Genomic DNA, 144,179 nt, shown 5'->3' on the forward strand with positions numbered 1-144,179 from the left:
ACTTCTAAACTTTGTGTCAAAGTTATCTTTAAAAGTTGAGTATTATTTACATAATTTAGAATACACAATGAAGTTTTACAAATTATTTATGATTAAGAATTTATACGTCACAGAGATTTGTAATACGGTATATGGCGTTGCCTCTGATGCCCCCAAGTAGCCCCATGTTTAAATATTCGACTTTCCCAGGACAGGAACATGAGCAACCTCCTGCTAATGGTGTCAGGAGGCTATAATTAAAGTGTAGCTACTCACAGAGCTCCATTGTGGGCTGCAGTTCTCGTGTGGCGAAACTTGTTAGACATTCTAATGTGTTAATGCCGAATCGATTTACTCCGCAAAAAAATTAGTTACAATTTAGGTCACTATACGCCGATCTGGCGCTGTGAATACAAGAAACACGTATGGAAATCAATGAAATGATCATATGGCATTGTTGGCTGGGAGGCCCCTTCGCAGGAGTTCGACCGCCGTATTGGAAGTTCTTTTTAGTTTACGCCACTTCGCGACTTGCGAGTCAACAATGATGAAGGCCACACATCACCCAGACATTTGGAGGCAGAGAAAATCCCTGACGCCGCCGGGAATCGAACCCGGGACCCCATGCAAGGGAAGCGAGAATGTTACAGCAAGACCACGAGCTGCGGACGACTTATAGAAATGTATCCAAATATAATTTATTAGGAACGAGGCGTGAGTAGGAAAGGTCAGACATGTGAGAAATGAATAATGTCGATGTTATTAATTGCCGCTTACACAATTTGTTCAATATGAACACTGGAGTATCTGACGAAATGCGGCCAAAATAGAAACTAACTTCTTTCCAGCATGAATCGGTTTCCCATTATTCCCTGTTGTGAAATTCGAAGTTTGTATTAGTTGGCCATAGCTTCTGTTTCAAAATGTATTAAACCTGTTATTGAAAATGCATCATCTTAATTTGATTTCGCTTACTGATTGCAGGTCAGTAGTATAGTAATAATGTGAAACATACAAGATTACATAAATCACTGACAAGAATTTTGTACAATACAACCCTTTTACATTTCAGTGGGATATTAGCACCTAGGTTCACGACCATGTTGTATATTGCAATAAATTTTAAGTTTGGAAAAACATTATCCTTGCATAATAATTTTTGTAGCGTTGGGAAAAGACTGTGGCACACGTAAAGTGAACGCTATCAATTCGAAATGGTATAATAAAATGTATTTAACTTCTGATAAAGGGTTGTCTAGTGGTTAAGGTACGAAAAGTGCTCCAAGGTAGAACACACTCTCCTAGTAATATAACTAAACGTTTGTTAAAGTTAATTCCATCTTCAGGCTGTAATTCCTCCCCTAATTTACGTGGGCATTATACCTATCTCAGTTGAACAAGATAAGCTCAGTCATGCAAGAACACTTACGCTGTACAATATTTTAAAAAATAAGCATGATTTTTCTCTTAGCTTCCTAAATAGTCCAATAGATAACTCTATGCCAAATATATTTGCGATTTCGTCTATCTTTGCAAAGGCGAACTGCAAAGTTCGGGAACCTTTTCTTATGTTTCACCATTTATTCATGTATAATCAGATTTTGTGTTAAATGTTAGTGGCTTTTGTTGTGATGTTGCGGTGGAAATGATATCCATTATAGCATAACGCTTTCGTACAATAATGTTTCCTATTTTAATAACATTACAGCCTAATTATTTCGTACAATAACGTCTTATGATTTATAATAAAATCAGACAATCATGATATTTGTATCATTGTCTGGCAAAACTGTATCTGGAAAAACGAGCTTTGCCTGAAACAAATAAAAAAGTCTTCAGCATTGTTCTGCATCACAACATTTGAGAAGTTTTATTCTCTTCAGATCTGAGCTTTTTATCATCTACAGTCAACATCCGTACAAGGTTACACTCAAGACAAATACGATCCGAAAGACTCCATAATACTCATTTATAGTCGATGTTAACATATATGTCGTTTCCTGAGTTTTTTCCGTTACTTCTTGCATCTTATATCCTTCCCACTTCGGTCATTGTCAGTCATTTGGTTGTCCAGTCAGCAAATCTCATCTGTTACCCATAGCACTCCATTTAGTAGTTACTTCCTTATCACGTAATTTCATTCGACTATATTTTGTTTTGTTTTACTGTTCTGGATATCTATCTTATAACCTCATTTCAATAGAATATGCATACCATTTAATTGACGTCCCGGTTCGATACTGTCTCTGACAGAGTTGCAACGATATCAGCCAATTGCCAAATTTCAATATCTTCTCCCTGAACTTTTTCAAATTTCTCTTTTGTTCTCATTATTCCTAACGTAGTGGACAGATTGAATAACATCGGTCGTATGCTGCAATTCTCAACTGCTGTTTCCCATTTCGAGTCTTCCACCTAACTCCGTTCTCTTTAAAACTACATCACGTTTCCACTTTATTTACCGAATTTATATTTCTGCAGATTTCTATTAGAATGAATTTTTCACTCTGCAGCGGAGTGTCAGTTGATATGAAACAACCTGACGATTAAAACTACGGTGCCAGACCGAGATTCGAAATAGGGACCTTTACCTTTCACGGGAAAGTACTATACCGAGTGCACTACCCAACCACGACTCACGATGTTTGCTCACAGCTTTACTGTCGTCAGTACCTCGTCTCCTACTTTACAGACTTCACAGAAGTTCTTCTGCAAAACTTACAAAACTACCACTTCTGGAAGAAGGGATATTGCGGAAACTTGGATTAGCCACGGGTCCCGACTTTGAGTCTAGTTCCAACACACAGTTTTTAAGTACCATAAAGTTTCAGATTTCTGCTGGTTGCATACTTTTGGAGTTGCCCCTGTACAAGCTGTAGATAATATTCTGAACATTTCATCAATGTACCTATTAAATCTATGTATTATACTTTTCCACCGCGTCTACACTTTTGAGTTTCCAGTGTACAAAAATACTGTTATAGCAGTGAGTACTACATCTCACGATTTCCGAGCAATCAAAACTATTTTATTATGACTTTGAAGTTATCAATGAGCTGTCATAGTCGTTGTACTATTGATTTGTTGTCCACAGCAACACGGTTAAGATTTCCGTCCAGCGCTCTTGTATTATGCCTAACTTTCTTGTGATATGCCTAAATCACATCACTTGTGTGCTGAATTAGGTCCCTCTAGCAAGAAGGAAGTCTTCCATCTTCGTCGCCTGTCGGACCAAATACTCCTCAGACTCACATGTCCCTGATTTTGTCGAGTTACTTACGTTTATCTTCCTCCAATCCTCCCTCGCCATAGTGTGAGGCGGTGTCAGTACACTGGAATATCAGCTTCCAGCTGCGACCGTGGTGCGCTACAGAGCTGCTGAGTCAGCGCTGTGGTCGGGCTAATGACGTCGCCCTTGAATCACTCGTTGCGTCACAAGCGGACGGCGCAGACGCGCGTACTGCGAGCGAGCCATTCGTTTGGCAGCCAAAGGCCAGCGGTATTCTGGGACTCGTCCGCTTGCGGCGCCGGCTTACTGGTAAGTCACGCAAACTTTCCCTTTGCGATGTTGCTGCCGTCTTTATTATCTCTTACATTTTGTGACCGTGCAATTTACGACGTTACTCATACCAATCATTAAGACGCAGTAAATCACTGAGTACGCATTCTGAAATACAGTACAGGCAGATCCCGCTACTCGCGAATTTGTTATCCACGTTTTCGCTTATGTGTGAATTTAGTTTGCGGTCCAGTGCTGCCATCTGTTAACAGTACAAGGAAGCAATAATACAGTAGCGCATCTCAATGTACATCTTCTATCGTCTTTGTCGATTCGTGAATAGTCAGTTCAGGATAGTAGGGCTGTGTATTTGCACATGACAAGTTCTATTTTTAAAAAGTCGTTTAGGAAGAAATAAAATTGGGCCTGTCGACGAAACGAGGCATTTTAGAAGGTCGTATCCACTATAAACAAAGAGAACACTTTGCACCGGTACGAGGAACGTGAGAGCTGTGGTACTTAGTGAATGCACTGTGAGAACAGTGCATGAAAATGCGAAATAATTTCAAAAACAGCTCACTGTTCAACTGGTTTAAGAGTGACTAGGGTGACAAAGTATCACAGGGAGGCGATGGAAAGAATGGACAAAAATGCAAAGCCACTGGACTGAGCACCACAGCCAACAGTACATGCTTCTTTCTGGAGCTGCTATTCAAGATTAAGCCAAGAGCTAGCATGCAGATTTAACGAACGAAGAGAACGATGAAGCTCATTTCTCGACCTATTATAGTAGTTTGATAGCTTCAAGCATCATCTTGGGTTTCAAAATATGAAAATGGCATAAGAAGCAGCTATGAGGCACGATGTTGGACTCGAGATATTTAAAGAGAGTGTTCAAAAATTTGGATATAAAAAGGCTGTACCGCAAAGAAGGTTTCCACTTTGTTGAGGTCGGCTTGTTTTCGAAATGAATGCCTAGACACACTTTCATTTCTGTTGAAGAAAAAACAGTTCTGGATTTAAGGCTCCCAAGGACCCATGCACCCTTCTTCTCGCAGGAAATTATGCAGCAGATTACAGAATGCAATGCGGTTGCATTGTTCGCGAAATCCTGGGGGAACTAAAGGGTTGTGACAAAAGCAAGCCGGGAGTTCATTGGATATGGAATAATGACTATACTAATTATTTCGTTTCAGTGTTTAATTTTTAAGTGCATAAATTTGGCATTAAAATATATTTCATCAAAATTGTAATACTTATTTTTAGTAAAAATACTAAGAAACGCTGCTCGTTTGAGCTTAAAAAGTGAGTAAAGGACAACTTAACCACCATTTTATATATAAAACTACTCTAGATTCACGCGAATTCGGTATGCGAGGTGATTTCGCGGAACGACACACACCAGAGGATTTCGATAAATGATAGACCGCAGTGGGACGTATTTTTCTTTTGGACGATAATTTCATTTGCCCATTATTTTATTAGACAATTTATTTTGAAAACAAAATCGTACATGTTGTCTAACAGGTGTTTTGTATCCCTCCTGGAAGGCAGCGCGTGGGTCTGCTCCTGTAAACTGAAGGGTAGGCCGAATGTAGGAAGTGAGTAGAAGCGGGAAAAGGTGAAATGCTTCGGTACTGCGTTTATATCTAAATCACATTTACTATAGGAAGAATTAGGATTACATTAGGCTTTCGTAACTTTGCTCGAGATGAGCACGTAGGTGCGAAGCTGTACATCAGGTTACAAAGGCAAAATCTGTAGTGGCTCGCCCACTATGAAATAGAAACAATGTTGCTTAATCGTCTACTCGGGATCAAATGGACAGAATCTGGAGCGGCGCTCGTAGAGCTGCACAGCGGCAGCTAGATGGCGCTGTCGACGGTGTCGGTGCCGTAGTGCCAACCTATGAACTTTAACGTATGCCGTGGTATCGCAGCTATCGATACCACAAGGTGTACAGTAAATCGAGTGCAGAGTTGGTCAGTGGAATACCTTCACAAATATTGTATGCTATACCTGTTAGGTGTGCTCCCTCAAATACGTTAACGAGTAATTCTGTACCGTGGCGGATTCATTGATGTGACGATTTTTTATGCTGTATTTACTCTACACATGGGAGAGCCAGCTATGTATTACATCAGTGGCACATCTGATAACCTTTCCAGTGACAATAAATTACTTATCAGTATGTACTCTTTGCCAGTAGTAATCAGAGAAATTACTCAGTTAGTTATGACATAGCACCGCTTGGGTATTTATTTTATCAATTTATTTCAGAAACGGAAACAAAAAATCAAGTGTGTTTGTGGAAAACTATCGAAAGAAATCCCTTTGCATGTATTTGTGAAAATACAATGAAAAGGCAACCCTTAGCTGCTTACAGGCGTTGACATACGTCAACGCGGACGGATGAAAATATGTGCCCCGACCGTGACTCGAACCCGGGATCTCCTGCTTAAATGGCAGACGCTCTTTTTTTTTTTTTAATCTCATTTTGTTCGTTTTAGTTCGTTGTATCTGCTCTGGGTGGACGTCGAGAGACACCCGTTTCAGTTCGTTGTTGATCCATTAACTCAATTTTTTTTTATTACAGAGGGTACGTAACCCTCTGACTAGACACGCTGAGCTACCGTGCCGGCAATTCATCTGAGCCACCGAGGACACAGAGGATAGTGCGACTGCAGGGACTTAGCTCTGGCATGCCTCCCGTGACACCCACATGCTCAACGTATTGTCCCGCATTACATTCTTAGTGCCCCCGCCCATTATACTCATTACTCGCGGCGCGTTGCCGATTCCCGTAAGATTTCGGGCACTTTTTGTGCATCCGCACTGAAGAAGAAGATGATCAAGTGACCGGTGAGCCTTAACTGTATACAAGGCTATTACAAATGATTGAAGCGATTTCATAAATTCACTGTAGCTCCATTCATTGACATATGGTCACGACACACTACTGATACGTAGAAAAACTCATAAAGTTTTGTTCGGCTGAAGCCGCACTTCAGGTTTCTGCCGCCAGAGCGCTCGAGAGCGCAGTGAGACAAAATGGCGACAGGAGCCGAGAAAGCGTATGTCGTACTTCAAATGCACTCACATCAGTCAGTCATAACAGTGCAACGACACTTCAGGACGAAGTTCAACACAGATCCACCAACTGCTAACTCCATTCGGCGATGGTATGTGCAGTTTAAAGCTTCTGGATGTCTCTGTAAGGGGAAATCAACGGGTCGGCCTGCAGTGAGCGAAGAAACGGTTGAACGCGTGCGGTCAAGTTTCACGCGTAGCCCGCGGAAGTCGACGAATAAAGCAAGCAGGGAGCTAACCGTACCACGGTTTGGAAAATCTTACGGAAAAGGCTAAAGCAGAAGCCTTACCGTTTACAAATGCTACAAGCCCTGACACCCGATGACAAAGTCAAACGCTTTGAATTTTCGGAGCGGTTGCAACAGCTCATGGAAGAGGATGCGTTCAGTGCGAAACTTGTTTTCAGTGATGAAGCAACATTTTTTCTTAATGGTGAAGTGAACAGACACAATGTGCGAATCTGGGCGGTAGAGAATCCTCACGCATTCGTGCAGCAAATCCGCAATTCACCAATAGTTAACGTGTTTTGTGCAGTCTCACGGTTTAAAGTTTACGGCCCCTTTTTGTTCCACGAAAAAAACGTTACAGGACACGTGTATCTGGACATGCTGGAAAATTGGCTCATGCCACAACTGGAGACCGACAGTGCCGACTTCAACTTTCAACAGGATGGTGCTCCACCGCACTTCTATCATGATGTTCGGCATTTCTTAAACAGGAGATTGGAAAACCGATGGATCGGTCGTGGTGGAGATCATGATCAGCAATTCATGTCATGGCCTCCACGCTCTCCCGACTCAACCCCATACGATTACTTTCTGTGGGGTTATGTGAAAGATTCAGTGTTTAAACCTCCTCTACCAAGAAACATGCCAGAACTGCGAGCTCGCATCAACGATGCTTTCGAAGTCATTGATCGGGACATGCTGCGCCAAGTGTGGGAGGAACTTGATTATCGGCTTGATGTCTGCCGAATCACTAAAGGGGCACATATCGAACATTCGTGAATGCCTAAAAAAACGTTTTGAGTTTTTGCATGTGTGTGCAAAGCATTGTGAAAATATCTCAAATAAAAAAGTTATTGTAGAGCTGTGAAATCGCTTCAATCATTTGTAATAACCCTGTATATATATATGTGAAAACACATTTTCAATTATGTCATGCAAATAAATTTGCGTAATGTACAAACACATAGGTGCAGTAACTAAATTAAGAAACCAAATTGATCTCAGAATGTTTCTTTACACTGGGTGCAGCTACTTCGCATGTCTACGACGCGATTTTGTAAACGCCTTTTCATAGCGCTATACTACCCGACCACGATATTACTGCACTCAGCAACCACATGCGGTGACGTTATAATAAACATTAATAGAGGCCATTGAGGAAAACGCATCGCACTGTAAACGATTTACAGATGTATGAAGTCCTTCAGTGTGTCCTTGTGAACCATCTCGTTAAAAAAAGATAAACCGACCGAAGCGCCCTTGAGCCCAGCTGCAGTATTATTGTGGTCGATTAATAGATAGCTGTAGTTTTCGTCTAGAGCCGTTTGAGTTCAGCAGTTGAAGGCTGTCAAAAGCGCTGCCAGCTATCAGGGTTTCCCTTAGTTGCATAGATCCTGAGAAATCAGTACCCAGAACAACCACCTCAGCCCATAATAACGGCGTCGATATGCCTGGGCATTGAGTCAAACAGAGCTTGGATCGCGTGTACAGGTACAGATGCCCATGCAGCTTCAACACGATACCACAGTTCGTCAACAGTAATGACTGGAGTATTGTGACGAGCCAGTTGCTCGGCCACCATTGACCAGACGTTTTCGGTTGGGAGAGATCTGGAGAATGTGCTGGCCAGGGCAGCAGTCTAACATTCTCTGTGTCCAGAAAGGCCCGTACAGGACCTGCAACACGCCGTCGTGCATTATCCTGCTGAAATGTAGCGTTTCGCTGGGATCGAATGAAGGGTAGAGCCACAGGTCGTAACCCGTCTGAAATGTAACGTCCACTGTTCAAAGTGCCGTCAATACGAACAAGATGTGACTGAGAAGTGTAACCAATGGCACCCCATACCATCACGCTGGGTGATACGCTAGTATGGTTATGACGAATACACGCTTGCAATGTGCGTTCACCGCGACGTCGCCAAACACGGATGCGACCATCGTCATATTGTAAACAGAACCTGGATTCATCCGAAAAAATTACGTTTTGGCATTCGTGCTCCCAGGTTCGTCCTCGAGTACACCACCGCAGGCGCTCCTCTTTGTGATACAGCGTCAAGGGTAACCACAGCCATGGTCTCCGAGCTGATAGTCCATGCTGCTGCAGACGTCGTCGAACTGTTCGTGCAGATGGTTGTTGTCATGCAAACGTCCCCATCCGTTGACTCAGGGACCGAGACGTGGCTGCACGATCCGTTACAGCCATGCAGATAAGATGCCTGTCATCTCGACTGCTAGTGATAAGAGTCCGTTGGCATCCAACACGGCGTTCCGTATTACCCTCCGGAGCCCACCGATTCCATGTTCTGCTAACAGTCGTTGGATCTCGGCCAACGCGAGCAGCAGTGTCACGATACGATAAACCGCAGTCGCGATAGGCTACAATCCGACCTTTATCAAAGTCGGAAACGTGATGGTATGCATTTCTCCTCCTTACGTGAAGCATCACAACAACGTTTCACCAGGCAACGCCGGTCAACTGCTGTTTGTGTATGAGAAATCGGTTGGAAACTTTCCTCATGTCAGCATGTTGTAGGTGTCGCTCTCGGCGTCAAACTTGTGTGAATGCTCTGAAAAGCTAATCATTTGTATATCACAGCATCTTCCTCCTGTCAGTTAAATTTCGCGTCTGTAGCACGTCATCTTCGTGGTGTATCAATTTTAATGGCCAGTAGTGTAGAATGGTGTGATTTTCTAGTTACATTCAGCTGCATATGTGGATACTGTCAGCGTAATATGTTTTGAATAGAGATAGAAGATAGGAAGTAATAAATTTCAATGTCATTCACAATCTGCCAGTTTTCCTCATACCTCAGCGGTTATTAAGTCCTGTCCCCAAAAACTGCTATAGGTGCATGGTTCCTACAGCGATTGTTCATTAACAGTGACGGATATGTGTAGTAAGCTTAGCTGAAATCGTTCCATTATTTTAGGAGGTGCTGTGGAACATACGTACACACACACACACACACACACACACACACACACACACACACACACACACACATATATATATATATATATATATATATATATATATATATATGAATTTTGATAATATGTATGAATTTGTGAGCCACAATGAGTTATGGGGTGGTTAACATTCATACCAGTGAATGAAGAACCGAAAATCTGCGCTTAAATCTTTCGAAAAAATCTCCACGAAATTAGTAATGTCAACTTTACCTAGCATACACATGCCCTCAGGAGACCGACATTTCCCAACGACCTGGGTCCACAACAAACTTTAGACCATTCATGGAAATAAAAAGCATAAGCCACTTTAGTGCCATTGTCAATTTCACAACTTTCTTGATATGCTCCTTCCGACACAGGCACACAGCCGATCCTACCTATCTCCTGCAGCAGTATTAGACGACTGGTACACTTGACACCATTACCCACACTACTATCAGTTATCTGGATGGCCAGCCGGAGTGGCCGTGCGGTTCTAGGCGTTACAGTCTGGAGCCGAGCGACTGCTACGGTCGCAGGTTCGAATCCTGCCTCGGTCATGGACGTGTGTGATGTCCTTAGGTTAGTTAGGATTAATTAGTTCTAAGCTCTAGGCGACTGATGACCTCAGAAGTTAAGTCGCATAGTGCTCAGAGCCATTTGAACCATTTATCTCAATGTTCTGTATGCTCTTCTGCAACCTCTTCCCAGAAGTTCATCAGTCGGCCAACTGGAACTTCATTTGCCACGAATTATGTCACTTCCATCAACCTATTGTTATACAGCCAAAATAAATATTCACGTACATTAGTATAATCCCTCTAAGTATAACGATCAACCAAAGATAAGTAAATTAAAAAAAACGCCTTTTAAAAGTGCTTGCTAAAATACTGCGTCATGTGACATGTTTTTAGTAATCATTCCACAAGTGCACTGTCAGCGAAAATAGTTTGTACTGCCTCAGCGGCAAATATTTACGAGATAAAGTGTGAAACAATATTATCTGCAATGTCTATTCTTCATTAGAAGAAGCCTTTAGCACTACATTATCGGTAAAATTCGATGTAACTAAGAACTGAATCCACTTTAAACTGCTTGTTTACCTACATTCCTACAAACGACTCCCGTATTAATTTTATATTTTTATAATGTAGTAAATATTACTGTGAAATGAACTTATCCCCTCCTGTATCAAATGATATCAGAAGATAAATCCACAGGTTACAAATGCTAGAACAGAAAACCAGCAATAAATACCAGTAACTCAAATAACATCGTTAAATATGCATGTCATTAAAAACGTGATCGCTGATGTTACAAGACAGGCATTGTGCATCATGGAGAGGTTTACTCTTGAAATTTCTAGCCAGGACTTCCCCGGGGAGGGCCGGAAAAGATAACACTCCTTCCCAAGTACATCTCCGGCAATAAACACAACGAAACAATTTCGGAAATTAAAGCTTTGCGAAGGTCATTCTTCCCATTTGCCATTTGCTAGTGCTAAAGTGTAGGGTGGATCTGTAAGTGGTATCAGGAGTACCCTAAGTGATGCACCATTAGGTGGCTTGCGGAGCATGATATAGATGCAGATGAATCGCAAGCTTCCCGACTTAGGAACATAAAAACGGTATTGTAAATTATTAGAGAAACTATTGTGAATGTATGAATACCAACACAATGGATTGTTTGTAGCAAGTAAATTAATAAACAGCATGTAAGACCAGTTTGATATAAACTTACCAGTGTAAATTAAAGGGTTAACTACATGGAGAGAATATTGTAGGTAATAGCAGATTTTACTACCAAACCACAATGACAGCCTACGAGAACATCTCTATTTTTGAGAAAAACGGGTTGAGACCAACACAAACAACTGAAACTGTTTTGAAATGATAGTGCGATAGTAACTTCTGTTCATGCTGTAATGTAATTCTGTTGAGTTCGCCATACCTTTCATCAATTCAAGATCATTTGCGATCACTAGATGTACTCGTATTTCGAAACTGAATGCTTCAAATGAAAACTACTTTGTAAACTATAACTTAATATTCTACGCAATAATGTTGGTTCTGATGTAACTTATCAGACACCTTCGGCCCCTATATAAAATGTCTTGAAATCATCGATCTGTTTCCATATAGATCTGTTATCTTGTATTTACCTAATCAGTTATCTTCGAATTGTTCCAATTTCCGTTGCATTGGAAGTCAGAACATCGATGAACTAACCCTGTAAGTACGTTATGAGAGCACACTCCAACTTAGTTTCGAGACTTTTTTTAGGAAAGCCTTTTGAGGCGATAGAGCTGTAGTAATCAAAGTATGCCACAATAACTCGGTTGCGGTAATTAGTTTTGCGTAAAAGGCGGTTCTTTGATTACTGTTAATTAATTGATAGATCGATAAAGACACTTCGAAAGCTCTCATAATACTATGCCCAGACAAATCCCATCTACAGTTTAGCAATCCTCAGATCGAGCGTACTAGTTTGAAACACATCACAAATACATTCCATTTGATTTTCATTTTGTTATTTTTCTATAAATTTTTTTGTACACTCTAAGGCTTTCCATCCCTTTGCAACCTTGTTTATATTAAAATTATGATTTGCATGAAACAGAACCGGCAGTTTGCGAGGAACATAAAATATTTTCATTCACTAAATCATGTATAAAATTGGTCTTAGCCGGAATTGGAAAGTGTAGATACGAATTTGACTGATGAAACACTAAGATGGGGCTTGCTTGACGCCATGAGAATGACGTCACAGCTTACCATTATAAAAGATACAGCCTCAGCTGTAGGCAGCAGTTGTGTGGACGGTTTTGGAGCGTCTCGAGTTCAAATGGTTCAAATGGCTCTGAGCACTATGGGAATTAACATCTGAGGTCATCAGTCTGCTAGAACTTAGAACTACGTAATCCTAACTAACTTAAGGACATCACACACATCCATGCTCGAGGCAGGATACTAACCTGCGACTGTAGCAGTCGCGCGGTTCCGGACTGAAGCGCCTAGAACCGCTCGACCACCCGGCCCGGCGCGTGTCGAGTAATATGGGCTAGATTCTTCTACTGTAAGGAATAATGTATGGGTAACAGTGACTATCAGGGAAACATCAAAAACCTTACCTCGTATATGCAGCAGAAAAAAGCACATGTGCAAGACTCAGCCTCGGCAATTGATCACGCTTGAAGATATTCTGTTTGCGCGTAGTTATGTTCTTCTGAATCTACAGCTTCAGAACATTCTCTCTCACCGATTGTCCCAATCCCCCCTCCCAGTGGAGCCGCTTAATGCCCGTACACGAAGTATCATGCACTGGAATGTCTAAGAGGTTCGTGTTCATTGTCTCAACGGAACAATATGCGATAATGCTCTGCTCATTGCATCGAAGTGTGCGTTTCCATCCTGCATTTTGAACAGTTTTATGCAGGATTTACAAGTGCAGTACAAGTTATCTCTTGTTGAGCGCTATTTTCTTTGCTTTAAAAATCTGTCACTGTTGAATCACACCTGCTGGCCAGAACATTATGACCATCTACCTGTCAGACGGTACGGATGACAGCGGCGACGCGTCGTGGCATGGAAGCGGTGATGCCTTGATAGGTCGCTGGAGGGAACTGACAAATCTGTACACACAACTCAGCTAATTACCGTAAATTCCGGGTAGGGGAGCGATGAACTCTAACGCCACGTTCAATCGCATCCTAGATGTGTTCGATCGAGTTCAGATTTGGCGAGTTGGGGCTGGTTATGTCGTTGAAAAATCCCATTGCCTGCGGGAAACATGATCGTCATGATCTGAAACCACTGTACGATACTCTTTGGTCGTCATGGAATGTCGAACCAGTTCCATTGGACCCGTGGTCACCCACGTGAATGTTTCCAAGAGCATAATGTAGCCGTCGACAGCCTGTCTCCGACTCGTAGTACGGGTGTCTAGGAGCTGTTCCCCTGGAAGGTGACGACGGATTCCCGCCCTTCCATCGGTATGATGAAGCAGGTATCGGGAGTCATCAGACGGTGCAGCGCTCTGCCACTGCGCCAACGTCAGACGCGATGGTCACATGTCCATTTCAATCGCAGTTACCAAAAATTCAAATGTGTGTGAAATCTTATGGGATTTAACTGCTAAGGTCATCAGTCCCTAAGCTTACACACTACTTAACCTAAATTAACCTGAGGACAAACACACACACCCATGCCAACGGGAGGACTCGAACCTCCGCCGGGACCAGCCGCAAAGTCCATGACTGAAGCACATGAAACCGCTCGGCTAATCCCGCGAGGCAATCGTAGTTACCGATGTCATGGTGTTAACATTAGCACATGTGTGGGTCTGCGGCTGTGGAGGCCTCGTTAGGAATTCAGATACACCTGTACTTTGCCCATCATTAAAGTGTAATGTTACTTCTGCCACAGTTGGCCACCTGTCCTGCTTTACCAGTCTGCACAGCCTAACACGTCCGACAATTACAATGAGGGGTAGCCGCCTAACCCAATGACGTCTGGACGTGGTTTCGCCTTGATTGTGTTGAAGACACTATTACAGCACTCCTCGACAACCCGAAAAGTCGAACATTTTCTGAAATAATCGTCCCGAGTCTCCGGGCCGTCACCATCTGCCCTCGTTCAAACTTAGAATTCAACACAAGGACAACACGCTCACTGATACTCAATGCACCGTGCGAGTGTATGAATAGCAGTCGTTCTTCGCACTCGTTCCTACTATCGCCTGGACTGGTTTGTATCGATAGCGGATCGGTGGTCGTAATGTCTTGGCTGATAAACGTATAATATTCCACCCGAACAGTGCATGTACGCTGACAGAATTACGGAAGATCTAACGCAGTCTGGAAACACACAGGGCAGAATATTCGACAGGACCACATACAGAGGCTATATTGAGAAATGGGTGGTATAGAAAGGGAACACGCGAAAGAAGAAAGTCTCCGAAAAACATAGACAGCAGAAAAGCCAGTGCATGAAACTTTTGTTTTATATGTTCTTGACATGGTCAGTCTGCCGGCGATCTGCAGCGTATGGTAACAGAAGAAAACTGCAGATGAAGAGTTTGCTTATAATAATTGTATTGAAAGATAGAGCTGTGCTGTCATCATCGGATCTTATCTTAGCATAAGTTTAGGGTTATGGCACAAACATTCTCCTGGGATTTCTGAAGCTGATATCTTTCTAGTGGCATACTTCGTCATTAAAATATGAGGCCAAGTTGGTCATTTATCCTTGTAAAGATAGCGCAAGTTCACTTTGTTGTTGCACTATACCATAAAAAACAAGATGCACTCAGTGATTATGTACGTTATTTATGAAGTAAAAAACAGATTCAATCAAAAACTGAAACCGTGGATCTGAAACCCTGGATATTCAACAACCAAAAGGTAAGTGCATCTGTAGAAACTGTTGTTTTGAAAATATGCTGGTAGGAGCTTGCTTTTCGTGAACAATGGAACATACTTACAACTCAATATGTTTTACTCAATTTCTTCATTCCATGCATTACACAGGGTGTCCGAGGAGGAACGGTCAATATTCAGGGATGTGACCGAAACGATCATTGGAAGCAACATGTCAAGTAAACAGGGACTCTAAGATTAATTAAGAGTCATGAGCACTCCTTCATCTTCGATACTCTGAAACAAACCTCTTCTAGTGCAGCTCTTTGTTTCCATACTTTGAGAGGTAGTGATATACAAAACAAGAAGAAAATGTGTGGACTTGTTCATCGCTGCTACAGTGAAACACATCTATTTTATTAAACAATTATTCATAATTCTTAAGGTATTCATGTTAGAGTCCATGCTTTCAAGACTTTTTTTTCTTTTTTTGGTTCATACTTCCTCATCCCAAAATATGGAAATCAATGATCTTGCAGTAGAAGAGATTTACTGCATAGTATCAAGGCTGAAGGAATGCTCATAGCTCTTGATATATACACATTTGAGCCCATGGTTACAAGACTTCTAATGATCTGCCTCGTCACATACCTGAATACTGAACATTCGTCCTAGGACACCCCGTGTGTGGTCGGCTATATAACACGATAAGTATGTGGTTACCTTCCATCGCTTCCCACTGGCAGGAAGTACAAATTCATCATGATTTCTGTGTAGAGTAAATTTCGCAAATTTCCACGTTCTAGTCGCCCGGGCACCTTCTGTTTTATTTCATAAGAAGTACGTCGCTGTCAGTTGTAATGGGAGGATGCTGAGGGACTATAGTGTAATTAATCAGCCAGGTATTACAATGATCCTGTTCAGTCCTAGCTGCTTGTCGTACTGGTGATCTCATATGGGGGCACTACTTTTGTGTAACTACAGACATGTTATGAGAGTATGGCCGTTCTTCTAGGATCGTATGGCTAAAGGAGGTGCATCGTTGATCAGTACCTGACAGTTTTTAAGGATTGAGATATTTTACTTTCAAAAGTTAGGGAATGGGTACCGAGCTTAAAATGCTTCTGTAATGATGATCATTGACGCGAAAGGTGTCGCAATACTAAGACTGAGAGGAGTGTGATACTTACACACGTTTATGTAAGGTATTTCAAGAAGTAAAATTAAAGCAATAACAACCCTCGGTCTGAAAAACGAAGTCTTTTGACGTAGGTTTCGGCAACTACTAAGAGTGCCTCCATCAGAAGTAAAACACTCCAAGCCACGCGGGGTAGCCCCTAGCCTAAGTTAGTTTAAGTTAGATTAAGTAGTGTGTAAGCCTATGGACCGATGACTTCAGGAGTTTGGTCCCATAGGAACGTACCACAAATTTCCAAATTTTCTAAAACATTCAAACTGACATGTCACGTGTAAAACAAATATGAAGCGATAAAGCTTTAGTCACAAAATTTTAAAATAGAAGGCAAGCCACAATCGGTTGCTTAACATGTCGAGCTGGAGTAGCAACAGACTGAGACGTCCGCGTTAGCAGTTGCGGAGAGGTGAGCATTACACCAAAAGTGCCATCCAGTAGCCGCAAATACAAACAGGCACTAAAAAGAAAATTATAATCTGACCTAACGTATCGTGAGACACTTACATTAGTACAATATTAATAATTACAATAGTAATCCTTAGATCAACGACCAGCGGATGTAGAAAGACTTGCCCCATATTACAAAGTGTGGCTGTGAACATTTCACATATAACGCCTGTTTGATCTGACTCCTTTCCTAGAAAAGTATGCTGATTCGGAATTATATTCCAGTGACAGCGGTTGGAAGCAAAAAACTGTACTGAACCAGTTTTATCTGACAAAATCAGGAGGTTCTTCGCAGAATCGGCGAAGATACGAAATACGGAAAACATTAACAAGAAGAGGAGAAGGGTCGATATAACACTTGTTAAGACGTCAGGAAATTACTCGCACACTATTAGAGGGAGTTTTAGATGATGTAAACTGCATAGGAAGACAGATCGGTATACGTCCAACAAATAATTGAGGACTTAGGTTGCAAGTACTACTCCCCTGTGGGGTAATTCGAAGAGGACGCAATATGTCATATATCTGATAACTAAAAAAAGGGTGATAAGAACTCTGTGGCTCTGCATGCTGCTGCTGCCTGCCCCACAGAAGTCCATAAATTAAGTAGTACACCATGCTATCTAAATAGCTAACAGCCCGAAGCTCAACCGTAGTCACTTATCTATGAATATATTGCGCCAGTACAGCAGTGCCTCCGTGGTATCTCGCTTCCCACGCCCGGGTTCCCGGGTTCGATTCCCGGCGGGGTCAGGGATTTTCTCTGCCTCGTGATGACTGGGTGTTGTGTGACGTCCTTACGTTAGTTAGGTTTAAGTAGTTCTAAGTTCTAGGGGACTGATCACCATAGATGTTAAGTCCCATAGTGCTCGGAGCCATTTGAACCATTTGAACCTTCGTGGTAGAAATTAACCGAGCATTAATTCGTTCAAGATGACAGAATGTGAAACATGATATTTCTTCTTGTTGTCACTATTTTCGTTATGTTCGTGTCTTCGCCGATTCTGTAAAGAACCTCCTTATTCCTTATTTTGTCAGTAAATCTAATTTTCATCATCCTTTTCTTGCACCACATCTCAAATTCTTAGAATTTCTTCTTTTCTGGTTTTCCCACAGTCCATGAATCACTGCAACACACCAGCAACAATCTTAAAGATAATGGAATTCACTGAGCCTCAATTCGTTCAAGATGTAAGGAGGTGAGAGATGATAGAAGAAGAGACTATTTTTAAAGCCAGTAATTAAAATTTCAACAAAACGCAGATTTCTATGTTCCTCGGTGATCGATTGTAGCCGTGTGCAATAACTCATGCTCTATGCCTATTTGAAAAAAGAGTATGGTAAATTTTCACGAGCAAACAATAAGAGGAACTTGAAATGTTCTTCGTAAACTTGCCGCGTCAAATTCGAATATAATACCAAGCTATTGTTGCATCAATGACAGCTAAAGATTTTATCCGAATCTGATGTGGTAAATTAAGCGAGAACTTTGTATCCAAAGACTGCGTCGTAAAAGACTTCGTAGCTATATGAGAAAGAATGGGTGTCTTATCTGTTCGAATATTCAGACACATTTCGATCATATCATGAATAACCGATTTTTGAGGGACATCATATTCGCTGTTGACTATACGGATTATTTACTTCACATCTGCCATTTCGGCCTCTTGGTAATTTTCAAGCGGTGCTGCAAATGGTTTTGCTTCAGCAGATTTTTCAGTACCACATGAAAATGCCACAAAGATCGAAACTGCAGTCGTGAAATAAATAATTTATTCACTCATCCATAATAGCCTAAAAAAGTTCTATATGACTGAGATACCCGACCATAAGATGTTAACCACTTTCTTTTGCATTACTTGCAACGTGACGGATGTGAAGTCCCTCACTTCTTCACATCAGAAATGAGTTCAGATGACAGTAGTTGCTGGCAGGTAGTGACATAGCACAAAACTGTGCAGACGTAAGTCTGTCTCATCTGCCAGACCTGTTCTCGACACAATATTATGGATTACGTAAGGAATTCCGTTCTGTAGCAGAGCTTATAAAATACAAGAACCTAAATTGAGCAATTATTATGGATGAAACGGAACAGTGTAACAGATGAACGCTGACATGAGGGAAATGGAATGGTCGATCCTGATCTGTTACGTATCGGACATTGACTATCACTGAAGGAAACACTGCCTAGTGCATCGAAAACATCTCATAATGTTGTTTGATTCCTTAGCGTCATGTGTTCATTCACGCGATCTTGAGGCCTTGCCTTCCTGGGCTTCAATCTGTCTTTCATCTGTTTCGTGGCCTTTATTCTGTATCTTCATGAAGTCGACATGATAGTTTCCGGTTTTGGCTACGTAAAAGAGGCAGGACGTGGGCTCCACCCCTGCATTCACCAAGTCGGACGTGGAAATTCGCCTTAAATCCACATTCATGCTGACCGACGCACCGGGTTCGGTTCTTAATCATCCAAGCAGATTCGATTCAAGGCGGGCGTACCACCCCGAATCCCGGAAACGACGTGCTTGGGACGTTCCTTACCCCTCTCCTCTTGATTAGATTTGGCGAGATGTGGTAGGAAACTCCTCCCTCCCCCTCAAGTAAGGTTTACCCTTCATTTTTCACATAAACATTCTCATCTTATACGTTCATGATTTTATTTCATACCACTAAAAATAGCTAAAATATATCTTCCAAGTACTACATTGCTTTTCTGTGACAATAATAACTACGTCTAAGGTGCTCTGTGGCGAGTGTAATGAAATTAAATACCTTGTTCACTGACAAATTGTTCTCCATATATCGCGGTTTTTGCAAATAACATTCGCAAGTAAACAAATGCAAAAGTTAGACAGAGACAGTATCTTCCCCAATTTTTCACTGACCTCACGCAAATTTATGTACTTCCTCTATTGTAATGACTGAACACATGACATAAATTTGTCATGGTGGTAGGCAAGAAAGTCATTAGACGTATCCACTGTACATCCACCTCGTGCAGCCACTCCAGTCTATTGCCCACGGCGCAAAGCAGCCCCTCAGCCCGACCGGTGAGCACACGCGCTGGGCAAACCCTGACCACAAGCTCTCGCGGGGTTGCCTAAAGCGCCGATGTATGTTTCTGCAGTTTCACGCATGAAACAAAGTATACGCCTCTATTCTACATGCTTCAAATCTTGCAGCGTATGTTATGGATAGTTCGATCTTTCGTCAAAAGTGATGGGTATAATAATTGTACGGCACTTCGTAATAAAAAGAATGGTTCAAATGGCTCTGAGCACTATGGGACTTAACTTCTGAGGTCATCAGTCCCCCTAGAACTTAGAACTACTTAAACCTAACTAACCTAAGGACATCACACACATCCATGCCTGAGGCAGGATTCGAACCTGCGACCGTAGCGATCGCGCGGATCCACACTGTAGCGCCTAGAACCGCTCGGCCACTCCGGCCGGCACTTGGTCGTAGCCCATACGTTTGGGATATACCGTAAGTAATTCTAGCAACAGTACGAATGTCTTCTCATTCTGTTTTCCAGCCTCCGGCACAGTCACTTGGAAGTTCTGATAAGACGGGGCATGACACGCTCGCACTTCTCAATGGCCTGCAGCAGTCGTGATTTTCACACTTGATCACCTACACATACAAATTTAAATATGACTAAGAATTCGAAATTTGCAGATGCGAAATTGATAGTCATTTTAGATGTGGCCGAGCGCATCTAGGCCCTTTAATCTCGAACCGCGTGACCGCTGCGGTCGCAGGTTCGAATCCTGCCTCTGGCATGGATGTGTGATGTCCTTAGCTTAGTTAGGTTTAAGTAGTTTTAAGTTCTAGGGGACGCATGAGGTTCGATGTTAAGTCCCATAGTGCTCAGAGCCATCTGAACCATTTTCAACATGTATAACACCTTCAGCAGATACTGGCTCTCTATGACATGATTTGCATAACAGTGTTATGAACCGGGAACAATGGACGTGATCTCCTCCGGCCTTGTGTAAACGGCAGCGACTCCGTCCCAGTCCGTTAATACCGAGCCCCATATTTCGCCCAGAATCTCGCCAGCTTTCTGAAAGTTCTCCAAGTTTAAGGTGGGATTCGCTGGTCTGCCGTTCTTATTTACATGTGATTCTTATGGGTCGTGAGGAAGAATCATGCTTGGCAATTACCGGCTCACAGACGGCACTCGACTTCTTACTTTGTTAAACGAGCTTCCAGGGGCACCGTTCGTCAAGAGTTTGGAGTCTAAGTCGTTCTCTTTGAAGCGATTTACAGCATGTGCTATTACATTAGGCAACCCCGTATTTTCGTTAAATAATAAGAATAGGTTTTACTTTGCCTCATTGTCCATCATAGATGCTGTAAAAGCCGCACAAGACACAACCCAATAAAGTTTTAAGTGTGAGATGTCGCCGGAGACGAAGAGTCCTTGGCAATGCGCATAGAGACACACGTATGCCGACTGTAACTAACAGCCCGCCGTTGTGACCGAGAGGTTCTAGGCGCTTCAGTCCGGAACCGCACTGCTGCTACGCTCGCAGGTTCGAATCCTGCCTGGGGCATGGATGTGTGTCATGTCCTTAGTTTAGTTAGGTTTAAGTAGTTGTAAGCTCTAGGGGACTCATGACCTCAGATGTAAAGTCCCATAATGCTCAGAGCCATTTGAACCATTTGTAACTAACAGCTTCAGGGCGCCTCATTCCATTAGATTTATTTTCACACATAGCGTACACACTTTTAATTAATTTATTTTAAGAAGCAATCACAAAATCTTGTTACGGTCGAAGAACTTGGTATTCTACGTGCATGAACAATGGTGCCAATTTGTTTTCTGCTTTTAGTCCCACCGAAACACTCGCTTTATCACCCTGCGATAAATAAATAACTGTATCAGGACCGTGACTGAAGCCACCGTCTCCAGACTGAAGAGAGACAAAAATGCAGGTCTGGTTGTGAAAGATAATGTTGGGCTTCGGGAAGGCTGACCTTTACGGTGACGGTCAGGTGATTCTCCGCCTCGGAATCTTAAGTTTTCTGATGAACAATCGTATGTATGTGCGATTTCTTGATATTTTTAATCCGAGTTGTAGGAGCTTCGTGTGTATACCTGATAAGATGATGCAGGTACGAGCAACATTACGAACATCTCCGTTTTTTGACAGGACCACCGATCATAGCTATATCTACGATGGTGTTAACAGGATCTGAATTTGGCTCCTCCAAGCACTGACGTCCGAGGGAAGATCATAGTGTCAGTGCTTTAGCTGCTTCCGGATTCTGAGAACAAAATACTTGCAGTTTAATTCCACGTGATTCCCTCTTCTTTACTGAATAAATGGATTTGTTTCTTTTTAACCGTTTTTTCACACTAATCAATTTTCTGTCGTTGCTCTACAGTATTTTATGTTCGGTACTGTCAGCAGCTAAAGATATTTTGCGACGCTCTGTACCATCAAGTTCAGGGCGATCCTGAGAATTTTTCTCCTTCAGCACGCCTTCCATGAGAGTACGACGTTCGAGAGCTATGGCAGAGATGCTGACTGCATTTTCGCCATCGCTAATTTGAATAAGTCGCATTTTGCGTTTGTAAAAACTTAAAATTTAAAATTTTGTTTAAATATGGAATATTGGGACACTGACTTATTTGTAATGACGGAATGATAAGAGTACGTAGGCACCCCAACCAGCCTCCGGGTATTAAACGTTACCGTAGACATGTATAAAGAGACAATGGAGGAGCATCTTCACTATCATTATCTAGTTACATAATATCAACTGGCGCAGATGTTAAGGGATTTTCTTTAGCAGAACATGACGTAGAGATCCTAGCCTGATCTCAAAGTTCGTGAGAAGTATTTTTCCTCTAATCGAAAATCGTAAAACGACAGTGACAAAAATTGTTAATTTTATAGTTACTTCTTTAGTACGTTTCAAATGCAAATATATATACGAGAGCTGTACAGTAGCAATGTTTCTCTGAAATAATTTTATTTTATTGACGTTGTACAACGCAAGTTCGGGTTATTTTCATTTGATGGTGGCTCGCAGATTCCTCGCGACATTACAGTACCTGGCTGCATTGACTGGGATGCTGTGAGACAAGTTGTGAACGGGAAAAACTGCCTCACCGTCCTCTAAAAGCTTGTTGCCATAAACTTCCCCACACCATCGCCATTTTTGGGGCACTTTCGCCAGGTTTGTTCTACACATAAAACGTTGCTGTATATTTTAATCTTTGTTTAAACTATTTATTTAAAGCACTCTACTAACTAACATAGTTCATTTAGAAATAATTGTTACACAAAAATTAGAGATTAAAAACTAAAACCACGATATACGTATTTCTGGTGAAGTATTTTCCGTGATACGTGGTGCGGCAGAAAACTGGGCCGACGTGGATATAGGGAAACAGTCCGAGGATCGTACTGTAAAACATTTTCAAACACAACAATGAAACCCGTGCGTATTGCCATTCAGTGCAGTGCTTAACTGTTGAAAATGATCTCTTGTAGGTAACTACCAATGGTATGTTGACTCAAACAAATGTAAATCGCTCGCGACACGTTCAAGCATCAGTATAGGAATGATCCTGATTTCTGCACTAATGCCCTCTTTCAGTCCTGCAGTGGTGTATAGATTTCAGGCACACACCCTGTGTTTAACGAACAGCCAAATGAAGTAATCACAGACCGATAAGAGGAAGATCTGGTTGCCAGACGCTCTTGGCACTGCGGCCATTAAAATCTGAGCGCAGTGGGATGTAGCACCATCAAACTGAAACCAGTACTCATTTGCTGCTGTTGAAGGTCAGGTGCGAGAATATTTAAGCCATTGCAGCGTATGACTGAGATATGACTGTGGATGCTCGCCCATTCTCATCTTAAAAAAGTATAGGTTTGATTGTGCATTATGCTCACTGAGGAAACAGGGCACCGAAATGCGACATTATGACTGTTTAATATATGAAGACTGAGTTCATGAGGATTTAGTGACGTAACCACTGAGACGAAAATGTGCCTCGTCATTCATTCATGGCATTTTCTTTTTCTGAGGCGTCATCACTGTCACAAATTTTTGTCAACTGCTCAACAGACATACTCATTCTGTTTTCATAATTGCTCTCATTTAATTGTTGCGTAGCCTGCATTTTGTACGATTGCTACTTTAAATCATCCCTTAATATTCTGTGCACAATACGACTGGACATTCGGACGACTGCCGCAATTTCCCTCACAGAACGCTTTCGACTGTTGGTCACAACGTTTTGCACCTTCTTTTTTCGTTCCTGTGAGCGACAATTTCCGTGGCATCCTGGCAATTTCAGCTTAAGTGCATCAACTTTTGCTTCAAAATGTTTCACCCAAAACCTGGTTGCAAGTGTCGATGGTACGGGATCATTCCGTCGGAAGTGACTGGCTTCAGGAGAAGGCCTGAGAAGGGAAAGGGGTGGTGGAAGGTCGTTCGGGCTGGTCAAGTGATGATGATATAGATATAAGGGATATGACTTCGCCACAGAATGTGAAGAAACTGCGCCAGAATGAACAAAGAATACAAAATGTGTTAGAGTAACCACAATCAGTATTACTAACTACGTTGCTCGTTACAACTGTTTACTTTACACCTCGGAAACAATATATTATGTTAACGTGACACACAGATTATACACCACGGCAGTTATGTTCATTTCCTGAGATACATTGAGGCTCGTCCCAGGTGGCCCAATAGGGATCTGGAGGGCTGTGCAACATATTAGTGCACTGGAACGTGTCATGGCCGTAACTTGAATAATACGTAAAGATTACTATTAACACGCCAGAAGTTAAAACTGCAGTGTGTATGTTAAGATAAAAACCAAATAAAAAATAGGCGTATGGCATACAAGGAACATGGATAGTGTACTCAAAATGAAACCCGAAGAAGGGCTGATCCAGTATGTTTTGGACAGGATTCCAACTGAAGTGGCATTTTTTTTAAAGCGAAGACGGTTTTCGGCCCCACTGGCCATTATCTAGTATATCTCAGTCATGGTGGGAGAACACATAACTTCTCAATTAATACCCACCCATCACAAAAAGTTACAAAACCTCGTTCATTTCGAAATTTCTGCTAAAGGTTAAAGCAATTTTGCCCGGAGGGAAGTAGGAAAGACGCCATTTGAAATTTAAAAATGACATGAAATTATACTCAATCACAGTGAAGATCCTAGATTTTAAATCTGTAGAACTTAATTAAAAGTGGTTTTGATGGCACCACTTTTGTAACATTTCTTTTTACTTTAAGAGGAAAGAATAATTTTTACAATCAAAGACTCGTTTGTACCCTACACATCAAAACAATTTCTATTCATATTTCAGCACTAATTCGTATTTCAGACAATGATTCCTGCGTTACGCCAGTTTTGTTAATGTTACATGAGTTGCCGTTCTACATCTGCGCCCTTCCAGAACCAATACTGCACGCTTCGACTTGTGTAAAATTTAGTTCCTAATTTTCTTTGAGCGTAATGATTTTATAATAACCCGGTAAAATACTGCTTATGGTGTTCTTCACGTTATTGTACTTTTCTGAGCAAATGCAAAGTACTAAGTTCAATGTTGTGAACCATAGCTGTACTGGAATGGGTTTTTGTCCTATCTTTCACTTCGTGGGCGTCTGTATTGTGATCTCCAGTAATCAGTTTGAGTAATTACATAATTGCCGCCTCCATAATAAATGTCGCCAATAAACTGTGAATTACATCTGAGTAAACCCCTTACCAATTTAACCATAAAACCCTAAACGTTATGCTAAAGAAAGTGTCCTGTGAGTTCTGTGTTGTGCAGTGGAGTGTGCGGTATTGCAATGCGTGACGTCAGAGTTCGTGACTTGTAATTTCAACAAACAAATGCATTCGTGAAGATGATAATGTGACAGTTTCTTAGAGTCCAGCTGTGTCTTCTGCAGACGATGAAGGGCAATGTTTTATACAAGCTTCTACTGAGACTCTTATATTGTAGTATATCCTTATTATGCCTTGGTTGGGAATTACTATACTTCCCACAGTATCTGCATCAAAATTAACAGCGAGCGAGGTGGCCCACAGATGAAGCACATGTGTGAAGGCGACAGGTTCGATCCTCACCCGGCCGTTAACGGTTTAGGTGTTCCACGGAAACCTCCAAAGAAATGCCGTGAAGGTTACTGTGAAAGGGCATTGTCGAATTATTTCTCCATATTGGAAAGATTTCGAGTTTGCACTCCAGTGACCTCAATGTCTACAGGACTTTAATCCCCGAATATTCCTTCCTTTAGAAACTTCGGAAGAAATTTGTGCCCGATGGAAAATACGAACACGTGACACCATAAGTATTTAAAGAGTTGGATGATAGAGTTAATAAGATGGATGAAGCATGACACGAAGTAATAGTATACATAAATGATGGGGAAGAAATTTTAGTGAAAATTGCTAATAGGACGATAAGCGTGGTGAAGTGTTAAAAGCAAAAACAGTAGACAGGAAAACCGTACAATACGACAAACAAAGAGACAATCGACACAGATTATTGACGAATTTGAGAAATTCAGAACTTATTATTGTAGTTTAAGAGCAAATTAGTTTCCTTACAGATTTAGTTCAAATGTTTCAAATGGCTCTGAGCACTATGGGACTTAACATCGGAGGTCATCAGTCCCCTAGACACACAGATTTAGTTTCCTGACAAAACTGATAAAAAATTCACGTTTTATAATGATGCGGTAGTTACATTAACATTTATCATGAACTCATTTCTCGATTTACCATCTGCTTACAGGAATATCTCCATCCTTATGTCTCCATTCAATTAGAGACTGACAATTGCGTTGGAATTTGGTTAGAAGAGAACACTGAGTAATTTCAATGTATTACGCTACGATGCGTCAGAGAAAGAGAACATCTGTAAGTTGCCCTTTGATAGGAGATGGACGTTAAGATTGTAGCGTCACACATGATAAATCATATTGTGAGCTCTACATATTGCATCATATCCTTTGATAAGAGACGCAGATTAAGATTAGAGTGCTACAAATGATAGTGGTCTTTCGACAGTACTACGTACTGTATCATCAGCCTTGAGCCCAAGGCTGATGGTACAATGTGAAATATTCAGTTCCATATCGATGCGTGTCCACAGTTTGTGGAGAATGAGTGAGTGTAACTTAAGCTAACGTGTACTAATACAATTGTATTTATTGTTTTAAGTAATTATCCTGATCGTGTAAAATGAGATATAATGGCATTTATTCAGGTGGTTTCGAATGTTTTCATTCTGTAAGTACACGATGTGTGGCCGAGTTGTTCTAGGCGCTTCAATCTGGAACCGCGCGACCACTACGGTCGCAGGTTCGAATCCTGCCTCGGCCATGGATGTGTGTGATGTCGTTAGGTTAGTTAGGTTTAAGTAGTTCTAAGTTGTTGGGGACTGATGACCACAGTTGTTAAGTCCCATAGTACTCAGAGCCATTTGAACCATTTTGAACTGTTTCATAATTTCAAACGTATTTCATATGGCGCAACAAACGAAGTTCATTTTTCGCTTTCGTTTCTAGCAGAAAATTGGCAAAATAAGTACCAGGGCAATGCCGTTTTTTTCAGCGTATTAACATCATCTTTTTCTAATATATACGAATTTTAACTCTTATGATATAAAGGATTTGAAGCTACAGCCATTCCAAATTTGAAAGTATTGTAAAATGTACAACAATTTATTTCTTTAATATATTCTACGGTTTTGTGCAATTCCAAGCAGACCTGCTAAATTTTAGTAGTAGTATTCCCCCTCTGATGTAAGTGGTTGGAAAGGGGGGAGGGGAAGTGCTACCGTTACTGCAGATAATGTCCAAGGACATTCCATTTCTTTTAAACGGTCATATGGATTGAAATTCCGATCTGTTCCATTTTTAAAACAGCCTATATGAAAGAAATTCCGACCAATCCTATTTTTTTGTCGTTTTTGTGGGAAAGTAACTGATTCGTTCCGTATTTATAAACTGTCGGAGTGAACGAAGTTGTAAGGTGTTTTGAAGCAGTATATGTGAATGAGAGTTCCAACCGCATCAATTTAAACAGTGTGGATGAAGTCCTCAATTTTTTAAAATAGTCTGTGTTAATGGAATTACCAGCTGCTCCACTTTTCCTAACATTCTTTGTAAATGAAATTCAAACGTCGACAAGTTCTGTTTCTTCATATGGTCTGTGTGGTAGAAATTTAGATCCTTTCCGTTTCTTAAATTGTGTGTGAGAGTGTAATTCTAAACCACTTAGTTTTTTAAACTGTGTGAAAGGAATTCCGATCCATTCTGTATTTTCTTTTAAATGGTCTGTCTGAATGAAATTCCGAGCTCTACCGACATTTAGGTGGGCTGTGGGATTGAAACTCCCACCTATTCTATTTGTCTGAACAAGTTGTGTGATTGAAATTCCAGTCCACTTCATTTCTCTTAAACGGTCTGTCTGATTGAAATTTCCACTCGTTCTGTTTTTTATTTATTTATTTATTTTTTTAATCGGTCTGTGTGAATGATGACCCGATAATTTCCAATTTTTTAAACAGTGTGAATGAAACTCTGACCTTTATCGTTTTTAGGCTTCCGTACCTCTGTTGGTAAAAACAGTTGCTGCATAAGATCACTTTTTGTCTGTCTCTTTCTCCGACTCTTAAGTAGTGTGTAGTATCAGTTTGAAATTTATGTCACATACTAAAACCTGCAGCTTCTTTACAGTGCAAAAATTACGTTATCTAAGTGCATGGGGGCTTAATTATTATGCAATAATTTTAGCAGCTGAATACCTGGTTGCGAAGTCTAGTAACCGGTTGGCCCTGAGTAGTATTAGTACGCAATCTGACTGCATAAAATAACAATAAAGAATGAAAGGAAATTTCCGTTAGCACAATTGATTAATTAAGTCCCCTGCAACTATAAAAGCTACAAAACAAAAAAGCACAAGTGTAACTGTTCTGTCTGTTGTAGTGTGATTCAACGTACATGTATCTGGCACGGTTCTTCCTCAATACGACAAGATATTTTAAACACCATTTACAATGAACTAATTGAAAAACCAGAAATACTATAACTGCACATGGAAACCAGAATTACAAGTCTAATACATGAACGTGAGCCAGATGCTTTGTTGACTGAAGCTGTGACCTAGAGGCATTGTCATTAAGGAAATGTGACATAATTTTTTTTTTTACCTGCATATATATTGACGAAAAATACACTGTGATAATTGCAACATCTTCCATCTATACATTACACCAATCGAACAGCATCTACTGTCTCACCCAACAGAACAACAACTGCACGTGACGTCCTCTGAACTAGTACTGCTCTCGACATCCTCTGAAGAAGCACTGCCCACGGCAACCTCTGAACTACTACTGCTCCAGTGGAGGCGGCGGAATAATAATACTTGGCTCATTCTCTGGCGCTGTGACTCAGTGTAGCCACCTTTCTTTATCTAAGGCAATTCAATAAAGAGATACGGCTATTTAATGACATTTTTCGAAAATCAGAAATTCACTCTGCATGGCTTATAGTGTACGTAGGTTGTTTAGGTTTTCATATTGGTAACGCCATGTAGCGCTCTGTATGAAAATCACTGGCTGTGCTGTGTGCAGTCTGTGGCTAGTTTGCATTGTTGTCTGACTTTTGAAGATTTTGTTTCATTGTGTCTAACTTTAGAAGATTCTGTTCCATAATGTCTAACTTTGGAAGATTTCGTTCCATTGTGTCTAACTTTTGTAGCCTTTATCTCATTTGTTGCATTAACTGTAATAACAATGCACTGGTGTCTGAAACATGTTCCTCAGTGCTATTCGGCAGTGCATTTGAACCGGCAATGTTCGCATTGTGAAAAGCAGAAAATGTGTCTTGACTTATTTGAGAAAACGGTGAGGACGCAAAACCTGAATCTACAGTATTTGCAAGATTGTGCCCTGTCATTTCGGATTCTTGAGGCGAGCTGTTGCCGACCGACCGATCGATAATGCTTCCCTGTTCACTATTTGTTTCACTGTCTACGCCATTATTTGCCGCCCGCTCCATTTCCCTATGCACAATTACCAAATTACTACTTTGAATGTCTGTTAACTCATTACACAGTGGTGCTTATAAGCTACGCTCGTCGTCACTATTATTTCTCAGTTTACTTTGGAGCCTAGTATTACGTTTTTCACACGCCATAATTATCACGTATTTCACACGATAACACACAAAAGCACAATTTTGAAGAGCAAAATAAGAAAACACATTAACATATCACTGAAAATAATATCTACTTAATTGCAAGCGCAGCTGCGAAATACTTGGTGCAAATCTACATGCATGTCACAACTGTTTTACTGTACAACAATGAAAAACTACAGCTACAAAGGAAATTCTCTCTATGATTACGCGCTAGCAATAAACAATAGCTACACTAATTACACAAACTACAAGAAAAAATCAGAAGATTCCAGTGAGGTATCCTCGGCTAAGGGTCGACATATGAAACGTCCCCTTAGAACAATTATACATGATTGTGTTTAAACTGACACACAATATTTTTTGGCGCTACGCAATCTGACTTTCAAAAATCCCTACAAAAGAATGGCCCAGACTAATATTAACCTATACCTTTCACAAATCACTTACCTCACAAAAATCTTCGATACTCGAACTACTGCAATACAGCGAGAGCCACTACTGCCAGCTAAATAAAAGATTCAAACTACTGAAGGCACTAACTACTGATAAGCACAGTTAGCAAATGAAAGATTTTAATAGAGAACAAACAATGTATTTACCTTAATAGTCATAATATATATATAGCAGGTCATGACATCCGTTCTTACAAATGTACTGTTTCTGATGCTCTCAAAAATCCGCCATCTCACTTCCCCACATCCACCACTGCAGGAGGCTCACCTCCAACTGCGCAACGCTACGTGCTGTTAACATCCAGCTGCCCAACACTACAATTGCAGACAACAATGGAAACTAGCCACAGACTGCACACAGCACAGCCAGTGATTTTCGTAGAGCGCTACGTGGCGTTACCAGTAAGAAAACCTAAACAACCTACTTACAATAGGGCACATGCCGTTGAACTTGAATCATGTGATTTGACAAGCATAGGAAAAAAATCTGCAAACTGGTAATTTGTAATCATATTACACAAAATAGAATTTTTTTGCCATTTGTTGTCCATCTGTCTCTACGTTTGTCTGTTAAGACCCATTTCCTTGGGAATGAGAAAAAGTATGAAGTTGAAATATATAAATAGTAAGGTATGCGGTGCCTTGACTGTGTAAAAATGTTAACATTCTACGTCAATGCAGTCAGAAGTACGGCGATGTATGTCACGTATTTTGACATTTACAAACTCACTCTGTAAAACCTATAGGTGAAATAAGCACATACATGTTAGACCTGGCGATCTACCCGTGAAGTGTGCGCCCGGAAACCGAGAGGGTACCGGATCGTATCTCAGTTGGACCACGTACCACCGATGTGAAGAATTGCTAGAAATAAGATTCTGTTCTGATTCCTCGTTAAACTGTATGTCTCCTTTCACCGTTATGAAAACTGGATTAGATTAGGGACATGCAGGTAACCGATGTGGAACACCAGCTCATCCAACCGCAGGTAATTATTACTGTCTATATATCTACATAGATAAGTTTGTACGTAACCGTAGTTGCGAGAGCTATACTCAGCCGTTAAGCCTTTTAAACAGTGTGTGTGAATGAAATTTGAGATGTTACGTTTCTTAAACGTTCTGTGTGAGTGAAATTCTGAAGCGTTCCGTTTTTTTCTATATATATCACAAAGTGTGGAAGACCTGTATTGTTATCTTTGTTTGTACAACAAGTTTTGTGTGATGTTTAGTGTATAAGGAGACTCTGCGCAAATGGACCATTAGAAAACTGTAAATACAAATTCGTCTAAATTTCGCCACCAACTTCACCAAAAGAATCGATATCCAACTAAAAACTCACGTGTTTCTTATATACAGCAGTAAAAGTCAACGAAATGAAGTAGACTCTCACACATTGACAACATCAATATAAATGGCATAATACACACAAGAAACGCGCTTGAAAATGGGAATCATTTCCCGAAACGCGTTCTTGCGAAAAGTAAATGAAGAAAATCGTGACCGGTCGCAGGAGATTTATTTATAAACAAACTTACTATTTTCACAGTCGCAGGCTTTCAAAAACCATTTATAATGGATCAAATCAGAGCTCTGTGAATGAATTTCGGGTTGTTCCTTTTTCCTGTAAAAGGAATGAAATTCTGAGCGTTTCAGTTTTTTTAAATAATCTGTATGGTTAAAATTTCGACTGAAACGATATTCTGACCTGTCCAATATATTCTGACCTGTCCAGTATATTCTGACCTGTCCAATTTCTTAAATATGTGCACATGAAGTAGTTATTTGTACCTTTCTTTAACGGTCTGTGTGAATGACGACGTTATAACATCGAGAGCTGTGTATGTACCAGGTGCCTGTAATTAAACTGACAGTGTTCCATGTGCTGCAGTATTGGTTATATACATCTGGCGACGCTGAAAAATCACAGTACGTTCATTAATCGATACGTTCGCCGATTATGCTGAAAAAGTTAACAGTTCCACTCTCTGCCACTAGTTAAAAACATGGCACTATAAGCAGTCTGAATATTTTTTTGGTTAAGGAGATGACGAGGAACGTGCAGACGCATAATAAAGGTGGTTGGTTCTGGCTCTTTTATCAGGACATGATCACAAGTTGCAACATCAGGATCGTCTCCCAACTCAGCAACACATGCCGCCGTGTGCTGTATTTCAGATTAGGAAGAATCCGGATGCATCCCTGATGGACATGCTCTTTCAGATTTTCACTCAACCATTTTTTTTAAGGTGCAACCCCTCCACCCCCACACCGGCATGATGGCCAACACAAAAGGTCTACTGCCATATCCGCATAAGGGTTCATTTTCTCTAAAGTGAGGTCTCGCAGAATATGGGTACTGCGATGTCTGCGTGCGTCTGGTTAAGCGAAACCATTAATACGCGCTGATCCGGAGATAGATAGGGTCGACAATAGATTGGGTTTCTTCCCAAAACCAGAAGTCACATGGGTTTATGTCCAGGGATCTGGAAGTCCAAACATCTTGAAACTGCCTACACATAATGCGGTCGTTACCGAAGGTTTCTCGAAACAAATCTTTTATCTGGTTAGCGACGTGAGGTGTCGTCCAATCTTGCATGAAAATAGTGGTGTGAACACAGTTGAGTTCGTCCAAAGATGGAATCACGTGTTGTACTAGGAGGTCCACTTAGAGCGGAGATGTCTGTATATCTGACAGGCCCGTGAGGTGTCACATACTCCAGCAAAATTGACCGAGATTGGAGGAACTTACGAAATTTCATCACTCAGTCGCATAAACAGCGTGCACTGGATGTTTCTGCACAAGACGTGGCGGAGTAGGAGCACATACGCGACAGTTCTGTGCATTCCGGGCACCAAGTAGAGTAAACTGGGCCTTATCCGTTCAAAGAATATACCCCGACCACATTTCATCCATTACCACGTGTGCCAAACAACGAAGCGTAAAATCACGGCTTTGTAATCTATCTTATGGCTTCATTTGGTGCACATTCTGGAACTTGTAGGTAAAACTACAAAATACTCCACAAAGTGTTTTGAAACGTTGACCAGGCGAGAGATAATTGCTGTGGACAGTTCGAGCACTGGCTGCAGAATTTGATGCGTTTGCTGCACGGTCGGCTGTAGCTATAACAACTTATCCTCTACTGCGGTGGGAATGGGCCGCCTCACTCTCCCTCCTCCACCTGCTAATTCTCCCGCTCCCTGTAATTTAGATTATTTATTACCATTGGGCTTCTTCGCAGCTCTTAATGTCAGCCACATTCCTGCAATTCAGCTGTGTATTGCTAAAAAAACAACTTAACCAGCACCGGAGTTTCTTTCTTCTAAGTAACCTTCATGTTTCGTACTTAAAATCTCAAACTTCTTAATCCTTAAAACAGGACTCAGACGTCAAAACAGGAAACATTTCACATCCTGTGCACCTCAGTTCCATTGGACGAATGAATTGTCTATAATGTCATGCGTTGAAATCTCATTGAATTACAGGAAAGCGGCGTAGCTGCAAAATAAAAAAAAAATAAAAAAAATAAAAATAAAAAAAAGGGCACGCTAAACCCTTTTCTCAAAAGCTACAGATATTCATTCAAGAAAGACAGCTCTTCAAAAATAAGATATACCCAGACAAAGAAGTTGTTGAAAGGAACGAATATATGTTTATGAAAGTTGACTGTGTAGAACAAGAAGAAAAATAGAAGAAAATGAGGAGGAAAAAATATTAGAGCAGAGATGGTTGGGGCTACACTGTCAGCATTACTTTTTAGTAAACCTAGGTACTTATTGCGTTATACCTTATGAGGTTTTAACCGTCAGCAAGAGTGTAGATGATCTTTATTCTTTGGATACGACGTTTATAATTCACAATGTAACATAGCGGGAAACAAGAGGATTATATATTGCTTACAATTAAATCTCATAGAAAGAGTTACACAACACAATATATTCAAAATATTCATATTTTACATTGTATTCATATAATAATATTCGAAATATTCTCAGGGCTATTAACGCTCATCAGAAAATATACCTCTGCTACAGACGAATGAATTCCAGCACATGGATCCTTACGCCTGATGTAGATAAAATAGGCAGGTCAACATTGAGAGGTTGTAAAGGACTTCTTATGGGGTAGTAGACGATATTAAACTTGAATAAGATATCTTAATGTGACAGTGACGGCTAACTACCACCTACTACTGAATCAAAAGCGATATTGTAAATAACTTGTATTTGTTGTAAATTATCTCACGATAGAAATTAGATCATACTGAACTAATCTTGAAAAAAAAAAATTAAACAAATTGTACACTGTTCTTAGATATACTACACTGGTAAGATTGTCTCTCAACTCTTAATCTTAAGTTGATGCGAAGTTAGATTTAATTATGCCCCTGGATAAGCAAATGGTAAATGCGATCTGACTGCGTTTCTATAATCTCTTTTGTGTCTGAAATAATACGCACTTCGGACGCCACCACCACGAAACAAACCAAACAACATGCAAAAAGACAAATAACCAATAACGAATCGTAAGCAAAACTGCACGGATGCTCCGTGGATGGCAAGAACACGATCCAACAATTATTTCTGAACTTTCTGCCGCTGCTGCAAGTGTTACAATACCGTCTACCAGCGTGCGTCTCCCTCGATATTGCTGGGGCTACGACTGAAGCTGCGAAGTCGCTGAATTAGGATAGGTCTCTCAAATATCTTGAGCAGAATAAACTACTCAGAAACTGCTAATACCACAAGCCCTATATTTCCTCTAAATGGTATACAACGCTTTCAAGACTGGCTCAACAACCTTTAAGGTGCAGCCCAGTGTGACTGGTACTAACGTGCAAGACCGGTATGATAGCTCTGTGCACTGGTTGACTACGTTCAATGGTGACTGCCAGCCTATAAGGCGGAATCAACTGCAATTATACTAGTAGTCAATGCAATAGCTATTGTGGACGCTGATGTCCTACTGTAGCTGCAGACTCTAGATCATACACAGCACAGTATTCAGAATCTTAGTCCCTATCTCAGAGCTACCGAACTTTGCGACAGTCCGCTTTCACGGCACCAGACGCTCTCTAATAGTGGTGGGCAGGATATCGCGTATCTGTTAGAAATCACAGTGATTGAGAAGTCACAGATATCACAATAACAACTTTACAAAATCTAACTGCAATTTCAGTCACAGTTAGCAGTCGCAAGTGGCATTTCACATTCAACACCGTGAGCTATCTGTTGGCCGAATTCCGTACTGCTTTCTGCGATTTCAGTGACAAGTCACGGCTAGAAGTCGCAAGTAGCAACTAAAAAGCGCAGTTAGCAGTGCCATCTGTCGAGCAAAGTTCATACTACGCCATTCGCTACCTATCTAACTGCGATTTCTGTGACAAATCGCAACTAAGAGTCGCAAGTAGCAACTAAAAAGCGCAGTTAGCAGTGCCATCTGTCGAGCAAAATTCATACTACGCTATTCGCTACCGAGTCAAACTGCGATTTCTGTGACAAATCGCAACTAAGAGTCGCAAGTAGCAACTAAAAAGCGCAGTTAACATTCTTTTCCTAGTGCCATCTGTTGACCGACGTACATACTTCGTTATGAGAGCCTTGTGCCTCACGAGATAGACGTGGTGTGTGTGCATAATGCATATGAAGGGCTTATTTCAATAGTGGTACAAGTCCATTTTTGTTCATTTTGAGATACAGAGTCGTAAAGTTAAATAAGCGCTATAAAATCTGCAGTTGAGATACCAGAAATATTCAAGCAAATGGCTCCTTGCTAGAGATGAACCTTTATTTATGTTTGTTTGGATCATTAATTTCAGAAGCATTATAGACAGAAAAGTGGAGGTAATGGACTTGTACCACTATTGAAATAAGCCCTTCATATTATATGACGACATGCACATTCAAAATCAGTTATGGTTGGTTAAACACAGCTGTGACTCTGAATATATTATATTAATAAGAAGCCACATTGCCTTTTTCTCCTGAAAATATCAAGTAACGTAACAAATGTGTTTGATTCTGCTTCCAATATGACAGTTGTGGTTAATACTCCACATGCCTACAGGACTTTGCAATGTTAACACAGCAGAACTCAGACATCTGTATAAGAGTAGTGAAATGAAAATAGTATTATTGAATCATATGAATGCCTCACTTTTGTTCCGACACAGATCCAGACTCGGGAGAAAAGTTTTACATCTGGTGTTCCACATGGCAACTTCACACGCAAGAACTTTTTGCCAACACTACTACCACCTACATAAATAAGCTTTTACTGTTACTTTCAAGTAATGTACTTAAGCTATTCCTGATTTAACTGGAAGATCTGTACTTTCATATCAACAGCCTCAAAATGCATATTGTAGACTTCGGGATATGTTACAGGTCAGTGTCACACCAAGATTGTGGAGAAAGGGGGGGGGGGGGGGGCGGCATGTCACTCTCCAACAAGTGTTTATCAATAAATAAGTGACGGAAAATTACGGGTATAGGGCGGCTTAACATGTGGAAAATGAGATTTTCATTATTCACTCACTGTATTTAACATTTATTATTTCTTTAAAATCGCGCAACAACTTCAATAAAACACAGTTTAATCACTCATCTGCACACTTATTTCAGAATTATGTCACTTTTAAACTGCAAATCCTCTAAGAGCTGTCTTGAATCTTCACGAGTCTCCTTCAACAGCCTTGATGTGGATAGATACGTAGAGCAACCAATAATCAGAGTCAGAACTTCAGAACTGTGTCTGCAAAATCACAAGGATTATTAAACAATTTTTGCTGTCACTAATTACAAGAAATATAATTGACAGAGTAGATTGCTAATATTTGCTGTGATGAAAGCCACTCAATGGGGTATATTTCACATTTCCAAGAACGATCACACTGAAATAATTATGTTTATCAAAACACTTAGAAACTAACCTCTCATCTGACGAAAACGGTCTAAAGACGCAGTGGCAATTTCTCTAGATCTGTTGACAATGATATTTTGAGTTATCACTTTACTGAGTGACTGAAATGTAGTTCGGGTACCTGTGAACATCACAATATGTTAGAATTCATTCTCTAAACACGAACTATTACGGTACTGTATGGCTACTTACATATTAATTACACTATTAATATTTTCACAGTTTTTTATTTAATACAAAATTAAAGCCAACGGAACAACAAACGTAAAACATACTTACCAATGACAGGTTTGTTGAGATGAAATTTTCTCTGTGGACAGATGTAACTTTTTCATACGATGGTAAGTCGCAGAAATCGCAGGAGTCACAGAAGTAGCAGAAGTCACAGAAATCGCAGAAGTAGCAGATGTCACGGAAATCGCAGAAGTCGCAGAAATAGCAGAAGTCACAGAAGTAGCAGAAGTCGTAGAAAGAGCAGTGGCGGAGGGATTCACGACCTAGGTTCCTTAACTGGGACTCTTAACTGCGATAAATCACAGTTAAGAATAACAGATACTGAAAAGTAGCATTTACAGAAATCACTGATATCGGAAAATCGCAGTTTAGCCCATCACTGCTCTCTAACCTGTCGCTCTCTGCACGATGCTCTTGCGACCGTCTTGCCGCCAAACTCTAATCAGCCACTCCCGACGCTGCAAAGGCCTCCCACATCTCCTTCGCGGAGTGATACAATTTCTCCACCTATCCAAAAATATCTCTGTCCCAAACAGCGGGCGTTGACCCTCAGCGTTTCCCGCACCTTCTTATGAACTGCCCAACCAGAGCTCAGCCCATTTGCCGCTAAAACAGCGCGCGACCGGGCAGCGCCAGACAGGCGTCTAAAGCTAGCGAAATGAGGGATGCTCAACTACCGGACCTACCGATAGATGGCTCTACCAGCTGATTACTGTCGTCTGTATTGCCCGCCATATTCGAATTTGGCAAGAAGTTTCTCTCGGTCTGTGCGGTGTATAAGGAATTAAGGATTATGGAAATGGTAATTTCTTGTTCCGCTTTCAATTGTACGAAGCGATGGAGTAAGGAAGGTGACTTACCATTTCACAGGTAATAGGACTACTGATACAATACAGACTTAGTGCGTTTGCTAATTAGATGTTTTTGAACAGGTTTCCTCTAAAGCACCCAGAGCTGCTGACGAAGTGGATTACTTCCGTGAAGCGGAAATGTTTTAATCCTACGTCTAACAGTTTTCTTTGCGGAAACCATTTCCGACAAGAGGATTACGTAGTGAGCCCCGGAACGTGGAAGAAACGTCTCAAACCCGAAGCAGTGCCATAAGTTTTTGACTTTCCGACACATTTGATGCCACCAAATAAACAGCCACGACGACATGGTGTTAGGATTGTGAGTGACAACGATGCTTCTCCATTTGAGGTAGCTAATTAATTTCCTTGCTATGTGTGTGCTTTTTACTTTTGTGAACTTATTTTGTACGGACACAAATGGGCTACATAGGTCTAAGCAATGTTGTAATACAAGTCCATATTTTTGTTTTTAGCGTCCTGCCATGGAATCCGTGCTCGATTTGCCCACTGTAGAAGCTACTGATTGCGTGGACAATGTTGTCGAGAATTATTGCGTGGAAAGCATGACCCATTTATCCAATGCAGAAGCTGCGAATTGTGTCGAAAACGTTAGTATAAGGATGTTTTCACACCCCCAAAGTTTTCTTATAATATTTTTTCATCATGCCTTGAGTTATTTCAATCATATATAACGAAATTATTTCTTTATTTCAGAGTGCAGTTGCTTCTTCAGTAATTGATTGTGGTATACAGTCGAAAGTAGGAATGGAAGACAAGGCGACCGAAATTTGCAATTTTTTCTCAGACATTGTGCACGAATTAAAACGTAAACTGAAGTGCGTCCGTGAAGGAGGAGGGGCATCTTCCTGAGAAGTTACATAACTTCCTCAATCATCAGAAAGGAACACAAGTGGAATTAGTGTGCAATTTAGTGAACAACTCTCTCTCATCAAAGGGTAATAGATACACAACAAATGTGAAAATGTTTGCGATGACTGTGTACTTTTATTCACCAGCAGCATATGCATACCTGCAAAAATTAATGCATCTGCCCCATAAATCATTGATTTCCAAATGGGTGGCAAGTGTAGACTGTGAACCTGGCCTCTTAAAAGATGGTTTTTAAGTTCATTGATTTGAACCAATTGTAAGGGACCAGTTCAGCGATTCATGTCTAATAGTAGACAGTATGGCAATTAGGAAGCAAGTAGTTTGGGACCAAGGAAGTAAGTGATACACAGGTTTTATGGACTTTGGTGTGGAAGTGCCTCAGTCAAAAGAAGTAATAGAGGTATCTGAGGCTCTGGTTTTCATGCTTGTCTCTATTAAAGGCAAGTTTAAATGCCCAATTGTATATTTATTTATCAGTGTTGTACAGGCAAATAATCAGGCCACACTGATAAAATCTGCTTTAGAGAGGCTGCACAGTTCTGGCATTAGGGTTTGGTGTGTTACATGTGATGGCTGCAAGGTAAATATAAGCACTTTATGTTCACTTGGCTGTACTTTAAATTTTTCCAAGGGTGATTTTAAAAGCCACTTTCCTTGTGGAAAAATACAATGTTCATTGTATCTTGGACATGTGTCATATGATTAAGTTAGCCAGAAACGCTCTAGCAGAAGTATCATTTATTGAGTCTCCAACTGGCATTATTGGATGGCATTTCATTGAGCAATTGAACAAGGTACAACAAGAAGGTATGACATTTGCCAACAAACTATCAGGACAACATATAGCCTAAGTTATGTAAATAGAAAAATGAATGTTTCATTAGCTGCACAGACTTTGAGTTCTAGTGTGGCAGATAGTATGGAGTTTTTGAGGAGGGTTGGTGATCTAAATTTTAAAGGAAGTGAAAGCAACAGTAGAATTTTTGATATTATGAACTCCAGAAATCCATTAGGTAAAGGGTACAAGAGCCCCCTGAGACTTGACAACAATTCTTATTGGCTTGGTATTTTCAGAGACACTGAAAATTATATCAAAAGCTGAAAAATCATAGGTGTTCCGTTGCTGCTCCATGCAAGAAATACTTTTGCTTTTTGGATAATTTTCAATGTGCAATCAGTCAGGCACATAGCTCTGGCAAGTACGTTTTGTGTTGAATTTCCTCTGAAGTATTTGCTAACATATAAACTGTCACAAGACCACATAGTCCCCCCCCCCCCTGCATTCGGTCCAGAGGTGGTTGGAACAACAATCCAAATGCATACCAGTTCAAATGTGCCATGAGAAAGTTGCTCTTGGGTAACAGTGTCACTGCAATGAATGGGAATTGCTCAAATTTTAATGTGTGTTGTTTGCCAACTGTTTGTGATTTTCATGCAAGAAAGCATGTAGCAGAAAGCGATGAAAGTGCTACAGAAAATGAAGTAGAAAAGTGGTGTGCACTTCTTGATGATAAGATTAAGTTCTCATTTTACAAGCAAAATGTACTCTATTATATTGCATGGTATGTGTCATTGCACCTTTCAAGGCAGATCACATGCAAAGACTGTCTTCACATACTGAAGCCACCAGTAGTTAAATCTGCATTAGAATGTGATGCTCTCCAAGCTTTTCCCAATATGGCCAATAAAAATGCATTTGTAAATTTTGTTAACCGGGGAAAACTGGTTAAAACAAGTGACTGTGTGTACTCTGTTATAGAATACTCAGAGAAACTGTTTCAGATGTTTGTGATTGCTGGGGATAGGCGACAGAAATATATACAGGCCAAGATTTTTCATTGTGTTAAAAATAAATTTGTAGTTTAGCCATTTCCTGCTCTTGGTCATGATTACTATTATGAAATTGAGGACTTACATCAGACTCAACTTGTTTGTAAGATTGCATCCCTGTACTCCTGCATATGCTTAAAAACATATGGAAAAAAAGTCTGCTGAGAAAATTTTAAACAACAAATCAAGTATAAGGCAGAAGTTAAATGAACTCATATTGTTTAATCATGTATAGTGCTCAAATTGGAAAAGATTATGTAATGGGACATTCCATGCAGATGGATGTGACATTTTGACAGATTTTTTAAAACTATTTTGTCCATAGGTTTGTTGTTGTGTAATGATGAACTTCAAAGGATGAATCACATTGAAGTAAAATTAACTCTTTACATCCTGTGTAGATATTGTAACAAAATTATAATTGTTTATTATATAAGCTTATTTTAAGATGTTTGGTGTTACAAAATATGCACTTGCATTAAAAACAGGTGATTTGTGTGAAATTAATGAAAAAAATGTTCTGAGACTTATTTGACAGATGGCTTTCAGTGTGAGAAAATATTTCCCTCAATAACTATGTTAACTTGAATTTTTCACTTTAAGAAAACAGTTTAATCACAGGATGGGTGTGATCTAATGGAGTACGCAGTAGCCCTATGTTTCGTGGATAATCTGCAACATAAGAGCAATAAAAACATTACTCTGTTAATTCTTGTTGTAATACTTCCTAGAATGAACACAATGTTCCAATTGATCGTAAGCATTCTTATTACTTTAGAACCATTCTAGAGTAATGGGGCCTGAGTAAGACAAAATCTAATTTTCTGAATTTTGTCTTTATTTTGCTAGGAGGTCTTCCTATTATATGTTCCTGTGTAGGGGGGGGGGGGATGCAAATAATCATATAGAATTATCTTTGTAGCACCACAAAGTACAGAATACAGTGATTACAGTTACACTTGGAAATCTAGGAAATTTCAGTCTTCATGTTACATGCCTAATTTTCATCAACATTTACCTTAATTATACAGTTACACTTTTTGCTGATTTGAAGTGTGTACTACATGTTAAAAAGATTTTGTTTGGTCATAGTAATAAAAGCATTTCATTTTGTTAGTTCATATGTCCCATATGGACCTGAAATTATCAAGTTATGATGACAAAGGAAGGAATTAACATTAAGGAGTCTTACTTCACAGAAACTATGTAACAATGGTTACACTTTTTGCTGGTTAACTTTAACATAAACCATTTAGTTTTCCATTAACAGTGAAAGCAGTTGCACTAGTCACGTAAAGAACAAAGTTTCCCATAGGGAGCTAAAGTATTTTACATTTGAGTTATTGCAGACCCAAAGTATTGTGCTCTTCATATTTCTATTTAAAAAAGTTTGTAACTCATTCACAGACATTTTGGAATCTGAACATACATGTGTGTAGCAAGGTACTTTTCATGTGCCATGTGGAACCTTTAATTTTCTGGTTCAAATATAATTTATTTCATGAATTATCTTTAATACCAACCATGTCTGAATGCATTATTTACCATTTAGAAGAAGAAATATTAGTATACAGAATAACAAACCTCATGAAAAAAGCGAGAGATTGTTCAGTACAGAACTTGGAATGGCTCTTTATCAATAGCAGGTAAAAAGGCTTCTATTAAATGTTCAAATAAACCAGTCAGTACCTCTTAAGTCACCATAGAGGTGATACAGTAATAAAACAATTTACTTTTTCAGAATTTCTGCTAAGTATTGGAAGTACAAAGACCTATTCAGTTAGTATTTGCTTTACCAATAACCTGTAGTACAAGCACTCATATAAGAAGGTAATTATGGGAGTCAAGAGTTATGTTAAAATTAAAGATACTGACTGGTATTACTTGCTCACAAAATGTTGTAGTTGCTGTACAGTTTATGCTCAATGTGGTGTACCCAATGTGATTCCTGGAGGACATGATATTCTGTTGTCCTATGGGAGTGCACTCGTACCACACCTATTGAAAGAAAGTTTTGCTGTGGAATAGTTGTATCAGACGTCTGTACCAGAAAACATATCTCCACTGTGACACCCTCATGTTCTTGGTATGCTATTAGCTATTATTACAGGAATACTCTTCACATGGAGAAGGTAGGGAGGGAGAGAGAGATGGGAGGAAATCATGTTCTTAGGAGGAGCAAGCTTTACAGCAGCATATGCTGTTAAAGCATAGTGAGATTTTCTTTTTCATTTCCAACATTGTACACAACTTTCTTGCACTTTTATGTTATCACATTTTCCCCTTGAGAATGGAGAAGAGATGGGGGGGAAAAAAAATAATTAAGTGAGCTTTTATAAGAACTGAAAACTCTACTTGCGTCATTTGTTATTTTCAAAATGTTACTCTCTTTCCAAATACTGTTCTATTTCTTCAAACCAATTCTGAATTTTTCAGGTTATTACATATTATTTACTGTACATTGTCCAGCAATACTTCTGTTGTTACCGGATAGTTTGTAATTTGGCACTACCTTTGTGCCACTGGTATTGACTAGTGTACTTTTGCAGAGAAGAAAATCGACTGGACTAGAATGTGCCGTCAGTATAGGACAGATTCAGGCAATATGAAACTTTTTACACTAAATTTGCAATATAATGTCACCCTTGTCTCGCACAGATTGTAGCAGCCATTGGGGTGCCTGTCTGGCCAGCTTCTGCAGCTTTCGCTTTCAGGTTTGTTTTTTGCTTGGGCCCTATACTGACAACCAGTCATTCCAGTGATTGACACCATGTCATAAACTGGAACCAAGATTCACAGAAATAAAATTCCATATTGTAATTCACAGTGTAATTAATTTTGCCCACTGACATGTTTTGAATTCAATTTTAAAATAAAACCATGGTACCAGTCATTGTTTGGGTGTCAGACTGGAAAATTACAGTTTTAAGACACCCCAACCTTAAAACTAAAAGCTGTGATCGATGTTATTTTCAACAAGTTCCTTCACTTTCTACATCATGGATCAGTCCAGTATCATATTATTACTAGACTTAACTTCCAAATGATGCAAGTCATGCATTTAAGAGGAGCCTTAACGTTGGCCTTTATGTTTGTCTCATGTAAATGTATTTCTTGTCTCGTATCAAAGACTGAAGCACTGTCAAACACTGGTGCTTCTACCTTATTGCTCAGTTAAAATACACCATGCCACGTACAGGCGTTAATAAAATCATGGCATTTACATTTCTGATCAAAGAGAGGACCACATTCGTAAGTGCATGTTGCAATTAGTGTCAGCATATATGCAGATCGGTAATGCATCACTTCAGATAAAGAAAAATAACAATTTTTCCGTTTATACGTAAGTAATACTTTAATAGTTAAATTGTAATTTCTGTTGTCAGTAAAGATACCCCTAAGCAAACTATGTCACCTTTTTTTTTTTTTTTTTTTTTTTAAAAAAAAAAAAAGAGACGTCTTCACTGTTTTCCAAACTTGATTTTCCGAATTATACCTGTAGTTAAAAGCTTTGGGAAGTAAGGTAATTAGTTGACCTCCATTGAATCTTAAATAGTGTTTGAATATGGGCAAATAAGTATTCATAAAATTAATGGTAAAAGATTTATAGGTCAGCTTCTCAAACTACCAAAACACACTCGAATTTAGGAATTTCATAGCAGAACTGTCACTGTTTTTTCTCGCTAGATCAGAAACACTTCATTATGTTGATGTGTAGATGTCTAGAACATCCAATATAAAAAACTTATGAGGGCGCAGAACGAAAAACATTTTCATCCGTGTTTTGACACTTCGTTCTTTGCCAAATTGAGATATGGCGGACACCAGTGATTTCTAGTGAACACTCAATGATATAATCTTTTGCCGGCACGCGCTAGAGCCATCTATCGGTAGGTCTGGTAGTTGAGCATCCCTCATTTCGCTAGCTTTAGACGCCTGTCAGCGCCAGCGCGTACGTTGGACGCTCTCTATCTGCTCGACATTTCCCCTCTCTCTCTCACCTGGCACCCGGCGGCGTTCCTTTTGATGCTTGCAGGTCAGCGGCCGCATCCCCTGGGACCCCCGGCCCCTGCACAATGCTCTTCCGGCGCTGACCGGCCTTCGCCTCCCCGCCTCCACAGGCAAATCCACTTTGCTTACACCTACAGCATGCAACTAAATATTATCATTACCAAAGCCCGTATTATTTCAGACATGTGTCTAATCATCACATATCTCTCTTTCTAATCCACCTAATAAGACTAATTAACCTTTATATGGGTTTATTTACTCCAAATACGCAGAATAATCTGCGAAATGAATGTCACAAATGAAAGCCACCTTTCAAGGTGATGACATACATATTGTCATGGGAGAGAACGCGATTTCATGCCTTAATCTTGTTGTGCCTAAGATTGGATACAATAAATCTGCCCAGGTTTTATCAGAGGACAAGATACAATTCAAGGAATATCCATTTCGACATTCCATCAGACCCGTGTTTGCTCAGGTTGATACAAAAAACGGCTATTCTAAAAGGAAAATAAGAAGGACAAGAAGTAAAGAAAAAGAAGACAGGAATAAGAGGAAGATGAAGATGAAGAAGGAAAAGACAGTAAATCAGAAGGAAACACCATATTTATTAAAGCCGATGGTGGAGGTATTGGGGAAGAAGAAGAGTACACGTAGGCTAATAATGATGAAGTAGAAGAGGAGTAAACATTATTACGCTAAAGAAACTGGTGTTCACAGCTGGAAGACAGTATCCAACGACTCAGAACATATACTGACTATTTTCAAACAACTTACGGGAACTCTGAAAGGTTATATTTACAGCGAACGCCGATGTTGCGGGGGGAGTACACCCCTCCAGTTTCAAACAATTTACGGGAACGCTGCCAGATTATATTTACAGCGAACGCCGATGTTTCGGCGGGAGTACACCCCTCCTGTTTCACGGTACAAACTGCAAAATTGGAGTGCTTTTGGGTTCTGCTCTGCATGAGTTTGGTTTGTGTAAGGCGGGTGTATATCGCATTCTTTTAGCTCTGGCATGTCATACATTGGTCTCACTATCAGGACCGTGGAGGACCGATGTACTGAGCATAAACGGCACACACGATTACAGCAGCCAAGTAGATCTGCCATTGCCGAACATTGTTTAGATACTGGTCATCCTGTGTTATTGAACAATACCGAGATATTGGCATGCACGTCCAGCTATCGGGACAACGTTATTAAAGAAGCTGTTGAGATTAAATTAGCGAGCAACCTTGTAAATAGGGACGTAGGTCTTAAATTTGCTTGTAGATCACCTGTACGTTACAGTTTGTGCTTTGACAACGGCGGAGTGTACTCCAGCCGAAATATAGGCGGTCGCTGTAAATACTGGCAGAATTCCTGCAAGTTGTTTGAAAACTGTATACGCCAGGAGAAACTCAGGTCTCACTATATTGACTATTCCAACTGGTATAAGCCGGATGAATTGGTAGAGCAGGTTAATCGCTACGGTAGGGCATAATTCACGAGACCATTACATATCTTCTGAAAAAGAATTTCGATAAGCAGTGATTGTTGCTTGACGATTATAGTACCACTCTGAAATAATAAACTGAAACAGTTTGTTGCAAAATGGGAAACTGCATATAACAACGTTCGGTCAGTTGAAAGGCATTCACAAAAGGTGCATTCCTCAGACTCAAAAATTCGGAAACAGAACTTGTAATTATTAGGTGTGATTTTGTTTAGCAAACAGCACACTTTGGAAACAGACAGTGAGAGATTGCATTCCATTTGAAAGAAGAGTTGAATGTAGAAGCAGAATTATAGTGCCAATATTTCAGACTGGTCATCACAGAAGGTGAGAGCTTAGCAGATGCACATGTGTTAATGTAACGATCTGTATCTGCCATAGACGGCATTCTAACATGTGTTGAAGATGAATAACTGTGTATATTAAATTTTTTTTATTTAACTGTCTTACAACATAAGGTATGAAATGATTTGTGCTACAATACGAAGATTACTAATTTTAGTGTATGTATGGAAAGTAAATAGAAAAACTTTAAATTTATTTTATTATGTGAATAAAAATTTTATAACAACATTTTCATGTGGAGTATTTTTTTCCCTTCATTCCCTGTGTGATGTATTATAAAGTTAATGCCTCACTCAAGCAAGCATTGAAGTCTATGACACATAAACATTTTTAATAGAGTATAAAAGAGAAATTTTTGCGCGAAGCAGGATCGTAGCTAGTTACACATGTTTGGTAAATAATTCAGATATGCGTGAGAGCAGGTATAGTATTTGACATAAACATTTCTGTTGATGTATAAAACAGAGAGAGAGAGAGATGTATAAAATATAGTGATGAGGCGGAATTTTAGATGCTTAGGTGTTTTTGACATTAGAAATACTGCTAGAGTGAACACTATGAACACAGTTCAAAAGGCGAGAAAGCGTATGTGAGCCCCCTCCCCCCTTTCCCTCTCGGTCTTTCTCTCTCTCTCTCTCTCTCTCTCTCTCTCTCTCTCTCTGTGTGTGTGTGTGTGTGTGTGTGTGTGTGTGTGTGTGAGCTTAAGTGACGTGATTGTCTGTTTCATTTTGAATAGTGGCCAAAAAACTTTAAAAAGTATACCACTAGTGCCAATTTTAAAAAAGTATCCCAGTAGTGCCATTTTGCAGTTTTTAAGTTTTCCACAAATGCCATCATACAGTTGTTATAAATTGTCTCGACAACAGCTTCTAGCGGTTTTAAATGTCCCTCACACCATCAATTAGCATTTTATAAAGTTCTCACCCTCCACCTTCTTGATGACATCATTTGTTTAAGGTAAATGCTTACATCAAGCGTGTGTCTGATAAACACCTGATTATATTTTTTCTAAAACTGACTTAGTGATACTGTGGCTGTGTACGATTAATGTAGGTTGATTCTTACAAAGAAGATAATAGCAACCAGCAACTATAAATACTGCTATTTATTTAAGTATTTAATTAAGTAAATAATTAATACTGCAATTTATTTAAGTAAATAGCAGTATTAATAGTGGCTGGTTGCTGTTATCTTCTTTGTAAGAATCAACCTACTTTAACACCTGGTGATCTTCAGCAGTCGCTTGAACATCAGAGTGGGTCAAAGGCGCTATAGATGCATTACTTACTGTCACTGTGGTATCAGTGTTATCACCTCAGGAATAGGGCTAGTGTCTTGCCATGTTCTCTGTGTTTTACATTAAATGTATTCAGCACTGTAGAAGTTTCTCGCAACTGACGCTGTGCTATTTGTGTCATCCGCAGTGCTCCACCATGAAGCTCAGGCTATTGCTGCTACCACTGCTGGTCCACGTGTGCTCATGTGCGAGAATCCTGGGCATCAACCCGACGCCCTCTATCAGTCACCAGCTGCCCTTCCTCATCATCATGCGAGCTCTTGCTGAAAAGGGACATCAGGTCACCATCATCACCGCTAATCCTATGAAGGTAACTAAATGTTCCTTCCACTGAACAGTAGTCGAAAAACACAGCCTGCCAGAGATTTAAGACAGCCTACCCAATCTAGCAGATAATTCGTCAGTCTTAAGCATTTATTTATTTTATTTCTGTTAGAGACTGAAAATTTATGTAATCAAAGTCGCACATCTTGCCGTCATGCGAGGATTGCTCAGAAAGTAAAGCACCGCAATTTTTTCTCAGCCGAAAAGAATACCACGAATGCGAAACGTTACGTTTGCTTTATTTGAAGTCTCCTGAGTGAGCGCGCCAAGTTTCCACCACTTCCGACAGATAGCGTAACTGCAGGACAGTTTCAAAATGACGCCTGTTGGTGCTGTACGTTACAAGCAACGTTCCGTCATATAATTTCACACTGCAGTGGAAGAAACTGTGGGGAATATTCACAAACGCCTGTGTAGAGCCTATGAAGCATCTGCTGTCGACAGAAGTACAGTTAGTCGCTGGGAACGGCGGGTAAGGTCATCAGAATGCGGTTAGGCGGAGCTCCACGATTTGCAACGGTCGGGGAGACCATTAACGGCTGTCACACCTGATATGTTGGAGCGAGCTGATTTTGTCATTCGCGAGGACAGACACATTCGTGGAACACATTTTAAGGATGACGAGGAAGCGATTTACACAGTGAAGCACAAGACAAGGACTGGTACCGACAGGGAATACAAGCGAATGTTCCGCCCTTGGAGGAATACCATAGAACGGGATGGAGAGTACGTGCAAAAATAGTGTGCGTAATAAAACACCATTCTTTCGTATGTGTAATTCTCGTTATGTTCGATAAAGAATTCTTGAAGAAAAAAACTGAGGTGGATTACTTTCTGGACAACTCTCGTAATTAAAATTTATAGCAGATTGCATATCTCCTGGTTCAGAATGCCAACAAACTTGTTTACATGTATGTCATATGAAGACTTTCCTGATATGATTTTTCATGCCGACAGTCCGGAAGTTTTGGGTGATATTCACTGGTTTCTGCTAGTTTCATCGAAGTAATCTTTAAGAAAAAATATCCATCTTCAATCCCAGAAGACATTGGAAGTTTACTCTGTGAAACTGAGCCCCCCCGTCCCTCCTATACATTGAAGAATAAGAAAGATGACTCAGGTGTGTGGCCAAAGAATGAGCGAAAGTGGCTTGTTTCATTACATACGCAGCTGGCTACTGAAATAAAACACATGCCTGAATCAAATTATCCATTGTATCCTACATATATCGGTGACGATATTTAACGATAGTTATGGAGCCTTAAGTCATTAAGTCTAAATACAATTTTATTTCATATACAGCAAATTTATGGGCCCCGATCAGTCTCTCTCTCACTCCAATACCCCTGCCCCTGCCTAGGCATTTGTCTGTTTCTTTCATCTTGATCATTTTAAGAATATTGTAGTTATTTAGTTACATGACACTCAAATGTTTGAGACTACTTCGGACATCCATCTTTTGTACTCGACCGCCTATAACGGAGTTAGTTTGCCATGTACTGCTAAACGTATCACTCCACAATCATCCAAATGTTCACAGCTAACGAATGTTCACAGTTAACTACACAAAACTGTTTCCCATGAATATTCAGTCACTGTCATGACTCCAAAACATCTTCTTCTATCAGTTTGTATTAAATAATCAAAGTTAATCTTTTGTATGCACTTTCAGGCAGCAGTCCGAGTGTCATTCTTGGCCGTTTGCCACTGACTGACTCACTCCAACGCGAAACTGTAGCGGCAAGGATCTTTCAGCTTTTCAGCGATACAGTAGACAACGGCACTGAGCCTCTACACTTCATCTTAAATAAGGGTATCGATAATGATAGATATATCTGACTTCCTTAAAACTGAAGTAAAAACAGTCTTGGCCATAGTAAAATAATTCTTTGCAATGGTAACATTTCGGTGGGAATGTGACGATCTTGAAGCCGTTTATATTGAAATATACACACCAAATGGCTGTAGAGGGAAGTCTGTTAATAGCATCAACGTGTAAAATGTATAACATATAAACACACCCGCCTCGTTAGCCGAGAGCGCTAATGTGCTCCTTCCTGGACTCGGGTAGGCGCGCTGGATCCGGATCAATTGCGCCCGGTGGATTAACGACATGGGCAGGTGTGCAGGCCATCCTCGATGTGGTTTTTGGGAGGTTTTCCACATCCCACTAGGTGAATGCCGCGCTGGTCTCCACTTTCCGCCTCGGTTAAGCGATTCACAGGCATATGAAACACATTCGCACCCTTTCATGGTTTACACTAGACGCAGACACCTGAGGTACTCTGATTCCATCCTGGAGGATATCGGGTGGTGGCAGGAAGGGCACCCGGCCACCCCTTTAAATTAACCAAGCGAACTGCGATTGTAACAATGCCGACCCTTCGAAAACTGCGGGACAAGGCACAAGCAAAAGAAGCAATGTATATATATAAAGGGTGAGTCAGGGGGAAATGTACATACTTTGAGACGCGGTAGTAATAGTGATTCTGAATTTTAAGGACATATGCCCTGTTGCGAATGGTTTCCGAGGTAGAACACGTTTAATATCACTTTTTCTTTAATAACTAGAAAAACGCACACTCCAACAAAAACGTGTCCCAGTTCACAATTGAACTAAATTAAATTTGCTAGAAAAAAGGTCCTGTTTATTTATTGTCTAGGACTAACCGTTAGCGCCGAGGGATCGTGGGAATATTGAAAATCATCTCGCTCGACGCGCGTGATCTGTAGCTTAGGTACTTTTTGCAGGCCAATCTTGGCTAGTTTTTCCACTTGAAAGACCACAAGTGTCCTGTATCAAAATGTTCGTCTCAACCTCCTCTATATTACTGTGGTACGTTGTAAATAATGACAATGAATAATACAGAAAATAAATAGAAATGTACATTAAAAATGTTCTATCTTGGAAACCATTTGGTAAAGAGCATATGTCCATATCAAGTTTATTGTTCAGAATCAGTAATGCTATCACCCGTCAAAACACGTACCTTTCGTCCTGATTCACCCCAAATATCCGCGGTGGTGAACGGTGACGGTGGAACGAGCATGTTTTGTGGCTCCATGAACGTCAATTGCTGTGGAGAACAACGGAGTTTCTGCTTAAGTGCACGATAGTCCACCCACCAAATACAGCATTACCTTAACAACAGCCAATCAGGCATAGAGAACGTGAAACTGTTATTACGATAAGTCACATATACAATAGTTGCACAAAGATAATAACAAACTAAGAAATAGGTACACTTCATGTAATAGCTACTATAGAGAGAATTTCATCAAAACTTGATAAAAATATATATACAGAGGAGATAAACAATGCTAATCAGCTGTAGTGATATTGATAGCGGTCTGTGGGGATTTGCCGGAAACTCGTAGATTGTATGCCAGTAAAAATAGAGTTTATCCCTTTTATCCCTTTCTGTGACCATGATGGATATTATCACTCATAGCCAGCTCAGTGTCACTGGTTTCGTCGGATGTATCCGCCTGCTGTCTTCTGTGGCTTGTGTCTTACGAGAATTATAAGTCTGTGGCCAGCAAGTGTTATGATCCCGTTAGATAATGCTTCATCCGCTAAAGGCTATCTCTCATCAGCAAATATCATGTAATTTATTAATTGTATGAAAGCTGTTGTGGATATAATATATGGAACCTTATCGTTAATACTGATATGGACACGTACTATGGCTGTCTGTCCTGAAAAGACAGTGAGTCTCGAATAATTTTCGAGTTTTCTCGTGAACTTTATGGAAACGGATGCTGTGTTTAGCTCGACAGATTGTAGCAACACCGACTTTCCTGGCACAACGCGGTAAACCACAAAGGACTTCCGTGACTTTACGAAAAATAAGAAATTGGGGAACTAGCACTACCTAAAGGCGTACAGAAAGAATCAGATCGAGTTGAAATTGAAGGAAAAGAGTATAAAGGCACATTTGCATGCCGTGCGTGAATTTCCTCGGAAACGCGAAATCTTAATTAAATAATTAATCTCTGACAAATAAATAAAGCCTATGGCACAGAACTGCAGCGCTATGCCGCTGATAAAACAAAATACAATTACGACACTCATATGTTTCATTAAGAAGAAGTAGGTCTTGTAGAATAGCTGAGGCGGGAAGCACGTATATTTTATTAAATGGTACATCGCTATATTTGATGTTATATAAGAACATTGTGAGTTGCAATCTCACTAGGCACTCGACCCTGTACAGATTCTATATTTATGAAAGTAAGTTGAATTATTTAACTGTAGGCTTATTCGTTGGATATATCTGATTTAACTGTGTAAACTTTTTTATGTTTAGTAGACAGTCACCTCTGTACGACGAATTGACATGGCTGGCAAATTATTCTACTATTGAGATTTTGAGTCCGCACCTACCGCAGCAGTCTTTGGAAACGATTTAAATACGAAGTCCGATTATTTGAGTCTTATTTCACGGTCAACTACGAATAGCACTGCATTTACGAAAAAGCCATTGTCAAGCGTCTGATACCAAATAATTAAACGTCCACGTTCCAGATAAGCAAATATTAATTACAACCAACCACTCTCATACATATACAATAACTAATATTATATTTTATTTATTTATTTATTTATTTTATAAGAGTGATGTCATGATGGACAATACCATCAGTGACGATACGTTTCAAGAAGTAAATCCAAAGAATGGTATCGTGAGAAAGCAAGTGTGGTCACGGATTACAACAAGAACATGAGAGGTGTAGACGAGAGCGATTCCTAGTTGCAAAGCTGTCAGATAACCAGTACTATACTGGCAAAATATTATTGGATGGTTTTTTGACATTTACTCCACGGTTCATGCCGGAATACAGACGCCTGTACAAAAACATGGTGGCGAATAAGAAAGACTGACATTCATAATAAGTCTCGGAGAACAGTTGATCACATCGTCTCCATCACAGGGATCATTAGTTCGAAGAGCAGCTACTACACCAAACGCGACTTGCCTTATACCAAGGCATTTTCCAAAACTTTTTCCAATAACAACGGAAAAAGTTCCCACAACTAGCAGTAGAGTATGCACGAGAAGACGTGAATTCGTCCTGTGGAGCAACATGTTTAAAACATTTGGGACCTGTGGAATGGTACATTAGCTTATTTGTTTTAGTTTAAATATTTGTCATGTATTGTTGTTTTTCTGACATGTTCCACATCCTGGAGGACCTCCTCACTACGGATCAATTGGAATGAAAGTAAATCTAATCTAATCTAATCTAATAGAAAACGACCAGGATTTACGTGAATGTAAAATTTCATTCTCTCCTTTAATAGAACCTATTCCTTCTAAATTCAGTTCACAGAAAGAAATGCTTAAATCAGAAGGCAGCGCACGTGACGCGTCTGCGCCAGCCCTAAGGGGTTAAACGACATAAATGATCCCTAAGCATACGGCGTGGACGTAACGATATGCGCCTTCCAGCGGAAGAGAATTTCAGAGCTGTTACGGCGACTGGATTTAAAAAAAAAGTACTGGCATGAGGGCAGGCATGTAGAAATGCATGTCAAATATTTTAGACTGCTTCTAGAACTCAGTGCAAGTGAAAATACTGCCAAAGACAACTGTAGCAATGTATATCACGTCCCACAGATAAATGTGACTAATTTATCAACAAGATAATAAGTAAAATAGGCGTAGGAAAATAATAGGTTACATCATTGTAACACTGCCATACAAAACATCAAGGACCCATCATGGTACTCTCTAATATGAAATAAAAGGGATAAGCATTCCAAATTTAATAGATAGTATGAACATAGTTCTCTGCAGTCATTGGTATTCCTTTTTTGCTATTAAGACTATTTTTCATCCAATTTTAAAGTATTTTACCTAGACCACTCATTTTTTCGCTGGAGAAATTACGTACCTGACTTCAGCAAGCACAGTGCAGGAGCACTGAACGCCACCTACTGCTTTGACTGCTGTTTCGTCTTCGACGTCACATCCTTGCCTCACCCTTCAGCCACAGCAACACATCATCACCCAGAAAGAGATGCATTCTTTCTAGATGCTAGAGTGAGGTGGCGCTATGGATGAGACACCGAGCTCCTATGTGGAAGGACGATGGTTCACACCACCATCTGGCGTTGCGGTTTCTTTAACTTACTCAAAACGCCTAAGGCGAATGCTTGGAAGTTTGTTTTGAAAAGGCACTACTGATGTCCTTCCCCATCTTCCACCTGTCCAAGCATTCAGTACTTCCTAACAACGATGACGTCATAGGACGTTAAAGCCCAGTACTCCTACTTTCCAAAGACCTAGAATATATTTGTATTATATTGTTAAGTTTACCTGTTTTTCATTCGTATTTACAGTTTTGAGATATATTTCATGAAGATCGTCGTCTAAACTACTCAATGTTCCATATCTGAGACGTTTTCTTTCTGTGACTTACTTCTTAACAATTGAACACGAAAGAACACCGACTTCAGAAGCTTACATGAATTTTGGATGAATTTCAGCGGACAGCTTATCGTCTGCAATAAAGAAATCCATCCCTCAACGGAATTCCAATGTACCGCAAAATATACATAACATGAATTCATCATAAATCCGTTGAAGCAATTCTACTGTTCTGTATATCAAGCTGACACATATCTTGCTTTATTCCACAACCTGTTCTAATAAAATACTAATATATTTTAAACGATAGCATGCCTACCTCTGTGTCTACGTAATAAAATTTCACATGGTGCTCGTGCATATATGAATCCGTGTCGCATGCTATAGTTCTAAACAGGCTGTTTAAGTCACTAGTGAATTGCTAATTGATTGCCCCCAATCTGCAACAAATAATTTCATCAGTACATAAAATTTTATCGTAAGTGTCCCTTACGCTTTTACTTCCCGTCATTGTTCGTTGTACCGTTAACCTACAATATAAATCTAAGTGGAAAACGTCAGATATAATACAACATGACACAGACTACATTGAATAGTGTGTCTGGGAACTTCTTGCACAGAGTGTAGTGGTATCCTAGTACCTTATCAATGTACTTTAGGATGCATCACTTGGTAGCCCGACGTTATGTAAGATTTCATACACTGGTTCTATTTCCTACATTCACGTGGGGCCGTTGCCTTTCGGACTGCTTTTATGGAACGTAATTCGTGAGTTGATGGAATTCTTGTCGAGGATTCAATATGTTGCTATCTGTGATCGGTGATATTTATTTCACTCCTTATATTTTTTAGGCATATAAGATTCGGTCCTTTTTTCACGTTATTTTGTTTTCTTATCAGAGTTAGTATTTTTTCTGACGTCGTTTCCGTAGCTTGTGTTGTACTTGTAAATCCAGCCGCTACACTGAAGCATTTTCACATTCCTTCTCAGGTTACGGCTTCATGGCTTACGTTTTAGGTCTCAAGTCACAATATTTTAGCTCAGTTTTAGGTATTTAATTCAACCGACATGAATGTCCACACGCAGAATGATTATTCATAATCAACACTGAGGTACTGCCCTCAGTTGGTGTAGGTTTGAAGGCTTAAGGAAGACACTGCCATGCTACAGTTCATGGTATTCACCACAATCTACAACGGCTCAGATTGGAACACTACCATGCCATTGCGTTGTGTTCATTTTATTCATAGCAGCGGTATTGTCGAAAGGAGACTAGTGTTGAGCTTTACGAGAATCAAGTGGTTCAAGGAATATGAAACGTGTTTGTGTTTTATAAGATAATTGACATAGAGGTTGTGAGTAGCCATTACTGCTATTAGGGAACCACGAAACCTATTTGCATCTATGAATCTTCTATGTAAGTTTTTATCATAACTTAATGTAATTTTTATTGGGTATGCAAACCATTCACGATGGCGCGAAGGAAATAACGAAACACTTTCTGTGAACATCGAGATGACAAAGAAGAAGTGGTCTTCCCTCATATAGCAGCAGCTGTAATCTAGATTCACAGTATGCGGCTTTAAATAGCATCAGTATGAAGTACATTAATTTAGTAGTTGTCTTCGAAATAACAATCTCGTCTTAATATCGTTCTTTAAAGAAGGTTATGTACTGTTTTTTGTTGCAGGATCCTCCACCAAACGTGACTCAGATAGATATGTCATTTATGTACGAAAAATGGAAGAAAGACATAAACTTCTACCAAATGTCTCAACTGTCTAGACACGAAATGATGGAAATGATTATAAAAATTGGTAAGACTGATTGTGACGCACAGCTCAAAACTCCAATTATAAAAGAGCTTCAGTAAGTAATATAATCTTTTTTTTACAGTAGTACTCTATTGCTGATAGTATTAACGTAACATAATGCATTTAACATTCACTCATCCTTAAAACGCGATCGTTAAATGCTTATGGATAACAAAAGCGTGATGATTTTTTGAAGTTTTCGGGTTGACTGTCGCCGCACATAACATTTGCAATCGTGAAAGGTTGTGTCTTTTTCCGAGGTATCATTAGAGTTCTGAAATTTATTTGCCAATGGGGTTCAAAAAAGTTGCTGTTAGTTTCACATTAGTGGCGCAGCCTGAGAAAGCAACCTGTTTCCTTTAATGGCTTATAGTTTTCCTAGCCACATCGGAGTACTTTCTGCAATACACAGTGGGTGGCTTTGCTGTTCTCCACTTCTTCTTGCTCTGTACCAGTATTCTGTTCTGTTTAACTTGTATCATCCTACATCAGCCGCAAACTCTGTTGCAGAGGCAACAGAAGTGAAATACAGTAACTCTAACCCCATGCTGACACAAAATGATTACTTCGTTTGTACATTATTTGCAGCGCACATGCCACAAAAGATAGAAAATTTAACACACGTCCATTTTATCACTGTAGTTGCCTTCTTCGGTTTACTTATTTACTACTCAATTCACTTTCATTTACAATCGTGCTGTATCAGCACTGGCACGACACTTCTTACCTAAATGTCAGTGAATTGCTCCTAACACTAGCATACTTGAAATGAGAACGTTCCCTTTATACGTGCCAAACCCTTTCCAACATCTCTCCCTCCCCAGTTCTCATTTTGTATGCACACTCTCACTTTTGTATTACTCTTCAGTTTGACGTACCTCACCACCCTAATTTATCCTCTAATAGGCTCTCCACGTCCACAGAACTGTAGAAACCTACTTCATTTGAACTTTCTTCCTGCCGTGAAGCCTTTGCCTCCCTCTAAACACTTGCTCTCATTATCAGACTGGAGGTCCATTTAATTCCTCAGGATGCTTCGCGTCAACTGACACTTTCTTTTAGTCAAGTTGTGACATGAATTACTTTTTTCCTCCTTATTCGATTTCTGGCATACCTATCTAATCGTCAGCAATCCTTCGAAGCACAGCATTTCAAAAGCTCCCTTTCTTTTTGGAGTGTTTATCGTCCACATTTCACATCCGTACAAGGCTACACTGCTGAGAACTATTCTCACCTTTAGGAACGAGTTACTGATACATATATTGCTGACTGATTGTATCAAATTTCGGTTACTGTGATTGAGAATGAAATGCCCTCTCTGTTCTATCCATGATCAATTGTTTCCATGTCTAAACAACAAAACCCGTTTACTGTATTTAGTTCATCACCCTTGACTGATTACACTGGTTTTATTTTTGTTAATGTTAATCTTATAAACCCATTCCCTTCAACTGCTATTCGAAGGCGTTTGCGGTTCTGACAGATTCACAGTATCATCGGTAAGCCTCAAACCTCTAATATTCTCTCAGTGAAGATTATTTGGTTTTCTTTCAACGTGTTTTCATTATATACAGTGAATATTGTTAGCGTTGGGCCCCAATATAGTCTCATTCCCTTCACAACTGCTCTTTCCGTTTCATGTCCTTCGATTAGTTGTAACTACAGCCTGGTTTCGTGAGAGTTGTAGATGACATTTCGCGTCTGCATTTCATTTTTGCTACCTTCGGAGTCTGCCATGTCCTATTCCTGTGTCTTTTGCCTCTCCAACAAACTTAGAATATGTTAAAATGGTTTCAGTTACGTGTACCTTCCACATGTCACCTAGATGCTAACCGTTACAACTCCGCCATGCCATGTATCTGTTTGTCGCTTCCATTCAAAACACACCGTTAACTGTAAAAAAACCTGTGTCTTAATCACTTTTACTCGATGAGTGATAATAACTGTCGTCCTGCTTCCCACACGATGCAAAGGCATGCAAGTGCAGATACCTTTCCCATTCAGGCATGTATCGCCATGTTGTACCTACCCATTATCCTTCCAAATACGTTCACCATATTTAGTGGGTGCCAGCACAGAATGTTTTGTAGTACCTATCAGTCGAAACTTAGGGACTCATCCCTTAATAATAGAAGCAATCTGATACAACTAGACTAATAATTTTATCAAGAATTTTTGGTCAAACAATTTCAAGTCATGCAAAAAATGCACCTTTTCTACGAAAGAGCGTGCTACAAAGACTGATTCTGACATGGAAAAAAGAGGATGCTAGATCAAAACAACAGTCGGTGAAAGGGTGGGAGATGAAAATTCACAAACCGAAGCGGAGTCTGTATTACGATCATCTCCACATTGTTGACATTGTACGAGGGCTGTCCAACTAAGAATCATCATAATTTTTTTTGACAACATATATTTTTCATCCTCATAATTCTGATGGTCCTTTTCATAGTAGTCTCCCACGAATGCGATGCCCTTGTCCCAGCGTTTCTGCCAGTCTTCAAATACATGTTAGAAATCATTTTTTGAAAGGTCCATCAAAATCCTCTCCGTAGCCTTCACCACTGCTTCTCACGATTGATAATGCCTCCCAAAAGGCCGTTTCTACATGTTAGGGAACAGAAAAAAGTCACATGGGACTAAATCCGGACTATAGGGAGGGTGAGGGATGCACTTCACGTTGATTTTTGCAAGATACTCAGTTACAACACTGGCAATATGCTGCCGCATATTATCGTGGTGCAGCATCCAGCCTGCTTTACGGAAATGTGGCCTCTTGCACCTGATATGGACTTTCAATGTTTTCAGGACATCCCTGTAATATTGCCCAGATGCCGATGTGAGTCCAGGTACAACATGGTTATAAGTCATTCCATGAATATCAAAGACTGAGATGACCATAACTTTCCCCGCAGAAGCAAGCACTTTTGCTCTTGGAGGTTGGTGATGAAGGAGATTTCCACACCGAGCTTTGCTATTTGCTCTCTGGATCAAAATGATGTAGCCAAGTTTCATCAGCAGTGATTAAATTTGAAAGAAACTCCGGATCTTCCTATCACATCAACTCCAACGGCATGCAGACCTGCACGCGGATGTCCTTTTGCTAGGGAATCAACAGTCGTGGTACTCATCGTGCACAAACACGTGTCAGGTGTAAGTTTTCGGGCACCAAAGTGTGGGTGGCGCCCAATGAAATGTTCAGTAATTAAGAAAGTGATCTTAAGGTAATTCGTCGATCCTCTCTCACAATGACAGAAGCAGTGTTGATGCTTTCTTCCGTAAGAGCTGTAATAGGAGCAATGGGTCCACTTTCCTTTGAAATTGCTTGTCTCCCCTCTTTAAACATTTCAAACCACCTTCGAGCTGTGCTGTAGGGAAGAACAACAGATCCTCCATAGGCCTTCTGTAACACTGTATAGGCCTCAGCTTAAGAATTGTTACCTTCTCCATTGCAACTGTAGGTGATACTGAACATGTCTGACCTTGCCTGCCTCTCATAGGTAGGGACCAGGACTTCTAACACTGTGTCTGTTGTACATTAAGCTAAGAAATTATCACAATATTAAATTTTAGCCAGAGAAATTATGACCACAGAAAAACTATGATCATTCTTTAATGAACAGCTCTCGTAATACAGTGGCTTATCTGCAGACACGAATTCCAAATGTGGAACTGGACAAGGAAAAAAGACCGCAAAGATTACTAGGACTACAGCGACTGCAGCAACACGTAAAGATTTACTTCAGGCAGACTCTTTGGTGTCTCTTAAGAGGAGGGGACAGAAAGAGGAACTAGCCCACTCCTGGAATCTGGGTGTACATTAATTCTCTAGAATTCCTAGCAATCATTGTTTCCGAATCCACTAAACTGCCATGGAAAATACTACAACTTTAGGAGTCACTATGTATCTTGCATTTTCTTATTAGTCACTTTACTCACGGGAATAATTCCGAGCCGGCCGAAGTGGCCGTGCGGTTCTAGGCGATACAGTCTGGAACCGAGCGACCGCTACGGTCGCAGGTTCGATTCGTGCCTCGGGCATGGATGTGTGTGATGTCCATAGGTTAGTTAGGATCAATTAGTTCTCAGTTCTAGGCGACTGATGACCTCAGAAGTTAAGTCGCATAGTGTTCAGAAACATTTGAATTATTCCGATTCCGTGGTACGGCTGTGGATTAGCCATTTTTCTGTACTCAAGGTGGATGCGAACTTTTACAAAACAGAATGAAGTTTCTCTCGTTCAGCCTTCACTGTGCCGCAGAAAGGACTACATTCAGTAGCACCTTGGTGCACAAATTCCGTCGCCATTCCTCAAAACACCATAAACATGGCAGCTACCTATGTGCCAGCCATCCATTACCGACTCTCACAAGAGCTGCTTTATGGCGTTGCAATCATGACAGTAGTGGTCATTTGTCTGTGGACTAGGAAACACATACTGGCTTACTGACTCGGAGTTACGTATTATAATGCGAACGGGAGAACACATCCATGCTGCAGTGTATGCGTGTACGTCTACACTTTATCCCAAGCTCATCAGTCGTAAAAGGAAAATTCAATTTCGCGCTAGAAGAGGGGGAAAAATATGCTCTCCAGGATAGGGACCTTCTCAAAGTCTGTAAGACATCACAGCACAACGAGCAGTCACAGAGATACGAGTTCTGCTTTCCCACATGGCATGCTGCATAGTACGGTGACAAACTGGAGAGACGAGGAATACCTTAGTGCTGTCCTAGGCTGCTGGAAGTTGATTTTACGGTCAATTTGATCAAGGTTACGCACGATTTGCCGCATTCATTGTCGTATATTGTCCACGTACTACGCTTTATGTTTCATACACACAGATGACGATCTTACGAGCAGCATTGCCTTCATGACTATATGGCCCTCCTAAGGTACGCAAGGACAGAATTCCTGTACGACTTGTAGTTAATAACATTGGCGCACCTATATGCAGACGTCAGTATACCTGAAACCCATTTTCAGCCAGTATGTGGGGAAGTACGAACGTCACATTCGCAACGCCGCCTAATTGCGGCTCTTTAGGAGGGTACTTCCTCCTCTGTAGGAGATTTACACTCTCTGATTCCTCGAAACACATCGCAGAAAGTTCGACGATTGTTCCACATAATTTTTCTGGTATTAACTTATATCCTGTTTGATGGAAAATATTATGAACAAACCAATGGTTCGTTATCGCCTGTCGTGGCGAATCTATTCGTGAAACGTTTTGAAGCAGAGACACTAGAATCAGTGAAGTTGAGACCTACTGTTTTCCATCTGTATTGCACGATACCATTATGATTTGGTGACATCGAGTGGAAAAGTTTCAAGACTTACTGTAACATCTGAATTCTTTGCACCGACTCACGGTGAAATCTGAAAGAGATGACCCCCTCTATCATTCTTCGGTGTTTTAGTCAAGAGCAGACAGGATGAATCCTAAGGTCACAGAGTATAATGAACATTTACACACAGTAATCTTTACCTTCACCCCTCGAGCCATCAACATCAGACACAAAGAAATTCGGTGCTAAGGGCTCTGGTCCATAGAGGTCGAACACTTTCACACAAGGAAATTCTTGCCCTATAATTATAACACCTACGACTGGTTTTATGACGCAATGAGTACTCAGAGCATCAAAATGAACGCGGGATGCATTTAAAATCCAGAACATTTAAGAAAGATTTTGAGACTGAGACAGAGAAAAAGCAGCCACAGTCTCATGTCTGCCTTATGTTGGCCCAACAGCCTGAAAATATCGGTGGACTCGTACCGAAACGTGACATCCAGTTTATCTCCCTCCCTTTACTTGTAATGTTAAAGACGATCTGTGTCTCCGAAAACCTAACTAACGTAAGGACATCACACACATCCATGCCCGAGGCAGGATTCGAAACTCCGACCGTCGTGGTCGTGCGGTTCCAGACTGAAGCGCCTAGAACCGCTCGGCCACATCGGCCGGCTGGAGGAGAGAGGCCAAGAATATCAGCGACACACACGACAATAACAACAAAGCAAGCCAGCTGTCTCTGAGCAGTGCCTCGAATATCATGATGAAATGAAGTACGGCGAGACCAGTGTCGTGGTGCAAACAACAACTTTTTGGGATAACCTAACTGAGGAGTCTATCGAAATAAATCTAAAAATCGAGGATGGAGATTTCAATGGAAATAACACTTGGGTCCGAAACATAATTTATTAAAATGTCGCCGAAGATCTCATCCATCAGAGTTAGAATACGCAGGGGGAATTGGCGTTTCGCGCAGTATCAGTGCGTGCTCCGCAAAACGAAAGAGCATCAGAGGGCGCAGTGGGCGACGGCAATCGAACTCGGCTATAAATAGCGCCGTGAGCCCAATAATAGCTCACAGTCTGGCTGGATGAGGCAACGAGCAAACACGATAACAAATCAAGCAGCACCTGAAGAAGGAGGCTGCGTTGACTGTCTAAATATTGTGCAGAAAACGTAAACAACAACTCGGCTGAACAACCGGACTCTCACTATTCCGGTGACAACCATGATCGTGTTAATAACATGAAGGACTTACTTTCCATGTACTGCTGAAATATGCTTTCCATTCAGGTAACTAAGTAACAAATTTTCAGTCTTTTGACCACCAAAAAGTTCTGTGTAATTTTATCAAATTTAGTTTCTGGTGCGCGACATGTATTCAGATTCATCGATTCAGTTATGTCAAAAATGTCAGTTTCGAATCTTGCCAATTCGTAGAAAAATTTCTGTGAATGGCTATGGGGAGACGCGTAATACTTTTCTGAAACAAAGAACCACAGTTACGCTTGGACTATTGTCCAGTTCGCATATTTTGCAATGATGACCGAAATTGGAGTACATATGAGGGTGTACAACATGTGATGGAAGAAAATCATAATCTTAGAAATAGCCGTAAATACAAAGCATTGGTACAAATCGTTTTGCTTGAAACTTTAGACTTATGAGGTCATAATATCAAGTTTATTGTCTTTACTTAAGAGAGTTGCCCAAATTTCTTTATATTAAAATATTTTAGTATCTAAGGAGAACTCTGATTTCGAAATAAGTTCAAAAATTTCAAAGAAGTATGAGAATTATTTTTTGTCATAAGGTCTTTCGGCCATTTTTAAGCAAAGAAAATCCACTATTACAGCTTGGAAGACTTGAGATCAAGCAAAAATTAAAAAGGACATCCGTTCGGTATTTCTAAAATCACTCGGGGAAGAGGAACCTAAGCGACTGTTCAAGTTGATTTGTACATTCTTTGTTACTGGAAATATACCGTCCGACTTACGGGTAAATATCATTTACGGTCGCAAAGAGAGTGAGGGTAATAAGTGCGAAACCTGTCGTAGAATCAGCTTGACAGGTCATACATCGAAGTTATTGGCAGCAATAATTAATGGCACTAGATAGGCAAGCATGACGTTGTACATGGTTATGGTAATATTGCCTAAGAAACATAAAGACGCATCCACAGGACTTGGTGACTTAGGATAAGCATTCAAAAATGTTAAATGGTGCAGATATTTCTCTTCTTAGAATATATATTGGGAAAATGGCTAATATACAGTACGTATAAGAAACAAGAGGGAACAGTAAAAATGGATAACCAAGAGCGAAGTACTCGGATGAAGAACTGTGATTGACAGCGCTGCAGCCTTCTTCTTTTTCCACACTTCTGTTCAATCTGTGCATCGAAAAAGAAGGAACGCTAATAAATGATAGGTTCGGAAAAGATTTAAAAGTCAGGGTAAAAGAATGTCAGTGATAAATTCGCTGGTGACATTGCTAATTCCAGTGGAAGTGAAGAGGAATGACAAGACGTGTTGAACGGACTGGACAGTCTAATGAATACTGAATGTGGACTGAGGGTTAAATCAGAAAAAGACGTAAGGTATGTGGAACTGCAGAACAGAGTTCAGTTTCAAACTCAGCATTAAAATTGAGGAACGCGAAGCAGACGAAGTTAAGGGACACTGCTACCTTGTGAGCAAAACAGCACATGGCGTAAGTCACAAAGACGACATAAAAAAATAAACCTGCATAGACGATGATAGCATTCCTGACCAAAAGAAGTCTACTAGTACCAAAAATCGGCCTTCACTTGGGGAAGAAATTTCAGAGTACATACATATGGAGCACAGAATTGTCGAATCACGGATGGGAAAACCAGTAATGAAGAGGATCAATGCATTTCAGATGTGGTGTTGTAGAAGTATACAGAAAATTAAGTGGACTGATAAATAGGAGGAGTTTCTTCGGATTGGAAAAAGAATGAACATATGAAGATCGCTGACAAGAAGAAGGGACCGGATGATAGGGTATGTCTTAAGACAGTAGACAGAAACTTCAAGTTACTATTGGGAGCTGAAGAGGGTAAAATCTGTAGAGGAAGACAGAAATTGGATTATATCAAACTAATAATTGATGACTTTGATGCAAATGTTATTCTAAGATGAAGAGGGTGGTTCACGAGATAAATTCGTGGTGGGTGTAGCAAACCTGTCAGAGGACTGATTATCCGAAACAGAGAATATGATTTCCTGAATCGGCATCACGAGGCTGAGTGCACCCCGTTCAGATTTTCCTTCAAGAAGATATCCTTGGTAGAGCTCGGAACTCAGCCAGGGTTCCCTGCATATCAATTATATGCGTACGCCACTCAGTTACAGATGAAATCTTGATGGGTGTATTAATACCGTATATTACAGGTACACGTAACGCTATTCGTCCATAAATAGTCACTAATATGAAATACTAGTAATATACACTGAAGCGCCAAAGAAACTGATATTGGCATGTGTATTCAAATACAGAGAAATGTAAAGAGGCCGAATACGGCGAAGCGATCGGCAACACCTGTATAAGACGACAAGTGTTCGGCGCAGTTACATCGGTTACTGCTGCTACAACGGCAGATTATCAGGATTTAAGTGAGTTCGAACGTCATGTTATACTCGGCGCACGAGCGATGGGACACAGCATCTCCGAGGTAGCGATGAAGTGAGACTTTCCCATGCGAACAATTCACGAGTGTACCACGATTACGAGGAATACGGTAAAACACCAAATCTCCGACATTGCTGTGGCCGAAAACAGATCCTGCAAGAACGGTAGCCACGACGACTGAAGAGAGTCCTTCAATGTGACAGAAGTGCAATCCTTCCGCAGATTGTTGCAGATTTCAGTGCTGGGAAGTCAACAAGCGTCAGCATGCGAACCATTCAACTTAACATCAGCGATATGGGCTTTCGGAGCCGAAGGCCCACTTGTGTATCCTTTATAACTGCACGACACAGATCTTTACACCTCGCCTGGGCTTGCCGATACCGACATTGGACTTTTGGAAACATATTGGCTGGTCAGACGAGACTGTTACAATTTATATCGAGCGGATGTATGCGTACGGCTAGGGAGTCAACCTCATCAATGCATGGCCCCTCCATGTCAGCAGGGGACTTTTCAAGGTGTTGGAGGCTCTGTAATGGAATGGGGCGTGTGCAGTTCGAGTGATATGGGACCCCTGAAACGTCTAGATACGCTTCTGACAGGTAAGACGTACGTAAGCATCCAGTCTGATCACCTGAATCCAGTCATGTCCATTGTGGATTCCGACGTAGGCATCCTGTCTGATCACCTTAATCCAGTCATGTCTATCGTGCATTCCGACGGACTTGTCCAATTCCAACAGGACAATGCGACATCCCAAACGTCCAGAGTTGCTACAAAGTGGCTCCAGGAACACTCTTCTTTGTTTAAACACTTTCAATGGCCACCAAACTCATCAGAAATGGAAATTATTGAGCATATGTGGGATGTCTTGCAGCTAGCTGTTCAGTAGAGATCTCCACTCACTCGTACTCTTAGGGATTTATGGATAACCCTGCAGGATTCATGGTGTCAATTCCGTCCAGAAGTAATTCAGACAATAGTCGAAATCATGCCACGTTGTGTTGCGGCACTTCTGCGTGCTCGCGGAGGCCCTACACGATATTAGGGAGGTGTACCAATTTGTGCTTTATTTGTAAAATCAGAAACCTCTGGAGACACGGTTTAGATTTCCTGTTCACTCAACCTTATGCTTTGACAGGTATTTTCCTCTCACAGTATCACCATCCTCATTTCCCTCGTTACATGCGTCCGTCAATGAAACTACTACAAACTTTAGCATTTCAGTGTCATAGAAAGTGCTGAGTGATCGATGTTCTCTAAAACGATGTACTGAAGTTTCTGCGAGTATGACCTGGTTGATGTTGTCTGTCTTTCGCCGATTCCGAAAGTCAAGATACCTGAGAGGCATCGGCACACCAGACCAAGGTGCATAAAACTCAATGAAGAGAAATGCAATAATGATTTATATCAGTAGTTGATGATATTGTAATTGACTTTCCTTGGCCACTGATTCGATGTGCCGCCTGGAATAGAGGCATAGTTTTAATGTTTCGGAGATTCGAAACTTTTTCCTAGATGGAATTTACAGAATAGGTGTTTCACGTTTATCTGACCATCTGCCTGTGTTGGCCTCTGATTTCTGATACTTAAGCTACACATTACTTTCCAGAATACCATGTTTATTATTGAGAAAACTTTATATTAATTGCATTGGCACTTTGATTTCCTATATTCTGTTGTAGGTTTCAACGGGAATTCGATCTGGTGATAATGGAAATGTTCTTGCACATGTGTTACTTCGGCCTCGTTCATAAACTGGGGCACCCACCAGTGGTAGGCTTCTGGTCAGCAGAGTTATTCCCACAGTTACATCGAATGATGGGCAACCCTATTAATCCCGCATACTTCCCGGATATTGGGGATAGCTACACGGATCACATGACATTTTGGGAAAGAGCTACCAATGCGTATCATGTACTGGATGACATTAGAATAAAATCCCTGTCACAGGTAGCATCTCAAGACGAGGTAATGAGAGCTCATTTCGGAAGTGATTGTCCTAGCACAGGCATAATGAAGTACAACCTTAGCCTTTTACTCGCAAACAGTCATTTCTGTTCTGGCTATCCGCTACCTATGCAACCTAATGTGATACAGATGACAGGACTTCATATCAAAGGAGCACAAAACCCGCTGCCGAAGGTACGTACCTACCTGAACTTCATTCCTTTGCGATTGTAGAATGACTAAATTCAGGAGTAATGGTGTGACTGGTATTACAGGATATACAATCTTTCCTGGATGGAGCGAAACATGGGTTCATATACTTCAGTCTCGGTTCCAACGTAAAGAGCAACACCCTTCCTGAAGTCACACGTGAATCCTTGATGGCGGCTTTTTCGGAACTGCCTCAGAGGGTCCTTTGGAAATTTGAAGATGATACTCTGCCAGGAAAACCAAGCAACGTAATGATTTCAAAGTGGCTCCCACAAGAAGAGGTATTGGGTAAGTCATTCAAATTTAAATCTTTGTTAATGTGTTATTGCAGCTATAAATAAGCATATAAATGAACACGAATGGTCCAGATGGCAATTGAATTGGGTTTGGTGTCCGCGACCACATTCAGTGTAATTAGGAGGAGAAATGAAATGGATCGTAGTACAGTAACAGAAGTGAGAATTGTTCCATTATGAAGCACCAGTCGTATAATTATCAACGTTAGTAGAGATGTTCATCACCTTATAGGTACTAAACTTTCATTCCTTTCGGAAATGAAGTGCATCATCAATATCTGTATAAGGTGTAACTCACAGGGATACGAACACACTCTTCTATTCTTTGTCGTGCCTTTACCATTCCTGAAGCCAGACGTTACTTTGCTGAAATATGCCACGAAGGGTACCATGACTGCTACAAACAGGCGGGTACTCAACCTCCTCCCAGCAATTATCAAGTTACTCCCTTTGCTATATCCAGTACATCTCCACCTCATTTTTATGTGTCTGGAGGACCGCTGCTTATTATGATCATCCACACGGACATCTACAGGTCAGTTGGTGTTAATGTCGCTGCGTCAGACAGAAGCGATAGAAAGCACTGAAAACCATAGAATACCACTCGCTGTGAGAGACGATTCTTGCTCTACACCACGCATGTGGTGTTACGTTAAAGTAACCTCTGGCGTGCCACAGGGGAGTGTTATGGGACCATTGCTTTTCACAATATATATAAATGACTTAGTAGATAGTGTCGGAAGTTCCATGCGGCTTTTCGCGGATGATGCTGTAGTATACAGAGAAGTTGCTGCATTAGAAAATTGTAGCGAAATACAGGAAGATCTGCAGCGGATAGGCACTTGGTGCAGGGAGTGGCAACTGACCCTTAACATAGACAAATGTAATGTATTGCGAATACATAGAAAGAAGGATCCTTTATTGTATGATTATATGATAGCGGAACAAACACTGGTAGCAGTTACTTCTGTAAAATATCTGGGAGTATGTGTACGGAACGATTTGAAGTGGAATGATCATATAAAAATAATTGTTGGTAAGGCGGGTACCAGGTTGAGATTCATTGGGAGAGTGCTTAGAAAATGTAGTCCATCAACAAAGGAGGTGGCTTACAAAACACTCGTTCGACCTATACTTGAGTATTGCTCATCAGTGTGGGATCCGTACCAGGTCGGGTTGACGGAGGAGATAGAGAAGATCCAAAGAAGAGCGGCGCGTTTCGTCACTGGGTTATTTGGTAACCGTGATAGCGTTACGGAGATGTTTAATAAACTCAAGTGGCAGACTCTGCAAGAGAGGCGCTCTGCATCGCGGTGTAGCTTGCTCGCCAGGTTTCGAGAGGGTGCGTTTCTGGATGAGGTATCGAATATATTGCTTCCCCCTACTTATACTTCCCGAGGAGATCACGAATGTAAAATTAGAGAGATTAGAGCGCGCACGGAGGCTTTCAGACAGTCGTTCTTCCCGCGAACCATACGCGACTGGAACAGGAAAGGGAGGTAATGACAGTGGCACGTAAAGTGCCCTCCGCCACACACCGTTGGGTGGCTTGCGGAGTATCAATGTAGATGTAGATGTAGATGTTTCCATTGACTGTGCTACAGCGTCAAGGCAAGTCACGCATGGCAATCCGGCATCTCAACCTGCTTCTAGTAATGCGTTTCCGACGCTCCGTGGTGATATTCAGCATGTTATGTACGCCTGATTTTAACTGTTATCATCTCTATACTCGTTATAGCCAGTCGAACAATTTCAACATGTTGTCGTGGGGTTGTGTATGTGGAAGAAAACATGACTACTACGTTTACCTAACTCTTGTCCATCATCTCAGCGCTCAGTGTGCAGTCACAGCATTACGGCAGTCTGTCTGCGCAAAACTGTCGATGTGATGCTCCAATGCCTCTCATGCCAACAATTCGACCTCCATCAAATCCCAAAATTTACATGTACATGTTCTCCGGGCTTGCTGACTCCCACCCCAAAAATTCCAGGAACGTTCCACTTTAATCAACACTTATACGATCCGAAACTCATGAAGTTCTTTCAATCATCTTTTATATGCTTCGAAACAGAAGTACCAGTGAACTATCCAGGAATTATTTTACTTTATTTACTGACGAGCTTCCTTCACATTTCCTTTAGTGTTCTTATTTGGTTGATTCATTAGCTAATTCCTGATCAGTTTCCATGACTGAAGGACGGCATGGTGGTGTCGTAAATTTCGTCGTAATCAGAGGTCTGAAATAATTAAGTAGATTCTTGAATTAGGCTGTTCTTCTGCAGGTGGTAACTGAAAGTTGGGATATAGTCAAGCGCTGTTCGGAAAGTAAGGAACGATTTGTCCCCAAGTGGAAACCACAGTGAAAATCCGATCTCATGCTTAACCCACTACCATGTAAGGTATCAGTGTGTACTCATTAATCTGAAATGCTTTCCTGTGAAAATATAAAACTGCTCAAGAAAGTTATAAGTGGTTAGTAAGCTGTATGGTCATTGTCTCGTCAACCCACGCTGTTGATGAACCAAATTGTTCTTAGGGTGTTTGTAATACGTACGAGCGTATGTCAGAATTAATTAAAATAAAACACTCAGCGTGTGAACTTGTTAATACAGAAGAACATCAAATAGTACTGTACCCTTCCTATTGAATGATTGAGATATGAAGTGTGCGGGTGTTAAATTTGATCACCAACTCATCGAGTGAAGTTTATTCAGTCAAGGTAAGCGTATGGCTAGTGGTAAATGCAAACAATGTCTTTTGGTTCACGCACCAGGGACTGAGGTGGAGGAAATGATACTAACGACGGCTTTGATTGCTTCCAGTGGTGGGATACTTGTGTGTGGACGGGTTAAGTCAAGATGCGGATAGTTTCAGTTTGATGTGCTAATTTTTGTAGCTATGGAAGGAGGCAACCTCTCTGTCCACCACGAGTGGAGTGAATGGTTTTGCACCTTTTGGATGGGATCAATACCTGCTCTCCCTACCCAGATCGAGTTAGTTACAGTTGATGAGTACTCCCCACGTTAATCTCAAGGGCATTTATATGAAATGGAATTAATGCAGAATTGAATAAAAGGTACCCTTCCGGTACTCAACAGTTAAGGATATTTCCTTTCCCCGTCACATGCTCATATGTCAAAATCAATAGGAGCATAGTAAAGTCATCAGCTAATGAACTGTGGGCGCCACTCGCTACACGCAGTATTCATATACGAGAAGAGGCTCTCATAATTCTGCTTTCTCGCCAAGCTTGCTGTAGACAGAATAACAAATGTCAGATGAGTTTAAACTTCGAATCCATTTGTTCTTAACCGAGAGCCGCAATTTATCCTAGATACCAATCCATCTGCCATTATAGCCTGTTATATCGAGTCACTGTAGAGTACGAACGCTGTGGTGAAAATGTAGCTGAAGTGAGATGAGGGGCCAGTGGGGTGAAAGAGAGAGGTTCACTGTGCGTCGTCTTCTAATTTGCAGATTTATAAAGCGTTTTCTGTGTTTTTATTAAACAGAGATGACCACAGACTGGATGTGGCACTTTTATTAGTTCAGGCTTGAACATTCTTACAATTAGAACGAAAACTCACTGAGAACGTGTTAGTGAGCGGGCCTATGCACCTGTCACACCCTCACTCGTCCAATATCTCCGTCTAAGGGGCCTCCGTTAGATACAAGAAATGTAGGGGAAAAGTAACTAACAGAAAAAAAGTAAGAGAATCAAAATTTTTACTAAAACGCTCCAGTGGCTGCGATTTATTTTTATTGTATTTGTTTGTTCTCTAGCTGCCCAACTATTGACAACTACATAAACATTTGTAATGATAATAGCGAATTTTCGAGACAACTGTTGTATTTCATTTTATCACTCCAAGAAAGAAATTTTCGTATTACAATGCTGAGGGGGTTTATAATTGGCAATAATATTTCACTCGAGTAACATTTCTGGGTTGCATCACTGGAAAGAGATAACTAATTCCACAAGAATCTAATGCTGTACAAAAATAGCCACACATGAAATGAATGGAGATATAATTTATAATTGATAATTATATTTCACTCGAGTAAGATTTCTGGGTTGCATCATTGGAAACAGATAACCAATCCCACTAGAAACTAAAGCTGTACAAAAATAGCCACACATGAAATGAATTGAGATGGTTCTTTATCTGGTATCAGCCACCTGGTGTGGACCTGTGGAGTCAGTAGTGTATTACGATAGCTGCAACTCGGTGTCTTCACATATTAGAATATGGGAATGATTGTCCGTCTCTTGAAATTAGCATTCGATGTGGACGTAAATTTACAGCTGTCAGGCACTTTGTGACGCTTTAGCGTAGAGAAATTCTGAGTTTGGCCGGATGTCTGGCGCAATGGGAATTACCAGGCAGTAGGTGACATAGATCTGCCAGGTCAGAGGGATGATCTACGCACTACGCAGAGGCTAAAACTTTCATTCTGTGGACATGATCGGGATAACACCCGTGAGGATTTCGCATTCTCATGATTGATGTGTTATGTCATCGTGAGGGTTTCGACATGGAATACCACGTTTTTTTATGGTTCAGTTCTTCCAAAGATCTGTTCTCACATCATTTGTGAGGTTTTCCTGAATCGGTACCATATATCACATGCGCCTTTTGTCACAGATGTTACGAAGTCTGTAGAAAGCGAAGGTACGAAGAAAGATATTCCTTCCGCCATACTACTCTGTCCGATTTCGTCGACTAGGTCTATCATTCCTGAATAACCTTTCATCCAGGGATGTTGCAGCGATACGTGCTGTGCGATACACAATAAATTAATTTCTGTAAGTCTTGGAAATAATTCTTTGTCTTCAGGTTCCAGGATAGTTGTTCTAGCTTTTTTCTTGGTCGATTCACGAATAAGAATATTATTTTGAGACAATACAGAGCTTATCTACGCGCCTCACTTAGTGCTAGAACCTGGACTGTAAATCAACTGCTTCTAGAGGGAAGATGGTTCACGACTGCGGTCTTTAGTGGGAGAGAAGCATGTACATCCAGCTCCTTGAATCGACTGATGTCAATACATGTCACATCGTCTGGCGCTCGGACAAAAAGGTGAATGATATTTAGTTCATCGCTGGTAGACGTGGACAAATGGTTTTCTCGATATTGTATATATGGCTTGTAACACAGAATCTTGTACCCAGGTCTGAGTCGAATGGTGATGTCTACCTGACGGTAACTGAAGACTAACTGAAGTTTTTAGTTTCTCTGTGGTGTGTCCCTGACGCTGAACATTTATGTGAACGTCCTGAATCCCTGAAGAAGTGAGTATCCTGATTTCGCTGCTCTTCAACATATAAATCTCTGGGTTAATAAATACCTAGGAATTTTGAATGGCATCCATCAGCAACATATTACTCGGGGTGGAATTCATCGTGCTCAGAGTATAACTATAATAATAGGGGGCTGCGGGTGTCAGTTGTGTTCAGGATCTCTTTTATTCAGGACATATCCATACATTTCAGAATTGTTATACACAATGGTACCATAGTGCAGCTCCGATCGAAAGAGGCCTTGGCACAGTGAGAGTAATACCGTTGCCTCAGTTTCCAACCACACTCGACCCACTGCACGTTGTATGTTGAGTGCTTTCCTGTCATATGTTTTATTTATTTATTTAATTTGATCTCACTAGGTCCATAAGTCTCTCTCTTACATCGGGCCAATGTTTCACACATACAGTGCTCTTTTACATTATAGCTAAGCAAGAAAAAACAATTTAAATATGATAGATAGTGTTAAAATGGGTTGAGGCAAGTGTCTAAGTCATCTCATTCTGCCCAAGCCTAGACTAACTTTTCACAAGAACATTATGTGACCCTATATAAAGTGAGAGCATTGTTTGTTCCATTGACATCTTGAGAAGATGAAGCAGATGATGTCATGTTCGGTTCGTATCAACAGACATAACCAATTGCAAACTTGTACTCACGCCACTCTTCATTTTCAGCAAAAGCCTTTTTCTGCCTAGAAAATAAGCTCGTAAAAGGATGCAATTTTAATCAGCACGCAGAGAAATATTGGAGTATTATTTTGGCAACATTGGGTCAAGGTGCTCGTGATGTAACATATGTCATTTCGGTCAGTGTGACATTTGTATAAAATTAGAGTACAATGAAGAAGAAAAGTGACAGAGATATCCCACAATATTCACCGTTCAAGGGCATTATCGACAAAGCTATACCATCTGGCATGCATCAGAAAATAGTGCAATGCCACCAAAATTGTGAATGGCCAACAAAATGGCGTGGTCCTTCAGTTCTGGCAGTTCCTCTCTCCTCCTTTCCAAACGTCACGGATGCTCTCCACCGCACCTCGTGCGATTAACACTAACGCTGCATATTGTGGCCCGCTTCTGCATCTTACTGCGCCTATTAGCTTAACGTGGCTGTTACAGTTAAACATAGTACTGTGGCCTGAGTCCTGCCTCCCGTATTGACATCTCTATCGACACCTCTCAATTAAAATCTTTCTCGAGCGGCCAGGTGCGGATGTGACTGCTCCTCTGAGGGTTCCGTGCAAACTTAATCATTTATATACGTAACTATAATAATTTCGTATGGGTTAATGGCATTATACAGGGTGTAAATTTTGACAAACAAGAATAACTCCAAAGATAAGGTTCACACGAAAAAATATGTAGGATCAAAAGTTGATTATTTTCGAGGGAGACATCTGCTGGTGCTAAAATTAGCTCCCCACCTTAGGCCCCTGGGGGTGGCGCGGGAGGCAACTTTAAAATTTCAAATGGGAATCCCATTATTTATTGCAGAATCGAATTATACATAAAAAACTGCGTACATTTTGTATTAAACAGTTGTTTTGATTCATGGTAGTTGGCGTTGTAATTCAAGAAAATCCATGTTCTCATTTTTGCGTGTAAAATGGTTGCGGATAAATTAAAAATACTTATTTACTTCGTCAATTTTGATTCACTAAAACTAAAAGTCTCCCTCTCATCCCACAGGGTGGGGTCTGATAGGAATTAGAATTTTACAAACGTTGACCCAAATATTAATTTTTGCCGCAGATTCGTTTAAGTTTTGTTTGTTTCGTGGTCATGAGGCCACAGAACTTTCAATTATCAAACAAATCATCTGACTAGCTAACTACCAAACCAAACATCCTACTTACTAACAACTGAATTCATTAATTATAAAACTAACAGATTCAAGAACCTAATTGTTATAATAAATATTAATATCTGGGTTATCATTTGTAAAACTCCAATTCCTCTCTCTCAAACCCCACCGTATGGAGAGAGAGAGAGAGAGAGAGAGAGAGAGAGAGAGAGAGATTTAGTTTAAGTCATTCAATATTTACGAATTAAATAAGCATTTTTTATTTAGCCGTGACAATTTTACATGCAAAAATGAGAACATGGATTTTCTTGAAATACAGCGCCAACTACCAAGAATCAAAACAAATGCTTAAGACAAATTGTACGTACTTTATTATGTAGAATCTGATTATACAATAAAAAATGCGGGTTCCCATTTGAAATTTTAATGTTGCCTCCCACCCTACACACAGGGGGCTGGGGTGGCGGGCTAAGTTTAGCACCAGCAGATGTCCCTCTCGAAAACAATTATCTTTGTGTTCTACACACATTTTCGTGTGAGCTTTTTTTTCAAGTTGTCCTGCTTTGTCAACTTAAAAAATTTACACCATGTATAAGTATTTCTACTTGATAGCACTTCAGCGACTTCAATGTCCTTAAACTACGGCAGTTTCCGAACTAGAAAAAGGAGATTTTAAGTTTAAAGTGGAATCCGAAGCACGTGTTGTTTCTGGAGAATTTTCACATCGTTGACAGTAGAATGCTGGTTTAGAAGTAAGAGTGAACAATCCTTGCTCCGACCGAGATCCGATCCCGCGGCCTTTAGGTTTCCAGGCATGCACTTTATCGCTAGACCTACCGGACCGACCATAAACAAATGCACGGAAGTATGTTTTTTAACACAAACCTACGTCTTTTTAAATAGAACCCCGTTAGTTTTGTTAGCACATCTGAACATATAAACAAATGCGTAATCAGTGCCGTTTGTTGCATTGTAAAATGTTAATTACATCCGGAGATATTGTAACCTAAAGTTGACGCTTGAGTACCACTCCTCCGCTGTTCGATCGTGTGTAACGGAGAGCATCGAGTTACGTAGGGATCCAAAGGGAACGATGATGGACCTTAGGTACAGAAGAGACTGGAACAGCATATTACGTCCACATGCTACCACCTTTTTACTGGTCTTTTTCACTGACGCACATGTACATTACCATGAGGGGTGAGGTACACGTACACACGTGGTTTCCGTTTTCAATTACGGAGTGGAATAGAGTGTGTCCCGACATGTCAGGCCAATAGATGTTCAATGTGGTGGCCATCACTTGCTGCACACAATTCCAATCTCTCGCGTAATGAATGTCGTACACGCCGCAGTACATCTGGTGTAATGTCGCCGCAGGCTGCCACAATACGTTGTTTCATATCCTCTGGGGTTGTAGGCACATCACGTTACACATTCTCCTTTAACGTACCCCACAGAAAGAAGTCCAAAGTTGTAAGATCAGGAGAACGGGCTGGGCAATTTATGCGTCCACCACGTCCTATGAAACGCCCGTCGAACATCCTGTCGAGGGTCACCCTAGTGTTAACTGCGGAATGTGCAGGTGCACCATCTTGCTGATACCACATACGTCGACGCGTTTCCAGTGGGACATTTTCGAGCAACGTTGGTAGATCATTCTGTAGAAACGCGATGTATGTTGCAGCTGTTTGGGCCCCTGCAATGACGTGAGGACCAATGAGGTGGTCGCCAATGATTCCGCACCATACATTTACAGTCCACGGTCGCTGTCGCTCTACCTATCTGAGCCAGCGAGGATTGTCCACGGACCAGTAATGCATGTTCCGTAGATTCACTGCCCCGTGGTTTGTGAAACCCGATTCAGCGGTATACAGGCAGAACTGCAACGCATTCTCTGTTAATGCCCATTGACAGAATTGCACTAGATGATTAAAGTCATCATCGCGACCGCTACGGTCGCAGGTTCGAATCCTGCCTCGGGCATGGATGTGTGTGATGTCCAAAGGTTAGTTAAGTTTAAGTAGTTCTAAGGGACTGATGACCTCAGAAGTTAAGTCCCATAGTGCTCAGAGCCATTTGAACCATTTGATTAAAGTCATCACCATGTAATTGCTGATGTAGCGACACATGAAACGGGTGAAAGCGGTGACGATGGAGTATGCGCATGACACTACTTTGACTCAGTCCACCGGCTCTCGCAATGTCCCGTGTACTCATGTGTGGGTTCATGGCAACAGCAGCTAACACACCAACTGCACCCGTTTCTCCTGTGACGGGACTGTTACGGACCCGTTTGCGTGCTGCGACCATACCTATTGCATACAGTTGGCGGTAGATGTTTTGCAATGTGCGGCACGTTGGATGCTCTCTGTCCGGGTACCGTTCTGCATACACCCTGCAGGCTTCAGCTACATTTTCGTCGACACTCGCCATAGATGAGTATCATCTCCGCCTTTTCAGAGTTCGAATACACCATGGTCACAGCTCCTACAACACTACACATCACAGACGTCTGGTAACACGGTGTACTACAGTTGGTCTGCGTGCGGAGACGAATGCAGAATAACTATAGCAACAAGCGCTACATGCGGACACTGCGACAGCTAGACCAAACCACAACAGCGCACTACAGCCACGCTCGTAAACACGGTCGTCATCGTAAACATGTCCCTGCAGATGCTGCTCGCCGACCGTGGCCCGTGTTTGTTCCAACACGCAACTGAACGTCGGAGGTTTCAAGCGTCAACTTCAGGTTACAATATGTCCGGATGTAATTAACATTTTACAATGCAACAAACGGCACTGATTACGTATTTGTTTATATGTTCAGATGTGCTAACAAAACTAACATGGTTCCATTTAAAAAAAAAACGTAGGTTTGTGTTAAAAAACATACTTCTGTGCATTTTTGTATGGTTTGTATTAAACAATTACACTAGCCCCTTTCCTCACGTTCGGTCTGTGGAATCGGTTCGTCAGTATTTGATGTGGTTCACGAAATATATCCAGCGGTGACGTTAGGTGACTCACCCTGTATATATATATTTCTTATTCTTACCATTTCGTCAATATCACTTTCGATCGTTGTCGTCCAGAAGTAGTCGTGCTATAATTATTCGGTTATAACTGAATAGGCACTTATCCGAATCTGCAATATTCTTCGGAAGAGATGTCTTCCCCAAACAACAGGGAATACTAGGTGCACGTGTTATTTAGAACTCTTAATTAACTCAAAGTGTAGTATCGTATATATAAAGAAATAGTTAGCACAGTTTGCAATAAATAAACTGTATCTGACATACATTTCGATACCAAATCACTTAAGAACGGCCGCCAGCTCATTATGTGAAGAAAAGTTACTGTATGATTATTAATTGTTTATAAACTGTAATTACGAACTAATTATTAAATTATAATTAGGTGAGAACCAAACCAAGGCCACTGACTCGAGCTCAGATGCAAAAACATAGTAATACCATGAATTAAAGTCAGTCAGAAAACGAGCAGAATAATATGTACTGGAATCATACACGTAAAAGTTAATCGTTTGCATAACAGTTCATCTGATGGATAGCTTTGCGTTACTCGCTGTAATACCAACCGTCACAGATTTCAGAAATGCAAATGTTCGTAAGTATTTGTTTTCTATTATAGTAAGTTATTTCTGGGAAGTTCCGAATGATTCACTGACCCACGCAATAAGCAAGCGCGAGCAGGGTTTGCAGTGAACACAAAAATCATAAACTGCATTATTCATAAGTAATATTTCTCCAATAATCATTTAAATTACGGTTTTGCTCCTCTATTGTAAGGCGCTAGTCGCTAACTAATTGTTCTACGGAGCAACGGAGATCATTGCTGTTAAATGACGGTTTGCATACTACTAAGTTTGGCAAAATACACTTCTTTGACTTAGGTACCGTATCTACATAGGCTTATCACTTTCAATATTTTACTATTCTTCCAGTGGTGGTATTCTCGGAGTCAGTGATGGTGATATGATACGGCCCTGTTAGATAAATGACTGACCTAAAATTCATTTACACTATAACAAGTGCTACACTAAACGCTCTGTTATTGAGTTAAGAAAACTACTATGTGGCCTAACCCTGTATAATCTAAATGTGGAACAGGTGAGATCTTACTCTGATGAGTTGCCGCTGGTGCGATGTAAGGCATTATTCGTCTACAAACGATGGCAACAGGCTGTTATTTATCGTAGCACCATATAGCAAGTTTGGGCCCACAGTACTCGTCTTGAAAATTAATTCCGCTTGATGACAATGTACTGAGCCCATTTACAACATCATAATATTCCTGGCCATATATTAAAAATCCTGCAGTTTGTTCCTCACATTCCCGCACATCGCGTCTGCGCTTGACCACTTGACGACCGCGACTCTCTCTACCGACTACGTCTGCCCGACACTGCGTTTAAATGCCCCAAAACAATACTTCTTACCTCAAATGTATTCTTTGACGCATACAATAGCAAACTTCCCTGACTGGGCCACCGTTTTCCATCCATTATAATATTATATTCCTTTTATTTAGTATGTTTGCATTAATTCCTTAGCATTAAATTATATGACAATATTAGTAAAATAGTAAAAGATACATATGACAGAAATTATATCCCCTTACATTATGGTTATAGAATTAATTATGTGGAAATTTTATTAGGTACTGTGTTTTGTTTCACATTCCCCCATTTCATTGGTCTAGACTGTCAAATATAAGCTAAAGGAAGCGTCCGAACAAGCAAAAAAAAAGGTGATAACATTGGTTACTTTTCAACGTAATCAAATCAGAAAATTTAGAGAACTATGTTGCTCTGTTTTTTACACAGTCGTCATGAAATACTCACATGAAAATTGTTTACTGTTAATATAGTTCCTATCAGAAAATATCTTCTCACATGCACAGGTATGTACACAAGGAACATTATTACACATGCTACGTTTTTGTCTAGCATTCTGTTACAAATCAAATAAAGTGTGTAATTGCACCTGGTTAAATCACTGTCTGTTTCCTATATTAGTGATTTTCATTAGTTAATGTACCATGAAAGTTAATTACCATTAATCAAGTAAATCATTTAAATTGTTCACATCATGTTGATACCATCTGTGTCCACATAACAATTTATAATCACTTTTTATATTTGTGACACTATATGGTTTACATCTATACTATATACTCTTTTTATAATTACTTTCTCATAATTTATTTCTCCTGAAAATAGAAAAGGATTAGTGGAGCACTCCCTGGTATCATTTGCAGCTCAGCTTTCACTTTTGGCATGCATGTGGTCTATGTGCATAGGCACACCTTTACATATGTAATTTATTTCATTTCTCTATTCCTCTCGTAATGTAACAAACACCATTTTGTGCTCTAACAAACGTCCACCTATTTCTGTTTTACCTGCAACTTAAATGACAAGTCTACGTTCGTCTGAAGTAACTAATTAGATGTACAATATATCCTCTAAAACTAATTGCTGTTCATTTAATGAAAGTAAAAGTAAAAATAAAAACGAAAATAAAACTAATTAAAAAACGATTATTTGCATATGTTATAAATATTAATTATTCCTGCTCTGGTGTTTCAAGTCCAAAAAGTTATGCACATCTTATCTTTTACTGCGTGAGGGTATATAGGGCAGAAAACATTAGGGTGTGGAATGCTTCCAATTTCATACAGTTCATAACGAATAAATTTGAATTTAGAGAATTCATTGTGCATTTCATTAGCTTTTTCGTGAATTTTCATGAGGACACTTCCATATCTTGAATTTTACCTATTTTGAATTAGAATCACGTCTGTTAATTCGTGCCTCAGCACGTTTCAGTAATGTGTCAACCTAGATCGTAATTCTGGTACTATGCTCTTCCCTTAACACTCCATCCAGGCTCGAATGAATTCTGAGATTGAAGTATTTAAACCGAACAGTATAACTCTATATTCATAGCATTTTCCTGCAAAAATGAATGCTGTCCATTTTCTTGATTCCTTTAAAAAGAGGTATCTGACAGCAGCCAGCAGTGAGACTGAGACTATGCCGCACATTGTGAAACTTTTGCAACGCTTCATCTAAACATTGAGGACGACCCGTTCCACGATTCACAACCTTATTAACATCACGTACATCTGTCCAGTTTCCAACACCATTAGCTTTCTTCTCTACGAAAACGAGTGGATTATTGTATTCATTCTTAGATCGTGCTACAACGCCCCATCCCTCTATGTGGTTTGACTCTTTCTCCACAGCTTCTTTCCTAGCTAATGATACCTGGTAACTGATCGAACGAACGCCTCATTGGGTAAGGTTCCCATACCTGACAGCGTTTCTCTGCAAATATCTCCGTGTCATTAATCAGAATATTACACAACTCTTCCATCTGCTCCGTAGAAATACGCTAAACGTTTAACACTACAGTTGCAAATCCATCATAGGAGGGAGATATCATGTTCGCATTTCTTACATGATAACATTGACAACATGATAACAATAACATTAGTTCAGAGGGAACATAATTAAATTTAACGATGTATCTTAATCGTCAGCCGTCCTTTCAAGTGCATCGAAAGTTATTTCTAATTTACTTTCTCCCAAGACATTCATATCGTAGTGAATAATCACCTTCTGTTTCATCATCGAGTCCACGCAATCAATAATTTCAGTACTGAAATGAGACACCACTAAAAACGTTTGCTCAAAGAAGATGCTCTTAATAGACAATTGTAACAAGGCTTGAGTCTTGACTCATTTACTATAGACACCAGTGGCACCTATTACTTTTAGTCCATAATAGGCATATCATCAATATCTGTTACAGCTTCAATGTGCTCATATAATGGCTGAGACAGAACACTAACCTGGTTACCACTATCCATTAACACCTGTGTCTCTATTCAACATACTCCACTAGGTATCATAATTTGATCGCATCACTTCGACCGACTGGCTTTACCTTCCCTTAAAAAATCTTACTTCACTTCCAAATCACTCCACAAAACATCTCAGTTTAAACCTTTATGTGTTTTTTTTCTGCCTTCTCCTGTTCCCACCCGTGTTTTGATACAAAACATGTTTAACTTTCGATGTATTTAAATGATTGGCAGGCTCACTCTCCTCATCACTGTCCTCTGAGCGAACTACTTCTTACTTCACTTCGCATACATTGCAGTCATCTGCTTCGCTCACAAATTTCATTTGACTTTCAGAAGCTGTATAATCTTGCCGTATGCTACAGTTTCTGGCTGTCCATTCACATCGGTCGATTTCGGCTTTATTGTAAATGGCATCAACAAAACTTATATACATGTGCACTTCACGTGCCCCATCCTTCTCATTATACTAATATTCAGAAATCTCAGCAATATTACTCATTATACGCTCATTAACTTTATCTACGTGGGTGAGTCAAATGAAAATCTTTAATTTGTAAAATCAAATCGAAATTTCGCCCCGTCATCCTGTAAGTTGGTAAGCGTGCTACAAACAGCGTGCAGAATGGCCTGAAGGTGGCAGCATAGAGCAGATGCACACATACCGTCGCAGTATGAGTATAATGATGGCCACCCCACTTGCGAGGGAAGAAAAGCGTTCTGTTATTTGGTTTTTGCGTAGTGAAGGTGTGAAACCTATTGAAATTCATCGACGAATGAAGGTTCAGTACGGTGATGCATGTTTGTCACAGCAGCAAGTCTACGAATGGAGTAGGAAGTTGGCAAATGGTGTGACTTCCGTGGAAGATGCTCCTCGTCGAGGTCAGGCACAACGAGTTGTGACTCTACAGAGCATTGCAGCGGTTGAAGACATCGTGAAGGAAAACCACCAATTGACACTGAACGACATTGCAGCATGTTTACACATTAGTCATGAGTCAGGACATTACATTGTGCATAATGTGCTCCAGTTTCACAAAGTGTCTGCAAGATGAGTGCCACGGAAGCTGACTCCTGAAATGAGAGAACGACGTGTTGATGCTTGTGAAGAACTTCTTCGGCGCTCTGAACTAGAAGGTGATGGCTTCCTTGCAAGAATCGTTATTGGGGACGAAACCTGGGTTCACTTCCACCAACCGGAAACGAAGGGACCGAGCAAGGATTGGCGCCATTCCTCATCACCAAATCCAAAGAAGTTTCGAACAGAACCATCAGCAAGGAAGGTTATGCTGACTCTTATAGGACGAAAAAGGTGTCATTTTATAACATTACATACCTAGAAGGACCACTGTCACCAATGCATCATACACAGATCTCTTAAAAAATCTTCTGCGGCCTGAACTCAAATCAAAGCGACGTGGACTGCTGTCAGCAGGTGTCCATTTGCAACATGACAATGCAAGGCCACGCACTGCCTGTACAACAGTGGCAAAAATCACAGACCTGCCTTCTGTGTGTCTTCCTCATAATTTGGACCACTCAAAGACGCAATGAGAGGAACAAAGATCCGTTCTGATGAAGAGGTATGCCACGCGGTGCATGAGTGGTTGCGCGGACTACTAAAAGAATTTTTTTCTAAGGGAATGTATACACTTCGTAAGAGCTGGAGGACTTGCATTGAGCGTGGGGGAGATTATGTTGAAAAGTAATACAGCTTTGTACCACTTCTGCACAATAAATATTTAAGGTTTTGACTCACCCTCGTATATTAAGCATCATCTCTCTCAGGCTGCTCACTCCATTCGTCTCACACATTTCGTGATTATCATTACTCTTCGTATTCTGAACTCTCTTCCCACCAAAACTGATTTTCTCATTTACTTTCCATTCTTCTAACCCATCATACATTTTACCTAGTGGCATCAGCCATTTCCTGTCATGTCCTACTGTTTCGCGTTTATTAACAGAGACAATTGGCTTCTTCGCACCCGAACACCGGGCTATTATTGGCGGCGCCATATTACCCGCACGCACCGGACCCGGTGATGTTTCCATAATTCTCACAATTTCATTCGCTACCACATCTGGTTTATCATGTATACGAACGTCAACGTGGTAACGAAATTTTTTACTGTCTCTAGGCTTTTCAGCTGACTGTTCTTTTTTTTTTCCTCCAGACGTCAAACTCTCTACCTCCTTGCTTTTGTACTTCCCGAATTTTTGATTCAAGCTAACTTATAGCTTTCAGGTTTTATGTTGTACATCAGTGTTGATCATAGTTACTGTCTCCTTAACTTAGTTACCGTTTTGTTCAGAATCTTCACGATTTGTCCATTCAAACTCTTAACAGATCGATCCAGTTCATTACGGATTGATTCCTGTATATCATTGACTGCATTAATATCCTAGTCTACTTTCCCCTGAAGGAGATTAGTGATGAACGTCCCGTCGACAACGAGGTCATTAGAGACGGAGCACAAGCTCGGGTTAGGGAATGATGGGGAAGGAAATCGGCCGTGCCCTTTTCAAAGGAACCATACCGGCATTTGCGTGAAGTGATCTAGGGAAATCACGGAAAACCTAAATCAGGATGGCCGGACGCGGGATTGAACCGTCATCCTCCCGAATCTTTCCACTGAATACCCCCGTGAATAGAAATGACATTCTGAGTTACCTTAGTACTCACCGCATCGTACAAGTCCTCCTTCTGCTCTCTTCTTTCATACCTAAGTAATTTCTGTAATGGCTCCAGTTTACTCTCAAATTTACCATCTAGCTCATTTATCTTCTCAGTTGTTTTGCCGTCCATTTGTTGGGTTAAAGATTTTATCTCCTCACCGACTCTGGTATCTAAAGACCTTATTATGCAACTGACTATGTACTGACTGACCCAAACAGCTTATTTTATTGCTCAGTGATTGGTTTGAAGCAGGTATTTAATTTCTTAACGAACACGTATCACTGATGAAAGATTTGGCTGTAGAACATATTGCGTCAATTATAATTTGAGCGAAAGCTTTCAAACCGTTTGGTTCCGAACCATATGACTGACGTAATGTTGATTCCGTTTAAGTTTCTAATTTTTCCGTATGATTTACCCTCTCTAAATGTCTCGTTGTAATTCTCATGATAAGAATCGACAATCTCTTATATTATGGTTACATTATTTACATCAACCATATCCACTGCACTACTTATTCTACTATCCTAAGTCAGCTCGCCGTCAAACAATTGTGAGCTCCCCCCAAGAATTTTTAGTTACTGCATTATGGGATTCAGCATCTTTGCTCCCTGTGTTGTTCGAACAGAAGCTTCACTAACTAGTTTTAAATTCAAAATCAGATTTTAATTTTGCTAGGCTCAGGACAATGTACGAGTGATTATTGTCCTAGTCACTAAGATCGTCACGAATAATGGACCTAAACTTCTGCCCCAATTATTCCCTGTTGTTTGGGAAAGGTATCTGTTCCGAAGAATAATGGAAATCTAGAGAAATGCAGATACAGTCACAACAGGATCGTAACTACATCACTACTTTTGAACGACAACGATCGAAGGCAGAAATAAGAAATAATTAGTGCAACCTGGAATAAATAAACTGAATCTGTTATAATTTTAGATACCAAATTATTTAATAACGTCCGCAAGCTTGTTGTGTAAGCAAAAAATTACTGTATGATGATTAAGTGTTTACACACTTTAATTATGAAGTAATCACTGAATTATAATTAGGTGAGAACTGAATCAAAAGCACTGACTTGAACTCGGATGTAAAACCACGCTTAATACCAGAAATTAAAGCTAATCAGAAAATGAGCAAAACAATTTGTACTGAACTCATCCACAAGAAAAGTTAATTGTTTGAAAACACTTTTGTTAATGAATAGCTTTGCATTACTCACTGTAATGCCGTTACAGATTTTAGAAATGCAGATGTTCATAAATACTTGATTTTATTATGGTAAGTTATTTCTGGAAACTTCGTAATGTTTTATCCAGCGAAGAATGAGTAATATTACACTACACTGTTGCGTAATATCATTGAATACGAAAACATTAAACGTAATATTCTGAAATAATGTTTTGTTAATATTCATTTAATTTATGCTTTTACTCTTTTATTGTCAGGCATTATGCTTTAACTAGTTGTTCTAGCAAGCACCAAACTTAAGTTCTGTTAAATAACAATTTTGGATTATATTCAGTTTTGGTAATTGCACTTCTTTGTCTAGGTACCGAAATTAATAAAAGCACATCACTTTCCCTGTTTTATTGTTCTTGTAGTGGTAACAGATTCGGAGTCGGTAATGGTGACAGTGCAGGACCCCGTTAGTTAAATGATTGAGATAACAGCCATTTACAGTTGCTGTTATTGTGTATATATATATATATATATATATATACACACATTGTTATTCAGATATGAAGAACTACTATGATGACTAGCCTTGTACAATGTAAAGATGAAACTGGTCTGATCTTACTTTGATTAGTTGCTTTTGGTGCGATGGAAGGCATTATACGTCGACAATATGTTGCATCAGGCTCTCCTTTACCGTCGCTCCATATAACTCTTTTTGAATATTAATTTCGCATGTTGACGATGTCTTGTGCCCATTTACAACAACATAATATGTCTTGCCATATACACAAAATCTTACATTTTATTCGTTACACGTCCTCGCATCGCTTCCGCACTTGACCACTTGTCGCTAGCGACTGTTTCTGAGGACTGCTTCTGCCCGACTCATCGCTTACGAACCCAGAGACAGTACTCCTTATTTGGAACGTGTTCTATGGCTCGACACAATAGCAAATATCGCAGACTAGGCCACCGTTTTTACTTCGTCATAATTAGAGTATTCTTTCTTCTCTAGTTTGTTTGAATTAAATCTTTTACGTTTAATTATACGACAATATTAATAAAATAATGAAAGGTACGTATGACAGAAATTACTTCGCAGTTACGTTATGGTTACAAAAACTATAAAAAATTGTATTAGGCACTGTGTTGTGGTGTTTCTAGTTAATCTACACGTTCTAATGACTGACTTTGCGAGTACCAGATATGTGACATAAATTACCTAAATTTTGATTACATTCACTTACAGGAACACGTTTTTTACACAGCCACGGAACCTTTGACCCTAGTACCCGACAAACTTTCAACTTTATACTTGCAGCTGTTCAGAGGAAACGGTGCCTTAAGAGATGGACAGGCAGATAGACGGACGACAAATGCCTAAAATAAACGTTAATGGGCATGATTGCAGATTAACAGTTTTCGAATCTTTTTTCTCTTTTCTTGTAGTGTGAAATCATGCTTCTTGTCGAATTCCGTAATTCTAGGCCAACGGGAAATATTGTACTGTTCTGTTGAGTGAGTTAACAAATATCGAAATACATGACTTAAATTGCCATATCTTTTGAGTGCCTTAATTTAGGACCTTCATGGTTTGATTCCACCAAGAGACCACAGACCTTAATATGAAACATAAATTTTAACTTGATAACTTCGTGAGTTCCGCAGCAAAAATAGGGTCTTAACAGAGAGGCAGAGTGATCCTTCAAGTGATCCGTCTCTACCGACTGACGTACGACACCATAAAACAGACACGTCACGTTTAGGTTTCTTCGCTGTGTAATATATGAAAAAAGACATCAAATAAACCTTCCACACGGTAGAAAAAGGGTGCTGAGGACAGGCACTTCGTCTAGAAGCATATGCCTGACAATGAAGTAATCATGCAACAGTCATCACAGGATATACACACACCAAAAAAGGTTTGCATCACCTCGTTTCCAGGAGTTCCGGAACCTGCACAGAGTAATGGATTAGAGATCAATATAAACATCATTTACGCCCTTTTTATTGCTCACGAAAACCACACTTGCATGTTGTACCACCATACAGCAAGACCTTCAGTGGTGATGGTCCAGACTGCTATACACACCCATTCCTCTAACACCCAGTAGCACGTCCTCTTGCATAGATGCACACCTGTATTCGTCGTGGCATACTATCCACAGGTTCATCAAGGCACGAATGGTCCAGATTGTCCCACTTATCAACGGTGATTCGGCCTAGATCCCACAAAGTGGTTGGTGGGTCACGTCGTCCATAAAAAGCCCTTTTCAACCAACCTCTGGCATGTTCGATAGGGTTTATGTCTGGAGAACATGCTGGCCACTCTAGTCGAGCGATGTCGTTTTCCTGAAGGAAGTCATTCACAAGATGTTCACGATGGGAGCGCGAATTGTCGTTCGTGAAGACGAATGCCTCGCTAGTATGCTGCCGATATAGTTGCACTATCTGTCGGGGAATCACATTCACGTATAGATTAGCCGTTACGGCGCCTTCCATGACCAGCAGCGGCGTACGTCGGCCCCACATAATGCCACCCCAAAACAGCAGGGAACCTCCACCTTGCTGCAATCGCTGGACAGTGTGTCTAAGGCGTTCAGTCTGATCACGTTGCCTCCAAACACGTCTCCAACGATTGTCTGGCTTAAGGCAGATGCGACACTCATCGGTGAAGAGAACGTGATGCCAATCCTTAGCGGTCCATTCAGCACGTTGGTGGGCCCATCGACATGCTTTTGGTATCACGCTACATGGGTCGTGGTTGCTACGATGGACCTCGCTATGGACGTCGAGAGTGAAGTTGAGCTTCATGCAGGCCACTGCGCACAGATTGAGTCGTAACACTGCATCCTGCACGAAAATCATCATTCAACACGGTGGCCTTGCTGTCAGTGTTCCTTCTAGCCATAATTCGCAGGTAGAGGTCATCCACTGCAGTAGTAGCCCTTGAACGGCCTGAGTGAATCATGTCATCGACAGTTCCTGTTGTCTCTGTATCTCCTCGATGTCCAAACAACATCGCTTTGATTCACTCCGATACGAATGGGCACTTCCCTTGTTGAGAGCCCTTTCTGGCACAAAGTAATAATGCGGACGCCATCGAACCGCGGTAATGACCGTCTAGGCATGGTTGAACTTCAGACAACAAGAGCCGTGTACCTCCTTCCTGGTAGAATGACTGGACCTGATCGGGTGTCCGACCCCCCCCCCCCCCCCCCTCCCCGTCTAATAGGCGCTGCTCATGCATGGTTGTTTATATCTTTCGGCGGGTTTGTTGACATCTCCGAACAAAGGGACTGTGTCTGTGATCCAATATCCACAGTCAACGTCTGTCTTCAGGAGTTCTTTATTAGCAGGCCACCGTATCACTTTTACTTCTATATATTCAAAACTGTTTGTATAAGTGGCCCAACTATACTTATTCTGTTAAGCGCTTGCTGCATCCCAATGAAGGTTAAATGATTTAAAATGGCTTTACCGAGGTTACTAAACTGTCATTAAGGAAGCAACTGATTTGGTACCTTGAATTCTCATGTAGCAAAGTCATTATCTCGACAACGATGTGGGAAGTAAACCTGAATTGCCTTGCTCTAACCGTTTTTTGCAACCCCACTAAATCATGTCAGTTAATGAGTATGGTGCCTCGTGACGGCATATACAACCTTTTAGGATGGTGAACCGATCGCACCACGATCCAGGTCACTTAAATACTATCTATGAGTATCGTCTTTTGTTTTTCATGGACGACTATGCGGATTCCAGTTCCTCATAAGACGCAAATTTCTTCATTTCTAAATCAGTTTTAGTAGAAGAAGGCCTTGAATATTTCAGCGCTCGGTACCTTTCAATCAGTAGATTACACTAAACTGAGCTTCTGCTTACATATATTTGTAGCGAGAGAATTGTCATAGATATGGTATGGATTGCCTCACTGAAGAATGATCATTAGTTTGGTTGCTACTTTAACTAATTTCGGCAGCTTGCCTTTTCATACTTACCAGTGCAATATAATGCAGGGAGACAATCGATTAAATCCATTTCTATGAGCAAGAATGGATACATTTTCACGCGGCATCGTGAACTACGTAAAAGCACTTGACTCAAACTGAGATGACTTTAGATTAAACTACCTGAGCGCCGATTGAGATGCTGACTCTCGTGTTTTCTCCAAACCATTTCAGACTCAGTGGCAATACTTTTTACAGAAACGACCGCTTACCAGTTCCTATGTCCCATTTGCGGTTCAGTCTTGGATCAGTCTAGGTTTTTTGCCGCCTCGAATGAACATGTAGTCGCTCCCTTCCCTCCTACTAGTCAGGCATAACGTCAGATTCGTATGAAGACCGCCGTAATGATATTTGTGCAGGACTGTGCACTGCGACATTTCACCTCCCCGACTACACTACGTTACGAAATTTAGTAACATTTGTTACGTCGGTGCCATTTGTTATATATATATATTATTATTTATATTTTTTTTTCAATTTATCAGGTGAATTTTTCTTTTGTTAGAGCATGATTCTTTCTCTCAGGGATTTATCTTTTCTTATCACTTTTACTTACGAGCATAAGTAAATATGAAACGGGTTCTTGAAGTGCCGCTGTTATTCATGTACCAACTTTAGATTTTGAACGTGATGACTAAAATACAGTTGCCGTTAACTGAAATGAATGTAATTATGTTGATTTCTATTTACTGATTGCATAGAAAGGCTCGAGAGAATTTCGATTGTTGCCGTGGAGCGGCCAAGATAAAACTCACTGAACTCATGGAATCTGTATAATTAAAAAAAAAAATGAGCCTCAACGTAAATTAATTAACTGTTGCAATTTAAAAATGTTCTTACGACTAAATGCTGTTAACACTGAAAAATAAATTAATACTTCGGCGCGTAAAGGCCGACCAGAGGCTGCATCGCAAGATGAGCTTCCCGCAGCGCAAATTACTGAAAAAAATGCTTATTAAAAATAATTAGCCACTGCGAGCTTTTGAGGTGGCAACTATTACAAAGAAATTCATTTTTTGATAACAATGATTAGTTTATTTTACCAGAATACAGAATAACTTACATGAATATGTGTAGCCTTTCAATGGCTGCCTTCCGTAACGCGAAACAAAACAGTGTGTGTATGAAAGAACGTCCTTCCTCCTCGGGCATACTGTCGCGTCTCTTTTCGATCCATTTCTATTTTCTTAGACATATTTTAAATAAAGATGTTACTCTTATATTATTGCTGCGTATCAGTTGTTTCAAGAACACCAACTGTATCATTTATACTAATTATATTCATAAAATACGTTAACTACGGTTTACAACCGATACAAATGTCAATATTTATGTGACGTGCCGTCACACATTCTCCCTCTTTGCCGAACTTATGCTTTTAATGTAATTGTGCACTGGTCAGAAGAGTATCATTCTGAAAGTCAACGTTTCGTCCTCATCTGGGAAGGATATCTTGAAGGTGGGCATAATAGTCCGGAATGCTGTTACATTTGTGTATTCTCGTCTTCATCCTACTCGTAATAATGTGCACAGCTCTACAGTTCTGACTGATAAAAGCTAGCAGTTCATATTCATTAACCATTAGATGGTGAATGGATTCAATCATATCAGTGGCATACGTATCAAAACTGCCATACGTTTAAAATACTCTGTATTGTGGTTACTACTTCAAGATCTACCCTCTCAATACCGATTATTACGCAAGTTATTTGTACATTGTAGCAATCTTAGGCTACGATTTTGTGTATGCTACACCAACAACATGTTTCGTCACTCTTCTGTTCCAGCTCACCCAAGAATTCGACTTTTTATCACTCAGGGAGGACTTCAAAGCTTCAATGAAGCATCATATTACGGCGTACCTCTCATCGGAATGCCTTTTTTTGGTGACCAGGGGTACAATGTGGCCAAAATGGTCAGTGCAGGAATTGGAGTGAAACTGGATTTTAAGCTTATTACCAAAGAGTCTACCTTAGAAGCAGTGAGGACAGTTTTGGAAAATCCGAGGTAAGTCACAAAGAACATTCCATGACGGGACTTTCTCTTTTTTGATGTAAATTTTTGGCTCCTTTTGCTGGGTGTACGAATGTCACGAACACTTTGTAATCATGGAAACGTATAGTACACCAGTAAATGGATTATACCAATGAAATCAGAACAATGTTTAAAGCAAACAACACAATGGAGTGTGAGGGTTGAGAAAAGCATGTGCACCTGCATTAATAAGGGCACCAGGTGGATATGAGTACTGTCCTCAGTGTTCCCATATTTATTCAAGATGGCGTCAAAAGATGTGGCAGCATCACACTGATGAGATCACCAGACGATGTTTTGGATTTCTCCTCGACACGCCCCCCCCCCCTCCCCTCATGTCCTCAGTCTCCTTCTTCTTCACCCTCCACTCCCTTCCCCCTTACACATCTGTGAATTGGTGAGAAATGATCGGTCTGAGCTGCCAGTGTTGAAGGACATCGGGTGTTCTTTTTTCTTTATTTAGAGAACAACTGGTGCATCCTGTGGGAAAATTTTCCTGTGCCACCAGAAACTGGTAGGAGAAACTTAAAGGACATTCCGAAACTGCTCTGCAACACCTGATACTGTGAACAATGTAGCCCCATCCAAAACGTCCCAGGCGATTTGCATTAGTGGCAACTTGTTTTGATGTGAAATATCTGCTTTGTGACATGTGGATCAAAGACATTCCTAGAAAGACTGGCTGCTTAGCAACATGTTTCCTGTCTTCCCATCTCTGTTCAGCATGATGGCAGTCATGAACTATATGAAAAATACCTGACGTAATATAATAATATCATACCAACGGTCATTAAATTCATATTGTTTTATTAGGCAACCAGTTTCGACGTTCCAGTCGTGAAATCTTCAAGCTTGTCGTATGAGTGTCACCAAGAACCACGTGTGCATACATAAGTCAAGGCATAAATACTTATATCTGGTTCTACATCTACATCTATACTCCGCGAGCCACCTTACGGTGTGTGGCGGAGGGTACTTATTGTACCACTATCTGATCCCCCCTTCCCTGTTCCATTCACGAATTGTGCGTGGGAAGAACGACTGCTTGTAAGTCTCCGTATTTGCTCTAATTTCTCGGATCTTTTCGTTGTGATCATTACGCGAGATATATGTGGGCGGTAGTAATATGTTGCCCATCTCTTCCCGGAATGTGCTCTCTCGTAATTTCGATAATAAACCTCTCCGTATTGCGTAACGCCTTTCTTGAAGTGTCCGCCACTGGAGCTTGTTCAGCATCTCCGTAACGCTCTCGCGCTGACTAAATGTCCCCATGACGAATCGCGCTGCTTTTCGCTGGATCATGTCTATCTCTTCTATTAATCCAACCTGGTAAGGGTCCCATACTGATGAGCAATACTCAAGAATCGGACGAACAAGCGTCTTGTAAGCTACTTCTTTCGTCGATGAGTCACATTTTCTTAGAATTCTTCCTATGAATCTCAACCTGGCGCCTGCTTTTCCCACTATTTGTTTTATGTGATCATTCCACTTCAGATCGCTCCGGATAGTAACTCCTAAGTATTTTACGGTCGTTACCGCTTCCAATGATTTACCACCTATGGCATAATCGTACTGGAATGGATTTCTGCCCCTATGTATGCGCATTATATTACATTTATCTACGTTTAGGGAAAGCAGCCAGCTGTCGCACCATGCATTAATCCTCTGCAGGTCCTCCTGGAGTACGTACGAGTCTTCTGATGTTGCTACTTTCTTGTAGACAACCGTGTCACCTGCAAATAGCCTCACGGAGCTACCGATGTTGTCACTAAGTCATTTATGTATATTGTAAACAATAAAGGTCCTATCACGCTTCCCTGCGGTACTCCCGAAATTACCTCTACATCTGCAGATTTTGAACCGTTAAGAATGACATGTTGTGTTCTTTCTTCTAGGAAATCCTGAATCCAATCACAAACCTGGTCCGATATTCCGTAAGCTCGTATTTTTTTCACTAAACGTAAGTGCGGAACCGTATCAAATGCCTTCCTGAAGTCCAGGAATACGGCATCAATCTGCTCGCCAGTGTCTACGGCACTGTAAATTTCTTGGGCAAATAGGGCGAGCTGAGTTTCACATGATCTCTGTTTGCGGAATCCATGTTGGTTATGATGAAGGAGATTTGTATTATCTAAGAACGTCGCAATACGAGAACACAAAACATGTTCCATTATTCTACAACAGATTGACGTAAGCGAAATAGGCCTATAATTATTCGCATCTGATTTATGACCCTTCTTGAAAATGGGAACGACCTGCGCTTTCTTCCAGTCGCTAGGTACTTTACGTTCTTCCAGCGATCTACGATAAATTGCTGATAGAAAGGGGGCAAGTTCTTTAGCATAATCACTGTAGAATCTTAAGGGTATCTCGTCTGGTCCGGATGCTTTTCCACTACTAAGTGATAGCAGTTCTTTTCAATTCCGATATCGTTTATTTTAATATTTTCCATTTTGGCGTCCGTGCGACGGCTGAAGTCAGGGACCGTGTTACGATTTTCCGCAGTGAAACAGTTTCGGAACACTGAATTCAGTATTTCTGCCTTTCTTCGGTCGTCCTCTGTTTCGGTGCCATCGTGGTCAACGAGTGACTGAATAGGGGATTTAGATCCGCTTACCGATTTTACATATGACCAAAACATTTTAGGGTTCTTGTTTAGATTGTTTGCCAATGTTTTATGTTCGAATTCGTTGAATGCTTCTCTCATTGCTCTCTTTACGCTCTTTTTCGCTTCGTTCAGCTTTTCCTTATCAGCTATGATTCGACTACTCTTAAACCTATGATGAAGCTTTCTTTGTTTCCGTAGTACCTTTCGTACATGATTGTTATACCACGGTGGATCTTTCCCCTCGCTTTGGACCTTAGTCGGTACGAACTTATCTAAGGCGTACTGGACGATGTTTCTGAATTTTTTCCATTTTTGTTCCACATCCTCTTCCTCAGAAATGAACGTTTGATGGTGGTCACTCAGATATTCTGCGATTTGTGCCCTATCACTCTTGTTAAGCAAATATATTTTCCTTCCTTTCTTGGCATTTCTTATTACACTTGTAGTCATTGATGCAACCACTGACTTATGATCACTGATACCCTCTTCTACATTCACGGAGTCGAAAAGTTCCGGTCTATTTGTTGCTATGAGGTCTAAAACGTTAGCTTCACGAGTTGGTTCTCCAATTATCTGCTCGAAGTAATTCTCGGACAAGGCAGTCAGGATAATGTCACAAGAGTCTCTGTCCCTGGCTCCAGTTCTGACTGTGTGACTGTCCCATTCTATACCTCGTAGATTGAAGTCTCCCCCTATTACAATAGTATGATCACGAAACTTCTTCACGACGTTCTGCAGGTTCTCTCTGAGGCGCTCAACTACTACGGTTGCTGATGCAGGTGGTCTATAGAAGCATCCGACTATCATATCTGACCCACCTTTGATACTTAACTTAACCCAGATTATTTCACATTCGCATTCGCTAATAACTTCACTGGATATTATTGAATTCTTTACTGCTATAAATACTCCTCCACCATTGGCGCTTATCCTATCCTTGCGGTATATATTCCATTCTGTGTCTAGGATTTCGTTACTGTTCACTTCCGGTTTTAACCAACTTTCCGTTCCTAATACTATATGCGCACTATTTCCTTCAATAAGAGATACTAATTCAGGAACCTTGCCCTGGATACTCCTGCAGTTTACCAATATTACGTTAACTTTTCCTGTTTTTGGTCTCTGAGGACGGACGTTCTTTATCAACGATGATAATGTCCTCTCTGGTAAGCCGTCAGGTATTTTATCGTTTCGCCCAAGGGGGGGTCCCTCTAACCTAAAAAACCCCCGTGTGCACGCCACACGTACTCTGCTACCCTAGTAGCTGCTTCCGGTGTGTAGTGCACGCCTGACCTGTCTAGGGGGGCCCTACAGTTCTCCACCCAATAACGGAGGTCGATGAATTTGCAACCATTATAGTCGCAGAGTCATCTGAGCCTCTGGTTTAGACCCTCCACACGGCTCCAAACCAGAGGACCGCGATCGACTCTGGGCACTATGCTGCAGATATTAAGCTCAGCTTGCACTCCGCGTGCGATGCTGGTTGTCTTCACCAAATCAGCCAGCCGCCGGAAGGAACCAAGGATGGCCTCAGAACCCAAGCGGCAGGCGTCATTCGTTCCGACATGTGCTACTATCTGCAGCCGGTCACACCCAGTGCGTTCAATAGCTGCCGGAAGGGCCTCCTCCACATTACGGACGAGACCCCCCGGCAAGCACACCGAGTGCACACTGGCATTCTTCCCCGACCTACCCGCTATTTTCCTGAGGGGCTCCATAACCCGCCTAACGTTGGAGCTCCCTATAACTAATAGGCCCGCCCTCTGTGACTGTCGGGACCTTGCCGGAGAATCGGCCACTGGCCCAACAGGCGAGGCATCCTGTGGTGGCTCGGAAACGATGTCATCACCACTAGGAAGCACCCCGTACCTGTTGGAAAGGGGTAAGGCAGCTGCCACGCGGCCAGATCCCACCTTCGCCTTTCGGCCAGGCACGCGCGAGCCCACCACTGTCCGCCATTCACCCTGGAGTGATGGCTGACCGGTAAGATGCTCACTGCCGGAAGACGCAGCGACATCAGGGGTTCCATGTGATTCCAAGGCCACCGAAGTAGGCATAGGTCTCACCACAGTTGCCCCAACGCCACTACGAGCCGACGCCTGCGCCTCGAGCTCGATGAGCCTAACAGACAAAGCCTCCACCTGCCCCCGAAGAGTGGCCAATTCTCCTTGCGTCCGCTCACAACAACCACAGTCCCTACACATGACTATGTTTACCCTACTCTATACGGTGACAAATTCCCAAGATAATCTTCTGATGAGCTACTCTGATAATCAAGAAACACTCACTGAAATACGAGACGCGAAAACTACGCTAGGTTTTCCCAGAAAAACTAAAAGCTAAGCGCTGCAAATAAGTACAAAAACGCTTTATACAAACAGTACTCGCTGCTGCTGGTGCTCTCGCTCTGGCTGTCACAAGACAACTGCTGATTCAAGTGACTAGTGGCTAACGGCCGCGAAACAAACAAAAGACGGTTTTAGGGCGCTTTCTGTTCTAAACGATCAAGAAAACACTAAGAAATCTAACACGAAAACTACGTAAAGTTTTATCAAGAACTGTTAGTTACTATGCAGAGCAGATAAACACAAATAGAATCCCTTCCTTAGTGGAAGGTCGTAAACAAAATGCAAAATAAACGCTTTATACAAACAGTACTCGCTGATGCTGGTGCTCTCGCTCTGGCTGTCACAAGACATCTGATATCTGAACCTCAAGAGCATGTGTGCTCTTCAAACAAGTGGCAGTATCTGTCAAATCAAAAATCCTAACTTGTCTGTACCTGCAGGCCTTGTTTCTCTCCATGTAGAAGCAATCCTATTGGTTCCTTGCCAAATTCAGGCCTGGCTTTTTCCCCTGTATAAGCATTCCTATAGGTTCCTGCCAAATTAGCGGGCACAGATAGAACATGTGTAAATCCTACCCCCTCTACACTCATTGTCATTTTAGTCTAATCTGTGGTTACAGCCGTGTGTATGTGTGTGTGTTTTAACCATCAGTCTGGGGTTTACGTTTTCTTGTGTGCTAGTCATCGATATCTGTGGAAGCTTCGTAATGAAACGTTCATCGACATCAAAGAGCAGCAGTGGCAGTGACAGCAAACGCCCGAGGCTGTCAGAGCAGGAACTGCCATGTAAGTGCATGCTTTATTTCACAGTATGACTTCAGATTTCGTAGTTAAACCGAATTTTGAAGAATGTGCCTATGAAATCTATGTGTTAATATAATACTTTTAGTATATTTTCACATGGTAGCCATCCTTACATCCCGGATGTTGTTTTTGGCCTGAAACACCATCTCCTTCTTCTTGTCCAAACTAATGACCTCGCAATGTGAGCTCACCATGACGTACCTCCTCGCTCTTCCCCACAGCCAGCTTTGTCGACTGGAAGGGTTCAGTCATCTTCGTCTAGCAGTAGTAGTAATATTGATTTTAGGGCTAGCAGCAGTTTCCTCTTCTATCTTACTAGTGAAAGACTCCAGATCAGTAACTCAATGCTGCAGTTAAACTATGAGGTGATTGAGGATGCGTTTAAGGACCATCCCATTTTGTCACATACATAATCCAGCAGAAGGTCACAGTTATTCAACTAGTGTTCTTAAAGCGTACTTCTCTGTTCTTGAAACAGAGCTCCTTAAAACTGCGGTACTCTGTGTTGTAATCTCATGCATCCCGCCCAAACAGAACTCTGGCGTTGAAAAGACGCGTATATTTGTGGGGTAAATGGCGTGGTATCCGGAGTACCTCAATCACTAAGTGGTCTCATGACTTCACCTAGAGTGCTACACAGGCCAAGTTTTCCAGCATAGAAGTCAGAAGCTCAGGTAAAGCACTAGGGTGAGAACTACATCTCGACATCCAGACACATGTCTTTGGCTCGATAAATGTTTGGTCGAGCTATATCCCAATTCCTGAGGAGATAGTCTGTAAGCCGACATGTATTAGTGTTCAAAATATAAAAAGATGAGTTTTGTTTTATATGGTGAATTCTCGATTGTGAGAGGAGTTACAAGAAAGAACCGCAGCTTATTATTGACAAGGCAGAGATATTGACGTTCTTGAATTTCTTAACTTTGATGGTATCGAGTTCCCCGTTAAGGTCCTGGACATTCCTAAATTTTAGGCTCAGAATACTCAGATAACCGCTCATGTTTATGCTCTGAAGGAGTGCAAATCAGATAGCAGTAATGTTACAAACGATATTTGCAGACGGCTTCTTTATTCTGAATTTAATGGTCAATGCAATCTGCATAAAAACATAGTGCTATTCTGCAAGGGGAATAGTAATAATAATATTCGGTATGTGTGTTTCAAAGGTATGTCCTTACTCCTTTCATCCCAATTCAGTAAACATGAGCATAAACAACATATTTGCTTAAGATGCCTCCATGATTTTTCCAAAAGCGAGATATTAGCAAACTATCTTGTGAATCGTTCAACCAAGAAACCGGTAGGCGTCGTCATGCCGACAGAGGGAAACAGGTTCTGAAAGTTTAAGAATGCTGACCATTAGATTAGGTGTCCTTTGTAGTGTTTACTGACATTGCTTGCCTCCTTGACCCTGTGACACATTGTGATGGCGACGCTACAGCCGTAGTTCACAGAAAAATATGTACCATGTGTGCATGTGTACCAGATTGTGCGTACGTATGGTTCTAGCCTTAATCACCACAAAGCAGCCGGCCGCGGTGGTCTAGCGGTTCTAGGCGCTCAGTCCGGAACCGCGCGACTGCCTCGGACATGGATATGTGTGATGTCCTTAGATTAGTTAGTTTTAAGTAGTTCTAAGTTCTAGGGGACTGATGACCACAGATGTTAAGTCCCATAGCGCTCAGAGCCATTTTTGAACCACAAAGCATTTGTCGCACATATTGCTGTGGCTTGGCTGTTCACTGAGCTTGAAAAATTTTCGTGGGAGGTTGATAAGCTACACAGCAGCAATGTTCTCAAATACAAGTAGCAGGAAAATGATGATCTGCACAATACTGAGATTGACTTTAATATTTGAAAGTTCCGTGGTCCAGCTCACAACGCATGAAACCTGAAGTATGGCATACCGCGACACATGTTCGTTTTCTTTCACGATTTCAATGGGTATGTATCTCACTTTCTTGTTGAACTGTTGGCTGAATTTGGTATGGGGAATGATGAGATCGATGTCCTTCTTGAGAGTGTAGAAAAATATATTTAATTCTCTAAACGAATGACGCCAAGAATTACCCTCCACTTCCTAGACTTGCTTCGTTTTACGCAAACGCCACTCCATAAACTTGCTGAAGCACTGCACCAGGACGCAAAGTTTCAGCTCGTACAAGGAAGTGGGTTTTCCCATACAGGTGACAGGACTGCATGGAAAAACTCGAGGAAACCGGACTATCTGACACAGCTGCATTCACCAGTAATCTTACAGGCAACGCATATTGAATGCAGAGTATAAGCATGCTGTGAACGTATGTCTGGAGTTCAACATCTTAATTTAGGGGAGTATTCAGAAGTTTAACTTGACAGAGAAGAGCGGTTGCTTGCTGATGTTTTTGAGAGCTGTTGGAGTGTATGCATCTCATATACCCTGGATCCTGCCTTTTATTACACAGCACCTGGATTGTCTTGGGACGCTATGCTCCAGGAATCGAAAGTCTACATCGAATTATTGATCTGCCAATTGCTGCGAATGGCGAGGTTCGATGACTCTCTGAAGAATACGCCGGACTAGGTGAAAATGTCCGTAGTTTGGGGCTAATTCTGGTGTAGGGTATGTTGTGGAAGCAGAACTCACATACGCTCTTAGTTTGCATGATGTACGCAGCTATTTGGCGCTATGTCCAGAGCAAGTAGTTCCATGAGGAGGCTGTATCCACAAATTGATGACAATGCTATGTACTTCACTATTGTGGTCTCTAACAGTGTCTCATCTTGGGGATATAGCTGACTAGAATCACCCACACTATACATTCAAGCAATCACCAGGTTTTTAAATTTAATAATGATGCAATTTTCAACAAAACAATGGAGAATTTGAGATAACACTACGAAAGTCATGTGAGATCAAAATGGGACGGGTGTTATGTAATAAGGAAGTGTATCGTCAGGAAAAATTTCAAATGGAACACAATCATGAAAAAGAACATTGTTGCCATACAGATAACGAAGGTCGCAGTACAGTTCATGAAGTCTGCCTATGTGGCTATGTGCATGTCAGACCTGTCCTAAGCCCACATGTGCCGATTTCACTATGAGTTTGTGGAAACCTATTTCACTGATTCGGAGTTATTAGTTACTTTAAATGAATCCAGATAGCTTCGTTTATTGAGTGAATTTCTGTGATCCATATGAAGTAATGATTGGCCAGGCCAATTCCACTGACATTAGGAATGTGTGTAATAAATTTGCGATATTGCTGCTCGCATTGTTCACGACCATATTAATGTCACGTGAATGTGGAACCATTGTTAATTAGGCCGTATCAAACGATATGCAATAATTATTATTTGTGACTAACAGCAGTGTAAACATCTACGCTGATAAATTGCGCAGTCGCGTTTTAACGAGAGGGGCAGAAGTCGTGAAGTACTAAAACGTGATTTTCAACCGCAACAAACCGCAGCTAAAAATAGCAGTCACCGAAAAGTGCCATTCACAGATATCACAGACATCAACATGTCATAGTTTAATTCATTTACACTATGCAGGATCTTAGCAACAAAACGCGAGTAGCACCTGAGAGGAAAGACGTGCGCTCGAGCTTGCAGGAACACACGCTCACGTTACGCAATCTGAATTGGGAAATTGGCTCTTTTGCTGGAAGATAAGTATAAACACGGACAATGTGATGACATATGTCACACCTTGGTCAGAACAGATAGTATCGGCTTCCCTTACGCGTCAGCACAAGAAAGCGCGCACACAACAGTGCGTGCAACGATAGCACTGAACACATATAAATAAAGGTTTTGCGCCATGAAGCATGATGGTCGTACAGGGTGTGAATAAAACGTTACTGTGCATGATAAGGTGTAGGAAAACTGTTGACTTTGGAAACACTTTTCAGGCGTCTTGGAATAGTTAAATACAGGTCCTGTACTGTTTACAAGGAATAGTATACCACACTTCCTGTAAAATAATGGTAAGTTCAGGACGGTTATGGAAGTGTACAGCGATTCCTCAAACCTCTCTTCCAAGAAGACCACAAAGTATCAATAATATTGAGATCTAGTGACTGTGTTGCCAAGGGATGATCCAACAATTCGTCCTCGCGCTTATAAAACCGATCTTGGACTATTCGAGTTGTGTTTACTGAGACCCGTCGTTTTGGCACGAAACATCATGACTGGGGAACACACATTGCACCATGGGATGGATCTGTTCAGCCGAAATCGTCACTCATCCTTGGCTGTAATGTGTCTTTGCAGAGTAACCGTGAGGCCCAAGGACGCCTGCACACAAGAGTTATCCGACTAAATGACATTCTTCCTTTGCTCCACAGTCCCGGCGCCAAGTTTTCCTTTTATGCGCATTTGTATTACTGTTGTTGTTGTTGTGGTCTTCAGTCCTGAGACTGGTTTGATGCAGCTCTCCATGCTACTCTATCCTGTGCCAGCTGCATCTCCCAGTACGTACTGCAGCCAACATCCTTCTGAATCTGCTTAGTGTATTCATCTCTTGGTCTCCCTCTACGATTTAAACCCTCCACGCTGCCCTCCAATACTAAATTGGTGATATCTTGATGCCTCATAACATGTCCCACCAATCGATCCATTCTTCTAGTCAAGGTGTGACACAAACTCCTCTTCTCCCCAATTCTATTCAACACCTCGTCATTAGTTATGTGATCTACCCATCTAATCTTCAGCATTCTTCTGTAGCACCACATTTTGAAGGCTTCTATTCTCTTCTTGTCCAAACTATTTATCGTCCATCTTTCACTTCCATACATGGCTGCACTCCATACAAATACTTTCAGAAACGACTTCCTGACACTGAAATCTATACTCGATATTAACAAACTTCTCTTATTCAGAAACGCTTTCCTTGCCATTGCCAGTCTACATTTTATATCGTCTCTACTTCGACCATCATCAGTTATTTTGCTCACTTCCATACATGGTTGCACTCCATACAAATACTTTCAGAACCGCCTTTCTGACACTGAAATCTAAACTGGATGTTAACACATTTCTCTGCTTCAGAAACGCTTTCCTTGCCATTGCCAGTCTACATTTTATGTCGTCTCTACTTCGACCATCATCAGTTACTTTGCTCCCCAAATAGCAAAACTCATTTACTACTTTAAGAGTCTCATTTCCTAATCTAATTCCCTCAGCATCACCCGAGTTAACTCGACTATATTCCATTATCGTCGTTTTGCTTTTGTTGATGTTCATCTTATATCCTCCTTTCAAGACACTGTCCAATCCGTCCAGCTGCCCTTCCAAGTCCTTTGCTGTCTCTGACAGAATTATAACATCATAGACGAACCTTTAAGTTTTTATTTCTTCTCCATGGATTTTAATACCTACTCCGAGTTTTTCTTTTGTTTCCTTTACTGCTCGCTCAATATATAGATTGAATAACATCGGGGAGAGGCTACAACCATGTCTCATTCCCTTTCCAAACACTGCTTCCCTCTCATGTCCATCGACTCTTATAACAGCAATCTGGTTTCAGTACAAATTGTAAGTTGCCTTTCGCTCGCAGTATTTTACCCCTGCCACCTTAACAATTTGAAAGAGAGTATTCCAGTCAACATTGTCAAAAGCTTTCTCTAAGTCTACAAATGCTGGTAACGTAGGTTTGCCTTTTCTTCATCTAGCTGCTAAGATAAGCCGTAGGGTCAGTATTGCCTCATGTGTTCCTACATTTCTGCGGAATCCTAACTGATCATCCCCGAGGTCGGCTTCTACCAGTTTTTCCATTCGTCTGTAAAGAATTCACTTTAGTATTTTGCAGCCGTGACTTATTAAACTGATAGTTCAGTAATTTTCACATCTGTCAACACCTGCTTACTTTGGGATTGGAAGTATTATATTCTTCTTGACGTCTGAGGATATTTCGTCTGTGTCATACATTTTGCTCACCAGATGGTAGAGTTTTGTGAGGACTGGCTCTCCCAAGGCTGTCAGTAGTCCTAATGGATGTTGTCTACTCCCGGGGCCTTGTTTCGACATAGGTCTTTCAGTGCTCTGTCAAACTCTTCACGCGGTATCATATCTCCCATTTCATCTTCATCTACAACCTGTTCCATTTCCACAATATTGCCCTCAAGTTCATCGCCATTGTACAGACCCTCTATGTACACCTTCCACCTTTCTGAATTCCCTTCTTTGCTTAGAACTGGGTTTCCATCTGAGCTCTTGATATTCATACAAGTGGTTCTCTTCTCTCCAAAGGTCTCTTTAATTTTCCTGTAGGCGGTATCTATCTTACCCCTAGTGAGATAAGCCTCTACATCCTTACATTTGTCCTCTAGCCATCCCTGCTTAGCCATTTTACACTTCCTGTCAATCTCATTTTTGAGACGTTTGTATTCCTTTTTACCTGCTTCATTTACTGCAGTTTATATTTACACCTTTAATCAATTAAATTCAATATTTCTACTAGCCCTCGTCTTTTTACCTACTTGATCCTTGGTGCCTTCACTACTTCATTCCTCAAAGCCACCCATTCTTCTACTACTGTTTTTCTTTCCCCCATTCTTGTCAATTGTTCCCTCATGCTCTCCCTGAAACTCTGTACAACTTCGGTTTATTTCGTTTATCCTGGCCCCATCTCCTTAAATTGCCACTTTTTTTCAGTTTCTTCAGTTTTAATCTAGAGTTCATAACCAATATATTGTGGTCAGAGTCCACATCTGCTCCTGGAAATGTCTTACAATTTAAAACCTGGCTCCTAAATCTCTGTCTTACCATTATATAATCTATCTGAATCCTGTCAGTATCTCCAAGCTTCAATTCCTGCTCGCCCTTCAGTTCTCTGCTTATGGCGCTCCGTTCCTATTATTTTGGTGCTGATACAGTGTGCGAGTGTCACCTTCAGCTCCGCACTGACATTTACAGCTATCGTCCTCTTACTTTACATCTCAATCCTCTATAATGACCGTCTGCCATGCTCAAGTGAACACGCACTTTCATCCGCGTTGTGGCTTTCTGGATGATGTTTTCGCCGTTCCTCTGCACGCTGTATAAATTTTCGACGCGGTGGCACTTGGAACGCCAAACACTTTACCTTCGATGCACCCACTATAAGGGCACTAACAATTTGCCCATGTTCGTAATCACTTATCCCCGACATAATACACATGCAACTGTCAGAATACATCTCCGACCACGACTGACATTTGTAACGTATTTAGGAGACTGCACAGGTGCGGCAAACCCGCAGGCTAAGCTAGGGTCTGCTTTATGTTCGAGCGTCCATTTGGCTGGGTGTTTTCCTATTTTTTGACCAGTCCCTCCAACTGCCTAACGAGCTTCCGGGCCGAATGACTGCTGTCAAAGAACATTAGTTGTCGTCAAACACTTGCAGGACTTGCCGTAATGATGTGAGGTGTCTGGGGTGTACAACATGGTCATCTCAGATATCTATAGGTTTCAGTGTGGACAGCAGCCGTTACATTTCGGTCTTGTTGCAGATGATGACTGCGCCTTATGTTCCTCGTCTCCGATACATCATATTTCAACAACATAATGCTGTACCACATGTTACCTTAAGATTCTCATCTTCAGAACCTTTCCGACAGTTTACCTGGCCAGATATCTCTCAGATATCGCAGCTTCCCCATGTATCAGTCATCCACAATCCTGTTGATCGTCCCTACGAAAAAGGTACCATCTACTATTGGTGCCTCACAGCACTAGTTACGTCATGTGCGTAATGGAGCTAGTACTACTGCTCCGAGGAAAGAATCTTGAAGAGAAAAGATGGCCACTAAGGCCAGAGCTATCGCAAGAGCCGTACAAGCTTCGTCAATAAGTTAGAGATTCGGAGTACTACGGACATCATTACACCATACATGTTCACACTACAAAGAAACGAAATATGCTGCCTTGCAGCAACGAGTGGCGTTTCTACATTCTGGCATTATGTGAAATGACATGCAGCAGCGACATCTAGAGTGTTCAGTGAAATTTTAGTCTCTCCTTGTTTCAGACATTTTTTAGTTGTTGTGGTTTTTGTTGTGGTTCTCATTTATTAAACACAGTGGAGTGCAACTTGGACTGGTGTATTCTGTTCCTCATATTTGCCTTCTTCTTAACTGTTGTTCGATGTTCTTTTGAGTGACGGGTTTTGCTTGAGTATATTTTAGGTGTTGGTGTTCTCGGACAAGCTTGATTGTTGTGTGTATACCCAATGCGCTGTTGCGTTATTATCTTTGGTAAATGGTTCCTTGCCTATCATTGTTATAATTTGGTAAAATTCAAACATAAAGACTATTTCACTTTGTGCTTCATTGCGTTTTTGCATTTTGGCAAAATTTACACGGAATACCTTGCTTGAGTAACCTCATACATGTGATAGGATTTCTTGACACTAATTAATAAATACGTTTAAATATTGCTATTTACAACCACCCAACTCCCAGACACTTTCTGCTTATATGGTTTCCTGCACCTCGCCATAAAAGACATCAAAAAATTTTAACATTTCATATTTGGAGGCATAGGAAAGGCACAGAATGTAGTACTTTGATAAAAAATTTTACTGATCAGGAGTAATGCTGTCCTCATATCCAATAGAAATGCTGTTGGAGCCATATATTCAGGTGTAGGATCTTAAGAAATTTTGTTAATGTGTTTTGAGAGGAATTCAAAATCAGGAAACGGATACGACAGGTTTCATAAGGGAAGGAAGAAGTATTAGTGAAATGGAGGAGTAAATACGGCACACAATGCAAGAAAATAAACTATGTTATCTCTTACTGCTGATGACCAGGTGATAATTGTTGAAAATGTTGAGATGGATTAAGTAACTCATTCGAGAGGTTTAAAAATCAACGCAGACAAAATTGAGTGTGCAGAAGTACTTGGTTACGAGCAATCTCATTAAATGCAGGTAATTTAAAAATTCTGGTAATTTTATTAGTTAATGTGGTTTTAAGTACTCTGGTCTGCCAAGATATCTGCAACTGGGAAAAATGTGGAAGATATTAAATAAGACTGGACGAAACAAACATGTTATTCGACAACTGAACTCAATCCTTTCCAATAATGAGATAAGAAACCAAACATAAAATTCAAGTCCATAGCAGAAAGCGTGTCGAAACAGAGCAAAACATTTGCTAGCGATGGAAACTGTTAACTCTAAACGAAGTACTGTAGTCTCATGATTAGAGAATATCAGAAATAAAGAAAACATGAAAATGATGTAAATGGGAAAAAAGTGTATCAGAGCTAGTGAGAAAAAGTGATTACTGTATTTTGGCAATTTGAAATGAAATGATGATGATAGATGGTCAGGAAACGTATGGATATGAACTAAGAGTACTTTTTAGTAATAATAGCTGACGTGTAATCAATGGCACCCCATACTATCACGCCGGGTGATACGCCAGTGTGGCGATGATGAATACACGCTTCCAACGTGCGTTCACCGCGATGTCGCCAAACACGGATGCGACTATCATGATACTGTAAATAGAACCTGGATTCTTCCGAAAAAATGACGCTCTGCCATTCGTGCACCCAGGTTCGTCGTTGAGTACACCATCGCAGGCGCTCTTGTCTGTGATGCAGCGTCAAGGGTAACCGCAGCCATGGTCTCCGAGCTGACAGTCCATGCTGCTGCAAACGTCGTCGAACTATTCGTGCAAATGCTTGTTGTCTTTCAAATTTCCCCATCTGTTGACTCAGGGATCGAGACGTGGCTGCACGATCCGTTACAGCCATACGGATAAGATGCCTGACATCTCGACTGCTAGTGATACACCCGTAGGGATCCAGGACGGCGTTCCGTACTACCCTCCTGAGCCCACCGATTCCATATTCTGCTAACAGTCATTGGATCTCGACCAACGCGAGCTGCAATGTCGCGATACGATAAACCGCAATCGCGATAGGCTACAATCCGACCTTTATCAAAGTCCGAAAGGTGATGGTACGCATTACTCCTCCTTACACGAGGTATCACAAAAGCGTTTCACCAGGCAACGCCGGTCAACTGCTGTTTGTGTATGAGAAATCGGTTGGAAAGTTTGCTCATGCCAGCACGTTGTAGGTGTCACCACCGGCGCCAACCTTCTGTGAATGCTCGGAAAAGCTAATCATTTGCATATAACAACATCTTCTTCCTGTCGGTTAAATTTCGCGTCTGTAGCACGTCATCTCCGTGGTGTAGCAATTTTAATGACCAGTAGTGTATTTAGTGTATGAGAAATGTGTTGCGAATTAAATTAGTTTTAAGGAAGCAAAGGAAGCAACAAATTAAAATTTCGTGCTTGATGCTGCAGTTTTACTACAGGAATAGCGAAAATGTAAGAGAGACCCCACCTCTTTCATAGGTAGTAATTGTTTCCACATAGTAAGTGTTGCATACACCATGCTCGGCTATTATAGGTCCAGTGGTGTAGGAGGGCATGTGTGACATTCATTCATCCATCCATCCATACATACATCTTTCTAACACGTGTGGATGGGTGTGCATATGTCTCGTGAACTTGTCTGTGCACAATTTCCATTTCCTGTTGCAGCTACCGCGAGAACATGAAGCGCTTTTCCGCCATCTACCGGGAGCACCAGCCGACGTCACTGGAGAACGCGCTGTGGTGGGTGGAGTACGTGATCCGCCACAGAGGCGCCCCGCACCTGCGGCCCGCGGCCCTGGACCTCCGCTGGTGGCAGCTGCTGCTGCTTGACGTCATAGGCTTCGTCGTCGCCGCAGCGGTGGCGGCCACGTTTGTCCTCTACAAGCTGACGCGCCGACTGCTGGCGCTCATCTGCAGGCCCAGCAAACTGAAGAAACAGTGACGGAGGTGCCGGCGGACTGGCGGACTCATCACGCAGTGTCTGGTACCCCTTCCGAGTTTTGCTCGTACTGTGAAACAAACGGCGCTCCAGAGGAGTGCGCTGTGAAGTAGCAGATCTTTGTGACTTTCTCGATTCACGCAAAATGTGAGACTCAAATGTTGGTGCATCATACGCATGAACTAGCGCAGCATACGTAAGGGAGTTAGGAACCATCTCTGAGAGACTGTCTCCTGTAATGAATGTGCGCAGCATACCTGAATGCATATTTCATCCAACTGGAAACTACTACGAGGAAAATACTCGATGTGTCCAGTTCCTGTTACCATTCTTCTAGTCTACATCATTTTCATTATACCTTAGTTTCAATACTTAATGTTATGCGATAAAGGAGTACTGCTCTGCCCAGAGCTTCAGTTGTGTGTGTCTCGAGTCAACGTATTAGCATCATCGTTGCAGCAGTAATATAACACATTTGTGGTAGGAACTTCATCTCTCACATGCGCACGTCTTAAATGTGTTTGGTTTATTTATCGCTGTATAATTTCATTTCTACTGCCTATAGCGTCCCAAGTGAAATAATAAGAAAAGAAATAAAAAAACAGTATTTTTAAAGAAGAGACATTTGAAATGTGAATAATAAGTGGACACCAGCAGCTCAGGCGAACATACATTTTTCTCCGTATTATAAAAATTTCTCTGTGTAAGTTCCGAGGGCAAAGAAACATAACAAAATGATCTAAAGAGACGATGTGATACGCTCTTTTGTTAATTTTTTAGTCGTCTTCACTTATTCTCTTGTCTTGGTTGCGTGTAGACGGACATCTTGCGAGTGCTGGCAGATGTAAGCATATTTGTACTAATTAAGCAGATAATATATTGATTTAATATTATTGTTCACTTTTAATTTCTAAGAGGTGATCCCGATTTCATGTCCGCTTTCCTTGAATTAACCTGCATTCCGGTAATTTACAGTGCAAAAATCGCAGCGGCCGATGCAGCCAGCGACGCCTTTACGTGGCGATATTCATTTATAAATATTAGCGGAAGCTATAAACTCGACCACTATTAACATAATATACATTTTTCTCCACAGCTGCCCGACGTTGCTGAAAATACGTAGCTTTAAGATTCTTATTTTCAGTACAACAGCCGATAGCCAGAGCCAGGACTCCGACTACAATGTAGTGGTTAACGGAGGTAAGAAAAAACACTCTCGCGCGTGTGTGGGCCGCAATTGTAAATAATAACTAAAGATTTCTGCTTTAAAGTGAACTGACTAGCCGGGGAAATTAATATGAGAAAATTTATTCCAGTGCTCAACTTCTATGATCATGTTTTAAGATTCAGAGAGTCTAACGTTCATTAACGTAACAAAATATTTTCACAAAGGTTCAATATTGTTAGAAAAAGAGAATTTCACAAAAGTCTTTAATTGTAAATCAAAATTGAATGAAATATCATTTTGATTAAGGCCCACCACGTAAGTCGGCAACAATCAACATTACCAATGAATAATATATTTTGTCGCAGTCTGGCACCCCCTCCGAGTTTTACTCGTACTGTGAAACAAACGACGCTCCAGAGGAGTGCGCTGTGAAGTAACAGATCTTTGTGACTTTCTCGATTCACGCAAAATGTGAGACTGAGATGTTGGTGCATCATACGCATGAACTAGCGGAGCATATGTAAGGGAGTTTGGAACCATCTCTGAGAGACTTTCCCCTGTAATCAATGTGCGCAGCATACATGAATGCGTATTTCATCCAACTAGAAACTACTACGAGGAAAATACTCGATGTGTCCAGTTCCTGTTACCATTCTTCTAGTCTACATCATTTTTATTAAAACCTAGTTTCAGTACTTACTGTTAAATGATAAAAGAGTACTGCTCTGCCCATAATTTCAGTCGTGTGCATTTCCAGTCAACGCATTGCTGCAGTAATATAACACATTTGTGGTAGGAACTTCACTTCTCATCTGCATGTGTCTTGTTTAATTTATCAGTTTATAATTTCATTTCTGCTGCGTTCAAAGATTTTCTTTATTTGTAACCTGTTGTTTTTCTCATCACATAGGCACCAAAGTTCATATTGTACTGCTCACGAAAGCGAGTAATACAGAAAAAAAGTTAACACATCTATACTAACTACATTTACCATGACATTACATTTCAATAGCCTGCCTTCGTCATTCGTTACACTGTTACTCTTACACTCACACCACGGAAAACAGTGACCACGAAGGAAAAGTGTGGTGTCGTCATACAGAAATCAGTTTTCATCTAAGTGGTGGTGGTGGTTAGTGATTACCGTCCCGTCGACAACGAGGTCATTAGAGACGGAGCGCAAGCTCGGGTTAGGGAAGGATTGGGAAGGAAATCAGCCGTGCCCTTTCAAAGGAACCATCCCGGCATTTGCCTGAAATGATTTAGGGAAATCACGAAAACCTAAATCAGGATGGCCGGAGGCGGGATTGAACCGTCGTCCTCCCGAATGCGAGTCCAGTGTGCTAACCACTGCGCCACCTCGCTCGGTCAGTTTTCATCTAAGTAGAAGACTTCATCAAATACTTTTCGTTACTTTTACGCATATACAGTATTCAGTCCATATTTGATGCCTTGAACAAAATCTGTTCACTCTGTAGTTGTTATGCTGTAAGGCCACTTTCTTCACACGAATGTTAAAAACACATTATAAATGTGACTAACTTTGCAGTGATAAGTTTCTATTTAATTTTCACTGTTTCTCAGTAACTTAAAATGTCACACCTGTGTGCCGTGGCATAATGACACTGTTCATCAAAATACATGCAAATCAGAAGAAAGACAAGTTTTTATTTATGTGAGTTTGACAATGGTTCAGTCTGGGGACGATCTGAAAGTTATACTATTCTGGAAGAAACTAGTTAAATTAGATCTCTAGCAGTTCTATTTATTACTATTGCCGTACAAACATTAACACGATAATTCATGGCCAGGAGATTAACAACATTAGTTGTCCTTGTCGTTTGTAGAATGATGTTGGTTAAAATCGTGCATAAAATGAAATGCCTCGCAATAAAAAAATTTGTAATTAAGAAATGGTTCAAATGGCTCTGAGCACTATGAGGTCATCAGTCGCCTAGAACTTAGAACTACTTAAACATAACTAACCTAAGGACATCACACACATCCATGCCCGAGGCAGGATTCGAACCTGCGACAGTAGAAGTCACGCAGTTCCGGACTGAAGCGCATAGGACCGCTCGGTCTCCGCGGCTGGCTTGTAATTAAGATCTTATAACAGTATACCATAATGGTGATTACAATAGAAAAGCTGTTTGCCACTTTGTTACTATGTATCCTGCTCATTAGCAACAACTACCACATAAGCATAGACAATAAATTGTGTAATGTTTCAAATTTAGCCTGTTCGCTTTCTGCATGGCAGTGAATTTATGATATGTCACCAAAAGGTGACGTTATATCTTTGCGAAACAGGCCAAGACACTTTCTGTGAGCTTATAAAGAGAAGGATCACTGTAGGCCTATCCACTTTGAAAGCTTACTCCTGTAAAAACATAGTATGCAGCTAACAAGTGTCGGAAGGTAAACCACTTGCTGCTAGGGTATGCCATCCTCAATACCTAATCCTTGAAATGTCACTGATACACAACTTCTTTTGTAATTTGTTGATATTGTGAATTTAAGTAGATTGTTCTTGTCACTGAGCCCTCCGAAATTATAGTGAACAACAGAAATGTAACAACCCAATCTGTAACTTTATAGTTTGATGAAAAATATTATTAAAAAAACTAATAACTACGAGAATGCAGCCAAACGATGTCGTCGACAACCCCCACTATTTCGACAGGAACACACTCTGCCATTTCCAAGGTGTAACTGCATCAAATAAGCACTGCGGAAAGGAAACACTAGCGCCATCACAAATAACCAAACATTACCGGCATCGGAATTTATTGACAGCGAAATAAATAATCAACAGGTGAGACAGCAGTGATACAGTATACTGAAACGGCACTTTTTCTGTTTTAAATTCAGCGTATTTGGCTTGTGTGATGTCGCTAATGCTTACAATGTGTGTGTGTGTGTGTGTGTGTGTGTGTGTGTGTGTGTGTGTGTGTGTGTGCCTTCGCGTGCGTGTTATCTTTCTTGAGTTTCCCCGCAAACTGGGCTTTCAAAATTCACTTGCACAGTGCTTACTAGCTGCAATTATGCCTAGCAAATTGCATGGTGTGCTTATCTCGAAATTTCGGCAGATGTCAACGACGTCACCAGGCTGTATTCTCGTAAACAGTCCAGGAGAAACTACGGTATCACAATAAGCGACTAATTTATCATAGTTTATTTCCTACTGGTGTTTCTCTGTTTCACTGTAATACAAATAGGCTGTGGTAATGCAGGAGCACTCCTCGACTGGGTTACTCACAAAACAGTTAAATTTAGTATTACACCTTGGGCTCCTGCGGATAAATGTATGATTTTCAGAGTACATGTTGATTGCATCTTAAAAATTTCATAACTTTAATCACATACGTTCCTTAGACGTACAGTCATTATCAAATAAAAGTTCGTGTTTGTTGCAGAGCTTTCCATCAATTCTATACCGTTTATACTACAAAAGAGTAGCAGTGTTACAGCATGTGACACAGACATGAGATTATTTATTGAACAGTGACTTTCATCTAGCCTGAACTAACCTCTATCACTAAACACATTATGTCATTAAAATAAATTATATGAAAGATGTAATAGAAATGGAAGGCAGAGTAAATATTTCAGAAATGATATCGGAATCTATTTCTTTTATTGATTGTATTTATTATTCTGAGATATTTTCCAGTTCACATTTTTTTTTTTACTTTTTCAATCATGTGTGCATAATTTTGAACTATGCCAACAGCATAGGAATAAAATATTCAGGAGCCAATGTGTGTTTATGCTGAAACCCAAATCTACCCAACTACCGCTATCTCATGGCAAGTATATTTAATCGTACAGACACCCCTGTAGCAGTGTACCAGGATACAAATGTGTACTCGTACTAGCCATTCTTAATTTGTTTCTATGGGAGTAGGAGAATTATTTACAGGATTCATTTTTAACAGTTATGACACACAACAGCAAAATCACACGTATTCAAAAATTAACTGAACATATACCTGATGAAGCAGTCCTCTGTTTCACTACGGTAACGTTGCGAAGTAATGTGGTGCGTTTCTCTCTGTGAGCTACAGATGCAGTTTTCACTGTACTTGTTACGTATTTGCTAATTATAGGTATACGAAGGCTGGCACATTTGTAACACGTCACGTGCAGAGTACGCTTAATCATCCAACAGTTTAACATAGCTATTGAATTTTCACCAAATGAGTAAGATTTTGATCCTAAGGTTAATACATTTTTCACTTCTTATGACTAGACAATATAAATAGTCTGAGAAATAAGATGATCTGCAGTAAACTATCGAAATGTAGAAATGTTACACATTGCGCCTAAAACAGCACTGATAATCAGGTTGCAAGATATATATATATATATATATATATATATATATATATATATATATATAGAGAGAGAGAGAGAGAGAGAGAGAGAGAGAGAGAGGGAGAGGGAGGGAGCATAGTTTCAGAAGCTTCGTTTGAATGTTCCATATTGGGAAGTAACAACTGTAAAGGAAATGTAATATCATACAGGGAGAGTATGTACATGTGCCATCCACCATTTGAAATTTGAAACCAATTACATCCTTGTGACTCTTGTACGCAGAGCACATGCCATTTCTGATGCGGACAATTTAACTCAAGGTCTTGCACATTCATGACTGTGTTTTATCTCAAATAGATACTCCTAAAACTTAAATTAAAGCAATTACAGCCCTCGGTCGCAAAAATTAAGTCTTTTTACCTGGTTTCGGTACTTCTATGAGTGCCTTCATCAGAAATTAAACAGTCAAGCTGGCCTATAACGTAAGTACAAAATTATGGGAATTTTTTTGTATAAAAGTGTAATTACAGACTAACAGTACAAGAAAGAAACAGTACTTACATGTCACTCATAAAATAGATATCAAGCGATAAATAGTTAGTCAGAATTTCAAAAAAAAAAAAGAATACATGGGAGGCAAGCCACTATGGGCTGCTCATGCATATAAAGCTACAGGTAGCAACAGACAGAGGCGCCCACATTAGCAACTGCAGACAGGTGAACATTACACCAAGAGTACCATCTAGTAGCCACAAATACAAGCAGGCTACTTAACATTTAAAATATCGACAGATGAATGTTAATATGAACACTATTTAGTATATGAAGGAAAAGGCTATGTTTTACTTGACGGCAGCAGACATGGTAACTTTTTGTCTACGTAAGAGCTTAGAAATACAATTTTAAGACTGAAAACTGACTAACAGTGCAAAAAAGAAACAGTACTTACATTTCAAGTATAAAATAATTATCAATTGCTGAAGCTTTGGACACTAAGGAAAAAAAACATCAAGCGATATTCAATATCAAACGATGATCACTACAGCTTTATCGCTTGATAAAGTGACTTTCTTAAGTGACTTAACTGCTGCCTTGCACCATTAGTAGCTCCATAATCATCGTTAGAAACTCTAATCAACTTAATATCATTATTTTCTTTAAAAGGTATTGATGAGGTGATAAACCTGACCCATTTAAGGAGTTCAAGAACTCTGTGGGCACATTAGTCGCTGGTCAGAATCAGAACTGCGGTAAGTCTATGATTATCCAGGTAAAAAACTAGAAATGATGAATTCATTAAGTGTTATCCAGTCATCAATTCTTGACATAGAACTGCGAAAAATTTTGTTCATTGATTTATGTGATATTGGCGGTAATAAAATTATCGTAATTATACTAATAATGTTTAGGAATTTTAATCGCTTCATTGAAGTAATCTCCTCGAGGCCCTAAATTACCGTTACCCAGTTTAAGTCAACGTTCAGTGGAAACGGGATCACCATTTGGCCTCATAGTTTGAGACAACTTATGATTTTTAACATGAGGGGATAAGACTGACCGTTTAACTTTAGCTTTTACAACGACATTTCTGATGACGTGTCTGCCGAAGGCTGATGGAAATTTCCACCAAACAGAGTTATTTATCCTACATACGGGATATTATTATTCATTATGATCTGTAAAAATCGGACGACAACGATTAGCGTGTCTTTGGGAGCCACTGCTATATCTTCCCTATAAATGATACCAGAGTTACTTAGAGGCTGTTCATCCCTGGCGAGAGTGCTAATCCATGAGACCTATGTACTCAAGATGGGTACAGATGGTTTGAAAACAGAGTATTATGGTCGTTCCCCTGGTAGGAGATGGCATCAATCCATGTTCATGCAAATGTTGAAAAAACCTCGATTTCACCTTGTGATAGACCTATGTGATACAAAGTTTTGTAGATAAGTATTTTTCCGCAGATTTCAGGTCCGTCACTGAGTAAAAATTTGGAATCTTATTTCTTACTGAAAGTAAGAATTCCTCAGCATTTGACTTCTTTTGTTCGTTTAGCTTTTCGTAAGCTGTCTTGCCGTTCGTACATTCTTACTCCATGCTGTAGGGGTATGTTGTGTGTTGCGCGACCATCACAAGAAAGGTCGGCAGGTTTAAATGCTGGCAAGATTTGTCATGGTAGTTAAAAACATTCTCATATTTTAGCAGTATGAGGTTGTAGGCTTTAGGTGGGGTGTGATGTCTCTCGGAATGTATGTCTTGAAATGTAGCTCAAGTCCCATGTATATGTATATTGGCAGGAGAACAGAATATGCAGATGATGGCGAAAAGCCATCTCAACTGGGTTGTCATTTGGTGTCGGCAAACTCCACCGAACATTCTTTCCAACCGGTGTCATTAACGACTGAATGTAATTTTTCTACAGTTTGATGGAAACAATTGCACGGTATCTCACCTTCTGTGGTTACATCGTGAAATGACTGCGGTCCTTTGACTTTCACAAGTATTGCTCGGAGGTACTTTCCTTTCACATTGGCTGGATTGACAATATAGATGTGTCCAAAACACTTGGTGCTTTTCTTGCGAATAATCTATTGTTAGTTGATCACACAAAACATTCTGGAATTTCGTGGTGACGGTACTTGCTTGTGGTAGTATCATATTGGCACAATTAGAAAAACATACTGTTAGTTTTGAGTCTCTATAAACGTTAGTGGCAGCTTAATATACCGCCTGAAAGTACATAATGATTTTTTTTCCGCTAAGTGGACAGGCAGTCGCTCGATCTTATAAAATTGGTGTAAAAATCGGCGTTCGTTTAATCGCCATATAGCCTCTGGTGGACTCACATAACGACAGCTGAAGTAAATGTCCATTTCGTCAATGAGTTGCTGTTGACCTTCATACCCTAAACACAGTCGTAACACCGGACAGTCCTTTCCTTTATAGACTTGTTTCTACAGATATTAAAGAGATGTGATTGAAGAACAAGGCTCGAAACTGATATGAGACAGATATTTTCTACGGAGAAACCTGCAGTGTGGTACGCTCTACTGATTATCAATGACAAATGATCGAACTGTCATTGTAACGCTGTTATTGTGTCGTCTGTAAGGAAGATAGCAATTAGAACTTGAATTAGTTTCTTTCTGAAAATATTTTCGATAATTTTTTTGGAAAATTTATTTGTTGCATGCGTGGTGTGTCTGGATAAATAGTACTGCAAAATCCGGGTCCTATGTATTCCTGGATAACTTCAAAAGGTACAAGGTTTGTTCATTTATTATGAATATCTGCACAAACTGAAGAGTCTAAATCTTCTACTGAAACTACTTTATCTTCATTTAACAGAATGAACAGAATGTGTGCGTGAGGGAGACCTTTCTCTTGAAATTAAATGACTCAAACATAACGAATGATTATGTAACACACATTCCAAATACTGTAGAGTAATGACGAATTGAAGGTTAAATAAATGAAGTTATAAAAGTAAACGGCGTTTAACTGTAATGAGCAGCGTTGGTGCATTAGAGTTACTTCGCGTAGAACACAACGCTTACTTAAAGAAAGTAAATAACTCAAGCCACAGCTACGCATAATAGTAAAATTAGTTTTTCAATTGGTAGCGCCTTCTAAATTTTTTATACCGACTTGGACGACCGATATCGCGTGATGGACTGCGCTTGCGTAAAAATTTCCATCAACTGCAACAGCTGTTCTGCATCTCAATTAAAGAGATTGTCGGAACATGGCACCTTCTATAGTGTTATTGGTAAAAATATTTTCAAAATAGACTTTTTAAAGAGTACAATAACTTAAATCTTTGATTAAGTAATACGGACGATAGGGCTACCGAAAAAACACCGTTCAGGAATAGTATATATGATTTTGACTTTATCTCGTGAGCCAGTGATTGAAGATGTTTGTCAAAGTCGATTACAGTCACCATGTTTGGGATGTAGGCCAACGCGTGGGCTTGGAGCTTTTCAAGCTAGACTCTGATGTTATGCGATTTTCAGATGGATGACTTGTGTTAAATGTGGTGACCAGTTGTTTGCAGTGTTGGTGAGATTCCCCTATTTATTGTGGTTATCCAAACGGATTGTACATGTACAAGGTCATTCTATTAAATCATTTATGAGGAATTCCGTGCTTAAGTTTTTCACTAATTCGTGTGGTTTGAATGGGCCGTAAACTGCAAAGATGAACATGTTTTCTAGGCGCTGTTGCAAACTTTTTGTGACTTGTGAAGTCAGTAGACGCTAACCTGCTAGCAAATTCGAACTTTGGTCATTTAATCCGAAACATTATGCAGTTACTTCACTCACTCTTTACTTAATTTCGGTTTACTGTTCGATTTACTTCGTGCCGCGTTTGGGATTAATTTCACTGATGAGGGTATATCCGACTGGTATTACATGTATCTTTGTAATGCTCAGACGTCTTTTGCTACTATGTTTATTCTGTTTTGAACCAGTTATATGTTTTAAATTGAAATACCCCTTTTTAAGTGTAACCTTCCGTCTGGCGATATTTCGTCAACAGATATTATAAGACGATACTTTTATCTCAGATAAAACTTACATTACAAATTTCATCGAGCGGTTCGTTTCCCAAAGCGTATCCACTATTTTTAATAACAAGTATTGTCATTCTGGTGCGTACGTTTTCAGTTAATGAAGTAGATGTTGGTGATGGAAAGTGACTCTGTGGACGATGTGCATAAACATGGGAGTATTTATTCTTGTTTCTCAAACCGCGTTGGACAGAGAATTATCTCGAAGAGTCTAGCATTTCTTGGCAAAACATGCATAATCAGATCTCCCAAATTCTAACATCGTTGAACCGATCTTATGTCGCACAGCTAACATTACATTACATATTTGACGATTATGACTTCAGTAAATGATCTACTATAAGCTGCTCAATGCAACACCTCAGTATCTTCAGGATGATTTGTCACTGCTAAATAAAGGCGTCCTCTCACGAAACATGAAAACGCAGGTGGTCAAGGAGCTAGTGACGTCACTGTGCGAAATTCCACGTTCCACTACACTGCAGAGCGTGAAATGAATAATATGGCATGTCAGATTTTTTCCTCGCGGCAAATGAGATTCGGCATCGTTTTTAGCTCCCAAGCAGAACTGGGCAGCCGAAATATTGTACTAAGTCAAACTACGTATGTAGTTGATTTTCTCTATCTAAAATTACCTTGCCTGAATGTAAGCTATTTCAAAACACCTGCGAATTGAGGATCCCTAGAAAACGCGTCATTTTAGCTATGATTTGTCATAATAAAGTGAGATATAACTACATATAGGTAGATAAAGGCTTCCTCTAAGTTGTGCTATGGAAGCATACTGTTAGAATTTTACTGCAAGCGCATCGTTTTCTTATACTTTGTCATAATTGAACATCAAATAATGAAGTTGTAGATACACTCCCTACTCAGTGTATACCATATACGCAGACCTGGCTCCGATGTTGAAGCCGCAGCTCACTTGACAGTGTCGTGGGCGGTGAAACGACAGGTGTCACGTCTGCATGTACTTTCTTGCAGCCTTTTTCCCACTTTTTGTTTCCTAAAATATTTTGGGTCTTCCTTAATAATTTAATAGAATTATTAACTACAGTGTTCGATATTATTTATTATAAATACCGTACCTGCTGCAATTTTGGCTGCAAATGCCAATGACTTGAATGTTTCTCCAGTGGCCAAAAATCTTACCGTAACAGCCAGTCTACGTCCGAAAGTAAACACAAGTTACATAAGGGAGCTTTTTAATCTTATGAAACTTAGAGTGGAATATGTATATACATATGTCTTGGTTTTATGGACTGACACATGTTAGTGTTTTGTCAAAAAATATCTTTCACAGTGATGGTGAGCAGTTTCGAAAAAAATCTTCCCTTTCATTCGAATGAAATTACGAAACGAACTTCGATCCTGAAATCTATGTAATGAAATACGTTACTTCAGACTGATTTCAATCAATGCAATATGGAGAATGCGATATTATTAATGCATAAACTGGCGCTGGACATCACAAATTAATTGTATTCAATTTAAAATGGTAAACAGGATGAAAATTCTATGAAGCTGAAGTTTTATTTAGACAGGTATGTATTTGAGACTACTGTGCAGGATTATTCGCTGTTCCAGCCATCGACAAATCCAGGAACTTCCTCGCTATTTCGTCCCCTTTTCTTCGACAGTCTCTAACAAAGTTAATGCAGCTATTTTACGAGCGTCCATTTCGTAAAGATCTGATGTAGTAGAAGGCTGAGGTTTCAAATGACGGTGAGGAGCACGTGCCGTGAGATGTAGCAGGTCGTTTCAGGGCGTGCAGCAACCACGATGGACCCGACGTCTGGTGCGTTTCGCGGTGAGAAACACATCCCGTGTGAGACGGCTCTATGAAATTTCTACCATACATACAAAGAACTGCTGCAGTGTAATACAACAGAAAACTCAAAGAAATACGCAATGAGCCTAAGTGAAATGACTCTTTTATTCAAAAACTATAATTACATTTGAAACAGTTGTGGCTTTTCAGCCATCGTATTCAGGTACTAGAAGCTCATTCTGGAGCAGATGAGAAGGCAGCAGTGGGAAAATGACGTAATATGGTGTGACGTACAGATGACAGATGGTCTTTTTCCTTTTTTTTTTGATACGGGTATCGTGACAAAGACAGCCTAAATTGTGGCCCTTCTCCGCGATTGGTTGCTGCTTTCGGAAGTAACGCGCCACAACGACACTTCCGCTACCAACATTAGAGAAACTAAATAGCGTATTCACTTGCATTCATGTTAAAGCATACCTCAACAGCGTGCTATCATTCTATTATTTGACAAGTATTAATAACCAACAGAATAATAAACAATTGCTAAACGAAAAAGCAGGCGGAGCACTTCGGTGATTTTGGGATCGCGCCTAACTTGGATGGCGGGCGAAGTGTTCCGGCTGTAATATTTAGCTGGTTCGATGTGTGGGAGGACAGACATGTCTGCCACGGTAGGTGTCAGTTGAGAGACTCTATAAGGAAACTCAGTTTCCAGAATGAGATTTTTCACTCTGCAGCGGAATGTGTGCTGATATGAACTCGAACTCGGGGCCTTTGCGTTTCGCGGGCAGGTGCTCTACCACCTTTTTCTTGGGGGGCGGAGGTCACATGACATCCGTTAAAGTTCATCATTGATTCCTTTACCCAGTTTTTTTATTACAGAGGACAATCGGCCCTCTGACCGAACACGCTGAGCCGTGCCGTGCCGACAGCATCTGACGTACCGAAGCACGACTTACGCCCCGTCCTCACAACTTTACTTCTGCCAGCACCTTACTTACAGCTTTACCTCCAAACTTCACAGAAGCTCTCCTGCGAACCTTGCAGAACTAGCATTCCTGGAAGAAAGGTTATTGCGGAGACATGGCTTAGCCCCGGCCTGACATCACGTATATACAAACTGATTGGAAACATAATTATTTCTGAAATATCAGTTTTACGCTAAGAGTTTATTACAGCCTCAAGATAACGGATTAATTACATACGTGCTGTTTTCTGTGCTGGGGATAACAATTACAGAAGCATGCTGGTTGGTGAACATTAATTAAAACTTAAGCACTCCACTCAGGGCTGTGGAAGCCAACAGGCACCTCACGTGTACTCCAATCTTAGTACAAATGAGACCATTGTCACGTCATCTCTGGTGAAACAGATGTGCTGTACACCGAAGTCAAATTTATTTATGAATATATCTCTGGATGTTGCATAAGGTGGGATGTAATTTTTGAAAGAGTGCGTAATCATCACGGACGGCAATGCGTGTTCTGCAACATGCTCATGCTGCAATACATTCCCCGAACGCATCCCATACGTGCTGGATGGGATTGAAGTGGGGGGGAAACGCAGTCTAGTTCATTCGCCAAATACCTTCTCGTTCTCCACCTGTGCAATCTGAGGTGGCCACACATTGACTGAAAACATGCGCCATGGTAAGAAGTACACAGTCTCAAAAGCGTTGATCGTGAGCGTTAAGTGTTCACAGATTTGGTGGTCACTACACCCATGCAGCATAATGCCTCCCCAGATCATAACACCTGGACCACAATAACGACCATGATCGACAATTTCTCTTTGGTGCATTTCAGGTTTCCAATTCTAGCCAGATGAAGGTAAAAGGTAATGTTAATATGCCATGCTCTAAAATTATGCTGCACATTAGGACTCTTGTGTATTACGCAAGACACAATGTGTTTTAGATGATTACATTACTTTGCAGAATAGGTAGATGTAACGATAACTGTGGAAGAAACACTTTCTCAAGGTGAATACATGGAGAATTTCCTGTCGTGTGACAGTGAAAATCAGTTAGTACTCTAACGTGTTGGCGACCACATTAATTACGTCCTGATTAAGGGGCTTGTACTGCCGTGGACTAGAGCTTCGAGCACTTCCTCGTCGTTCTCTGTGCAAGTTTGTCGTTCCAGAAACGGATAATTACCTCCTACCACCGCGGCCTCTGAATTACAGAGTGAATGGCTGCGAGCGGGAAGTTACCTACTGAGAGAGTCAACCTAATTACTCGTAACTAAGGAACGCTAACGTTCACCTGCTTCCTTGAAGATAACTATAGAATCACACCTGAGCTGCTACAGGAAAGCCTTTTCTAATGGTTAAACGTGTTACTCTACAGGTAACACAAATTGTCTCCAGCAGTGTTGGGCGGTTTGAAACTTTTCTTGATTTATAACAACGGACTGTTTCATATAACTCTCTAAACAACGCGTAGTTAACAGTTCAATCATTTGTGTAAATCTTGGTTTGCGGGATCAATGTCATCTGCAATAAAATATTTCGAATTTTATGACAGAATTCGCACATAAATTTTTAGACTAATGTTTCAGTTCGTTTAACAAGTGACATTCATCAGGATGATTTATTTACTACTAAAATATTAATGCGTTCAGATAGTATATAGTTTAATTACCTCCTGCTGGTAGATTCTGTCAAGAATATCACTAAAACAACAGTACTTTGATTGGATGGCAGGACCGGGGAGGCGTGGATGGAAAAATTTTTTGTGCTTACGGCCGATCAGAATACCAGTATGTAGGACAGACTCAACAACACACTGACGAAGAACTGACGGGAGATCTGATAAGCATGATATTCTGAAAGTCACAGGCACTTCTGCTAACAGAGTGTAGAATAGGAGACAACTCAGCTAGAGGAGTCACACCGCATGTTACGAAATAAGGGATAAGCAGGGCATAAACAGAAACTTACCCACTTGGGCCAAAAGCAAATTATACAAATTCTCAGACGTACTGTACTTCCAGGCAAAACTCTAATTCAGAAGGTGCATCATTTGGTAGAAAATTCCGAGTCGTTCGTACCTAGTGTAAGGTTTTAACTTCGACTTCAAGCCATCAGCGGAGGAGGCCATCTAAATTCTACAGGTGGGTTTGGCACTTAACGCCTGCGAGCTGATGCAGCATTGTGTTACGAACACCTCTTTCTGGTGCAATAGTGACTGTCAGAAACAGACAGATGTAGCAGGAACCGTTTTGCCGTTATCCATTCCATACAGATCGACCACAACTGCTGTCAGACTACGGCTTTGCATGCGCACCAACTACATAGTTGCTCTGCGTTCGAACACCAACAGAGATTGTTGTAGATTCAGTTTGCAGTTTGAGTAGAAAGAAAATAAATTTATCTCAATTGCCACTAGTAAAAAATAATAATCAAATAAAACTTCGGGATGGAAGATAAAATCTCTAACTTCTAAAACATGACTGTTTCAAACATGTTTGTCCAAAAGCAACCAGGTAACACACTTCCCCCCTTCTTTCCTGCCTCCGTTCATGTCACAGGCAGACCCCACAATAACGACGGAAGTGGTTGTGGAATGCTCAGCGCATTTGCAGCTTGTTTTTACGTTTCCTTACAACTGACACACTACAGTATATCCACTCAGTTCGTCAACAGTTGATTTAAAATTACTGCTTGCTAATATTGTGCACTAATAACCAATAAATGAAAACTTAAGAAAGGAGATTGTCAATTGTTTTTTTTTTCTTCTTATGTAGGTTACGACCAAGTTAGAGAGGCGTCGTTCTCGATTTCAGTGAAGTATTCTTCAAGTAACATGAATTGTCATTGTTTCGTTTGTCCTGCAGGAGACAGTCGCCATGAAGGAGGCGGAAGCTTAATCTAGATACACTCGTGCGAGTTTTTCACTCTCAAAATGTTAATGTGAGCAATATTTGTAGCTGTCTAGGGGAAGAGATTTCGATTAGTAACCAAAACGCCCTCAGTCCAGGTTCGTATCCGGACACCGTTCAAAATTTGAATAGAAGTCATTAGAATTGGCGATTGACAACTTACGGTATAAGAGGTCACTCTCATTGTACCAACGGCCTTGTCAAAGAGGGCAAGAGGGCAACGGTGCGGACACAGGATCAGCGAACTCTCGTGCCCTTGGTGTGGGAATCTGCCCTAAAGGCGGAAGGACCATCAATGATCAACGGTATGAGTGTGAAGAAGGCAATGGGAACCACTGCATTAAAAACATATAATGTGTAATCACAGGACATGTGGCCTATGATGAACAAGTTTCCTGATGATCTGTCAATTGGCAAAATATTCCGGAATAGTACTCCATTCGGATCGCCGGTAGGGGCGGCACAGGCGGAGGAGACAACGAGAAAGACATTGAACAACCAACGAAAGTATAACGCTCTACGAGTGGGACACGGAATGTTAGAAGTATTAATGTGGCAGGGAAGCTCGAAAATATGAAAACAGAAATGCAACGGGTCAATCTAAATATAAAGGGCGTCAGTGAAACGAAATGGAAAGAGGACAAGAACTACTGGTCAGATGAGCATGGGCTATTGTCAATAGTAGCAGAAAATCGTGTAACTGGAGTAGGATTCGTTATGAATAGAAAAATAGAACACAGAGCGTGTTACTGTAAACAGTTTAGAAAAAAGGGTTGATCTCATCGGAATCTACGAAAACCAAAACCGACAACGATAGTTCCAGTATACACGCCGACATCGTAAAATGAAGACGAACAGATATGGAAAATATATGAGGATATCGAACGGGTAATTCAGTACCTAAAGGGGGTCTGTAATGTGATTGTAGGGGAAGGAGTGGAAGAAGGGTTTACAGGAGAATATGGGCTTGGTGCGAGGAATGAGGGAGAAGGAAAACTAATTGAGTTCTGCAGTATTTTTCAGGTAGTTATAGCGAACACTCTGTTCAACAACCACAATAGGAGAAGATATACTCGGAAAAGGCAGGGAGATCCAGGAAGATTTCAGTTACATAACATCATGGTCACCCAGATTCAGAAACCAGATACTGAAGTGTGAGACACACCTAGGAGCAGATTTAGACGCAGAACACAGTTGAGTGGAGATGAAGAGTAGGACGAAGTTGAAGAGATTGGTCGGGCAGAATCAATACGAACGATGTGGAATACGGACGTACTACGAATGAAGCGATGTCCCTGAAGTTTTCTAAAACTGTAGATACTGCAATAAGGAATAGCTCACTTCAGTTGAATAGTTCAGTGGAAGAATAATGTGCATTTCTAAAAATGGCAATCATAGAAATTTGAAAGGAAAACGTTAGTACCAAGAAGATAACTGCGAAGAAACCATGGGTAACATAAGAAATACATCAGCTGATCGATGAAAGAAGCACCAAAATCTCCTAGGAAATTCAGGAACACAGATGTGCAAGTCGCTGAAGAATGAAATAAGCAAGAAGTGGAGGGAAACTAAAATTAAATGACTGCGTGATGGATGTGTACAAATTGAAAAAAAAAAAATGACAGTCGGAAGGACTGACTCAGCATACACGAAAGTCAAAACAACCTTCGGTGAAATTAAAAGCAGAAGTGGAATGAGAATTCCACTATTAAAAGCAGGGGAGAGAGCGGAGAGGTGGGAGGAGTACATTCAAGGCCGCTGTGACTGGGAAGACTGGTCTCATGTGATAGAAGAAGAAACAGGAGTCGACTGAGAAGAGATAATGGATCCAGTATTAGAATCAGAATTTAAGAGAGCTTTTGAGGACTTAATATCAAATGATGTAGACAGCATAGAAACATTCCATTAGAGTTTCTGTAATTATTGGGGGAAATGGCCACAAAACGACTATTCACGTAGGTGTGTAAATTGTATGATTCTGACGATATAACAACTGAGATTCGGAAATATGTAATCACACAATTCCGAATACTGGAAGAGCTGACAAGAGCAAGAAATATCGCACGGTCAGCATAACAGCTCATCTATCCAAGTTGATTACAAGTACAGAAAATCTAAAAGAAAATTAACACTGTGTTAGATGAGGATCAGTTTGACTTTAGGAAAGGTAAAGGAACCAGAGAGGTAGTTGATAATAGAAGGAAAATTTAAAAAAAAGCAATAACACGTGCATGGGATTTGTCGACCTGGAAAAAGCGTATGACAATATCAAATGGTGGAAGATGTAGGAATTCTGAGAAAACGGGGGGTTAGGTTTGGACAAACACCGTTGATATACGATGTGTACCAGAACAGGAGAGAATAATAAGAGTCAAAGACAAAGAACGAAGTGCTCGGATTAAAAAGTGTGTCAGACAGGAGCGTAGACACTCGCCCCTACTGTTCAATCTCTATATATCGAAAAAGAAATGAAGGAAATTAACGAAATGTTCAAGAGCGAAATTAAAATTCAAGGTGAAAGGAAATCAATGATTAGATTCGCTGATGAAATTGCTGCCCTCAGTGAAAGTGAAGAAGAACTACAGGATCTACTGAATGCCACCAACAGTCTAGTGGGTATCGAAACTTGATTCAGAATAACTCGTATAGAGACGAAAATAATGAGGAGCTTCCGAAAGAGAAGAGCGAGAAGTTTAACGTGAGGATTGATGGTCACGAAGAAGGTGAAGTTAAGTAATTCTGATACCTAGACAGCAAAATAAACAATTACCCACGGAGCAAGGAGGCCATTAAAGAGAGACCAACAATGGAAAAAAGGCATTCCTGGCCAAGAGACGTCTACTAATATCACGCGTAGGTCTCAATTTGAGGAAGACAGAACTGAGAATGTATGTTTGGAGCACAACATTGTATGGCAGTGAGCATGGACTATGGGTAAAAAGATAGGAATCGAAACATTTGAGATGTGGTGCTACAGACGAAAATTAGGTGGACGATAAGGTGTGCAATGAGGAGTTTTCCCAAAGAGTAGGTGGGGATAGACTATGGAAAACACTGACAAGAAGAAGGGAGAGGAAGGTAGAGCAACTGTTAAAACCTCATGGTACGAGAAGGAGCGGTAGAGCAAAAAAGAGATTGGAATACATCCAGCAGATAATTGAAGACGTAGGTTGCAAGTGTTACTCTGGGATGAAGAGACTGGCACAGGAGAGGAATTAGGGGAAGGCTACATCGAACCAAGCACAAGACCGATGGATAAAGAAGAAACAAATAGCCGTGTAAACAACGCCGAGAGTCAGCTCGCCGGCACTGTCCGAGCAAGAGCACTGCGAACTGTCACATAGCCAGGATCTGCGAGTTTAGACCTCTCGTGTCACGTAGACGGCTATCTCCATCTCTAGAGAACTTCTCGCCGTGGCCCTCAGACAAAACAATCTACACCCGCTTTGTTGGGAAAGCTGAGAGTACTCCGATTCGGGTGTGGTGGGAGGCCGTATTGTGTCCCTGTGGTGAGAAGCGGTATTGCGTTCCAGATTTGTACAACGCTACAGCTTGTAATATATTTTGACGTATTCATTAAAACATTACATAGTCCCACCCACGAAACTACTTATTTTGAGCCATGATACGTGGCCATGGCATGTTTCAGAACGAAGAAATGTCCATTTTACCTCCTAAATCAAAAGAACAAACAATTAGCCCATTTCGGAAGTTCCATACTTAAACAATGCTTAGCAGCAAATAAGCTATGAACGTATCGTATTATTAACAAACGAAAATTTAAAGAAACTGTCACTGTAGGCACTTGATGCCAGATTTATAGGAAAATAGCGCACAACACACAACGCCACAGCAACACTGCAACGTGCCACACTATAAGCGTGCACCGGCGTTTTTGCGGCGGGCCAGATGGGAGTACCATCCCGATGGATACACTCCGTGACTGAATGTCAGCGATGTGTTGCCGAAAAGGTAAGGAAGAAAACTTCTGGAAATAGGCTCAGGAAGAAGTTATGCATTTAGTTAGTTTGTACGAGGAAAGGCCAGCTTTATGGATTTTGTTGGGCGAAATAACTACAGTTTCTAACTACTTCACGGAAAAAAAATTTACCGGGATATCCACAACTCAAGGAATCAGTCAAAGTAAGATTAACTGACACAGAGGAAAAAGTGAGGTAGTGTTAGAAACTAATCGTCTTGGAAGTCAGAATATGGCCATTTAAGTTCATGTCATAGAGCTCCGTTTATAATTCTATATGACGTGGCACTTATTGATTATATTTTTTATTTTTATATTGGGTGTCGAAGAACAGACCTTCAGAAATTTGTAAGGGATTTCTTAAGTCAATACGAATAACAACGTTCTAATAAACGTATGTCCTAAAATCCTTCATTTATCGGTTATCCGTCCTATTCAACTTTTGAACGTCTGTAGTTAGCAAGATGAAACTGGTGTAATGTTAGCTCATCGTAATTATTACTTCCTCCCATATTAAATAAAATAAACGTAGCTGTACCTAGAAATATTGGTGCCACAACCATGCTCAATTTATCATTAATTGATTTACGCCCAGTAGTAGGTAGATTGCTAATTTACATCCATTTACAAAGAGCATTTCTTCCATGTCCGTCGCTGTCGTTCTCATAAAATAGAGATTTTATTGTGGATTCTGCACCACAAGCTTTACAGCAACATTTTTCCATGCTCTAAACTCATCCCTCCATCTAATACGCTCTCTTATCAAACAAGAACCCAGTCATTCACGTTTCTTCTTAGCCACTAACTGTATTAAGAACGCAGAAGCAGATCGATGCTCTTCCAGCGCAATCTCTTCCTTCACGCACGGAACTACAACAGAAGACTCTCACGGAGAGTGATCTCTCAGATCTCACACTGTCGCCCTGCTTTGTGCGGACCCTTCTGACACCTGATTTGACACGACTTTCAAATATTTACAGAAGGTGCTCACGAGGAACTACGAGACACGTAACTGCCGGTGAAAAGTCGCCACAAGTGTAAATAATTCTTCGAGTACTGTACGAGAGTACGGAGCTGCTGAGAGCAGCCCTTGGATTACATGCTAGGAAGTTCTCATTTTGAGAAAGAAGAGGTGTTAGTGCTGTAATAGTTAATAAACTATAAAGAAGACATTCTACTGAGCGGGTGTTTGAAGCAAAAGCTATTCGCCGGGCAAGAACTTCCGCAGGTTTCTAACGTGGCACGATTACCGGACGTGTTTGGAGAGCTGAAACGTAATATTGTGTATTGCTTCTTTACATATTTTCCAATCCCAACTATAAGTCTGCTGTTCGCTATGCATTGTAACATCATACGATTTTCATCGTCTTCACATGAGGAAATTGCTGACAGTGAAGTTAGTGAAAATCATGTTCCGGCAAAAAGTAATGAACCCCTGGAATACATTAACAACGAGTGTCAAAAAATCGAATGGCAGATCGTACCGAGAAAGATGGAAAAAGACATTTCCTCGGATTGATTGCTACAAAGATTTGAACAAAGCGTTCTGTAGTGTGTGATATTATGGTTTTGATTTCAATATAGCGTTTCCATCGGTAAGTTGTACTTCCGCAGAATGGATTCATTTGTTCGAAATGGATTTTGACTGTGACAAAAGGCAATTAAACGCTTCAGGGCTTACGAAAAATGTGTAGTTCATCATTTGTCCGTGATTGCTCTGGCTAATACAAAACAAGGAACCAATGTGTGATCTCATATTTCTGCACATAAATTAGGAGATATGAAAAACATATGCAAGTTAATTTTAAAGATAATAAAGTCCCTCCAATAAAAAAAATAGAAATTCCGGGTCACACCGATGATGAATCAAGTATTCACCAATCGCTGCTTCTCAGAGTAGAAGATGCTCCTGAGTTTCACACGATGTATTGAATGAAATTGTCTCTTTACTATCCAGCGGTTTACAGCAAAATATTGTGACATATATTAAGGCGACATAATATTTTTCTCTCTTTGTAGGGGAGACTTTGCACGTGTCAGCGAAGGAACAAATATCGATATATTTCAGATTTTCTGTAGGGTGTTGTAAATTGATGATGTGGGATTCTACAAAGTAGTTTCAGCAGGTTCTAGGACATTGTAGCCGTCCAGGATGTCTTGAAATGAAATACTGTCGTGGTCAATGTAATGACGACGCGACATTTATTAACATTACGAAGTAGCAATACTCATTTGGAGCAGAGAGCTATATTTGTTAATTCGATGGTTGGTACTTGGAATTTGGTAGTGGAAGATGTAGTGCAAGGTGTTCATTATGTGCAAGACCTTATGGTGATAGATAGTGAATTCATATCACTTGTAAGTTTCGCGCCTAAGAGGCTAGCAGCGTTTCAGTCGCTACAAGGAGACAATGAAGATGGTGGTGTAAAATACATTCCCAGATTGACTTTGTGACCATAGTTTTTCAGGGTATTTTCGCTGAAATCGTTAAAGGTAATTATGACATATCTTGACATTTACTAAATATCTATCAGAAGAAAGAAGTGAAGTCCGTGTGAAAGCTAGGGGATATTTTTCAAACCTACATGAACTGAGATCTCATTCTCCTGATAATGTTAACCTCATTTTTCAGTGGCACTGGAAAACTTCTCTATTCTTTTCGGAAGGAATTAATATCAAATCCTTGCCGTAAAATTTGCAACTTTATCTTCCCAAGGGGATACAATGAAACCACGAGTAAAACGGAGGAACTGAACATTAATGAATCAGTGTTGCCTGGAGAAAGGAACCTGTCATTACGCTGTAACGGAGGCAGTGATTCTCAAGCCGCGGAAAGTGAACTGACGAAAATTTTTCTAAATAATTGATGTACAGTGGATTTGCTAAGTCGCAGTTTTGTAACACAGGTTTGGGACCTCACCTCAAGTGTCTCCTATCAGTCAAATTGATACTGAACGAAATCTGCAGTTCTATGGGACAGAATTTGATAAGGACAAGTTAACATTTCATAGGGACACGTTAGTAAATTGTGCAGAACGAAGAAAAAGAAGTGGCCAAATTGAAAATTTTTCTCCCTCAAGAACTGCCCCAAGACACATTGAATGTTTTGAAAATTTTGCATGTTCATAGAGGAATGACTAAAAACATTGGCATTACCAAAGTTTCAAACAAATTTGTAAGGGAAAATGCAGTAAGAAGGAAGGTGTTTTACATTGATAGTAAAGACGACGTTATTTTTGTTATTAATATTATTATTATTGCCACTATTCGGTGCATAAAGTGAGTAATTTTATAGTTTCTGTTTGCAACAAAATCCTTGGACAGCTCTTTCTACAGTGCAGTAAAAATTATTATTTATGAATATTTTTTCATTTTAATTTATATGAATTTGGTAGTTTCTTTTAGTGACGTGCTTATAATTTCATTGTCTCTTGCAGTCACTATACATGTAAGTCGTTTAAAGTATAAAATACTAGATAATTAGAGCTGAACCAGACATTTTGTTAGTGAATTATAAGTAGAAAAGCAGATTAGCAGTTTAATAGAGAAAGAATGAAGTAATGTTACGATTACATAAGTTGAGAATATTCATTGTAGGTACTTATCCTCACAGCCCAAACCCACTAGCATGACAGCCCATCAGGGCCAGAGCATTTTACATGGGCCTTCGTGTGGGCGGACACGTGGTCAGTGCGTCTCTTTGATCGCAGGATCGTTCCAGGAACTCATTTCACACAGAGCCGACCTCGGACACGTGCCTGGGACAAATGTGGATTGTCGGTCGATCCAAGTACATCTGGATTCGTGTTAGAACCTGTTCCTCTTGCGTTTAAGTTAGCCGAGCTACCGACTGAACTAGGAAAGCCCGAATTATCATTGTAGTACTGCTATGTTCCACTTTATCACAGCACAGCCATTTATGACAGAGGCAGCATACAGCAAGGATTATCAATAAAATATCGAGACCCTTCTGAAAACATATACCACGTTTCGCCTCTGATATGCAACCACAGAAATTCATAAGAATCGACAACCGTGCAGTGAGGTTTATTATCTAACCCCACAACGAAGAAGAGCTCTATATTTTTCAGAATCATAAAAAGGTATGCCTATATCCCAATCCCTATGTAACTTGAAACGAACTTCTTTCCTTTCCTATATGAAATGGTATTGGGAGCCAGATAGCTCGCCGAAAGGGCGAAACCTGAAAGCACTGTTAGACACCACCACGCCACCTACATTGTCACCGAAAAAATATTTTCTTCTCCAAGTAAACACCAAGTGAATCTGTCGAAGCAGTTGCATTAAAATTTTAAAGTGGTCAAAGGTGCCCTACGGGCGACTCCAAGCGCAATTTAACACAGCGTTCCAAAAATTTTATACATGTACAATAAAATCGATAACGGTATCGGGGGATCTTCCCATTTCTTTATAAAACGAACGATGCGTAATGTTTTCATTTCCAGTAACTTCATCCTTCTTTTCGTAATTAGTATAACACGTTTGAGAGAAACTGTGTCTCCTAAGAGCAATAAATGAAACTCAGAATAGCAAACTTCTCGGGGTCAGGGCTGTGCGTCTGAATCGTATGATCACTGTGTCTCACTCAGCTTTTGTGAACGGTTGCGTAATTTAAAGATCTTCTTTTGGCAACTGGTTGGCTTCAGTTTCATCCCCTATTGGTTTTGGGGTGAACACGGACAGTACTAAGTGTTTTACGTGTTCTTTGTGCTTCTCTCCTTTCTGAATTCACTGCCTGCAATTCGTTCCACGACTTCACTACCTTCTTCGTCCTTCGCGTAGCGTGCGATGTCCGAAGTAGATATACTATGTAGCCTCGGCCCCAAGCGGAAAGTGTTACAACAACGAAAACCTTGGTTAAATGTTATCAAACCGGATAATTTATAATGATTAAATTTTCATCCTTATACAGGATATTTTCTCAGTATATTCGTTATAGATAACTATGTGAATACGTGATGGATATTTGGTGTGTCTAATGTTACTGCAAATTTTAAGTGGAGATCGTTCCATAGCATGTGCAGAGGTCATACGCGTACAGTTTATCACCATCCTTCGACTTCGTGAAAGCGTGAACTATTCGCACAAGGGACAGATAGCACACAAGGCTGACTGCGGCAGGAATAGACACGAGTTCTCCCTTAAAGACTACCGTGTAGGATAAATCGACTGGCTATAACAAGCAGACGGATGACAGCAACTGCAACCTAGGAAGAAGTTACTTGCAGAGTGTCACCATGAACCTTTGGCAAGAGGTTACTAGACGCTGAGAGGAGATATCAGATTGATAGCCGTTATTTACTGGGCAGGGAGGCTAGAGAATTGGAAAAAGGTAAACTACTGTACTTAGTGTAGTAAGTGCATCATCGTGGCCAAGATAGACAAGTAACTAATAGCCACCACAGTACTACAAGTTTATATGCTAACTAGCTTCGCAGCTGTTGAACAGATTGAACTAATATGTGATGATGATACAATAACAGATAGTTGGAGCAACTGAATATATCGTTGTGACTCGAAGAAAAAAACAATATTATGAAAACATTCAGCATAGCAGATCTTTGAAATGGTAAGTTGCTTGGTTAACTTCTGCACAGAGCGTAATTTAACCATTTCTAGAGCTTCGTAAGAGAGATGTAAGAAAGTTGCACACCAGGAAGTGACCTAGAGACACTGAAACGTTTAAGATCCGTTACAAGATGATAAGCCTAACATTTTGCAACCAGATTTTACAATGTGGGCCATTTCCAATGGTAGATAAGGAATTATTAGTTATGAATGGCAGGTTAAAACTGAAGAAACAGCAAAACAGGTGGTGGTAGCTGGATAAAAAACGAGAAACCGAGGTGGCAGAGAGTTCCATAGGGAGTGTTAGGCAAAGGTTTAGCGAAATAGGTGATAGGAATACAGTAAAAATTAGTAGGTTGCTTTGAAAGGTCAAATAAAGATGGTAGCAGGGGATCAAGTAGGCAGAAAGATATGGAATGAATTTTATCCAGAGTGGATGCTGTTGAACTCCGTGAATGTTCCTTTATAGGTTGTAGAAAAATTTCCGCTACCAGTCACAATAAAAGGTTCTTTATTTGTCACACGACTGGTTTCGGGCTTGCGCCCATCCTCAGGTGGTTATACATTCATGTATATGTTTATATTGCTGGGCATCACTGTATAAATACAAAAAAAAAAAATATTTTCTGGTGACTAAACAGATTCAAGTGGGACAACTGTAAGTGGCAAGACAACATTTGTCGAAAATATGTCTGTACTTGCATAAAGATGATGCGTCATTATTATAGTTACGCTATGGTGACAGTTCTTCCTTTTAGTTACTCTCTGATTATCATTTGCAAGTCCATATTTCAGCTAAAGCTTATAAAATTGAAATACACACTCATTGTCATTTACAAGTCCATATATCAGTTAAAGTTTATAAAACTGAAATATGGACGTAAAAATGGTAGTAAATGTGTAGCAGGAAGGAAAGACTGTCATCACAGCGTAACTATATTAATGATGCTTCATCTTTAGGTACGTAGAGATATATATTTTCGAAATATGCTGCCTTGTCGCTTACAGTTGTCCCACTTGCATCTGTTTAGTCGCGAGCAAATAATTTTTTTTGTATTTATACAGTGATGCCCAGCAATATAAACACGTACAGGAATGTATAAACAACTGAGGATGGGCGCAAGCCCGAAACCGGTCGTGTGACAAATAAACTTTTATTGTGACTGGCAGCGGAAATTTTTCTACAACCTAGAAAGACATCGCCTGACAGAAATCCTTGGATAACACATGTGACATTAAATGACGAATGGAGAAAATATAAAAGTCCTACTGATAAGACAGGCAAATGGAAACACATAGTCTGAAAGATGAGATTTACAGAAAGCACAAATCCGCTAAACAGAAATAGCTAGAGGCCAAATACAAGAATGTGGAAAAAAAATGGCTCTGAGCACTATGGGACTTAACTGGTGAGGTCATCATTCCCACAGAACTTAGAACTACTTAAACCTAACTAACTTAAGGACATCACACACATCCGTGACCCTGTCAGGATTCGAACCTGCGACCGTAGCGGTCGCGCGGTATCAGACTGTAGGGCCTCGGCGATTCCGGCCGGCTGTGGAAGGAAACCCTAATGCAAAAGATAAATGCCATTTGCAGAAAATTACGAAGTCTTTCGAGGAAAGGTAAATAGCTCTACGAATGTCTAGAACTAAGGTTGTATGCCATTTCTGAGCAAGGAAGGGAAAATCGAAAGGTTTGAAGAATGAAAGCGATATTATAAAATGAAAAGCGAAATTAGGAGACGATCTGAAATAGAATTTGATAGAGCGTAGAAAGACGTACGTCGATTAAGTATTTTATGATTTAGTCACTCACGGGACAGACAGGTTAGGTGCCGATTGAGACTCTCATGTGGGGTGTGACGTGGCGCAAGCCAGCGCGCGTTTTTGTAACCTGACAGGTTCAGGTGTGACCGCCAAATTGTGACGCAACGCAATGGTAACGCACCTCGCGTCTGCCCCTCGTCCCGTGGCGATGTGTTTGTGGCCGATTCTCTCGCCGCGCGCCACGCTGTCATTGTGGAAGAGGTGAAGCGGGGAGCGTGAAAGCAGTCCTCCCGCTACCTCCCTTTGGAACAGCGCATATGGGCAGCGGTAGTATTGGCCTTCCAAGATATATTGCGTTATAACTGAATTTTATTGTCACCGATTGTCTTCATTAAGACGCTCGATATTTTTTCATTCGTAGATGACACTTTCAGTTATTTGTACGTGTATGTTTTATCTTTCGTCATTTGTTTTCTTTTGCCAATCGAATTTCCCTGTTCAGTGACTGGTTAGCCTTTAGCCACTGGGATTATATCTTCTACGTGCACAATGTCTTCAGATCGCAAGAAAAGGGACCATTTATCGTGACTAAGCAAAATAGGAAGGGATATTGCAAAATTTTGTGACCAAGAGCCAATGCAGGAAGCTTTAAAAAAGTAGTGAAATAAGTTGTCTACGCGCAGCGTATAATGCTGCCGTGTGGTACGATCGGTTAAAATTCGAGAGATGAGATTTTCCACGGGTATATCCTCTTTGTGCTCCTGGTAAAAAGCGTCCTAGGTCATTATAGTATATAAATGCTCTGGTATCGCGTGGCGCGGAATTTGAATCCCCGTCAGACGTCATGGACGTCGAAGACCCCTAGAGGTCTCTGCACCATCGCGCCGTAAGCTGTGGCGGTGCGCGCCTCCTGGCCCTAATTTAGACTGAGGGCGCCGCAGTGGAACACGTGGCTCCAGCGGCCAATAGCGGCGCCCTCGATAGCGTATTTAAGCACCAGCCTCTCGCTCCGCCAGCTCCCCTCTTCTACATTTCCCCACTCCATGTCACGTCTACCCAGCACCCCCGCCCCCCTCCCTTCTTAACGGTCCCCATCCTCCTTCGGCTCCTTTCCACCCCCTCCCCTCTTTTTATTTTCCCGTCATCTGTCCAGTTTCCCCCCGCCTGCCCTCAGCTGTGGTATGTCATATTTACCAACTTTTTAGTGCGGTGTTCAAGTGAATGTTCAGTGTTGTTCGTCTTTCCAAAGTATTGCGAACAGAAATCATGCTGTCGCTGGGCGTGAATTTTATGTCTCTTGCGAACAGAAACCAGACTGTCGCCGTGTTTTTTAAGTGTCTCTCTATTATTTTCCCTGTCTGTTTCATTTGTATTTTATTAGCATCATCATCCCTCTGTTCTATGTTCTAAGTTCCAAGATTTATCCGCCATGTTACCATTTAAGCCTCCGATTTTATCGCCTGTTTGACATACCAAGCTGCTGCCAGTCCACCACCTTCGGGGGGAATCGATACTCAATAAATAAATAAATAAAACTCAACCAGCAAGTCTACTCATTGCGTGAGTCTCGACATGTCGCCTCGACAACAGACAGCGTGTTTACGGTTCCTTGTTTTCATTACTAGTGGACGTCTTGGATTCGTTTGATTGTCTCTGTGACTCAATTGCTTCTTGCGTGTTGTCGTCGTAAGGTCTCTCTCCATCGTACGTCGTTGTTTCGTGCCCGTCCTTTCCGTTCGTTTGTTTGTTCACTGGCCGCTCTCCGTTTTGGTCCCCCGCGCTTTCTTGGGCACCCCACGACCGTTCTGGTCGCGGTTACTGCAGCTTACACCACATGCGAGGATCAGATTTTCACTGTAAGCTAAAAACAGTCGAGAAACTCCCATGAATGAAAGTGTCTTAATTGGTGCCTCTTGATGAGGAAACGCATTTCAGTGTTGCATACATGGCATCACCATTAATAAACTTATTAGTCTATACAACACGCTACACAAATGAACAATGTGATAATTATTATACCGATAGTATTATTACCATGAAAGAGTGTGGTGATAGCTTGTATATTTCGCTTGCTTAAATATATTGCTGACAAAGGCAGGACTACATTCATAACAATATATGTCGCGAGGCGTGAACTCTTCCCCCGACGTGGCACACCTGGCTAGCTTCCGCGTTCCTACCACGCTCTTTATTCTCAGCTACTGACGCTACACTAACCATCGTGTTGTGCAGTGGATCAATTGTTTAATTTTATGAATGGCAGAAGAATAATTAACAGAGGAACTTAGGGAGCCTAGAGAGCTGTGTGATGCGAAACTACTTTCTAGACGACTTGAAGTAACTCTAAAGTCAGCACCACTCATCTTTGACATAATTCGAAACTGTCCACATCTTTTCCTTTCAAGCAAAATACATTTATTTGAAGAACTGAATTTTTCTTTAATTAATGAATAACACAATACTTCGCCCTCACCATTTGTATCAGCATCTGATTCGGAAATAAAGTGTAACAATAACCGCTATTTTATTCATGAATCACATTTTGTCAGTTTGGCGAGCCGTGCGCGTATGCGCAAGGCATGTGCGAGTCGCTGCGCCTGTAGGGCACACTTGTCAGATGCATCTCAATACGCAAAGGACTGCATGGCGCGTATGGCCGTGTGTGTTGTACTACAATTTCTTACCTCTTCAAATGTGCTATACGTGTCTCACTTTGCGCTAAGCCTCGAAGTCCTGCAGAACTCTGGAGGGCTAGTGATGCCTAGCTGCTGCAGCAGAGGATGTGCAACTGAGCAAGGCGCCACCACCAGTCGACGAATGGGCAACCACAAGAAGGAGTCTTGTGTGGGACAGCGGCAACGTAAAGCCGTCGCCGGGCCCGTGGGCGGCTGTAGACGAACCACACTTCGAGATTGGCGTCAGGCACTTGGAGGGCGCGCGGTCCGGAGTTGTCTTTTTTTCGGAGTAGTTGATGCCGTCGTTTCTCGGCTACCGGCTTAGTCAATGTTCTTGGAGAGTAGCAAGGCACTTGATATGGTCATGTATTTATGGAAGACAGGGCGACCAATATTGTCTTGGTGTCCGGAGAGTGTGCGTTTTGAATCAAGGGGAAAGGACAGATTGGAAGAAGCACCTGAGCAGCCGACTTGTGGTTGGCGGCTCGCAGTACGAGTGTAGGTGAGTAAAAGGCATGCAAAGACAACCTACCACAAGGTCGCAGTCATCTGTCCTCCCCTTTCACTCATCTTCAGGCCGATTGAGTATACTACAAATGCAAAGGATTTCATAAAGAGTGCATTATCCGATAGGCTAGGGGGATATTACCACAGCCTGCATGGTTGCCAGATTTCTTTAAGATGACAGACGAACTACAACGTAATCAAAAGTGGTGATTCCAGCGTGGCGGAAAGTCGAAGGGCCAGCAACTGCATTGTCATGTAAGTCCAGCCGTATCACATTACAGTATAAAGACGGTGGGAAATTAAAATAAATCCAAGATTCCTCAAATTTAACTCATTAAGAAACTGCGCTACTAGGCATCCGAGGTGCTAACATGGAGGACAGCCCACTATTTTATGTTTTGAAAAACGACCTACTAAGTTTTACGGTCACCAGAGTCAGTTCCCTTTATCGTATTTCCTAAATCATTTATCTCCTAGCCATAATTTGTTGACCAACTAGCTGTACCCACCCATTCTTTGGTCTGGCTCAGTCTGCTTTAATGCAAAAGAAGGAAAAGAATAGGGGCACGTTTCTAATAAGTACAGGAATTTGATATATGCCCAATCTCCTTCTCTCCCCTATCTCTGTCCATCTTCCCCTCCCCCATTCTTTGTCTCTCTCCTCCTCTTCCTCTCTCCAACTGTCATCTCCTCCTCGTTTCAGTCTACCTTCTCCTCTCTCTCTCCATCTCCTTCTGCCCCATCTCTCTGTCCATATGCTCCATCCCGTTTTCTATGACCATTTTCCCCAACCCCTCTGTCCATCTCTTCTTCTCGCCCTCTCTCTGAAGGTGTAAAAATTTGAAGTAAATCGGAATGATATATTTTCACATTTCTAGTAACAATATTTTACAGACACACACACTTACTCACACACACACACACACACACACACACACACATATATATATATATATATATATATATATATACATATATATATATATATATATATATATATGTGTGTGTGTGTGTGTGTGTGTGTGTGTGTGTGTGTGTGTGTATCAAGAACGTCTGGATGTTAAAAAAATCTGAATTAACAAACATTTAGATTTTTATTTATGTGCTTCGATGGAGCTTGTAATATTTGATCAGTAAAAACAAGTAACTTATGACTATAGTTTTCCTTTTGGCCGACTAAGACAACCTAGGGGTTTTGTTTGCTACAAGGGTTTTGTAGATGCATGTTATAATTCTTCACTGTGGTGCTATTCTGATAATCATGTTATATTTTCACACTCTGGTGCTTTTCCTAAAGTCTTGTACCCCTTTTGGCCTACACAGGGCCTCTATTTGTCACATGTGTTTCCAAGAAGAGTGTTGTAAGTTTTCACTCCAATGATTTGCAGATGCTCTCATCGCTATAATTTTTCGTTTGATGTCATCCTATTGGGGCCGACGCACCAGCTTCATCAGTACTGTCCTACATATGGTTGAAAAAAATGACGGGATGTTCGTCCTGGTTGCGTTCGGGCATCTTACCACCACCTCCGGCGAGTATGCATAAGTCATGACATAAGAGCTTGAATCACTCCAGTTTTCTCTCACGTATCAGTAGCATCAGCTATGGAGCATTCCTTCAGTTGATCTCGTGAGGGTGGTGAAGATGGAGCGAGTAGGTGCATTAAATAATGAGGGTTGTGATCGTAGACACATGTCATGACTTACATTAAGAATTTTACAATTGTTATCTGATATTATGCTTCTTATTCGCAGATTACGTCAGTGAGAGTCCAATCCCTTATTAAACGTCGTGGCAGATTAGTACTCTGTGTGGGACTGAGACTCGAACTCGGGAACTTTTCCTTTCGGGTACAAGTTCACTGCCGACTGAGCTAGCCAATCGCGACACACGATCTATCCTCACAGCTTTACTTCCGCCGGTACCTCGCTCCTGCCTTCCCAACTTCTCAGAAGTTCTTCCGTGAAAGGCAAAGATCCTGAGTTTGAGTATCGGTCTGGCATACAGTCTGGCACACAATTTTAATCGGCCAGGAAGTTTCATATGAGCGCACACTCCACTGTAGAGTGAAAATTTCGTTCCCGATCCCTGACAATAATGACAATGATGATGGAGATTGGCTGGTCACACAGTTCTAAGGTCTGGAGCCGATTATGGAAGACCATTTCGTAAGTGTTAATTCATATATAACTGTGTCTACAGTTATAATAATTTACCTGTAGACACAATTGTATCACAGGTTTGCAGAATTATGAAAAACCATATTGCATTATGTGAGATAAACACAAATGCTAAGATGAAGCATGTATAAACCAGTTTAGGAAAATTCCAAGCACTTGATGAGGACATGAAACAGTCACCGGCCCACAGAAAAACATGGGCTATGGTCTATGTAAGGACAAAAAATGTATTTACACTTGCATATGATTACCATGTGTCAACTGTGTAAGCTTCCAACAAGACATATCTTTCTTGTTCTCTCCAAAGGAATGTTGTAGTCGTTTAGGGGTGGTTTTTGGCCAACAACACCCCATCCTCACCGCCGTCTTCACTCCGTTCTGGACTGTTGTCGTCACCACGCCCTGTACTGTCAGAAAGTGCTTCACCACATCGTTGACTGTACAAGAAGCGGAAAAAGGGTGCGGTAAGGTCATCTGAGTACTCCATCTTGACGCCAACTCAATAATTCTCAGACATGAAATGTGGGTTTTCCTCTATCCCTTGTACAGAGGTTACTGCTAAAATACATATCATTATTAAAATCTAAAGTGAATGTGACGACGTCTGTTTTGCGTGCATCACTTAAAACGTCTGGGCTAACAGGCTTTCGTCAATACATAAAATTTTCTCCTAACGTTTGCTCCCTGACTGCGGGAGACATCTTCAGAGGCAAATCTGCAGTCCTGCATTTTACCTCTGGAAATGTCTCCTGGAGTCGGAGAGGAAACGTTAGGAAAAAATTTCATATAGCGACCACTTAGCCTGGACGTTTTAAGTGATATCAGTGCCAACAATGAAAACTTACATTGTATTATGCATTTTCCCTACTCACTTCTGGCTTGCGAAAGAGTTTACAGCATACGGCCTACGTGTACAAGTAGATCCCATGTGGCTAGTATTGGTGGATATCATAACGTTTATAGTATCGACTCTGGGACATATCTAAATTTATGAGCCAGAAATCCAGTATGTCTTTTCACGTTTAAGGCATGGGGGATAACAAGACAGGGGAGAATAAATTTGATTTCATGAACATAGATGTATGCTTACTAACACACATTTTCAAGAAATTTCGGACTGTATGCGTGGAAACATACCTGCTGGATAATACTTTCTGTTGCACGAAGTCAGGTTTTCCGTGGGACGCTATGGTAGAATGCACAAAAGTCAATAATGAACTTTAGATCAATATCGACTTTTTGGAGCATACGATTCATGGGGTGTTTTTTGCGTTTTGCCACTGTGTCCATAGGTACGTGAAAGGAAACGACTAGTTGTAGGGAGAGTAGTTCAAAGCATTTGATGAAATGAATTATATTCTGTACATGGATATAAACAGAATAAATGGATATTTCATACAAGAAACTATGCCATTTGGAGGCTGTCGATGGCTATGCGATGAATAAATCGCGTAATTAGATGGTTGCCACGTCGTGGAGGCAGACATGGCCTATCCTAGTTGTTTTCATAATGAACACTGCGGGCTGCCGCTATATCTGGAGCACCGTGATCCTTGAAGTAGATCCCTCCCCACTGCGACGCTGAGGGGAAATAAGAGACTTTTGATACATTGGAAAACCTCCAAAAATGTCGCAGTCTTGAGTACAACCGACAAGAGTCACCCTTTTAATCAAATTCAACCTGTCACGCTGGTTGAAGAAATACATTGACATTAACGACAACAACATGACATCTCCAACGCCTGAATGCAATCAGGAGATGTAAAGGTAACAGAGAGTACCCCAAGGAAGTGTGACAGGATCGTTAGCGTTAGCAATACGTGTAGAGAGCGTCGGATGCTCTTTAAGGCTGTTCGCCGATGTTGTCGATAACAAAGTAGCAGCGCCAGAAGATATTAACGATTTGCAGAATGATCTCCAGAGAATTGGTGAATAGTGTAGGCTCTAGCGGTTGACCCTGAACGTAAATAAATGTAAAATATTGCGCATACATAAGAAAACAAATCCATTACTGTACAACTACACCACTGATGTAGGGAAAACTATCCTGAGCAACCTTAAGTGAAATGACGACAGAAAACAGTGGGAAGAGCAAATGCCAGACTCAGATGCATAGGAAGGATGTTAAGGGAATGTAAATAATCAAAGAAGGAAATGGCTTATAAGGTGCTTGTTCGACCGCTTCTTGAGTATTGTTCATCCATTTGGGATCACTACCAGGTAGGATTGAAGATCCAACTAAAAGCGGAGTGTTTCGCCACGGGATCGTTTAGTCGGCGCGAAAGCGTTACAGAAATCATCAACAAACTCCATTGGCAAATGTTGCAGGAGAGGCGTTGTGCGTCACGGAGAGATTTACTAATGGCGTTTCGAGATAGCACTTTCCAGTAAGAGTTTGGCAACATATTATCCCCATGCCTCGCATAATGATCACAAGGAGAAAATTCGAGAAATTAGAGCCAATGGAGCCAATGCAGAGGCTTACCGACAATCATTCTTCCCGCGCGCTATTCGCAAGTGTAACAATGTTTCAGGACTCAGGTACTGGTACAGAAAGTACAGATACCCTTCACCATACACCATTAGGTGGCTTGGGGAGTGTGATGTAGATGCTTTGGAAGCATATGAATAACAAAATTTCTTGCAAAACGGTGATGAATGTTAGAAAATTCCGCTAAACTCCCTTAAAAATTATATAGGGTGGACATCATAGTACAAATAGTTTTATCATCAGGTCAAATTTTAAATGGACCACTATATTTCACAAAAACGTCGTCACTCTGGAGATGACTAAGATTTTGATAGGGTTCAGGAAACCATTATATGCCAATTTGTGTATATCAGATCTATTACCACTCATTATGCACAAGTTGCCATATGAGATTGCGGGAAATAACTTCGGAGATCAAAATTTAATTTTTATGGATACATACAGCTTTACCTATTGGCTGCAATACATATAAAGTTCTGAAGTTCTAAGGTGCCACCCCTACGCATTCATTCTACATGGCTGTATAAGCAGCCAGTTTTCCTTATGGCAAAACGCCACAACACAAAATTATCAGCCTCTTTGAT

The 144,179-nt window shown here is 40.7% G+C and overlaps 1 protein-coding gene across 1 annotated transcript; it reads left to right on the top strand.

Moving 5' to 3' along the window:
* Window positions 1-3,418: 3,418 nt before the first annotated feature.
* On the top strand, window positions 3,419-109,547 carry LOC126473406 (UDP-glucosyltransferase 2-like). The gene is made up of 7 exons (XM_050100425.1): window positions 3,419-3,517; window positions 48,414-48,596; window positions 56,676-56,854; window positions 67,433-67,892; window positions 67,973-68,195; window positions 91,872-92,091; window positions 108,409-109,547. The coding sequence occupies exons 2-7, from the start codon at window positions 48,423-48,425 to the stop codon at window positions 108,683-108,685; spliced, it is 1,533 nt and encodes a 510-aa protein (XP_049956382.1). The 5' UTR covers window positions 3,419-3,517; window positions 48,414-48,422; the 3' UTR covers window positions 108,686-109,547.
* Window positions 109,548-144,179: the final 34,632 nt, after the last annotated feature.

This window comes from Schistocerca serialis, chromosome 4, assembly GCF_023864345.2.
Source record: "Schistocerca serialis cubense isolate TAMUIC-IGC-003099 chromosome 4, iqSchSeri2.2, whole genome shotgun sequence".
In the NCBI taxonomy this organism is placed as follows: Eukaryota; Metazoa; Arthropoda; class Insecta; order Orthoptera; family Acrididae; genus Schistocerca; species Schistocerca serialis.

Excerpts from the sequence above, each read along its gene's own strand:
- LOC126473406 (XM_050100425.1), top strand. The coding sequence starts at position 48,423 with ATGAAGCTCAGGCTATTGCTGCTACCACTGCTGGTCCACGTGTGCTCA. Across the intron at positions 56,855-67,432 it reads CCAATTATAAAAGAGCTTCA|GTTTCAACGGGAATTCGATC; the intron begins GTAAGTAATATA and ends ATTCTGTTGTAG. Across the intron at positions 67,893-67,972 it reads CACAAAACCCGCTGCCGAAG|GATATACAATCTTTCCTGGA; the intron begins GTACGTACCTAC and ends CTGGTATTACAG.